At 31.0% G+C, this 123,242-nt stretch overlaps 2 protein-coding genes across 5 annotated transcripts; one reads left to right on the forward strand and one right to left on the reverse strand.

Annotated features, from left to right (window-relative positions):
- Nucleotides 1-45,096: 45,096 nt before the first annotated feature.
- Cog4 (conserved oligomeric Golgi complex subunit 4) lies at nucleotides 45,097-99,374 on the reverse strand. Its single transcript, XM_075355924.1, has 13 exons — nucleotides 99,222-99,374; nucleotides 91,751-92,036; nucleotides 91,306-91,503; nucleotides 77,243-77,420; nucleotides 73,971-74,167; nucleotides 72,047-72,203; nucleotides 69,120-69,391; nucleotides 66,700-66,947; nucleotides 64,183-64,393; nucleotides 58,356-58,610; nucleotides 51,035-51,220; nucleotides 49,708-49,928; nucleotides 45,097-45,254 (listed from the first exon to the last, which is right to left on the reverse strand). Exons 2-13 carry the CDS (start codon nucleotides 91,826-91,828, stop codon nucleotides 45,212-45,214), a joined length of 2,244 nt encoding a protein of 747 aa, XP_075212039.1. The 5' UTR covers nucleotides 91,829-92,036; nucleotides 99,222-99,374; the 3' UTR covers nucleotides 45,097-45,211.
- Nucleotides 92,408-120,510, forward strand: LOC142319064 (uncharacterized). Of its 4 annotated transcripts, none has more exons than XM_075355920.1 (4): nucleotides 92,408-92,543; nucleotides 97,067-97,187; nucleotides 107,544-109,848; nucleotides 120,372-120,510. In XM_075355920.1, the coding sequence occupies exons 2-4, from the start codon at nucleotides 97,097-97,099 to the stop codon at nucleotides 120,439-120,441; spliced, it is 2,466 nt and encodes an 821-aa protein (XP_075212035.1). In that variant the 5' UTR covers nucleotides 92,408-92,543; nucleotides 97,067-97,096; the 3' UTR covers nucleotides 120,442-120,510. The 4 variants fall into 4 exon arrangements, with proteins under 4 accessions (XP_075212035.1, XP_075212036.1, XP_075212037.1 ...); XM_075355921.1 differs by lacking the exon at nucleotides 120,372-120,510 and adding an exon at nucleotides 112,943-113,066; XM_075355922.1 differs by lacking the exons at nucleotides 92,408-92,543; nucleotides 97,067-97,187 and adding an exon at nucleotides 97,233-97,368.
- The last annotated feature ends 2,732 nt before the right edge of the window (nucleotides 120,511-123,242 follow it).

The raw sequence follows: 123,242 nt of genomic DNA on the forward strand, positions 1-123,242 counted from the left end.
TAGATTCCATGTAGTTTACGATAGATTAAGTTTAAATTAGAGATTAGCTTACGTTTGAACGTTAGTATTGTAATCCGGCAGACGGTTTTTGAAACTTTAGAACGCGCATTTTCAAATGAAGTAAATTCCATTCACTGACCATGCTTGGTTGCACAGGTGTAAGTAAGGTTTTGAAATCGGATCATTCTTTTTGATACAAGCTGTACAAAGTTCCCAATCTTTCAATACAGCTTGAAAGTCTACCTACAGAAGGCGGAGTCTTCTAACCAACTAAAAAATAGCGGATGCACTCCGGTTTTCAAAAAGAACATCCAGTTACCAACCTTAAATAATATAGAATTTAAGAGATTTACATGACCTAAAATCAAAAGTCTCGAGTTACTGGAAGGAACTTTTGCTTAAAAATATTTCGAACTGTGTCTCTAAAAGTTAAAATTATTTATTCCGTTATATGTGAATCGCCCTAATGGAGATTGAGAGATAAATACTATAATATAAATATAAAATAATATTATATATATATATATATATATACATACATATATATATACAGAATGGCGCACGAAATTATCCAACATTTGTCTTGGTAATAATTTTTTAGGTTAGTAACATATTATTAATGTGTTTTATGTTGGCAGAATGGCAGCTGTTCATAAATGTTAGTTTCTTCTCTTTCCGAGAGCGCTGTTTGTGTACCGTTCCAAGATGGCTTAGAAAGGAAAACGTTGTTGTTGAACGGAAGTTGTTGTTGAAAGGAAGTCTTTATGCGTTGTTCAACAACGCATAAAGACTGTGTTATTTTTAAATGAAACGAAAAGTGTGGTGCTTACACAAAGACGGTTTCGTTCCCCTTTTCTAACTCGGTGGTCACCCTCATTTAAAACAATACGTATACTGTAAGAAAATTTAATAGTGATGGTTCAGTATTTAAGAGTAAGCGCGAACGGCCTGCCGTTCGTTCTCCACAGAATTTCGTTCAAAGAATTTTCGTTCTCCACAGAATCTCGAAACTGTCAGAGCAGAGTTGCTGGAGAGCCTGGGCAAATGAACAAGAGAAACAGCAGCACGACTTGGGATTTCTAGGCGATCTGTACAGCGGAATTTTAAAAACTGATTTCATTAGTATCCGTAAAAAATAACAGTTTTATCTAAATTAACGGTTGATTACAAACATCAAAGAATGGCATTCGCTGAACTGGCTGTGTACCAAGACATATTGCTGAACAGTGTTTGATTTTCAGATGAGGCATATTTTCACCTAGATGAGGTTGTTAATAAACAAAATGTGCGTTTTTGGGCTTCCGAAAATCCATACGTGCTTCATGAAAAGGTGCATCACTCTCTAAGAATTATGGTATGGGCCGCTATCTCAAGTCATGGGATATAATAGGGCCATTGTTTTTTGGACAGTAAACAGTGAACGTTACCTAAAAATGCTGCGTAGTGATTTTGTTACTCAGCTTCTTGCAAAAGGTTTTCGATTAGAAAACCTATCATGCAGGGTGAAGCCAGACCGCATACAGCTAATGTTTTAGACTTTCTACATGAAACTTTTAACGCAAATATCATTTCAAACCGATTTCCTAATCTTTTGCGCGCGCACAGAACTGTCCCCCGAACAGTCCTGATTTAAATCCGTGTGATTATTTTCTTTGAGGATTTTTAAAGGAAAAGATTTTCCCTAAACATCCTTTTACGGTGATGGAACTGCGAGAGCTGATAATCAAGGCATGCGACGAGATAACCGAGGATATATGTTGAGTTATTAACAACATAGGAGTTCGTGTTGAAGAAGTTGCTAGATGTAATGGTGGTTATAGTAAACGAGTGATTAGTAGAATATAATTTCCAGATATATAATAAACACGTTGTATTTTACTTTTCTGTATTGCTATTCAAATAAATAATTTTTTAGCAAAACCAAATGTTGATCATTTCGTGCGCCACTGTATATACATATTATGTATAATATATATATTTATATAATATATATATTTATATAATATAATTTATTAATAATAAATAAACACGATGAGATAAATAATTTTTTACAAAAAAATTATTGCAACAATATTTTTGTAAAAGATTATTGAGTTTAAAATTATTTGAGATTAAATCTTATATAATAAGAAGACTTAAATATACTTCGGAATAATAAACTTTCATCCGATGGTAATAATTTTTAAAAAAGTAAAGATTTTAATTTAATTCTTTTTGTGTAGCAGTATACATTGAAAAAAAAAACAACAAAGTTTGGTCAAACTCAATAATTAGCCTATAAAATCTGAAAAAGAATTTGTTTCAAAGGTAAGTAGAAAATTTACAATGATAAAAAACAATACAGAAGGAGGTGCAGAAAAACTTAATGGAAGATCACATGTTGCACCTGGCAAGATGCTTAAACCAATTAAGTACCTAAAATAAATAAATTATTATCAAACTTACTTTAACTAAGTTACCCAAAAGTGTGAAATAAAAAGTAATTTAACTGTAAAAGAGTAAAATAAGTTTAGTCATAAACAAGCTATAAATTCAACTTTGTAAGGTAAAATTCATTCAATACAATTCATTCACTTTGTAAGAAGCACAACGAAGTACAAACTATTTTATTACTCTCTAATAATTTGTTTGTTAATAATTTACTTTATTTGTTTAGTTTTGTCCGGTACTTGTTAAAATACACAGAAGATATATCCTTCATCTCTGATTCACGTAACTTAAATATTACGCAGTAATGATACGCTTGATGTATAACTAAACAGAATAAATTATTGTAACTACTATTATCATCGTTTAACCTATGTTTCTTTTAAACCTTTGAATTTTCTTTAGAAAAAGAAAACAATTACGTGTAATAGTCTACACATAACAAGCAAAGTGCTACAGCAATTACTACAGATTATGCCTACATAGTTAATTTGGTATTATACGAGTCTTGTTTTAACTTATAAAACTTATTTAATTTAGAACTTTTCAAATTCTGCATTTTCAGTATTTTCATTTATATGATGAATTCTCAAATATATTTCCTTTACTGATCATAGACGGAGTGCATATTATATATGCATTCGAATAAAGAATTAATTTTTTTGATATTAGATATATGACCAAATCTGTTTTACGATTATGATTCGTATAAAACACCTGAGGTTTACTTCTGTAGTGGCTGCATTTCAATATTTATAATGAAAAGTTTATTGTTTGTTCTACCGTATCATCTCAACGGCTGAACCGATTTAGATGTACGACTCCGCGTTGGAATCTTTACGTTACCGGGAGACCTTAGGCTATATAAATACGTATATATAATATTTATATGTAGTAGTGGAAATTTTCCGGATGAAACACAAACTTTAATGAATTCTGAACAGTGAGCCTCTATCACTGCGTCAGCTAGGTTTGAACTGAATGATTCAAATCAATCGAATGAATAATGTTACAAAAATAATAGAATTAAATTTACATTAAATAAAATAAAATAAAATAAATTAAAAAAATTTCTATTTAATAATAATGGGTTTATCGTGTGGACTGTGTGTGAGGCTAGAGTGGAGAGGTGACACGAATACCTCATGCGAGGGGAGACCAATCATCACCATCAACTGAAAAGAAACGGAATAACGCTAGGGCGCTGTTTTGGGAGGTGCAATGAAGTGCTCTTATAATTCTCCGATTTTCAAACTTCAAGTGAGGTATTTGTAAGTAAATTGAAGGTTAACTTTTGCATGCATCACGAACACTCTCGATTTAACAGATCACGGTTATTCGAAAATGTTATATCTTCGCAACCAATCTTCTGATTTTTATTTATTAATGTGATCTATACATATTCGTTTATATTAATGTCATTAATAAAACTGCATGTGGTCTTGAAATATTTTTTGACGAAAAAGGAGTGTAATATATTCAGGGTGTATGTATGTATTTCATGTATATTTGTTCCACTGTAATAGTTCAAATACTATATACAAAATTTCATCCGCACGCTCTTTAATTATCCTATATTAAAGAGCAATGTTTGTCAACAATTTTTTTTTTTTGGCAGTCGTGTTTTTTTTAATTTTTAATATTTATCTTTTGTTTGTGATTCAATTTAACAATTTCAGCCATATCTCAATTTTTATCAACTGATTCGAACAAGTAAGATGCTATTTTGTTCACAATAAAAGTTTTAAAATTAAGCTTCAGTGGTGAAGTAATGAATTAATCCATTACAAAAAAAAATAATCTATATAATAAAAATATAACTCGATAAAATTGATATTTACAGACATTTTAATGAGTAGAAAAATTAAATGGTTGTTATCTGACATTTTCAATGATAAAAATTTCAAACTTATTTACTTTTTAGAGGATGTTTTAGGTAAGTATACACCAAATTTTATTAAAATATCTCAATCCCTTCTTAAGATATAAATTTTTACTGGGGAAAAACATAAAATGACAGAAAGAGGGAAAATGAAGAGAGTTAGGGCATTTGTCAGTATGAATTTTTTTGTTTATTTTGATGTCTTAAATTAGTTGCTTAAGTCTGTCCAACACCTCCTTGGACACTCTGTATGGCGCTAATTGTTTCAACAGATTCCAGTATTAGAAAACAAATGTAAATGTTATTTTTATTACCGTAATAATTTTTATGTTCTTTGTTCAATCCACAGTAATTTTTTATTTATTTTTACGATTTAATTTTTAATTAATAATTATCATGTAACAGAATGATCTATTATTAACGGTTGAGTTAATTTAAATAATGTAGGTGTGGTGATTTCATACCGACATAGACAGTTATGAGGTAAAAATTTTTGATAAATTTAATTTTTCTGTTTAACGACTGAAAAATATGTAAGAATTCCTATAATTAATGAACATTTTTAAACTTTAAAATTCTTAATAACACCTAATCTAGGAAATTAATAATCGTTTTCATACACTAATGTTTTAGTTACTTTGTATCCTATATAAAAGAAAAAAAAACAATTTTCACAATTTAAATTCGTGACTACTTAAAATTTTTATGTTAAATTTCCTAAAAGAAAAAGATATATATAATAAAAATGAAATTTTATTTCTTAAGAAATTCATTAATAACTAAGTACCGGTACTTCATTTGTTATTCTAGGTCAAAGAATAACCTAAGTATTAATGTTTAACCAAAGTAACACACCTTGTTCTATTGTTTTATAACGCGATAATAACAGGTATATTTATCAGGTGATACAAAAGTCACGCAATTCAAAAAAAATTATTAAATTTTAAATAACGTAACATGTTCATGTAAATAAAAGATAAGTAAAAATAAAAATACAATATCCTACCTTAACATTTATTTGTAATTGGGCTGGTTAATTTTAATACATTCTCTTTTAAACAAAACAATAGTAGTCACAGATTTTTTAGTCTTATTATAGTTGTGGTCCACAGCTCGTTCAGAGACTAGTTAAAGATCATGAGCCTAAACCATCCTGCACTGTTTTTGAAGAAATTGACAAGAAATCTATATTTTTTGTTTATCTTTAGGTATTGATAGTATTTTTACAAATAATACGTTATATTAATTTCGTATGAAATAAATAAATTATAAGTAAATTCAAAAATAATAAAGTTATAAATAGATACGACCATAATGATTTTTTTACTCTTCAAAATAATTATGTAGAAGCGTTTAATATAGCCAGAGAAAATTCAATTACTTTTTTTTCAATACAACAACATCGAATTCGATTACATAGTCATAAGGTGTTAGTAAAACAAAAGATTTTATCACATTATAGTTAAACAGACATATAATCGACCGGTTTCAATAACAGCTTACATCCCACTCTATCATTTGCGATTGGAGTCGGCCACCAGCTGTTTCTAATTTCAGATTTTAATAAGTAAACAATGATATTGACAAAATGACAACATTTAATGTAATAAATTAAAGGAATAATTTAAATTAATATTTAATTAAACTCTCGTACCTACAAACGCACACACAATATACAGTAAACAAAAATAATTATTAATGAGATATTCATCACTTTTTATGGATTTAAAAATCATATAACGTTGTTAAACAAGTTATATATTACATATTTTAACCCTTAGGCTGATCATAAAAATTTCTATATAGTGATTTGAAATTTACCGACTAAAGTAGGACGAAATAGATTCAGATATCTCTAGTTTAATTCAGATATTTTATTTCAGATTTTCGTAGAATTCTTTGTAATTACAAATTTACATAGTAAATCTTTAATTAGTGAAGAATATGATTATATGAATTACCCGAGTGATTAACTTAAAACCGAACCGCTACAGACTAAATACAATTGCGACATATACCGTTTTATGAATAAAATTAAACCATAAATTAATTTCTGCTTATTTACATTAGCAAAAGTTTACATATTTTATAAAAGATTTTCGAAGTGTGCACCTTGCACATAGATGCACTTTTGTGCTCGATTACCATCTGACCCAAAACGTTGTTGTGAATACTATAATTTTATTGTTGAATGTTCACCTGTTCATCAGTAGTGTGGAGATTCTATTCATATAATAAACTCTACTCTTCCAATAGGTTCAAAGGAATAGATCCCTTAATTAGACAAAGCTAGAGAACACGAAGGCCGTCACCCTTTGATGGGAGCTCGTTCTTCTATTAAAGTCGCACGAACGCGTGCAAGTGAATTATTTAATGTGTGTTACGTTGCTCTGTCTTGTTTGAAAAATTTGTATACTTTTCACGATCTGTTAAAATTTCTTTGAAAATTGTACGGTAAATCCAAAGACAGCAACCAATTCAAACATCTGGTGAGGATCTTCAGCTTCCCAATACCTGGTATTAATAAACATGCCCAGATACATGAAACCGCCGGCCTCTGTGGCGCGAGTGGTAGCGTCTCCGCCTTTCACTCGGAAATCCTGGGTTTCCAATACCGGTCAGGCATGGAATTTTTACACGCTACAAATATCCAATCGGGCTAAATGATCATAGCAATTGATGCCCGCATATCTTATTAAATAAAAATATAAATGAAATCGTGCTTCGTCTAACACGCTATATACTAATTTAATACAAATACACTACCTGGTCTATTTGTCTATGAAGAATATTTTTTGAGACGCAATAATTGAAACGTTTGATCTCTTAAGTTGTCACACGATGTGGGTTTTCAGATTTAAATCATGAAAAACTTACGGCAAGATCCTTTGTTATGATAACTTACGTATTGATTTTTCGGACTGACAGAAATTCTTTTTTTTTTTTTTTTTTTATCTGAATTTTTACGGGCATCGACTGCTAAGGTCATTAGCCCTCGTCACATTCTTTAAAAGAAATTATTATCTCCATCAGGATCGTCATATGTAAGGGTGTAAAGGGCCCTTACATTTTATTTAAAAACACAAACTTCACAATAAACATTAAAACATGAAAGACAAGGACAATCACAAACACTTACGGGGTGTAAAGGGCCCCAATATTAAAATTTGAGATAGGTTCTCAAAAGACCATGAACTTAAAATTATAATTAATCTTATCAATACCATATCTTTCTTCTTTCTTCTATATGAATATATAAAACTACCGCTTAGAGTATCTTTTACCACAGCTTTAAACTTCCATTTTATAGACTTTTAAGAAGTCCACTGGCGTGTAAAAATGCAACTATATTTTCTTCATTTCCATTATCCAGATCAGCACTAATATTATTTGTAAAACAGAACCTCTTTCTGAGGTCCTCATATATGGTACACTCTTCTATTAGATGCTTGATTGTCAGTGTTTTATTACAAACACCGCACATTGGTCTCACTTCGCCGGTTAACAAATATAAATTTGTTAATCGCGTGTGACCGATTCTAAGTCTGGTCACCGCTACTTGTTCACGGGGAGTCAACTTAAAGTCGCTTTTCCATTTATAAGGAGAAGTTTTAACTGAGTTTAATTTTGTATTTAAACTCCTCCATTCAGCGTTCCACTTGTTTCTTACTATGTTTGTTAGACGGTTTTTAATATCTGCCACTCTTACAGGAAATGCATCCAAATCATCGCAGACTGTTGCCTTTCTGGCAGCTTCGTCTGCGATTTCATTACCTGTAATACCAGCATGCCCTGGAGTCCATACAAATACGCATCGCTGTCCTCGTTGTTTTAGTACGTATAAAATGGACAGGATGTTTGCAATTAGGACATCCTTAATGTTCTTGTTCCGAATTGCGACGAGTGCACTTAATGAATCGGAACATATTAGCACTCTCTCTTCGCAATAGTGTTCAGTGTAGCGAAGAGCTTGCTGAATTGCAGTGAGTTCTGCCGTGTAGACACTGGCCACATCTGGCAGTCTCCAAGAGTGGGCTTCTTCATTTACATATATCGAGCATCCAACACCATGTTCTGTTTTAGAACCGTCAGTATAAATTCTAATATGTTCTTCGTAACTACTGACGGTTGCTAAAAATTCCTGCTGGATGATCACTGCTGGTTTCTTTTTTATTTCTCCTTGAGAGAGATCCAAACTTGTATTTACCGGTGGCAAGAGCCATGGCGGTATTTCTCTAGTAGAAATTGCTAGTGTCTCTGGTATAGCAATTTCATATTTTCTTCTTAATTCGTGGTACCTAATTCCGGTTGGTCTGGAATAGGTAGCACGATGTTCATATACTGCAGCCATAGGATGATTCGTAAACAATTTATTATTTATATGAGCAGGGAAAGCCCATACATTTGCTGCATATCTTAACAAAAGGATCTCTCTTCTATAATGTAGTGGCATTATTCCGGCTTCAGACATTAGACTAGCCGCCGGACTTGTGCGGAAAGCGCCTGTTGCATATCTTATTCCGCTATTATGAACTACGTCTAACTTTCTTAAGTGCGACTTTCTAGCGGATGAATATACGATGCATCCGTAGTCTAGTTTAGATTGAACCAATGCTTTATACAATCTCAATAATGTCTCTTTGTCTGAGCCCCAATTTAAATTCGATAAACATTTTATAATGTTTAGGGCTCTTTTGCATCTATCACTCAAGTCCTGTATATGTAATCCCCATGTAAGGGATTTATCCAATACTAGTCCTAAATATCTTACGCTATCTTTATATTGTATTGGATTATCGTCAATTGTCAACGCAGGACTTTGATGAGGAATTCTCTTCCTACAAAAGTGTACACAGCACGTTTTCTCTGGTGAGAATTGGAATCCGTTATTCCTTGCAACTTCATTTAGAGCATTGATCGCTCGTTGCAATTTGTACCTCACCATAGCAGTCTTGTTGCTGGCATACACAATTGCCAGATCATCAACATAGACGCTTTTGCTGATTTCTACTGGAATGGCTAGTATCAATTTATTAATGGCAATGGTAAACAAGGTACCGCTCAACGGCGAACCCTGCGGTATGCCATTTTCCAAGATTCTTTCACATGAATATTCATTTTTGACGCGTACTTGGAAGGTACGGTCATTCATGTAGTTACTGAGCAGTATAGGCAGATTGCCACGAATGCCCCATTCATGTATCTGGAGCATTATACCATGACGCCAGGTCATATCGAAAGCCTTCTGAAGATCAAAGAAGACTCCGACACAATGTTTCCTTTTAATAAAGCTGTTATATATAATGTCCTCTAAGCTGATCATTTGATCAGTGGTAGAATGGTATTGCCGAAAACCTGCTTGATACGGTGATATCAGGTTTTCTTTTTCCAAAACCCAGACGAGTCGATTATTAATCATTTTTTCCAGTATTTTTCCCATAGCACACGTCAAAGAAATAGGACGATAGCTATTGGGGTCTGTTAAATTTTTATTTTTCTTTGGTACTGGAACAACATGAGCTTTTTTCCACTGCTGCGGGTACGTTCCATCCCGCCAAATTTTATTATAAAGTTCTAACAATCTGCGTTTTGCAGTGGTATTCAGCTGCCTGATCATATTATAATGGATTTCATCCGGACCAGCAGCTGTGTTACCTGCTTTTTCCAACGCTTTCGCGAGTTCTTCCATTTTAAATGGTACATTATATGAGTAATTATACTCAGTTCTAAAATTTAGTAGACCTTCGAGTTCTTCTTTTTTGGCGCGAAAACCTTCCTCGTAGTTGGCCGTTCTGCTGGCCTTTTCGAAGTGATTGGATAACAGCTCTGCAATTTCATATGGAGTGTCTTTTATTTCATCTTCATCTTGAAGGCTAGTTATGGGAGCAAAATCATTACGCCCACAAATCGCCTTCACTTTCCTCCAAACATCTGATGCAGTAGTAGTTTTGTCGATGGATGACACGTATTGCTGCCAGGATCGTTTTTTCGAGTCTATCATAAGACGTTTTGCATACGCCCTGTATTTCTTAAAGGCAACAAGTTTTTCTATACTAGGACGCTTCTTAAAGGCGTTATACGCCCTTTTCTTTCTTTTTATAGCTTCACTTATTTCATCGTTCCACCATGGAACGGGTTTTTTCGTAAGTTTCCCAGATGTTTTGGGAATATATCTCGATGCCGATTCAATTATTGCATTTGTTATGGCGTCGACATCGTCTCCAATAACTCCAGTTGTTTCTGGGAGTATCGTTCTAGCTGTGAAGCTCGTCCAGTCTGCCTTCTCAAATAACCATCTTTTAGGGATGGGATATATTGTTCTTGTAACATCAGTTACAATTTGCACCGGGAAATGATCGCTTCCATGCAGATCATCTATGACATGGAAGCTGTACCTTGGTGCTATCGATCCGCTTATAAGTGCAAGATCTATACAGGACGTCGATCCATCTCTGGCATTGAAAAAGGTTCCTGATCCGTCGTTTAAAATAACAAGTTCTGAATTCATCAGGAACCCTTCCAGTTCTCTTCCACGGGGATCTACTCGATCTGATCCCCAAAGAGAATTATGAGCATTAAAGTCACCCACCAGTAAAACAGGTGGGGGAAGCTCGGAAATTAGTCTTGCTATGTCATCCTTATTCCAATCAAAATACGGCAAGTATATGCTGCAGACAGTGACCTGGAGCGGATGCTTCATTCTAACGGCGACCGCTTGTAGGTTTGTGTTTAGAACAACCGCTTCGGTGGTAGCTCTAGTCGATGTTAATATAGCTACTCCACCTCTAACTCTTACATTTGGCGGTTGATCTCGCCGAAATATATCGAATCCTTTTAATTTAAAATTTTCATTTCGGCGGAAATGCGTTTCTTGCAGACATATACAAATCGGGTCTACGTCATGTACCAAGCGTTGGAGCTCATGGATGTTTGAAAAACATCCATTGATGTTCCATTGTACAATCGACTCGCTAATTTTTAATTAAATTATTGCCTGGGTTTTCCTTTCGGCCATCCCTTTTTCCTTTTCTTCTCCATCCTACGAACAGCATCGTGTTCGCGGAGAAGGTCGTCGCCTGTAAGGCTTCCGGTCTCCGTATCGGAGACCACCGAAGCCGCCGACGACGACGGGCATGGGTCGGCGCCGGTTTCAGGCGCCGATTGAGAGGCGGCAACCTGGCCGCTCCCCAACACGGGGGTCGCACCGGTCACCGCCTGTGGGAGGGGGGACACTCGCCCCCCCTGTGTGATTTTTGGTGGCCTCTGAGGCTTAGAGGCCACTTCAGTTGCAGGAGGCTTGGAAGCCTCCATAACAGTCTCTGTCGGTATTATTGTTTTCTTGACATCAAGAATCTCGCTGAGACGGACTTGACATTCTGGTTTGGTGTCCGTTTTCTTTTCTGGAGGAGCAACTTTTACTTTTATTGACTTATCTTCAGCAGGCTGTACCACTATCTTTGGCTTAACAAATTCTTTATTGCCAAAAGGTTTCATCTTGTTTTCGATGATCCTCTCAATCATGTTAGCCAAAGTAGGCGCAAGTTTATTTATAATTTGAGCCTCATCTACAGCAATCGGAGCAGGAGCGGGAACAGTAGCCGCAGCCTGAGCATAAGATGTTGTTGCTCTAGGCTTACGGGCGTTAACTATCTTCTTTGCCTCGAAGTAGCTGACTTTTTGCAGGGTTTTTACTTCCTGCACAGCTACTTCATCTTTGTAGACAGGACAATTCCTTGATCTACAAGAATGCGCTCCTTTGCAGTTAATATATGTAGGAGGCTCATTACACGGCTCTCCCTCATGCACCTCTTCACCGCACACGCATATTTGCGGTCTTTCGCATCTAAGAGCGGTGTGGCCAAAGCGTTGGCACTTAAAGCACCTCATTGGCTGCGGGACAAATGCCCGCACATCCAAACGGTGAATCCCCGCTCTTATCTTTTCTGGCAAAGTAGGCCGGTTGAAAGTGAGGACATGAGAAGCTGAGGGTAAGACCTCACCGTTCCTTCTCATGTTCAATCGACGGCACTCTATTACTCCTTGTGCTGCCAGTTCCTCTACAATCTCTTGCTCCGAACAGTTTAAAAGATCCCGACAGACCACAACACCCCTTGAGGTGTTGAGCGTGCCGTGGGGATCAACACGTACCGCTAGCTCTCCAATTTTCTTCAGCCCTAAAATCTTCTGAGACTGTATATCATTAACAGTCTCTACATGAAGTCCCGTAAAAGTTTTCCTTATTTCTTTAACAGGGCCTCCAGCACATTTGTTTATTTCTCGAGCGATGAGAAAAGGACTCACCCTCGAGAAATTTCCATCCTCCTTTGTAATGACCAAATATTTGGGTTTCGGTACAGTACTACTTTTAAAAAAAGCTTTTTGTAAGCTTTTTCTAGCCTCAATCTCTATTTTTTTATTTTCCGTACTTTTCCTCCGTTTTGCCTCAGGCGAAACGGCTGGTTCTAAACGAGGGTGTTTACGTGCACCCTCTGCCACGTTGGTTTGTTCAGGAAAATTCATGAACAAATAATCCCTTCTGTAGTAAGGCTAGCCGCCGGTGTACACCCCCACTCCAGGGCTACCAACCCTGGAGGTCCGTTCCGGTACTCCGGAGGAACCGGCATATGTCCTGGCAGAGAGCGGATGCGCAGTCTCTGCACTGACTCCAGGCCCCTACACACCGAAGCTTTCAGGGCTCCCATGCTCCGAACATGGGCACCTTAACTACATGCTTGCCATCGCGGGGGGCATGTGGACGACGAAAGGTCTCCGTTACACCTGCAAATAACTTTGACCGTGGCCGCCACATCGCCAGCTCTAACGGCGGTATTAATCCATTTCCGTAATCGTTAATAATGTCGTATCTGCAGGTGGCCGTAAAGTCCAGTCCTGTAATTCGGCCTATAGATGTAAATCGACCGAAAAAAGTATATCCGAGAAACAACACTCGGAACCCCGTTAGCCAGCTATATGTAATGTACTTGAGTACAGCTGTTGCCGCCCTGGACGTGGAACGTAGATGTTGTGTTCCGGACGTGGGGAATATCTACCTCAGGGCTAGAAATTCTTCTTCTAATATCAGCTATGGCCTCTGGAGTCTTAACAGAAGATTGGCCATTTTGTTTTGCAATTTAAACTGACTCCGTTGAATGCCATTTTTTTAATTAAATCGTGTATGCTATTTTTTGTTGGGATACTGGCAATCTGAATTTTTTCCAAGAATATTTGAGCGTTTTGTGAAAGGATACAGACCGCAAATAATCTTCCGCTACAGCAACCCTTTCCTCAATCGAATAAGGCATTTTAGAAAAACATTTTATACTCCAATGAAGCATGAATAATGTACGACTGGCAACAATAGACGAAAGTAGTAACTTAAACAAACAATAGTAATATCAGCGACAGTAGCAGCATCAAAGATGGCACTCAAATTAACTACAGTTTAAGGAGGATCGGTTCTATTTTCACCCAGTAAAATGCATATAAATTTAAAAATTGATGATAATTGTAAAAGTGGACTATTTTTGCACATTTTTATCAACATTATCTTCTGATTAAATGAAATTTAGTTTACGTAGTGTTATTTTAGAAATTGTTATTTCTTAATTGACGTTTATTTTACAAAGTTACTCTCTAATCCATATCTTCGTTCAGTACGGTCATTATCATTACTGTTATTTCGTTTTATTAAGCCACATTTACAAAACAACTTAGTTTAAACTCTTAGATTAAAAAACTACAAAGCAAACGAAAAAGAAAATGAAGATATAAGTCTGCACAATACATCGCTATATATCTTATGTCCACATTAAAATGTTATTTATAAATTACGAGTAACTATTGACAAGTGGGTCTAAATTCTTAATCTATTTGTTTCATTAGACATGAGGAACATAAGCATAAAAAAGGAATTATTCACCATTCTTAATCTGAAGAAAAAACACAACATTTAATATGAAGCCTGGTATACAGATCTTGAAATTTTATTGCATCAATTACAGCAGGGATATTGATCCAAATATTAACAATTTTATAAATTATAATCAAATAGAAACCATCCGCCAAATCAGAAACAAACTGACGGAGAAAATTGTAACAAGACCGGTATTACGGACCAGAGTAACGGATTCCTACCAATTAAGAAGAAAGTAGTCGAAAATATAATAATGGGAGGAATCCAGAAAGGGGCTAAAAATAACCCTTTTAGTAAAGATAACAGGTCCGTTTAACAATCATCTTTTGTAATACTGCCCACTGAGACACACCTATACAGATATTCGTTCTGTGAGAAGAGTTACCGGACCAAGCTTAGGAATGCATGGAAACGAAAGGGCCCGGTCGATCGTTCTCACGCTTCGAGTTGGCTCCGGTCCGGCAGGTAAAGAGGGTAGGAGTATAAATCTCGCGAGAAGACCAGTTAAAAATTAGAAATGCGAAATGACTCTACTCGAGACGTTATGATGTGAGTCTGCGAGGAGGTCAGTGAAGGAGCGAATTTCAAAGTGAACTAAGTCAGCGAACTTAAGGTGACATCACAAGTAACGGTTCGGTGAATTACTATAAGACTATAAGTGAAAGAGATAATGCACTAAATTTCATTCATAAACTGTTAGGGTAATTTTATTTGTGAACAAAGGTATTTGCAGTAAAAGAACTTTATAATTTTCTTATCTATTGTACTATTGCTGTCAAAACAATACTAGTGATTAAAAGACTAGCGATCATGTCTTTTGTCAACTGACTGAATTCTCGTTTTCATTACTTATTTACCTGTGAATAAATCCTGAAGATTACTTTAAATTTTGTTTTGTATGTAATCTTTGTATATTATTATTATTATTATTATTATTATTATTGACATTTAATATTATTGTTGTTGGTATGAGGGTAGTATTTTTGGTGTTTAAAGCCTCAATAAAGTACTAATCTAAGTGCGAAATCTAACTAAAGTTAGATGTAGGAAGAGTTTTTGTGTGAAACCTTCGGTGTTAGAGGAAGGTGTGGTGATCGCGCTTCCGAGAATGGATTAATTTGATAGTTGAGGGTTGTAAGTTATGGTAAGTGATCGTGGTTGGAAGAGGTCATACGAAGACAAAAGTAGGTTGTGTAAATACAATGATAGAAATGTCTGCCGAGGCATTTGCTTCGGTGGCATTCTGACATTGGCCAAACCTGTTGTTATCAAGTTTATTTGATTGACTTAAAATATTAATTCAGTCAAATTTAATGGTGAGGGGTATTCAACATTATTTCTAAAAAATTTACCTGATATTTAGAAACCCAGTGAGCAAAAAAAAAAATTTGGCCAAAAACTTTGTTTTATATATACCCCAGCCTTTTTTTTGTTTTTTTTTTTGTAAGTATATAAAAGATCTAGCAGAATATTTTATTTTATCATATTTTTCATAGGAAAGCGAGTGATATAATTTTTGTTGAACTCAATCTTTAAGATAAATTTGAGGTGTTATTAGTAAAATGTTAAGAACATTTTTTTTTTTCAAAAATCTATTTCTCAGTTTAGAAATGTTTTTTTTAACAAAACAATTTTTTTATTCTTGTTAAATAACATTACACCGAATTGGGCCGACTTATTGATAATTACTCCAGTAAATAAAATTTTAAGCCCAAAAAAACAAAGGAGCAGAATAGGACCATTACATTTTTAAAAAATTTATTTTTTAAACTAATTTTCAAAAATTAAAATCTAATTGTACCTAGTTATTAATGTAGACAGCATCAGAATTTTTTTTAAAAAAAGGAGATAGCACGGGATCCAATTAAAGAATTTAAAAATTCTGTTTATTAATTTTTTCTAATTTCTGATATTTAATTAATGAAACTTTTCTTTTTGTATGAACTTTTTAAAGACAATACACTTTATGATTCTGCTTGTAAAGATCAATTTCAACATACAATTCTGTGGTTTAATTGTTTCTTTATTAGCTTTTTTAGTTGGTAAATTCAGTGTTAGGTTCTTACAGGAGGAAAATATGACATATCATATATTTAATGCTTATTTTCACTTTATTCTTTCCAAAATTTTTTCCCTTCCCGGAGTTATTTTTGATACAGCAAAAGTAGCTTTTTTCGGAGGTCTTCAATCTTCTCATTGATTTATTGCACTTCAATCTTTTCTTCTATTACATGCCGTACATTTTACATCCTATATCCTTAGTTATTTGTTTCATATGTTTTAATTTTCGTCTTTATTGTTTTTACCTTTCTTAAGTGTTTCTAAGATGAAAATCAGGGCACGATATGTATGGCCCACCAATTTTTTTTTTCTCTAATACACTTTATCTTATTTCATAAGATAACATTTTTTTACGTGTTTGACACCAGCAAATTTGTTTACACAAAAATCTTCCTGTTTGTGTATATTTTTCCTCCTCTTGACATCCGTTTTACTTCGTTTTGTAATTTTAAAACTACATGAATATTTACCCTAATCTATTCTCTTAATAGTAAACTTATTACTATCCATATTTTTATAGTATTTGTCTTTTAGTGTACAATAATTAAAAAATATAGCATTCTTGAAGCAAGAAAATATAAACACATAATTTGCTAATCTACAATGTAGGTAGTTCATAAAAAAATTATGGCTTACAAACAATATCTACAATTTAAACTAAATTGAAAGCTAAATTTATTGAATATTAACATATTAAAGATATTAAATGTAAGTAAATACAGATACAAAATTTAAATGAAATTTCTCAAATCAGAACGTGAAACCAATGAAATCTGATCAATAAATAAACTCAACTGCCATTAGATGTAGTTATATACTAAACCATTATTTCGCAAAGTAAAAGAAATACTATAGGTTTTTTTAACAATCTAACAAAAACTTCTGAAAAGTAACAGAACTGAAATCTAATAAAACTTTTCACTCTTGAAAGAGTTTTTAAGATAAGACCATTTAAATCCTTTTCGACAGAAAAAGTCTCTTTTCTTTCCCTTTTCTTTGAAATTCTCATATTAACTGATCTGAATAAAATGAATTCCTGAATATAAACTTAAATAACACTGTTATGAATTTAAATTAATCCATATTTCAGTAAGAAGAGATCGTATATCTCTTTCTGGCTGTCTGTCTTACTCTGTCTCTTTCTCCCTCTCTCTTTATCTTGTAAAAAAGTACAAAACATAACTGTTAAATAAATATCTTTTAAAATAATATATCAGATTTCATTCTTAATTAAATACTTTTTCAGTTAAGTTCATTGTAATACGTACTTTAACCGTTGCTTCATAAAACTGAGTGATTTTTAACGTGTTAGTTATCAATTTGGCAATTTTACATAAAATACGAATTGCTTATACTTAATTTCAGTAATACCACGATAATTTGCGTGTACATACGTAATTTTTGGTATTAAATAAACATAAGGTTTCTGTTTTAATAAAAGTTGAAAAACATTCAAGATAATAAATACTACACTGCGTAAACAAGCTATAAATGTCACGTATAAAAGTACGTATGTAACTAATCAATGTTTCACTGTGTCATTACATTATTTCAATTATTTAAACAGTTGAAGTAGCAATATTTATGTTTATATTATAAGAAGAGGTACACTTTTAATACTAATACAAAATTGAAAGACAAGTCGGCTGATGGAGGAAGTAAAATTATTTTTTTGAATCTGAAGTCATTATTACACTATCTTTTCGAAACAAATAGACTGATATAGAATTTGTTTACCTGAGATCTTCAATATCAAAAATGACGAGTTAATTACATTACAAATAGCTTGATTTATTACATATCTTTTAATTTAAAAACTTATTACCACATTTGTTCAAAACTCGTTCTTTTTCAGAAAATCTCTTCTATTATATATTTATTTTAACTGAGTAATATGAGCATCGACTTCTAAGGTCATTAGCTCTCATCACTTTCGTTAAAAACGAACTTCTTTAAAAAAGAGAACAGAATCACCAGTAGGATGGTCATATGTAAGGGTATTTTATTATGTTTTAATAAAACAAAATAAACCCATACGTGAAATATTAAATAAAACACATATATATCACGCACAGACTGTAAAGAGCCCTGACACTTACAAAAAACAAAAAAGTTAAAACGCACACTAGAAGAAAACGTAAAAAACGTTTTGACAATAAAATGCAGTTTTGAAACCACTGTTTTGACGTGTAAAAGCCTTCACAGAGAGAATTCTCAGTCAAACATATTGTAAGAGGACCAGTATAACGGACCAGGATAACGGATTCCTTCCAATTAAGAAGAAAGAATGAGAAAATAATAATGAAAGGAATCCAAAAAGAACTAAAAGGATCCTTTTTTTCAGGATAATAGTTCCGTTTAACAATGTGTTCTTTTTCATACAGACAATGGCACCTCCAACAGCTGTTGTTCGACGAGAAGGGCTATCGGAACCGGAATAAGAATTTATGGGAAAATGTAAGGGTGCGGATGATGAAAATTATTACTCGTCAACAGTTAAGGAATTCAGGCCATATGAATACTGCCAAGACCAATGAAAACGGTCAGTAGTTAAGAGAATAATTTTTACATTTTGTCAAATCTACATTACAGTTTTTAGTAGCTTCATAAAATACATCAAAAAGACATTTTCCTGTTGCATGACCAGATACTGATTTCCAAAATAACATATTTTCACGTACCATCGAAGTACAACTGCAATACATTTTGTCCAATCTACGTTATAGTTTATAGTAGCTTCATAGAAAACATCAAAAAGACATTGTCCTGTTGCATGAACAATACCTACTGATTTGCAAAAAATATTTATTTTATTGATCTGTCTCTATCGCATTCATATTTCACAAAACTTAAGAACGGTGAGATATTTGTCACATCTGTTGATTCATCTGAATAAAAAAAAATTCATTTGAACTCACTTGCTGAATTATCTGATCGTGAACATCGGCAGCCATCTTATCGATTCGCCTTGATACAGTGTCGTTAGAAAACGGAATTTTTTTTCAGTTTTTTGCTTCTTCCACGCCTATTAAAACGCTGACCACATTAACTGCAGCTGCCGATATGAAGTTTTCTGCGATTGTATGGGTTTGGACATCTTAACTACTCCTAATGCTACAAGATAAGATGCTTGAAGTGTACATTTATCAGTATGGCTTGATTAAAAAATAGAAGTTTGTCAGATTTCTCAAAGTATTTAATTTTCTTTCGGAAAATTCCAAGAGTTTGCTTTTACGGTCGATGTTTGGTTTCAAAGTGTCAAATTAATTTTGATGGCTTCATGCTTTCATGAAAAGAACTTGAAAGCAAACAACGCAGTGTGGCTTTTCATCCTTTTTCATGAGATAAAATCAAAATTTAAATAACTGTTATTGTATAATCCTGTCTTTTTACCACTCGATTCACAGGATGTAGATGGTTCACTGCGTTTTTTACTAATTTATCCATTTTCCATAAGAATCTAATCGAAAAAGTTACACCATTTGACTGCACACTAAAGAACCAAAACCTCATTTTTATTATGAAAAACTTATTAAACTTTTAAACCTTAAATAAAAGCAACAGATGCACGCTTCGCATTCGAAACTACACTGATGTTCCGCAATACCTTACGCCTCTTTTATTCGTATAATGCTGAGTAGCACTACGTGTTCAAATGTATCATATGCATGTTCGAACATGACGCTGTCACAGCGAATATTATGCAACCAAACCGAATTACAAGGAGCATAAAAATATCAAATTGGAACCTGTAAATTGTTCATGTTTGCAGACTTCATACATGAATGTTCATACCTGTCGCTATAAACGCAGGTTAATAGTTTTAACCCGGTTTCATTGAGTTGGTATTGGGGGGGTCGCGAAATATTCATTATATATATTTTTTTTTTTTTTACTTTTTGAGGTCGTCTAGCTAAAAACGTTGAGAATCACTGCTCTATATGAACCATATGAACCTTAAAACGTAAAGATTTCCAAAAAAACCCGATACCCCATTTTTGACATAATCACTTTCCTCTTTAAATATATAGTTATTTCCCTAAATAAGTGTATAGTTATTCTAGCCTAGCTACATTTGCCGAGAAAGTAATATATATATATATATATATATTATACGAATACAAATGCGAAAGTTAGTCTGTTTGCTCGTTTGCAACAGCATCACGTGAGAACCAACCGACCGATTGATTGCAGAATACATTCGTGTTACCCCAAAGAAGGTTATAAGTCATAGATCAAGGTCCTAGATCCCTTACAGGTTAAGATATTAAATATATTCATTAAGAAAACAAAAATTAATCATTTACTTCATTATATTTTTATCACCATGGCAACTGACTATTTCTTTTTTCTGCAACACTTGTAAAATATTTAATATTCTCACAACCGTGAGGATTATGAACGCGTAGGGGGTTCAGACAGCGATGCCCCTTGACTGGCAAATATGCTCATAAACTAGTTCTTTTAGATCGAATCAGATAACTATTTTTTTATTGGACTGATATAGAAAGAATTGAAAAGTTGATTAATATGATGTTACTTCTACTATAACGGCAGCGGATAAGTTCATTTAACTGATTCATATTTTAATAATACTGAGAAAATTACCTCCATGTTCTAAGAATGTGTAAAAATATAACATTCCACCTAAAAGTGAACATTAAAAAAGATTTATCAAAATTTTACGTACTGTATTCAAAAAAAAATTTGAAATTTTAGAAAAGAGTATTTTTTTTTTCTTTATATAAAGACCACTTTCATATTTACTTGTATGGTGCTTTTCATTAGCATAAAATTAGCAAATAATTAAATAAACTTTAAATATCATAATTTCTATTTTTTTTATGAATTTTATTTTTTTTCAGTATGATTCTTTTTTTTTGAGAAATTTGTGTCCATATTTATAAAAACAGATACATAAAATTATCGACATAACATAACAAAATTAGTGTTTATTACTTTAAGAATATTAATTTTAATGGTCTAAGATGAATGAAAAATTTTAATTTGAAAACTCGAGCACCAAACAGTAAAAAACTAAAATTTAGGCTATTTTTCAAACTATTCTGTGCTGATTCAAACACAGACCAAAAAAAAAATGTTACACTGGAAACTTGCGATAAAAAAGTTTTACTTTTATGTAAATTGTCAAATTGGTTGTTAAGTCGTAGGTTGCAATGTGTGGGTCACAGTGAAACAAAAAAAAAACGGGTGTGTCTACAACTTTAAATATTTTACTTGGCACCTAAATACGACAGGAACATTGAATAAAACTTAAATATACTATTAGTATTATTGTTACAGAAATGTATTTTAAAACTTGGTTAATGTAAAGATATTTGACTTATAAAGGAAGATTTATCTTATGTTCTCTGAAAAAAACACATTTTTTCAGAATTTTGTTCTGAAACGTATGACACATTTCAAGGAAAATAGGATCATGATTAAATAATTAACGAAGTTATTGAATCGAGTAAAAATTATTAAAGAAACATACTCATCTACTACTAATGAATGACAATATTTATCAATTAAACAACACAAATTGTTGTAAAGGGTACAAGCTACACTTATGGCAGCAAAATAGAGATTTTTGAGTTATATTTTGTTTCTTTATACTTGATTAAATAGAGAATTGCATTCTTCATATAAAATACGAAATATTTGTTACATTTGTCGATACCATTACGCAACAGCAACTTGTAAGCCATAAATCGTTATCTCCTTTTCAAGGTATTATAGGAACGTAATATACAAGGTTTCAAATTTTTTTTTTTTTTTTTAATTGACTCAAGTTTGAAAATCAACCATCTATAAAACTTTCAATAGCAGTGATTAAGCGTAATTTACCTTGCTGAATATTTCCCTAAAATAAAATAATTGTTGGTTTTTCATTACTCATACTCTAAGACTAAAGTAATATCTAATCAGAAAATAATATATTTTAGATTACTAATGAATGCAAGGATATCAAATATGTTACAAATTTTGAAATGTATTCGATTCAAATTGAATTTCAGAATTCGATATCAGAAAACTGCCGCACTTATTAGTCGTACTAGATGGTCTTTGCCGACAAATTTCAACTTTTTTCATAGTAATGATAAAATATTATGGGTTTTACTTTCGTGGCATCATAGGTCTATAGTAATGCTGCAAGAAGGAAAGTATGGTAATCAGTAAAAAATGGGATATGAATTTTTTGCGTTTCTCGACGTTTCATAGCCCAGAAACTCCAAAAAATAAATAAAATTGTGGTGTAATATTCGGACGTACGTACGTGTATTGGTGTGTTTGAAGCTTCATAACTTTTGACTGTTTCTGTCTATTTTACTTCAATAAAAAACCGATTTTTAAAAGCTTTTATTTACTTTTTATTGGTTGTATTTACATTAATTTTCTCATAAATAAGTTCTCTAAAGTTTTGTTACTAAATCTTTTCCATTTGTTAGTCATTTAACAAAGCTATTATACTACAGACCTAAAAAACTTTTGTCGACACCGAATTTTGTGTTTTAACTTCGAATATCTTAAAACCTACTGGAGTTACAGCTCTGGGACCTGTTTTATTCTATCTCCCAGCTAACATTACATAAGCAACCACCAACTTTACTCCTTAATTTAGATCCTAACAACTACGCTAAGGCTTCTTTTTATTAAAAGAGCTGAAATCCAGGCGAAATCTTTCGCTAGCCGTAGCTCGAAAACAAAGCGTTTTTAGACCTATGTTTATCTGAACTTTTTTCATTATTTTCACCAATAGAAAATGTTCTGAAAGTTTATTTTTTTATACATGGGACATTCTGTATATTGTTGCCACGTGCTGTGCTTACTTTCGGCGAACGCAACGCAAGCCGGTAGATGTTGGGGAAACTTGCAAAGTTCCCTGCTTATACAGCCTGGTGGCTTTATAAACAGCAGCAAGATAATACAAGATCATTCACTCACAGACCACCATTAGAAGAAGACCAAGAAGAAGTACCCTGGCCGGCCGAACGTGGGATCTCGCGGCTGATGCCGACATCCCCGCCGAAGCAGCAAGCCAGGCCGGCTCGGTACGAAGTCCGATAGCACCAGGAGCCATAGTGGTGAAGACGGAGTCGAACGAGGACTTCTCGGGAAGAACCACCTCGACCGCGCAGGTGGAAGACAACCGACCGACCTAACACTGCGGGGCTCTGGGCTACCCAATTGCCGCTGAGAAAAAGCTCGGTCCTACACCAATGGGCGAGCCGCAATCCCTGACTACGACCTGCCGAGCCGAGCTGACATCGCCGGAGAAGACCGACCCTACTCAACAGCACTTCTCATCAAACATACAAATGAGTCTTTTTAGGGCCACCTCTACAGAAATCTCAAAGAGCCCTTTTCAGGGCTACCACAAGATTCTAATGTCCCACATGCCGTCAGAGAAATTCGGCGGCAGTATATATCATACTCTTCTCATTAGCTATGGGGTTACTTATTATCACAAACTGAACAAATTGCAAAATACATATTAGAAAAAAAAAATAATTATCTGAAAAATGATAGGCAACTAGAAAACTGTAAAAAACGCCCTAACTTGCCCTGGAAAAAGAGAAAAACTTACTTGTTAAGTAGTTCAGAAGACATATTTTTTTAATTTAACACGCTCTTTCATACGGACATTCCCCCTCTTTTCCTTGCCCTGATGGTTTTACCGGGAGGCCATCTTTTAAACCCTCTAAACTTGATATCACAACACAGTCATCAGTTTGGCCTCTGTCCAAGATGCCACCGGTGCAGATGCCTCAGCTGTCAATTCCATCAGTGAATTTACAAACTTACTATCGCGTTCGTATGACCTCTTTCAACCACGACCACCTACGAAAACCTACAACCCTCAACTATAAAAAATTAACCGATTCGTGAAAGCGAGATCACCGTGCCTTCGTCTAACACAAAACTCTTTTGTTGAAAAAGGTTTCACAAAACTCTTTCTATATCTAACTTCAATTAGATTCTGCACTTAGATCAGTACTTGATTGAGTATTTAAACATCAAAAATAATATCCTCATATCAACAAATCAAGTGTTGATCGCAACAATGACAATTTTGTCTTACAATTCAATTTACTCAGAGCCCTCTTGATTTACTTAAAACCCAAGAAACAGATTCAAAAATTTAATAATCCTCTAATGAAAACATATCCTATCTCTATCTGCTCTAGTCCGCTTTCGGGAGCGTGGTCAATGATTGCATCCTCCCATACTGCAGCTTCATCAGAGAGTTCTCCACACATCCATCCAGATCAAAACCAGAATTGATCGTCGCAAGCTCTCTAATTTCTTTGGTACGTTCAGATTTGTATCTGGGACAGACATATAAGACATAGGCATACATCATCTATGCCCTTACATTCCGGATGCAAACCTGAATTAATCAAACCAAATATGGCCAACCTATCTCGAAAAACACCATGTCCAGAAAGAAATTTTGTAATATGCCGATTGGGGAAAATCTACCTAATTATTGCATACTTCTCACATCAGGAAAAGTACTATACGTGTAACGGTCATCGGACGATTCAGTCCACTTGACCTGTCGTAAATGAAAACCTTGACAGTCTATTTCTTTTACGCGCCCAGAGGTAAGTTAGCCTAGCTTCTTAGTATCATAACGCAATTAACGCTCAGTTGCAAGGATATCAATAGGCTTAATACCAGATATAAAAATCTCGCCTCTCGAGAGATAGTTCCTATAGGCGCCGATCACAAATAACAAAAGCGGTTAAGCTGGACATAAATTCCTATTATATTGAAAAATAGTCAACTTTCTACCATTTTTCTACTGTTTTTTGAAGGCAAATTCGAATAATTGAATGAAATTATATAGGTTAACGGAAAAATGACTGGGGAATAGAATAAGAACCTTCTTCGATTTTTTAGGGCTATTCTATGAAGTAAATTTCGTTAGTGTTGTTAAACTTCAAACCCTCTGACAGCGATTATAAAGCGAATATTGTTAGCAGGTTCCTTTTTTACATTATTCATAATTACTTATTATAATTACGAATACTAATTTAATATCTAATTCAAACAATAGATCTAAAATCATGTGAGCAGTTATAAAAAGTGAAAGCGGATTTTAAAAATAAAACATGTCAGATAACTTTATAAAAATACAAAAGAACTTAAGTTCCATTACCTCATCCCTAATTCAGGGAGCAGAGAAATTTAAAAATTACTTTTCAGAATTTGAGAAAAACAATAATATTGAACCATTTCAAACAAAGCCATTTCTTGAATAGTTTTGTTAATGAATCAGTAATTTTATTTTCTCTGTTGATTAGTAGGAAGTTACGAGTAAAACTTGTGTTCTAAATTAAAAAAAAATTATTTTGGGAAAATGAGAAACTTTGAAAATGAAATATTCTTACGAAAAAATTTTATTAAATATATATATATATATATATATATATATATATATATATATATATAATCATAAAACATTTAAATTTTAAAAAAATATGGAATTTATGAATACATACAAAAAATTAATTTCTTGAAGATCACATCTTGCAGGTGAGCTCCGTCTCTGCGTAGACATTCCTGCAGTCTCATAGTAAAACTAGTTGGTTCGACGCAACATTTCAACCGGAATTTCAGCAATTGTTATTCGGATCTTGGCTTTTACTTCTTCTGTCGTAACAAATCCACTACTATAAATCACAGACAAATCATGAGACCTGGGAGGTTATGGAACTTGGATCATCATTTCTCGAAGTTATACGGCTGCCAAAGGATTGGAATATAACCGTCAAGATCCGTGCTGTATGTGATATTGATCCATCTTGTTGAAACCAAGCGTTGTCATTAATTTGTGGAAATGTTTGCTATTTGTGCACAAAGACGTTTTTCAGCACGATAACAAATCGGTCTGATGCGATTGAAGTCGTGAGGCCATCCTCGATTTTCAAAAAAATAAGGACCTATTATGCCATACGATAACACAGAACACCACACGGTGGGCGCTGGTTTAGCTATGTAGGATTATCTTATGCCCAAAAATGAAAATTTGGTTTATTAATAGATCCGTTAAGGTGGAAATGGGCTTCCTCTAACATCTACAGTTTGTTAACAAATCCATTGTCCTCATTTATCTTTACAACTATTTGTTCACAGAATTGATGGCGCATTATGTAACAGTTTGGTTTTCAGTTCCTGGAGGATTTGCAACTTGAACTCATGGTAAAGTATAACCTGCAATAGTGTTCTTCGAAGACTTTGAACTATGCGACTCTAAAGTCGCTTCATGATGACGAATTGAACGGTTTGGGCTTCTTGTGACAGCAGCTCAAACAGTTTCGATATTGTCCGGCGTACGAACGGTCCGCATATCGCCTGGAACTTTCATTTTCACTGTTGAACCACTTCCTCAAAATTACATGATACTAAATGTCAGTATGGTGTGAGTTGATTTCAATAATTTATTCAGCGCTAATACTCGCCCAGGGCTACCATCACAAATTTCCTGAATCACTCTGTATTAAGAGTAAATGTTTCCTAGATATTTATGATATTCATGCTAGTATATTAAAAAAATTCGTAGATGCTTTTGATATCCCCCTTACAAATTTAAGTAGTGAATCTTGCAGCAACGAAGGATTCCCCAACCCTAAGACTTCTGTTGTTATTTTCCCTTTGTAAGAAAAGTTTAGCAGTTAGTACATAAAATTATAAGCCAATTTCATAATTGTCCGTATTTTATACAGTATTTCAAATCAGACAAGGGAAATGTTATTACTCAAAATAACACTATGAGCTTCGAGAAAGGCCCTATTATGCTTTCGTTACCATTTTTTTTTATAAATTATTAAATGATTTTAAAATTTTTCCAGCCAATTTACTTAAAATAAAATTTTAAAGATTTTCTAACCCGCCGGGTTGGTCTACTGGTAAACTCGTCGTCGTAAACCAGCTGATTTCGAAGTCGAAGTTCTCAGATTCAAATTCTAATAATGGTAGTTACTTTTATTGGAATTTGAGTACTAAATTGTGGATACCGATGTTCTTTGGTGGTTAGGTTTCAATTAACCACACGTCTCAGGAGGAGTCGACCTGAGTTTGCTCAAGACTACAAATTTACCAGTACAGTTACGTTACACTGATTAATGACTTTAATTGTTGATGCGATTGTAAATAAAGGTATTTAAAAAAAATTCTTTTATGAAAACAATATTATTTTGTTGATAAGTTTTTAAATAATATCAATTAAAAAAAGTGAACAAAAAGAAAACGATTTATCTGTATCACATGTATATAAATATGTGTTCAAATAATTGTCAATAACGTTTTCTGAATTGTGAACCATTTTATACCAATTTTTTATATTTAATGTATTTACCTTAACATTATTTCAATTGTTTATAGTTAAATAATTAATACGAACTTTAAAAAATCTATTCTTTTATCTTATAATTTGTTTTTACATTTATAATTTTGATGTGACCTATGTAACGTATTATTAGGTCCGACCAGAATAAAAAATTTATTTACTTTTGTATAATCATAATTTATAACAGAATACCTCAGTAAACATTAAAAAAAAAAAAATTGTAAACTATTTTATTTAATATTGTACACAAAAGAAAATGTCTGTAAAAGTAACAGAAAATACGACGATGAGTAGTACTGTATTTATTAAACTTGATTAAGCTTGACTGTTTCTATATATAAATTTTCATGCTTTCTACTATACGATAATGTTACACAGGTCTTAGAAAATATTAATTCCTTTTAAATATATTATTTAAAATTCCAGTGTAAATCTGAATTAAATTTTGATATGATTCGAATAAGAAAACACGAGATAGCAAATATTTCTTAAAGCACTCCGTACTAAGAAAAACGAACATGAACGAATGCTTGTTCCCATTTATCGATGTTTAACTTAACACCAAGGATCTTTTAAGTTACGTTTATTCACGAAATCGCTCAGGTTCATACATTTCAGCCGGCTTTAACCTTCGTTATAGATACACGACATTTATCTTTAAGTTTCCTTTCGTTTAATAAGTATGTTTTACACTGTTACACAAGTTCACATATATCACTATGACTTATAGTTTTAATCGTTAAAACCAAATGACGATCAACATTTTTTTTTCTTCATTAACGCTAGTCCACTAATTGTATTTGATTTACCGAAAATGGCTGTCAAATAACTATCAATAATATTGTAACCAATTTGTAATCAATTGTACGGCTTCTGAATCAATTAAAGTTATTATTTTATCAGATTTATGGGTTGGTATTCAAACACCAATCATAAATTTCTATTAGTTTTTCTATAAATCAACGTTTAAGTAAAAGTGTTTTAATTAACTGAACAATGAAATGCGTTTATTTTTTCTTAATTAAAAAAAACATTAATAAATAATTCTGTAAACGGTATACCTCACTCATGTTGAAATGACTTTAATAGCTCTACAAAGAAAATGGAACTAATTAAGTGAAAATCAAAACAAAATTGTAAACTGTAATTAATTTTTAATGTGGATTTAGCCAGTTTCAAAATATTTTTATTGTATTAGGAATATCGTTGGTACTGTTTTCCACAGACAATGTTTGATGATTTACTCCATGTTTTTTTTTTAAATTTGAGTTTTTTTTTTTAATGAGGTGACCGTGGGGAAAATGACAAAAATTTATAAATATATCTAAAATCAACATAAATTTTTAATAATTATAATATAAATAGTATATAAGTTGCAGTAAGTATACTATTCATATAGTAATATTAGTATATTAATATACTAATAGTATCCTAATACTAAGTAGAATAGTGTTCCAAGAAAAGCACGATGTTGTACAGTAGCAAGAGAGACATTAGACAGAAAGATGCAGTTAAATGAAAAGAAAGGAAGAGTCTAATGTGTTGGTGGTTAAAAATATAATCAAAATAATAACTTTTCTGTAATACAAGTGCATATGAGCATAAGTCCTTTTTATCAGCTGCATGGTCAACTCACAATGAAGCTGCAGAGAGAAGTATTTTTCAAGTCATCAACCAGTCGACTGTTTAAATCCTACTTCCCATTCTTTTCTTTTCTGTAATAATCTTTTAACTATGATATATTTTGTACCCTGCATCCTCAGATAGCTGTTTCATAAATTTTTATCTCCACCTTCCTCTACAGTTTTACCAAATTATCTATCACCAAATCAACTATCTCTCTCTATCCGTGATAACTATCACTAATTCTATAAAACACCAAAATAACCAAACTTGTATACCTTAATACATGGTTCCGAACTAAATTTGTATCTTCATATGTTCTACTATGTTTTAAGACCTCTTTGTTTTGAAAAACTCGCATAATTCAACCCACATAATATTTTCATTCATCTACATAATTTTCAATATTCTTCAGGAATACATTTCATAAGTTTATATTCTTTCCTTTTCTGTTTTTCCTATTGTCTTATCATTTCACTGTCGTAAAGCACTACATTTCAGATAAATATTTTAAAAAAATTTCTAATTCTTAGATTTATATCTGATACTAACACATTTATTTTATTTCATGAAAGCTCTACTTCCTTGTATCTGTCTGCTTTTGATCTCTTCCTTACTTTATCCATCCTTAGTAATTTTACTTCTATTAACTTCTTTTAACTTTCTTTCTATTTCTAGAAGTTATTCTAACCTCATTTTACTCTTATTTATTTCAAACTGAAAATAAATTTAAAAAGTCCTTATTATTTCAGCTGTCTTTACAAACATCCTCTGTGACTGATGCTGTTGTTCTAGCACTGGGATAGTTGCGTGTTTTATACGTTCAAGTATGTTAAGATGAGTTCTTTTTAGTGAATTAGTTGAATATCAACTTTTTTAACAATGGTGAGAAACTTATATTTCTGAAATGATAGGCATATGTTAACTTTAAGTCACTGTGGAGGGTTTCTTCATTTCAATCAAACAAATTTTCAAAACAATAACATATTTATTTTAATTAGGTCAAGGGTGGAGGCTGCTAATCCACAAAAACATGAATTCATTCTTACATAAAAATTTTATAGTATGATTTGTGGTATGATTTCTATTTGCAACTTTATTGAAGTTTATAAAAAAAATTATTTTTACAGAGATTTTTACTACCTGCAGAGACAGTCAAAATTTAGTTCTAAAATAGGAAGAAGGAAAAATTTTCTTATTTTCAATAAAAATTGAAGGAACTATTACAATTCTGAGTAAATTGAATATATATATATATGACTAAAGACAAAATCTAAGAAATTTACTAGAAGTGAATAGATTCAAGGGCAACATAATCAGAAGGAATGTTAAGTTTTAAGGATTTTTTACTGAAAGATTCAAGAATTTAAATATTTAGGCGTTCTTGATATCAAACAAAAATTTAAACAAATTGTTGTTCCAAATATTTACAAGCACATAATATTAAGTAATGAGTTTCAAAATAATTTTTTATAAGAGTACAAGTTATATAAAAAATAATAATCTCCGATATATTTATATATATCAGGCAAAATACTGGATCAGAGAGAACACTGAATAAATTTAATTTTTTTTCTGTTATATAAAATAATTTTTTTTTTTTTTAGGAAAGCACATATCCTTTTTTATAAAGAAAATTATTTGGGTAAACTAGGTAACAAAAGGAAGAAAAAGCTCGGAATAAGAGATGGGATTAATTGCTAATGTCTGAAAAGAAAGGTGGGGTTGGAGAGAAAGATAACAGGAATTTATTGTACTAGAAGCAGTATACTTCAGGCCAAGTTATTACTGGGTTATCAATTAATAGAGCAGTAAATAGGAAAAATAAGTGAATATATTTCTAATTAAGGCTTTATGAACAAACTTGATTTATATTTTTTGGGTCAGGATCTACAGAATGTTCCCCACCAATTACTTAAAACACTATTTACTTTGGTTCTGTTCATTACAGTCATGGTAGATGATATTCCTCTCTCAAGCAAAAAAGTGGTAATATATGTTTTACAATAGAAAAAAGTATATCAATTTGTATTATTATCTGATCAAGATTTTCTTAAAACTGTAGCATCTGAGGTAACCAGTTAGCATAGCTTTCTCTGAAAATAATTATATTTTACATACTTCAGTCAGACGTACAAAAATATTCACTTGCATTTTAGAGGGTTTGGCTTTCCATTGTAAATTAGCATTTCAACTCAGTATAGAAGGTGGAGAATTGTTGAAAATGGTTGTGCCACTTTCATAAGTAACTTCTGTTCTGCATTAGACCACCTCCAACATTTTTTGTGATAAGTTTTAATTAGATATTTATTTTGAGATTAATTTAAATTAACTTGTATTATTGAAAAATTATTTTATGAAAACCTCATTTTAAAACTCACTTTTTAAATACTCATAATATATTCCAAAAGATTTTGTTAGCTACTGTATAGCTTTTAGTCATTTAAAAAGCATTTTTAAATTTGTTTTAACAAATTGAATTTAAAAGCATTCACCAGCGACCTAAGTTTTTATGCTATAGGTAACTACATTTGCTCTATGAGTCTATTGAAAATATGAATACAAATAAAAATTCTAAACAAAAAAATTTTCTGAAAGTCAGTAATATAAAAACAGTAGCACAAACTCATCTCTCTTGTATGTGACCATATTTCTAAATGCATGGAAATGTTGGAATGTTTAACAATTATTGATTTACATGAATCATATTTAATTCTAATTATCTGAAATCTCATTTTTATGTATCCTGAAAGCTTGTTGTGACATTTTTTAGCTCAAGATATATTACCAATATATTTTGGGAGAATATAAATAAGCGTAACAAATATCTAAAATTAATTCTTAACTCTGGCATATTAAACTTACTCAATTAAAAAAAATTAACTAAAATTTAAGAAATTTATAAAGGTAATAAATAAATTCTGTAAAATGGGAAAGAATAAAATTAAATATTACACAAATTCAACCTTATCAATTTACATCATTAAAAATTCATTTTTTGAGGATTCATTAGAATAGCTGAATAAACTGCACAATCTAAGAAATTTTCTTCATGTTAGGATTGTGTAGGGCGTATTACAATCAATGGATGATATATTCAGTAATAACATATGATACCCTTGGGCCTTGTAGTAATAATTAACCCTACACTATTTGTTAGACAGAAACATTGCAGCAACATACAGCAAGCCTTGTTGTACACTGATTGGGAAACATGAAATGAAATTTATTTCATTTTTAAACACACATACATCATATCACATACATACATACATACACAAACACCCACAAATACATAAGTATACTTATATATATATATATATATATATATATATATATATATATATATATATATACCACAAAGTGTGTGTATGGGTGTAAGTAAATTAATCATTTTTCATTTAACAAGACTAATCTTACACTTATTTACAATTAGCATATTAACACATTTTATTTATTTATTATTCTCTATACTGTAGTATTAATGAAATGTAACAGAAGTAGATAAAAAAATAATAAATAACTTCAGATCTTTTACAATTATCAAAAGAATATAAAATGTAAAAAAACATATATTTAAAAACATAAGAAACCAATAAAGAATTTAATACATTTTTTACACAATAAAACAAGAGTGCACATTACAACAATGAACATAAAAATAACAATTTAAGACAAAAGAATTCTTACAGAACAACAAAATTAATTTTATAAATAAATAAACCATTTATTCTAATTGGTACATAATAATACATTATATAGATCATTTCAGGAATGGATACAATTAAAGACAAAAGGCAGATATGATTAAATTCCAAATTAATTATTTAAAATATAAAGGTTTTAAACACAAAAAAAATTACTACAACATAATTTACAAATCATTACATGTTATTGAAAATTATTTGAGCACATAATGTAAAAATTGAATAGAATGCAGAAAGTTCAGTATTTTTTTTTTAAATATTTAAAAAGAATAGTGCCTTTTTGGTCAAGTAGAAGTGCACCAGATGAGGTCCTAGTTTTTGGAGGGTGCAATACACACTCCCTTCACAAACAAAATCACATGTGGTATCTTTAGGCCAACAATTGTAAGATGAAGGAAGGAAGGATGGTGAATGTAGGTTTTGTAGATTTTTTCATTTTTTTCTTCTTACAATTGAGTGGGCTAAGCCAAATTTGCTGCCATGGATTGTCCTTTTTGCTTCTTTCTCCTTTTTACCTGACTCTCCATGTTAGTTGATTGAAATATTTACAACTGTAAACTTAGAAAATCTGTGAGCCCTGATAAGGGCGTAATAGTGGAAACTGCAGATCTCTTCGTTCTATCCGTTGGACGGCTGCTGGATTTCTTCTCCATTCTTCATTAATGTTTTCTTGCAGTCTTCATTATATTCTCCATAGGTAGGATAAAGGATTGTGGGTAGGACTTACAATTAATTATTAAGTTAAGTTTATTCGAATGCACAAGGGTGCCAGCAATTGCATGTTGCTTAACTTCCATAGAAAATACTAGTGAAATTCTTTTCCAGACAACATGTATCTAGATACATGGCCAAGATTTTGCTCATTTTGGCAATTCTTGATCTCCCAGTGTGAGGGCGATTACTTACTATACCAGTTTCTTCAAACTGTTATAATGTTTTGGTCACAGTTGATTTACTTATTAATACTCATTTTCGAAACCTAATATTAAATAAATACCTCTTGCAAAGGCCTTACTCTATCACCATACCCACACAACAAACTTATTCTTTTGTTTCACTTAAAGGATGCATTATTATTTGATAAAACTAAATAAATGTATGAAGATAATAAAATTTGCACTAGAGAACAAATATTTGAACCACAGCAACTTTATTCACCAAAGTGTAATAAATTTATAGATAAATACTGAACTTGTTCGTTGAAGTAAGAAGTAAAAAGCTGATCTTGTAGCAGAATGGTAGCATATCGATCTTTATCCAGAAGTCCTAGGTTTGAATCTTGGTCAGGCAAGGCATTTTTAATACGCTAAAAATTTCCTTTTTCTCACTCCCACATACAGGTTTCTTTGTAGACTTTTGTAGTGAGTCAAAAAATTCAGTCAGTCAAAAAAATAAGAATTTAATACAAAGTAAAGTAACAGCTGATTTACCATTCTAAATTTGTATATTTATATTTTTCAAATTTCAAAATTTATTATCAAAAGCATACTCTTAATTTTTAAAATTAAATAATGTAATAATTACATTAAATAATATTAGCTTACCTAGCCATTTAATTTGTACTAGTAGTATGATTGCAAATTACACTGACATAAAAAATAAAATTTTTTTAATGTTTCTCTTAGTGTGATTACATTTTCTGCATTAATTTTTTTGTAGATTACAGATCTGTAAATTGAATCTTTCTATCAACCTCAGTTTAATATAAATGGTAAATTAAAGATCTATAAAAGTTAATATAACTAATATTATTTTAAGCATGTTATAATGTTATTATAGCCAATAATTGTAAGATGAAGGAAGGAAGGATGGTGAATCTAAGTTTTGTAGATTTTTTCATTTTCTTACAATTGAGTTGGGGCTAGGCCAAATTTGATGTCATATACTTACATTAAAACTTATCAGATCCTTTCCTTTTGTAGGTAGCCTCAGATACATCTCAAATTTAAACCCAGCAGTAATTAGCTACATATTAAAACTCTATTTTTATAAAGGTTTTTCAACACTGAAATAACTTGGTGAAAACATTCACCATATTCATCTCTTGCTGCCTCAAGGTTTAGCAGAAAGAAATCCAGAGATGAATGCAAGAAATGTACTTTTAGTGACATATTATTTTCCATAGCTATGTATGAATTTGTCATTTTATTTAGAACCCGTTCTGCTGTCATCAGTGCCCAAACAAAATATTTACATAATAAAAAATTAAATTTATAAAATTAATCTAAAAATTAAACAACAGTAATATAAAAACAGTATAGGTGGAAAAATTATGTCATATGCTAAAAACAAAATAAAACCACAATTAAAAACAAGATTTAAAATTTAACTTAACAAAAAGAAAAATACCATCTGGCAATTGCCAAATGGCATGACGAAAAAGATTCTACAAATAATCAAATTTTTGAATCCAAATGTACAGTCTTAAAAAACTGAATGACATTCGACAACGTAGTCATATCGTTTCTTAAAATATTTCTGATCTTAGCCCCAAATTTAAATTTCTGACGCATGCTGCTTAACAGATACAACTCACAAGTATGTGGTGTACCATCTCAACTGGCATCACAGCGAACAAAAACAGCTGTATCGGTCTGAGTCCATGAGTGTTTTAGATATCCATGAGTGAGTCTAGTGTGCTCTATTCACAAATGGCAATTAATTACTTCCTCACAACCATTATTCCTACATGAAGAGCTCCAGGATGACACAGTGCCCTTAACTGGATGAAGTTTACTACTTACTGATGGTAGCATTTCATTAACTCTGCCACTTAATCACAAACCACATTCTTCAGAAAACAGACAAGATCGTTTGAAACAATGCAATTAGTGAAAGGAGGCTATGAATAAGCCTATTTTGCAGCATGATCAGCGCGCTCATTGCCTGAAATTCTAATATGGCTGGGAATCCAGCAGAAGATCACAGTTGTATTATGTTAAGTCATTTCAGAGATGATAGACTGTGCACCACAGACAATAAGGTGTCTGGAGTACATGTGAACAGACAAGTACATGTCGGAATGTTGGGCTAAGAATATTTAAGGCCTTCTTAATCATGAACATGACAAAAACAATGGTGATACTAGGAAGGACAAACATGTATATTCTATTGCCAACTACAAAAGTACAGTCAACAAAATTATCATGTCTAGAGTCATCTGTACAACTTGTAGCATCTGGATTCATACTATTTACAATATTAAACATTTTTTTCGTAAGATAACTGGATTTGTGCCCTTTTTTGATATCAATAAAGACTAAAGCGATAATTCATGAGAGAAGGTCTCTGTGGAGATAATAATGTTGAGTAACAGGAGGTAACTATACATTTAGAGATAAAAAAAGGTGATGAGCTCTGCTCTGATGGCTAGCAGAGTAGTAGATCTTGGCTGTTCCTCACATCTTTTAACATGCTGGTTGGAAAACACTGCATCAAAGGTTGGATGATTTGGATGTGTTTTTATGCAAGCTGCATAGGAGCAGATCATTTGATTTCATCCATTCCAAAGAGATGTCTCAGCACTCCCTACTAGTAGACTTACCACAAGACTTGTACGAAATGCACCTGTAGCAAGATAAATAAATGAATGACTGACTGCATCTAGCATCTTTAGAGGAGTAACCTGTATGGGCGAATAATCCACGCAGCCATAGTTGTGAAGTGGGAATGGACAAGAGCTTGGAAGAAGCGCAACATGCATGCACAATGAGTTCCGAACTAGTATTAGATAGAGCTCTAAACAGGGCTAGCATTTTTAGACATTTTGCCTTTAGTTCCTTTAAGCATGTTACCCACGTTAGTAATTGGTCAAACCACAATCCTAAAAATCTAACCTGTGTGCATAGTTCACCTAGCTCACAATGTAAAAACAGTTGGGTTAATTGTTCTCAGAACAGTATAATGATGCAAGTGAAACTGACCTGAATGAGTTTCTGTAAATTCATTTGTGCTACCAAGTATCAGGTGTGTAAACTTGGCAAGTTGGTGGTTTGCACTACCACTTTTGTCATATTGGCCAAAGAATCCTTGTATCTGATCTGGTCCTTTCTGAACCATCCATCTGTGTGGCTGACTCTGAAGCAAATCACTATTACTGACTGAGATAACAACCAGTTTCAGATCGTTTCCAAAGAAATTTTTCGAAATGTGCCAGGTAAGATGTGCAAGTAGGGTTGCTGAACACATGATACAGATTGATGCACAAAAATGTACTTGATAAAGATGATACAGACTTGTACAACCTATTGTTCAATAAGCAGAGATCTAAGTTCTGCTGCATTTCATCAACTGTAGTGTCTCGAGAACATGATGATGAGCCCCATGAATAGAGATGAGCATTGAAATCGCTAATTTTACGTAGGGTAAAGGAATCTCTGAAAACAGACTGGAGGACACATTATCCTTACTGATATCATAATTTGAGCTAGGAGCTTCCAACTCTGTTCATTACTACTAGCCTCAATCAGAACTCCTAAGTTTTTTAATGGATTTCATGAGCCACAAGCTACTAAGATGCACTTATTTATAAGAAATGGAAAACCTTTAGTAAAGATTTATTTTCCTCTTTATAACTAACTACAAGAAAATGTACAATAAGTATTTTACCTCTTGTTTTTATCATTCATCACATCTTTGGCTGACATGGTCAGCTGAAGCCTGTTTAAATTCTCAGGTTCATTGGTTTTTCAAGTGGACCAACAATCACCGTATTTATTGGGACCAACATATGTTTCCTCAAGTACCAGCGAATAACAGACCACTCCAACAGAGTATGCATGTACTGGAGCTAGAGTTTCATACAACTAGGTTCATCCTGGTGCCCAGAGAATGTCTGGGCATCAGACTCACTTCATTAAGCCATCCATTCATTGACACAATAGTTTCCATCTTGGGTTATGGTTTTTTATAGGGTGTTGCAATACCACCGAGTATAGGTGTACGAAGAAAGAATGTAAGATGTTGTGTTGCTGTATAAGGGAGTATGTTGTAATTTTTGAAGTGTTTGTGTTATGATGTATGTGTAGTGGAAAAGTTCAGTAGCTCAGTGTAGTTGAAAGTAAGCTGCATAGGCTAGGGCCATGGGGACACCAACCTCCAAAGTCTTAAAAAGTAATACCCCCCATTGGGGCACAGCATCTTGAAAGAAAGATTTGAACCATCTACATTGTTGAAGCTGTCTCTTAAAGACAGATTCTCCATTTTCTTGCACTATTTGGAATTCAAAAGATTAAATATGCTACAAGATTTTTTATATTTCTTTTTGTTTTGTAATAGTTGTATGGATAAAAGAATATTCTACCATTTTCCAAAATTAAAAAAAAAAAAATGTAATATTCCAATTATCTTCATATATAGAAATATTACATATAATGTCAATATTCTTTTTCTAATGATATAAATAATTTTAATCAGCCTTTCATCCAAAAAGTCCCAAGTCGAATTTCAATCAGACAGCATTTTTCATACGCTACCCAAATGTCCCATTCTATATTCTCACATGAGCTTTAAGCTTTAGTGAATTTAATAATCATTAATAAATATTCTTTATTTCAATTTGAATAGACTCCAAAAGAATATAAATAAAATAAATTTCACTGAAAAGGGAAAAATAAATTTTCTAAAATACAATTTTTGAAACATATTTTGAAGTCCCCCAAATTCAAACAAATTTCAAAATCCATATTTCTTGCACTTGAACATAATCCATATCTCATAGCATCATATCTGCAGTCTTAGCAGATTTAAAGTTTGGCGCCAATTTCAAAAAAATAAGTTTTTAAGATTCTATTGAGGGCATAGTTGGGAAAAACTACATTTTCCTTTTCAGTGCAATTTGTATTATAAAATTTATTGTTTTTTTAAGTTTTTATTTTACTCTTTTTAGTTTTGTACTCCATCAAAGCTGAAATATGATTAGGCTTACAAAAACATACTGCTTGTAAGAGAAAAGTACATACTTTTGAAAAAAAACAAAATCATTACGTTTTTTCAAGAACATTACTTTTTCATTGGTCTAATACACTTAGGCAATGGAATGGGAACACAGCTAGCATCACATCTATTGTTTAATAAAAGAATCATCAAAATCAGAGCTCTGGTCAAAGGTTATGTCACAACAAACATAAATATATTATTGTGTATATGTATATGTGTGTATGTGTGTGTGTATATAAATGCGTGCACGCATACGTATAATTGATAACCATCTCCTTTTGAAGTCAGTTAAAAATTATAAAAATTCTGTGTAGTACACATAAAATGTATAACAATGCTACACAATTGACAAATCTTGGGATGCCACTACTTACAGAAGAAAACCAACAAATTACATAATTCCAACTGACATCAACAACTGTGTGGTTTTTTTACATGCAGTAAAATTAGCTAAGAGATCACAAGTTATGTTGCACATAAGATATCTGTCAGTCATAGTCCTGTAAACAGAGTTATGGGTAAAATCAAGAAATTCAAATCCTCAGCTCTTAGGAGAGACCAGTTAGAAGATGGAAAGCAATTAGATACTGTTTTAATTCAATTTGATAACAAAACCATAAGTAATCAAATGAAAAATGCAGATGGCTATTGCCTGTCGGAGCAAATTTTCAAGCCCGGACAGCAATAAAGGATATGGGGTTGACCGCTTCCTCATTATCATCATTTTCTAAAAAGTTAAGATTCACCTGACCACTAATTTGATAAAATAATGATGTCATCGTCACTGTCTTCAAGAAGATCCTTTAGTTCTTCAGCACTTCGAATTATCTCTCACCCTGAACTCAATGTGAGATGTTGAGGTGTTATTTCCAATTACCTGATGTCATGGTGATAAATTAACATTTCGTAATCTGATCTCTTTTACTCTCCTCTTGTATGAGACATGCTAAAAATGTTACAAAGTGATAAAGAAGAAATAATTCAAAATATTAAACTGTTACATTATTTTTTTTTTTTTGTCTTCAGTCATTTGACTGGTTTGATGCAGCTCTCCAAGATTCCCTATCCAGTGCTAATCGTTTCATTTCAGTATACCCTCTACATCCTACATCCCTAACAATTTGTTTTACATATTCCAAACATGGCCTGCCTACATAATTTTTTCCTTCTACCTGTCCTTCCAATATTAAAGCGACTATTCCAGGATGCTTCAGTATGTGGCCTATAAGTCTGTCTCTTCTTTTAACTATATTTTTCCAAATGCTTCTTTCTTCATCTATTTGCCGCAATACCTCTTCATTTGTCACTTTATCCACCCATCTGATTTTTAACATTCTCCTATAACACCACATTTCAAAAGCTTCTAATCTTTTCTTCTCAGATACTCCGATTGTCCAAGTTTCACTTCCATATAAAGCGACACTCCAATCATACACTTTCAAAAATCTTGTCCTGACATTTAAATTAATTTTTGATGTAAACAAATTATATTTCTTACTGAAGGCTCGTTTAGCTTGTGCTATTCGGCATTTTATATCGCTCCTGCTTCGTCCATCTTTAGTAATTCTACTTCCCAAATAACAAAATTCTTCTACCTCCATAATCTTTTCTCCTCCTATTTTCACATTCAGTGGTCCATCTTTGTTATTTCTACTACATTTCATTACTTTTGTTTTGTTCTTGTTTATTTTCATGCGATAGTTCTTGCAAAGGACTTCATCTATGCCGTTCATTGTTTCTTCTAAATCCTTTTTACTCTCGGCTAGAATTACTATATTATAAGCAAATAGTAGCATCTTTATCTTTTCACCTTGTACTGTTACTCCGAATCTAAATTGTTCTTTAACATCATTAACTGCTAGTTCCATGTAAAGATTAAAAAGTAACGGAGATAGGGAACATCCTTGTCGGACTCCCTTTCTTATTACGGCTTCTTTCTTATGTTCTTCAATTGTTACTGTTGCTGTTTGGTTCCTGTACATGTTAGCAATTGTTCTTCTATCTCTGTATTTGAACCCTAATTTTTTTTAAATGCTGAACATTTTATTCCAGTCTACGTTATCGAATGCCTTTTCTAGGTCTATAAACGCCAAGTATGTTGGTTTGTTTTTCTTTAATCTTCCTTCTACTATTAATCTGAGGCCTAAAATTGCTTCCCTTGTCCCTATACTTTTCCTGAAACCAAATTGGTCTTCTCCTAACACTTCCTCCACTCTCCTCTCAATTCTTCTGTATAGAATTCTAGTTAAGATTTTTGATGCACGACTAGTTAAACTAATTGTTCTGTATTCTTCACATTTATCTGTCCCTGCTTTCTTTGGTATCATTATTATAACACTTTTTTTGAAGTCTGACGGAAATTCCCCTTTTTCATAAATATTACACACCGGTTTATATAATCTATCAATCGCTTCCTCACCTGCACTGCGCAGTAATTCTACAGGTATTCCGTCTATTCCAGGAGCCTTTCTGCCATTTAAATATTTTAATGCTCACTTAAATTCAGATCTCAGTATTGTTTCTCCCATTTCATCCTCCTCAACTTCCTCTATAACACCATTTTCTAATTCATTTCCTCCGTATAACTCTTCAATATATTCCACCCATCTATCGACTTTACCTTTCGTATTATATATTGGTGTACCATCTTTGTTTAACACATTATTAGATTTTAATTTATGTACCCCAAAATTTTCCTTAACTTTCCTGTATGCTCCGTCTATTTTACCAATGTTCAATTCTCTTTCCACTTCTGAATACTTTTCTTTAATCCATTCTTCTCTCGCCAGTTTGCACTTCCTGTTTATAGAATTTCTTAATTGCCGATAGTTCCTTTTAATTTCTTCATCCCTAGCATTCTTATATTTTCTACGTTCATCCATCAGCTGCAATATATCGTCTGAAACCCAAGGTTTTCTACCAGTTCTCTTTATTCCGCCTAAGTTTTCTTCTGCTGATTTAAGAATTTCCTTTTTAACATTCTCCCATTCTTCTTCTACATTTTCTACCTTATCTTTTTTACTCAGACCTCTTGCGATGTCCTCCTCAAACATCTTCTTTACCTCCTCTTCCTAAAGCTTCTCTAAATTCCACCGACTCATCTGACACCTTTTCTTCAGGCTTTTAAACCCCAATCTACATTTCATTATCACCAAATTATGGTCGCTATCAATGTCTGCTCCAGGGTAAGTTTTGCAGTCAACAAGTTGATTTCTAAATCTTTGCTTAACCATGATATAATCTATCTGATACCTTGCAGTATCGCCTGGCTTTTTCCAAGTGTATATTCTTCTATTATGATTTTTAAATTGTGTGTTGGCAATTACTAAATTATACTTCGTGCAAAACTCTATAAGTCTGTCCCCTCTTTCATTCCTTTTGCCCAGCCCGTATTCACCCACTATATTTCCTTCCTTGCCTTTTCCAATGCTTGCATTCCAATCTCCAACTATTATTAAATTTTCATCTCCTTTTACGTGTTTAATTGCTTCATCAATCTCTTCGTATACACACTCTACCTCATCATCATCATGGGCGCTTGTAGGGATATAGACATTAACAATCGTTGTCGGTTTAGGTTTTGATTTTATCCTTATTACAATGATTCTATCACTATGCGTTTTGAAATACTCTACTCTCTTCCCTATCTTCTTGTTCATTATGAAACCTACTCCTGCCTGCCCATTATTTGAAGCTGAGTTAATTACTCTAAAATCACCTGACCAAAAGTCGCCTTCCTCTTCCCACCGAACCTCACTAATTCCTACTACATCCACATTTATCATATCCATTTCCCTTTTTACATTTTCTAGCCTACCAACCTTTTTTAAGCTTCTAACATTCCATGCTCCGCTCGTAGAATGTTACTTTTAATTTTCTGGTGACCCCTTCCTTAGTAGTCCCCACCCGGAGATCCGAACGGAGGACTAGTTTACCTCCGGAATATTTTACCAAGGAAGGCGCCTCCATCATTGCTATATGAAAATGCAGAGAGCCACATTTTCTTGGAAAAAAAGCAGCTGTAGTTTTCCATTGCTTTCAGCTGCGCAGTACTCAGAGGACTGAGTGATGTTGATATGGCCGTTTAAGTCATTGTGACTCACGCCGCTAACAACTACTGAAAGAGCTGCTGCCCTCTTTCAGGAATCATTCCTTAGTCTGGCTCTCAACAGATACCTCTCCGATATGGTTGCACCTTCGGTCCAGCTACTCTGTATCCCTGAGCACTCAAGCCCCCTCACCAACGGCAAGGTCTCATGATTCATAGAGGAGGGTTATATTATTAAAAAAAAAAAATTATAATTAATATCTTATCTGACAAATTAACTAACTAGTCTTCTCTTAAAATTAAATTTCTGATCAATATTCTTGAATAATATATTTTATTGTAATAATGTTTTTACACTTTAAAAAAGTTTTTAAATGTCAGACTTATAATGACAAATGTAAAAACTGCACAGCAACATGAAAAAATTGTCAAAAAGGGTTTTGTAAAAGATATAGTGAAACTACAGCACTCTTTTTATAAAGTAAACGTCACTGAATGACTGTAACAAATGATACATCCCAGGCAAAATGAATTTGTTCGCAGTAACAAGGACTACCACAGTAGTTCACAAGAACCAACGTGTTAAGTCATTAGAGAAGGACCAAACCCAAATATCTGTTTATTATAACTGTTAAGGGCTTGGCTATAAATGGATTAATTCATTTTTAAACATGTGCAGTGGCAGCTCGCATATAGGCACTGTGGAACTACAGCAACCCCTATTTCTACTTGATATTATACATTTAATATAATGAGTCTTTTTTTCTTTAATTCTTTCTTTACACTTGTACAATATATAATCCTTAAACTTAATATCAATGTCCATCCCCCAGTGTATGAAAAAGATACAAAAATCTTTGTATGGAAGTGTGCGCTTCACAATTCCAGCAGCATGATGTTTGGCTGTTGTGCTAATGCACACATAGGAAGCTGCACACAAGGCTGCGAGGGAGAGAGAGCACTGTCACTCCCACAGTGCTAACCCTGGCATGCGTGCTAGTGGAAGGTAGTTTTTTTTTACTCCACGTATGTATGGAATGTTCCTTGTTCATTCCTTTTCTAGTTTAGTCAGTGGAAGGAATATGAAAGTGGTTTAGATGTTTTATCAGTTGTGTTCAAAAGATGGCAGAAAGCAAGGGCTCTTTGACTGCCAAATCTGCCCAAAAACATGCTGGAAGTTTGAAAGAGAAGGTAATTAGTAAAAACTAATTATGTATTTGTTTCTGTGTAGATAGAAATTTAAATTAAGCACAATTGGAGTACAGTGCTTTTAAGCGAACATTTTATTAAACTATTATCTAATAATACTATAAAATATTATCTATATTGACATTTTACTATTTACTTGGTTAAACCAAATTTTAAAAACCGTGTACCATATTCTTGAATGTGATAAAGTGTAGAATTAGATTATTATCCTGCTTTCAGCTATTCTATTTTATTCACTTATTTTTGGTTCTTTTAAGTTACAGAAAACTTTAAACATGAAAAAGCCTTGAAAAAACCTAAAAAAATTTTCTGGAGCAGCACCACCACTAATTTTAGCTACGAGCTGCCACTGAACATGTGTTAATAATTTGAAAAATGAAAATAGAACAAAAATCTTTTTGTTCAATCATTTACTTATTTTATCTCCTATTAATTTGTTAAATTTCCCAAAAAGGTTTCGTGAAGTTATAATTACGCATGGATTACTGACATCATTTCATTTAGCTGGTTTAAATCTTCATTCAGTAACTTTTCTGCACACAACTTTCCCACTTCAAAAAAATTATATTTAAAATTTTGTTATCAGTTTTTTGAACAGACAGATTCAAGAATCTAAACGTTCATTTATATAACTCCATGTTATTTCCCTGTTTACATTACATTGTGAAGTTTTTTTTTATAATACTCTACATTAAGCAGCTGTAAAAGTTTACTTAAAAGACTTCTATATATGTTATATATATATATTTTTTCCCCCTTCCTACACCCCTGCGTGGAACAAACAGCAAAGTATTGCACTACACAATGGCATATAAATGTTATATTTATATCTCAGTATAGTATTAAAAGGCTATTTGTTGAGGGATCTGTAATTCTGTCACCTTTTTTTTATATCAATTAATTTACATTAATAGAAATCAAGTTGTAAACTACATAGTAAAATTAATTTTATTTCATAAATATACAGATTAAAATTTCATCTTTTCATAATTTATTTACAATATATGTAACATATAAACAAAATATTCAGTAGATCATAATAGCTTCACAGTTTCAGCCTTCTGATTTCTTCACTTCGAAAATCCACTCTGCATTAAAAAAAATATATAATAATAAATAATGATTAATCACAATAAACTACTATAAAATTTTCAAATAATAATATATTTTAAGATAAGCAAATTTTAAATTTTGTAAAACAGTAATCATACTTTTCTATCTTCAGCACCATATATAAGTTTTTTCTTAAATGCAGCAATTTTTATCAATAGATGACAATTACAATCTACTAAAAATAATGGAAAATAAAAATGCAATGTTAGCATAAAAGTTTAACTTCTCCAATTTCACCCAACTGTCATAAAAAATACTAAATAGTTTAGAAGTTCCTGTTTTTTTATCTAGAACAGATGTTTTCATATGTACTGCACAGGTCATTCAATAATAATTAAAGAGACAAATGAATGCAGCAAAAGTATTATTTATTCAATGAAATCAAACACTACTATTCAAATAATCTGTGACTACATTTAGGAACTTATCCCATACTTCTGTAACTTTCTTACTCCAATTGTAAAAAATTGTTACCTTAGTATCTGAGCCATTGTACTACATTCCTGAACAGCTCATTTTTCCCAAACTTAGTGCCATACAACAACTCCTTGATGAAACTAAACAAAAAAAATCTAATGATGCGAGATGAGATCAGAATTGTAAGGTGAATACTGCAACAGCACCCAATTCAACTTTTGACAACTTTCCCGTGACTTTTGAGCAGAAAGGAGGCAAACCCAATATCATTTTCATAATTCTTAATGCCTTTTGAGAGAGAACCAGGACATTACTTCCTTACTGCAGGTTTCACTTTATTTCTTAGTATATCACAGTAGTACTTGATGTTGAGTGTACATTGATCTTCCATATAATTGCAATAAGTGGGCCTTTACAGTTCCAAAACACTGTTAGCATCACTTTACTGGCTGAGACAGGTTTTGAATTTTTCCTGGTGGGCAAACTCAAATGTTTCCATTCTAACTAGAAGATTTGGATTCCAGCTCAAATGAAAAAACCATGTTTCATCAAAATTTATTATGCTATCTAAAAAAAAGAATTACCTTTCACTAAAGATCGTTGTTTTGTATAACTGTGAAGTTTTGTGCAAATGTGGATTCGCTTGTTTTCTGTGATTTAGAGTTTTTTTTTTGTCTTCATTCATTTGACTGGTTTGATACTTTTTTTTTTTTTTGTCTTCAGTCATTTGACTGGTTTGATGCAGCTCTCCAAGATTCCCTATCTAGTGCTAGTCGTTTCATTTCAGTATACCCTCTACATCCTACATCCCCAACAATTTGTTTTACATACTCCAAACGTGGCCTGCCTACACAATTTTTCCCTTCTACCTGTCCTTCCAATATTAAAGCGACTATTCCAGGATGCCTTAGTATGTGGCCTATAAGTCTGTCTCTTCTTTTAACTATATTCTTCCAAATGCTTCTTTCTTCATCTATTTGCCGCAATACCTCTTCATTTGTCACTTTATCCACCCATCTGATTTTTAACATTCTCCTATAGCACCACATTTCAAAGGCTTCTAATCTTTTCTTCTCAGGTTCTCCCATCGTCCAAGTTTCACTTTCATATAAAACTATGCTCAAAACATATACTTTCAAAAATGTTTTCCTGATGTTTAAATTAATTTTTGATGTAAGCAAATTATATTTTTAACTGAAAGCTTGTTTCACCTGTGCTATTCAGCATTTTATATCACTCCTGCTTCGTTCATCTTTAGTAATTCTACTTCCCAAATAACAAAACTCTTCAACCTCCATAATCTTTTCTCTTCCTATTTTAAAATTAAAAGATTTTAAAACAAATGATAAAGAGATATTGGTCATCAAAGATATTGGAGATTGCTTATCAATTAAAATTTTGTTGTTAACCATTGCAATGCTTATATCTAGATAACTGATATTGTGATTTATTTTGAGTTCATGTGTAGATTTAAAATTTTTTTTTAATATATATTTAGTTTATTTTTAATAATGCTATGTCAGTTTATGATATTTTCATTACACTGAATTTCATTACTTAACATGTCATCAACATGTCTTACCCATAATAGAATTTCATGTGTATGTGTAATAACATGCACTGTTATTTTTCTTCTTAGTGCTGCATAGATATTTCTGATAAAATTGCTGATAAAGATGAACCCATGACTAGATTTTTTGTCTGATAACACAATTTTCCTTCAAATTTGGGAATAGTTTTGATTATATATATATTACATATTATAGTGATAGTATTATATATATTTTTTCACGGTTTTCTTTATTTTTAATAAGAATATTTTTTATAATATCTAAAGTATCATTTATGGGTATATTCTTGTGCATGTTTGATATAACAAAGGAAACCATTTTAGTGTTATTTTTAATTTCAATATTATTTGTTTTATTAGTTGAAAACCATGTTTTATATTACATGTGTATGGAAGAGCTGCTTTATTTCTTAATATTCATCCACTACTTTTGCAATGTAATAAGATGCAGTTTTGAAATTAATATGTTGGCGTCTTGGAATGTTAGGTTAATGAATTCTGGGTAAACCTGTTAATTTCCGAGCAGATGGTATAAAAGGGTAAACACGTGAATGATATTTTATATTATCATTATAATTCAATGTTGCATGATACTCTTTTTTTTTCTCTGATTTAAACACCCCTAAGGCAACCAGTTCAGCAATCAAGCATCACTCAGATGATAAATGATTGATAGTCATTTATAACTGTTTTTGTAATTCTTAAATGTCAGTTGTTGGGTCTTTTATTTCAGTGTAATTATTGTCAAGAATGTATTTGTTAATATTATCAATATAATTATTTTTATAGATGATGACAGGTGTATTTGATATTACCTGAATATGTGGTAATGCTGTACATCAAGTATGTTTTAATGCTTTTAAGTCTCTGATGTGTAATAAAGTATACTCAGTATGTCTGAAAAGTTCCTGAACTAAATTAAATAAAAATACAGATTTAAATATAAACAAATTTACTCACATCAACCCTCTATATAGAACCCTTTTCTAGTTATACACCTGTTGCAGCTCTGGTCAGATTTCTCCACAGCATTTGATGGTCCAGAGCCTATCAAATGCTCTGGAGAAATCACTTTGTGGAATCATCTTCAACTGCTCGGTGCAAGCCCTTTGGATGGCCTGCATGTTGTCGAAAAAACTGCGTTTCATCATCAACTTGAGTTTCAGGAACAGAAAATAGTTTGCTGGAGCCAAGTCAGGTGAACAGCACAGATGGAATAAGACAGTGATTTGAGGCATAATAACGTGTTAAAACTGTTGCCATGTGTGCCAGGGCATTGTCTTGCAAGAGAGTCCAATTGCCCAGATCCTGGTACTCAGGCCGGATTCAACGAATGCGACACATCAGGCTTTTCATTACTTCCAAATAGAATTTAGAATTCATGGTTTGACCAGTTACAACAAATTCATGATGAATCAGCCCCTTTGAGTCAAAGAATACAATTAACATCGTTTTCACTCTTGATTTCTGCTGCCTGACTTTAACTGGTCTTTGTGCTCCAGGACTTAACCAAGCCATGGATTGATGCTTCATTTGCAGATCATACATGAAGCACCAGCTTACATTCCCTGTTACGATTGTTTGAAAAAACTTCAGGTCGCTATCAGCAGTTTCAAAGAAGTTTTGAGTGCAAGAAAGATGCACCTGTTTTTGTTCTTCAGTCACAAAGTGTTGAATGAAATGACAACACACCTTTCAGAGGTTCATTTTTTCTGTTGGAATTATTATTGCGTCTTTTTAATGTTTAGCTCTTCTGCTATGGCTCAAAGGGTAAGATGAGGTTGTTCAAGCAGAAGCGCGCACACTTTTGCAATGTTTTCGTCATGAACAGCTGTTGATGATCTCCCGCTTTGTTCGTCGTCATCCAACGACCGTCTACCGTCTTTAAACTGCTTCCACCATGTGTACGTTGTAGTAAGAGATGCGGCTTCATTACAGAATGCTTGCTGTATCATAGAATAAGTTTCAACAAAAGATTTTGAAGTCGAACACAAAATTTGATCATGCTTCTCTGTTCCATGTCACAAGCTCACACAAGATCACATATATACAACATATGCAGCTGAATATAACTCAAGACTGGAATGACAAAATTTTTTGCACATACATGTCAGACATCGTACTACATAATTTCTTGGTTGTCCAAGAGATGGCTCTACGTGTATCGACTACAGAAATTTAGTTCGGGAACTTTACAGACCTACTGTGTGCGTATAATATCTAGTCTTAAAGACTAAATAACTTTAGTATACAATGAGCAGTCAAAAGGATATTAATTTCAACTGCATAATCTGTAGATAAGGATTAAAAAGATAAACTCTTAATCTTAAACTAGAAGCTAAATGATGTGAGTAGTATGTATGCAACTTGCATAAAGTCATATTTAATATTAAAACTCATTAAAAAAATAAAAATGATAATGACTACATTTCTATACAAACCTAAGTCCCATTATCTGTCTAATTTCAGCAGGCGTTAATCTCCATGGGACAGAAGAGGAGTTTTGACCCCAGTAATCTGAAATTTCTGACACTCTTTCTAAATTCAAAACAGTAGCAATCTGCATTAATCTAGCAAACTTATCTCTCACAGACCATGATGTGGCATTGCTTAAGTATGTAACCAGTGATCTAACTTCTTTATCCAATGCTAAACCACCTAACTGTAAAAATACATAATTAAACATTATACATACTAACTATAAAATACTAATTGTACTTATATATCTAATGTCTTAAATCTAATGTATTTATATTAATTTTTAAGGTTTAACTTTTAAAATATAAAAAGTAATAACTTTTTGCTTACGGCAACACAGCAAATTTAATTATTTACAACCTGATAGTTCCACTACTCCTTGAACATCTCAGTAAGCAGCAACCGAATAATTTCCACTGACCTCTGTGGAGACCTATAACCTCTGCATATAGCTTCTGAATTCAAATCACAATCAGGTTTGACTTTTTTCATGTGCTATAATATTCATCCACTATTAAGAAAATGTAATTAAGCATCAGTCTATTGTTTCTGAAGGAATAAATACACTGAAATAAATTAAAATGCCAACATTCAAAAGGCAAAATCATATTCAACAAGCTGATTCCTGTAGATCACTGAATTTAAAAACACGGGTTGCTTCACAACCTGCTGTTCAGGTTTTAGTAATTAACAAACAGATCAGTCAATGTTATGTATGTATAGAATTCTGTAATGGGTATTTTTTAATCATATATGTATACTTTACACTGATTAATTTAATTTACAAATAAGTCTTATAAATGAAGAAGAATTGCTTATCCAGTTATATAGTTACAATTGTAAGACATCTCTAAGCAGGTTTCAGCCCTCTGGGATAATAAAAAATAAAATAAATTTAACATAGAAGTAAAATTAAAAACAGTACCATACAATAAAACAGTCACACAAAATTTTATAATACAATATTAAAAAAAAGTTTATATTACAAAAACACCAAAAAATACATATTTAAAATTAACTATAGCATTCAAAGTTAACATTCTTTGATTATCTTAGCATTTATCAACCCCACAAATAAAATAAATTGATATATAAATTTTCAGTAACAGACCAAAATTTAAAACCCCCGATTAATTTTTAAATGTATTTTTGTACAAGTAAACAAAATAAAAAATGATTTATCAAATGTCACACCCAAAGTTTATCTTTACAAATACTGAAAGACATATCTGAACAGGCGTCAACATAGCTCCATAAAAATTTTGAATGATAAAACTACTGTTCACTCACCCTATTAAATTCAGACTTCATAATAACTTTCTCCATTTGACTTGTAACTTCTGAGACCAAAATAGATATTAAAGCATCATAATTAGCGGAAGTTAAAGTACCTTCAAATTCTGATAATAACATACTCAGATTAGCTATTAGATTTCTAATAAATGGTTCGTTAGCTTCATAATTTGAAAATTCTTCCTGAAAACATAAATATTAATTAGTAAAGAATCAAATTATTTAATATTGAGCAATCAGCAACAGAACTTGGTTTAATTTTTTTGTAGATTACAGAAGGAATATTCTTTTTTTTTAATACAGAGTGTCCAGGCTAAAGGTATCTAAAGCAACAGCTTATATAAAGACAACTCTTTAATATAATTTAATAATTTTTTTTAATAAACACATCACTTTACTAAGTTTTAATGTAGGTTTGTCAAGTTCAATGTGTGCATCTTTGTATCTCAGCAGATGTCTAGACGATAATCTAACTTTTGCCAGGTGTTTAGGAGCATCTGTGGTATTAATAGTCCAACAGCTTCAACAATTCTCTATTTTAAATAGTCAAAATCTCAAACTTTTCTTCAGTACACACAACATTAAAGCAAAAACATCCAAAGGAGTAATATCTGGAGATCTAGGTGGCCATGCAGTTGGACCTCCTCATCTGATCCAACATCCAGTGAGATGTGGAAAACATCTTGATAAAAGTATGGTGGAGCACCATCTCGTTGGAAACTAAACCCTACAGGAATCTGAGAAACAGCAAAGTTCAAGCATCCATGTCAAGGTATGCGTATCCTGTCACAATGGACTGATGAAAAAAAAACAGACTGATGACACTATTTCCGTGCTGTCCTAACCAGATATTGAATTTTGGTGTGCCCCTTTCATTTTCAATTATTATATGAGGATTTTCAGAACCCCAAATTTGACAATTGTATTTATTAACGTTCCCACACATATGAAAGGTCACCTCATCACTAAATAACATTGTGTCACGATATTTATGATTGTTTTCAACACAGTCCATTACCTCTACAATCAACTGATATTGTAGGTGGCAATCATTATTTAGTTTAATGTGATAAAGGAATAGTAACTTGTACACTCGCAAATGAAGCCACATATGATCAATGTTATGAACATTGAAACAAAGAATTTGCAGTTTGTAACTAGCCTGCCTAATTGATTTTCTAGGACCGACAATGAATGCTAGTCCTAGATCATGCATACATGATCTGCAGTCTCATCACTAACTGAAACTTCTGAATGATTTCCAGTGTGAAACCAAGCTTCCAGCCTCTCTTAAAGTCATATTCCACTGACAAATAGATCTGGATGTTGGAGGGTTGATATTTCATTCAGTTCATGCACGTAGTTGAACAAACATACCTGATTGAAACTCTGCTAACAAAAGCACACACTAAACTTCTGTTGTGGGGTCCACACCTCAACTGACTAATACAGACTACAACTGCATTGTGTGTTAGCTTGCCTGCATGTGTATACTCAACTGACCTTGAGAGTACACAGAAAACTTTTTGAAGATATTTCCTTTTGATTTAGTCAATGTATAAGAGAATACAATGACTGATTTTCTACATATAGGCCATTACTTTTGGATACGTTTAGCCTAGACACCCTGTATGTTTTTAGTTTATAAAAACTTATCACTTACTGCTTTGTCTATTTTGTACCCCATCAGCTTCTATAGAAATCTTAGCTTCTTCTAAAGTTTTTTTTTTAAATGATAAATTAATAACAATTGATAAAGAATAGAAATTTGGTTAAACGCAGGACACAGTTGCTCACTGTTTTAGTCACTGAAATGAAATTAATTATCCTCTTGCTATTATAATTTCCTGTTGGATAATGAAATTATTATTATGGTATCAAACATTATTTCAATACATCTCTAAATGTAAATTATGTAATTTTGAATAATTTGTTAGATTTATTGCTTCTGTAAGCCACTAAACCACGTTTAAATTTTACTTAATCGTTAGGTTTTTTCATTTGTTGCAGGTTTTTTTTTCAATTCGTTATTATTTTTAAAATTCTAAACTTACCATGTTTTACTAACTAGAAAATACTTGTTTATTTTCTTTGATTTTACTAGCACAATTAGATATTATTTTGTTTAGCGTATATGCTTGCAAATATTTGTAAACAGTAAGTTAAAAGAACTAATATTTCTATAGAGAATTTTTTACTATTTTTTCTTTCTGCATTTTATTTTACAGATTTATGCCACAATTATTTTTTTGTTACTAGTTTTATAGTTAGTTAAATGCTTCTTCTTTTGTTTAATTTTACATGCTGGCATTATAATTTAAAGAATAGAAAAATTGTTTTTTTCTATATTTTAACATTGCCCATTAAGTCATTTTATTTTTATGTTTAAGTGACATTTATTAATTTACTTACTTATTTTTTTATTAATTTTATTTTGCTGTGAAATTAAATAGTTATTTTGTTGTACAGAAAACATCAAATTAAACATTTTTTTCCAATTTTTAAGTTTCATAAATTTAGAACTGATACACTGATTCACTGTTTTGGTCATAAACACATAAGCCAATTCTGAACTCTCCACATTATTACTGTCCTTTATTGGCTACAAACTTATAATATTTAAATTTAAAAAAACTAACACTGAAATTTTTTAAAAACCTTGAGTATCCTACTACTCCTAGTTCCTGCACTTCTCCCTCAATTATCTAATTTTCCCTAATCTGCCATCAGAATTCAAGTATCACTACCATCATCAGAGCATTCATACAAATTTACTAAATTCTATAAGTTATGACATTTATAAAATCTGAATGTCATTAAATGATTCACTGATAGTCTTTCTTAAATGTGGACTTACAAAAAATAAAATAAGAGTATAATTACCAAATAAAACACACAAACATATATATTTGAATTTGAGATATATATAAATTCTATTAAATAAATCACCTAATGCAGAACAATGAGATAAGAATTGAGAAAAGACATATCTTCCACATTCCACAAAAGTACTTTCAGGAAAAATTAAGGTAAGATATATCTTAAATCAATATTCTGTTCTAGGTGAATTTATTTAATTGAATTTAAATAAAATTTAATAGTACAGAGTAATAATAACAGTATAAAGGAATAATATGAATCTTAAAAACAAAAATTTCAGTAAAATATATATATACAAGGGAGAGTCAATAATTAAAGAGACAAATTGATGTAGAAAAAACTGTGTATTTTTACAAAATGAGACTTACTACTTCTCAACATAATCTCCACCAATATTTATACATTTTTCCCAACAATGAACTAGTTTTTTTATATCTAATACAAAGAAGCCTTTATCTTGTTGTTTGAGCCACTTTCCTACAAATTCTTTGACTTCCTCATTGCTGCTGAACTTTTTTCCACGTAATGCCTCCTTGAGTGTTCCAAACAAATGAAAATCCGAGGGAGCCAAATCTAGACTGTAGGGAGGATGTGGTACATCTCCCAACCCATTTTTCCAATGGTTTCTTTGATCAGCTGGGCAGTGTAAGAACAAGTATTGTCGTGTAGCAATATCATTCGTTTTCTTTGAGATCTACAACATTTTTCTCTGATTGCTGATTTTACTTTTTTCATCAGCATGTCTGAGTAATAGATACTGTTTATTGTATGCTGATTTTCCAAATAATCACAAAAGACGACACCTTGAGCATCCCAAAAGACGACCAACATGACTTTTCCCGCTGATGCTTGAGTTCTGAATTTCTGTCAGACAGGTGAGCTGGTGTGCTCACTCTTGCTTTGTCTCTTTGTCTTTTGGAATCTGGTTCAAAATGGTGAACCCACAAGTTTCACCACACGTTAAAAACTTATATAGAAAAAGGTCACCTTCCCTTTCATAGCATTCTTTCAAGTCTGTATACTACACATTGAGTCTTGCTTTCTTGTGTTGTTACATTAACTCTTTCGGGATCCACCTTCCACTTGTTTTGCTGTACTTCATCTTGTTACTGATAATGTTACGAACTGTGCCAACACTTACTTTAACTATTTTTGCTATATGTTCAACTGTAATGTGTCAGAGTCTTCATGAATAATGTCGTCAATGCGGGTTTCATGGAAAGGAGTTGACACTTCAACTGGCCGGCCAGGATGTTGCTCGTCAGTCACAGGTTCGACCGTTTTTGAACTGTTCTACCCACTTATAAAAATTTCCGCGATTCATACAACTTTCACCATACAGTAAAAATCATTCGAGAAAAAGTTTTAGCCGGTTTTTCACCTTCAGAAAGCAAAAAAACAGATCACTGAATGTTGTTCAACTAATGTGGAAACTTCAAGAGGAAATGCCATTGTTAAATGCAATATTGAAGTTATAAACAAAACAATTTTTATCCATCAGCAGTTCTCAGCTCATTCCAGTGATACCAACCTAAAGTCATGAAAGTACAAAACTCCTCCTACAAACTATTTCATTTCTATGTCAATTTGTCTCTTTAATTATTGAATGTCCCCCATATATATAGTGTCACAATGATAACATGACATTGCAATTTAAATCAATAAAAATTCAAAATCTATTTTATAAACTTTAATGTGATATGATATGAGCCATCAAAGCATCTATCTCATAAGGGAGGAAAAACAAGAAATATATAACCTACTTAGCAGAAAAAAAAGAATGTAAAAACAACTTATTCACTATATATAGAATGATTACTAATGAATCAGTTTTACTAAGAAAATGAATAATTTTTTCTTAAAAGCAATCAATTCTGTTTATAGACAGAAGTTGTTATTTGTAACAACTGATAATTCCCTAAGAGAGTTCTACTTATTTTTCAGTTAACAAAATAAAAAACCATCCTCTTTACTGTTAAACAAAAAACTTAAGTGTCTTTAAGATTCTAAAACCTAGGTATTTCTTTCATAATGTATTTTACACCATACTAAGCAATCAACAAAATTATGAATAATTATTTGTTTTCTTTCCCAGTAATTATTTTCTTTTTTATATTGTTTATTCATTTTGTGCAGCGAAAATTTGGTTTGTAAAAATTATATTCTATAAAAATAAAATTATGTAAAATCATTCTAATATGAAAAGAATATTATATTGGTGGCTATCACATAGATTATGCTGAAAATAGCAATAGAAAAATTGAATAGAAACATTATTAAAATTTTAAATAAGTAAATATGGTTTGTATAAATATTATAGTTTAGAAAATTACTTCCTCCAATTTCTTTTTATAAGAAAATTAGTTCAGATTCCTATAAGTATGAAGATGAGACAGATATTACCTGTACTTTCGTTCCCACTTTTGATTAAGCAAATATATTTAGTTAAGATTAATTTGGTTATTAGTGGGCATGTCAATATCCCCTCCACTGTTCCTTACACTGCGTTGTATTTGTTTTTTTTAATTTAAAACTACAGTCTTACATGTGATGAAAAACCTAGTTCATCACTTACACTACAAAGTAGGCCAGTATAGAATGGCAAAGAAAATTGCAAGAAGGTCCACAAAGGAGAAAATACAATTGCATATGGGTAAGGTTCCTGTCACACTGTTTTGATACTATAAAGATGTTGTAGTGAATTTCTTCACGAAATTCACCACATTTCTTCAGAAATTCAAAATCTGAATTTTCTTTTTTAAAAGAGAAAAAAAATGTATATTAAAGTGAATTGTAAGCCAAGGTCAAGCATTCTCAGTCCAAAAGATGTGAAACTCCAATGTGTTGCCCTGTACAATAATGCTACACAACTTATTGCCGCAGTAATTAAAAAAAAAAGTAGATACAAATGCATTGGATGATATTTAACCATATAGTCATGACTTAGCATCATGTGACAAACATTGTCTGGAATGCACAAGAAAACATTAGGGAAAGGGGGAGTCAACAATTTGAAAGCAATGAAGTGAAACACTGAGTATGTAATCAGCTGTAAACATTCCTCACTTTCATGTTGTTTCTCTGGTACAGGGATCAACAAACTACCTATTCATTGCTAGACATATTTAAAAGTTAACAGAAGTTATATAGAAAATGTATTATTTACAAAGTTACAGGCACACTAATTGAATAAAAAATTACAAACAAAATTCAGTTTACATCTGATTAACACTAAAAAAAAATGTTACAAATTATAATTTAATTACAACAAAATCACCATTTTGTTAACATTTTTGATATCATGAAACAACCTTTTTCAAACCTACTGCATAAAATTCTGCCACCTGGGATTATAATCACTTTTGCACTGAGATTTTCAACTCTTCACTTTCCTTGAATCTTTGAGATGCAAGTCAGTTTTTGAAGTATAGGAAGATATGGTAGTCAATGGGCACGAGATCAGGTATAAGGAATGATAAAAAATCTCCCATCCGAATTTTTGAATTCCTTCTATTGTATGTACAGCCATGTGTGGACATGTGTTATCATGAAGAACAATTCCTTATCTCAACATTACCCGCCATTGGTTTTAAAAAGCATGATGCAGTTTAGAAAGTGTTTCACAATAGACTTGTGAAACTTATGAATGTTCCAAGTTCCATGAAATCAATCAAAAGAACACCCTTTTAGTCCCAGAATATAGTTGTGATGATTTTCCATCAAGACTGAGCTAGTTTGAATTTTTTTATTTTAGGTAAACTAGATGACACCACTGTGTGAATTATTGTTTTATCTCAGCATTGAGATATGAAATCCATGTTTCATCACCAGTGACAGTTTGGGGAAAAAATTCATCTCCCTCATGGTTAAAATGATTGAGAAAACCAAATGCAAATGTCATTCTGTGATCTTTGTGAGCACTTGTCAACACACACGTTCAACAAGACCATCAGTTTTGACACTAGGCCTGCCACTTCTCTGTTCGTCGGGAACATTTGAATGGCTTTCCTTAAACTCACGACACCACTGCCTCGCTTTTCTTTCAATCATTGCGATAGGTCACTGACAGTGAATTTCAGCAGTATTAAACAACAACTTGCATCAACAACTGGCCGAACTTTACAACTGGCAGGATTTATTACTGTTGCACTCATTTTAACACATCTTCTCATACAGACAAACAACAATGAACTGATGGCAATGTGGCAGTTACAGCCCAACAGATCAATTAAAACTATTACACATGCACAAACCAATCAGTGTTACCAATTGCTATTTATAACTCAACAGCCAAGCCTTGTATTAATGAAATAAATTTTTTTCTTAATTACAGATTTTTTTATCTCTCACATATAACAACAAAACTTCATTCTTCTCAACATCTATCAAAACTTTTATTTCTGTCTGAATCATGGAAATAATACACCTGATAACATACCTGAGTTAAGTTATGAGTAACAGATAAAAAGGAGTCAACCCAAGGTCCAACACGAGGTTTAATAGCAGAAACTCTAAGCTGCTGTAAACCAAAATCAACAATAGCACCAAGTGCAGCAGTTACTGTACTAAGTCCAGACAGACAACTATCTAATTTAGCACGATCATTCTCAGTAGCACATGGTATTTCTTGACATAAAGTGCGACATAATGTTGTCACATATTCTGAACACATATCGGCATTATTTAAATAGATCTGAAACATTATAAATATTATTAATCAAAAATTGTAACAATCCAATGTAAGGATGAACTTTTCTATTTACATGGTTTTAGTCAGTTAAACAAAGTATAAATTAATTTCTGATAAAAAAAAAATACACGCTAGTAAATAATAAAAATTACTAGTCTTCACCCTCCCAAAATATTCATATTATTCAATTGTTCAGTTCATATTTCTGTCTGCATTAAGAGTAATGATATCTAAATATAAAAAACAATAGCAAAAACAAGGACATGCTTCAGCTTGGTAGGAAAACAATAAGAATAGTGTTATCACATACGTTCAATTTAAGATTTCCTAATTCTTCACTACCAACCTGTCAAGATTTTCATAATATGAACACTCATTTTGAAAATAAGGCAGCACTGGAGATGCTGTAAAATTAACTAGCCTTAGAACTAATTGCAATTTAGAAAACAAAAACCTATCAGGGAATATTATTTAAGTGCTCTGACATTTAATTTAACAGGAGGACTTCTGTTGAGCTGGAAATACCCAAAACAGGTTCGCAAATGATTCTAAAACAACTGAAATTTAATTGTTTAAAATTGCTTCATGCACTTCATGAAGATGATTTTGGGAAACGGGGGATTTTGATGAGGAATTTATAACTTGTGAAGCAGATCCTTATTTTACTAGCTGTGATATGGGTCTGATGAAACATACTTCAATTTGAATGGAATAGTAAACTGTCATAATTTTGTTTAACCCTGAAAAAACCTGACAAAAAAAAAGGATTGTTGGGACCTTATTCCTTTGATAGAAGTGAAATAAGCAATTCATATCTTGAGATGTTATTAGATAAATGTTATTATTCTCCAACTATTAAAATTACAGTGTTTGTCAATGGCCTAATCCTGTGTTAGACAGAAGATGGACACTTCCTCACTATATTTTATAATTAAGACACCAAGAAATAATTAAATAACACTGCATTCATATGATTACACTTCTTGGGATTTTTCATTCAAGGGAATTACAAAGAAAAAGTATTTTCTTAAAATCCAAATGACATGCCTCAAGTTACTAAATGAAAACTAATTGATTTTAAGATAGGAACAGAATTCTACTGGAAAAAATATGTAATTCAGTGATTATGAAAAATACATAAGGAGAGAAGAATGGCACTTTGAAAACTTCTCTGATAAGTATTTGAACATGTAATAATAATTTCTTTCTGTTAAAATATTAAGTTTTTTCTTATTAATTGGAGAAACCTATTTATATATATATATATATATATATATATATATATGTATAATATAAATGAGGGTTGTCTGAAAAGGTTTGAGCCTCAACATGAAGTGGCAGCACTCACCAACAAAAGTTACAGAATGCATTTGTGCATACATTGAAAGTTACTCACTAAAATTTCAACCATTTTGGACGCCCAGTTGTTGTTTGATAATCGTTTGAGTAAGTCATTGTGAGTGTTTTTGTGAAAATGGAAAAACTCAAATACCGTGCTGTGATTAAATACTTGCATTTGAAACGCAATACACCTACACAAATTAAAACCGAGTTGAATGCTGTTTGCAGGGACTCTGCCTCATCATCTGCCATGATGAAAAGATGGGCAGTTGAATTTAAACATGGTCATACCAGCTTGGTTGATGATGAGCATTTGGGAAAGCCAAAAAATGCACCACCACCGACATCATCGAAGAAGTTAACCAAATGGTAATAAGGTTGTTCAGTACTGGACAACCAATGAATTAAGATTAGAGAGGTAGCAGAAGCTATGGGCATATTGAAAGAACGTGTCTGTTATAATAACTGAAGAACTGGATATGTGTAAGCTATCCACGCGTTGGGTGCCGCATCTGCTCACTTTGAACCAAAAACGTATTTGAATGAACATTTTCAAGGCCCTACTGGAGCAGTTTAACCAAAACGAGTCGAATTTTTTACCTTGATTCATAACTGTAGATGAAACGTGGATCCACCACTACATTTCAAAACGAAATAACAATCAAAACAGTGAACTGCAAACAGTGAACCTGGTCTAAAAAAGACGAAGACAGTTCCATCAACCGGGAAGGTGATGGCGACTGTTTCTTTGAACAGTAACGGAATTTTTTTTATCGATTATCTTCAAAAAGGTAAAACAATAATGGGACAGCATTACTCATCATTACTTGACAAGCTAAAAGCAGAAATTGTAAAAAAACGACCACATTCGAAACAGAAGAAAGTGCTTTTTTATTAGACAATGCGCCTGCTCACAGTTCAACAGTCACCATGGCTAAAATTCCGAATTGTATTTTGAATTAGTTGACCATTCACCATATTCACCAGATCTGGCCCTAAGCGACTTTTTCTTATTTCCTAACCTTACAGTTTCGCTTGGAGGAAAGAGATATTCATCGAACAAAGAAGTTATTGCATATGTAAACGCCTATTTTGCAGAGAAAGATGCTAGCTACTATTTGGAAGGGTTAAAGAGATTAGACCATCGCTGGAAAAAATGTCGTCTTGAAAGGAGACTGTTGAAAAATATACCTTTCTCTGTTAGGCTCAAAACTTTTCAGACAACTCTCATGTATATATACACATACCAGTAACACATACATATTACTGTATTAAAATTAATAATTAATCTTTTTAACGTGTTCAGTGCCAAGGACGCCTGTAAGGTGGACATCGGGCTATCATTCTCCACTCGGTAGTACCATAGAGGCACTCTATGCAACACTACGTTTATATACGACTTGTAGTCGTTCGGTTACACAGTTATGTTCTGTTTCTTTATGTGAGGTATTACTGGTGTTTATAGAGAACGTGTATTTGTACTTGGTTCAAGTTTTTTTCTTATTGTTTGAGTATGGCTGACAATCAAATTGCAATTCCTTCACAATCGAAGAGAACATATTTATTGGCACAAAAATTTATTACAGATTACAAACTAATAGCGATTTTAGAGTGTGTTAATAGTGACAATGATGACTCCAATTATTGTTGGAGGGGTAGTGGCAATGAAATGGAAGATGTGACGGATGATAATATTATCAATAAAAAACTAGGCTTTCTTATTATCAAGATGAGGTTAAATTCTTTCAGACTTTATTGCAAGTACAAAATACCAAAACTCTTTTTCATGATTTCTGATTGATTGTAATACAGGAATTGTTACCTGAAAGTTCACGGGAGGAAAGTGCCTGTTCCAATTGTTCAAGAAAATCATTTCATTAGCAAATGTGAAGATAGTGAAAAACAAGGTCACATACTTTAGAAAAAATGCTGTTAATATGCTAAAAATGGTGAGTGGAAATATATAATATACTACTGTAAGACATGTCCTGATCTTCCTGGTTTGTGTTTTGAATAGTATGAATCATACCACATGTAAAACTATTAGGCCAAACTCTGTTTTTAATATTTTTTGATATGAAAATTTAAAAAAATGTTTCAACATTCTGTGCACCAGTTTTTAAGAGTAAAATTATTAAGTATAATGACCTATTTCATTCATGACATTTTATTTGTTTTAAATATGTTTTATTTGTGTAATCTCTTATTTTTGCTAGTGTGAGTTTTTGGATATATATATATATATAAATAAATTAGTTCACACTATCTTAATTTTTTCAATGTTATTGCTGATAATTCGATTATATTACTGATAATTATAATTAATAATTTGTTTTTTAGATTTATCTAATGATAAAACTGAAAAACATTCATTTTTTATATCTTAATTTTATGACTATTTTCCTTGTAGAATAAATATATTAAATAAGCACAAAATTTGTAACAATACCAACAAACCATCACTATAAAAAAGAACACATGTAAATATTTTACTATCTCAACAAAGCCGGTGTCACAGAGATGTCCACTGGTCCTATAACTAATGTTTTCATTCAAGGAACAAAAGACGCCATAGAGCCATTTTTGAAAAATTATCATAAAAAATGTAACATATGTTATCCTTAAAATGTAACTAGGTTACATTTACATCTACATCTATATCATAAATGTAGGTTACATGTATAATTAAATAAAAATAAGAAAAATGCACAAGTTGGGTTAATGACGATTATAATAATTTCCCTGTGGCACTTAACGTGTTAATTCACATTATTCCACTATAGTTAAATTATATTAAGTAAACCACCTAGTACAGAATATTGAGATAAGACATAACTTACCTTAATAGAATTTATTAATTAACATAATTTAAATATAAATATATAAATAAGTACAAATAAAAGATCAGTTGCTTTTCCATTCAAAAGCATACTAGGCTGCTTAACAGTCAATGTATACATAAGCAAATGCTTTATATGAAATAACTAATTAAACCTGCAATGGATAACTGAGAGTTACTGATTAGCACTCAAAGCAATGTTTTCTGAATACAGCATTTTTAAACAAGAGAAAATAGCTTCATCCTTTTCAGTGTAGGTCTTGTAGTAAGAAGAGTTCTTACAGGAATTTCACAATTGTTTTCAAAATAAATAGTGAGTGTTTTATCCTCACACCACTACCTTAACCAAGAAGATTTCTAGATTTTTATTGAGAACTTTTTGAGCACCCACCATATAGTCCCAACCTTGCATCTAGCGATTACTTCCTCTTCCTGCATTTGAAAAAGTAGCTTGGTGAACAATGGTTTGAAAATGACAAGGAACTCAAGACTGCCATTATCAATTGGTTCAATTCCCAGGCAGCAAACTTCTATGCAGAGGGATTAAAGAAATGATACAGCATTATGAAAAGTGCTTAGAAGTGAATAGCGATTATGTAGAAAAGTAAAGTAAATATGTAGTAAACTAAAACTGTAAGTAAAAACCTTTTCTCACGAGTTAATTTTTTTTAATGACCAAACAACCCTTACTTTATGATTATACCTCGCATATACTTACACTTCAAATGAAAATAAAAAATTATAATAAATAATTTTAAAAACAGAAAGACTAGTTAATGAACTTAAAACCTGATGAATGAAATATTTCATGAGTAATTTATTTGTAACAAACCAAAATAAAATTTCTAATCTCTCAAAAATCTTTATTATAATGCAAACAGCATGATCATTAATCTTGATTAAATCAGTTTTAACCGAGAAGTGAATTTTTTAAACAGTTTTATTATAATTAAACTTAAGACATCTAATTTAGAAACAGTTGATATGTTTATAACAGAATGCCATGTTTTAAATTACTTGCAAAATAATCACTAATAATAAGATCCGTATCAATCAAAAAAAGAAATCTTACCATTATTACATGCTACTGATAAATCATTAATTTACAAAAAGGATCTGGCCCACCAGACCCTATTGCTCTACCAATAAATAATTACTTATCCCTATATATATATATATATATATATATATATATATATATATATATATATAATGAGGTTTATGTTCATAAATAATTATTTTTTTATACTTTTATCTTCTTCAATGTATTATATTTATAATTATTATTTGCATTCATAGATATTTATTTTTTGTCTAAAAAATGTTTACACGAATATTTTTTAAAAAAAAAACACCATTGTGATAGCAATAAGAATTTTACTTATATTTAATTACCAAGAATGTATTCCTAGCTTGTTCAGAATCAGGAGGCTGTAATCGTCCTTGAAGAACAACATTATATGCCTGTGTCAAATCAAGATAACCAGAAGGAAATCCTAATTTCAACTGTTGTCTTAATGCAGAACACATTTCAGTTTCAAGAGCAGCACAAGCATTATTTATAACAGCACAAACCCCATCCAGACTACCACTTGATCCAGCTCGTCTGTAAAATTAACACAAATTAAAAATAAATTAAAGGTACTTATTAATTACTAAGAAAGAATTGCATGGACTAATCCATGAAGTCTTATACATCTTATATATATAATTGCAAATTTTTTTATCCTGTATGTAAGAGAGCACCAATTCCAGTAGTCATGTGAAAATGAAATTTGGTACAACCGAACTGATTCAATAAGAAAAAAATAACTTGAGAACAATGGACATATAAAGAGAGGGTTTCAAAATGATGAATTCCTTAAAAATTATCTTAATTTATGGTCTAGAAGAGAAACTGTAATTAACGATAAATGTTTACTTTTTTAAACTCAAATAAGTAGCCATATCTGGTAAAAATATATAGTTACAGAAAAAAGAGATAATTTATGAAATCAAAAGATTAATGATAAATTAAAAATCTGATTTCTGTCTAAACAAATTCTTCTTTTCTTATGTTTTTAATACTCTACTTAAATGTACTGATTTGAGAGAACAAGATACATTATACAATGTTTGATTTTTTCCTGGTCTTTCATTTTAATATTTTCTTATTAACTGTTTAACTGCACTTGTGTATTATATATATAATATTAATATGTATATTATACACACACACACATATATATATATATATATATATATATATATAAAGCCAAATAGTGGTACTTTTTACTACATGAAAATAATTTTTAAGTCAGTAAAAAAAGTTACATCTCTAAATAATCTAAAAATTTTTTAATTTAATGAAGCTAAATTAAGAATCATCATTCCTTTTGCATATTTTTATTTTAAAATTTCACACGAAATAAACAAAACTTTATTATTAGAAATTGGAAGCAAGAAAATCTCAGGTAATGCATTTGTAGCTATTTAGTAATGATTTCTATAGAGCGTTTTGATGGGCTCTACTGGCGCTGCAATGAGTGTATAACTAGAAAAGTGTTCTATGTACAGAGCTGATGTGAGTAAATTTATTTATCTTTAAATCTGTATTTTATTTAATTTAGTTTGGAAACTTTTCAGACATACTGTGTATACAAATAAGATCATAGAAAAAAATTACTGATGTTTACGATGAAGATAAATATAATAAAACAAACAAACCTAATACCAAATTTTAAAATATTTAAGAGATAATAATAATATTAATGGAGAAAATTTAAGTGGATTAAATAAGATTAAAATGTAATCATTGTAATGGTATATACTTCGATAAAACCAACAGAAGATCTTTCAAAATAAGGTTCGCAGAGCATTAAAATGCAAGAACAAGAAGAAAGTCATTTCTAATATAGCTGACCATCTGCTAAACACAAAAACATACTACTGCCGATTACAAACACAACTTAGAAATTTTAGAAACATGAAAAAACATTAAAAAAATGAACACCTTAAAAAAATACTACATTTATAAATTCAAGCAAACTTATAAAATGATCAACCAACAAGTAATGTTTGAAGATGATATTTTGATTAAAAACACAATAAATTATAACTATTTACATAATAACACTTAACAATATAACATAATTTACATCCAGATGATTTTTGTGCTTATTACTCAAAAAATTATTCATATATTTATTTGTTCATTTAATCATAACCAATGATGATGTGAGTGGTTTGCAAAAGTACTGTTGGAGGTTTAATAAATCAATTTTTTTTATATATATAAAAGCAACTAACTTTGATATTGCAGTAGTAAATAGCTGACATAAGAAAAGAGTTGATTATCAACCATTTCATATATCAAGAGAAAAATCTGCTCACATAAATGAAACAAAATATGTCAACAATAACACTAATGCTTAGAAAAGCTACCAAACTTACTACCATATCAGGAATAAGAATAAAATTAAAAAAAAAAAATTTTACTAATAAAAACTTCAGTATAGAAAACATTACAAGTAAATATGAAAGGAAGAATGTGAGAAAGTTCTGGATCAGAAGCTCAGCGATGGTAGATGGAGGTCAGTGTTTTATCAGTTTTTTCTTCAGTTGTACTGTATGTTATGCCACTCTGGAAAAGGGCAATGGAAATACAGCACTGTAGGCAGAAATTAGATAGCCTACAGAGAAGGGTACCACTTCCCGTAGTCAGGGCCATACCACACATTTTCCATAGAACAATTATTAAAAAACAACAATTATAAAATTTTTAAAAAATTACCGGTCACCAATGAATCACAAAGCCACTAACTCCACTAGGCCACATTTGAATTTTTGTAAAAACCTGAAAACACTGATGTAACAACAGATATATCATAAATTATAATAAATAGATATTCAAAGAAATAAAATACAACTTACCTAATGCACTTTCTTACAATAAAAAATACATCATCAACCATACTAGAAATTTGTGATCCTTTTTCTACAGTATCCATCGCAACAGCTTTTTTAACACTTTGTTCCATATAGTATCTTTCTAAAAGAAGATAATAACCAATAAGTTCTTGCATTCTTCGACATAGTTCACTCTTCTGCAATAATGATTCCATGTCATTCAATAATGCTGTACGATTTCCACTATCAGGAACTCCTACTTCTAAATCATTCTAAAAATAAAAATGATTAATTAATATGATGTTCAATGAAATTTTACAACTGAAGAGTTATGTGCTAAATTTTCTTATAATCTAGATGATGATTATATTACCTGGGAGGGATAGATTGTTTTGGAAAGGTTTTGCAGAGTGACCACCCCAAGAAATACTATCAATTACGCAGCACAAAAAAATTAATAATGTCAACTATAAAAGCAGTTCTAAGTATAAACTTTTACTTCTACTTCCCTATTCTCAGTTTAATTACATATCACTCAGACATTCTAAACTAAAAGCACTTAGATTTTTTGTATTATTTAAAATAATATATGAAATAATATGATTTATCTGTACACCAGTTACAAGGATTATTTTCATTTTCCAATTCAATATACATTTTTTTTAATTTTAACACTCTTTATTTAAAATACCTGGTTATTTGAAAAATAATGAATTTGATATTACCTCATGCCAGATATTAAACTTAGTTCTGGTGCAAGCGATTTTGAAAAATGCATACACTGCATTATAATCATAAAATTAAACAAATGTCTTCAGCAAATGATCAAATAATCTATCTAATTATGCGAGTTAATCATCATTAACTTCTGAATTTGAGCCCAAACATTATTTACAGGTAAGCAAATAGGAATTAAGTTACTCTTTTAATAAGAGATTTTTCATAACACTCAGATTTGGTAGAACAGCTGATAGTGGTTTTTAGCTCCTGGTAAAAAATTACTATATTTCAAAAATAATCATATGTTAATGAATGAAAAACATCTTGCACTAAGATTACTCTATATTGATGAAATCAGATTCCTGCACAAAGGAACCATAAGACAAGGTCACAGCAATATATGAACACAACAAATTATTCTGTTTTGGATTGATTTTGTTTAATATGGCCTGTTGGTATAATATAGAATTATAATATATAAACTGCTTACCAACAATTATATATGTAACACGTCCAAGCACTTTCAGAAGGTAATTTCCATCATCAGGAACACACTAAGTTATTATGTATGTAATAATAATTAACATATAATAATAATAATAATAACTATAATTCACATATAAACATATAATTTATAAACAAAACTTTTATTAACATATAATTATAATAATAATTCACATATTATTTACATAAATTTTTGTATGTAACAACTGATGGTCATGTAAATCTCTCAATTGTATTTTTTCTCAGAGTGCCTAAATTTCTGACATCACAGAAATGTGAGAGACATGTGACTTCAGTGGTAGTTTATTATTATTTTTTTTAAAATTCTTATCACTTATCAAATAATTCTTTGTTTATAATATATTTTAATAGAACTATTACACAAAAAAAATTATTAAATACATAAAGATCATAGTATTTTCTCCTGTGTTGGAACTGGGTCTTTTTGTAAATTTTGGTATTCCTCATGTTGGAGTCAGTGTAGCCTTTTTATTTACCTTACATTTCTAACTTATTTATACTAACAAAGTATCAAAAATTAAACTGATATGCATTTTTTATTGTTATAGCAATATCTAAAAGACAAATAAGAAGAAAGAAGTGGTGGGATATGTTGCATAACAGTAATATGAAGCTTCTGAACAGGTAGCTTTTGTGATGCTTCCTGCAAGAAGGTCATAATTTGGGTTATAAGCAAACAGTTAAACTACTGTTATATTACAGCATCAATATAGTACATTTTCTTAATAATCAATCAATAAAAGGTTTATTCTCTAACCAAAAATTGCATTCCATGAAAGCATACTTATAAAAATGAAAGTTTCTTCATTCTAGACAGCAATACAAAAGGTTAGATAACTAGTACTGTACTTTGACAACTTTGATTATTATTAAAACAAAGTAAACTTCCACTTTAGCCTAGAAAGCTAAAGTAGATATAACTATAAATCACGTCCATAAAAGTAAATACTAACTGCTTTTTTTATACATGAAGACATAAGATTTATAAAAAGTGTATCATAAATCAAAACAATAGCAGTTGTAACTGTTCCATTCACCAAAGTTTTTATTTGATATATCAAAATTTTTAGCTCTAGATTTAAATTTACAATGTTAACGTATAAGTAGTTATTGATTTTAGAAACTATATTATATATATTTCTCAAACAATAATTATTTTATTTTAATCCAACACACAACAATAAAATAATATATATTACCGAAATGCGCCGCTGCAAGAATCTTAAATATAGCTGATATCTCGAATGTATAATTGTAATTTCACTAAGTAAAAGATCAATTTCTTTTGGATCAAAACCAATAATATTAGAACTACTACTAGATGAATTAACTAATATTCTTTCAGCTTCTTGTACTTGTTGAACACGTTTAGCTATCATACGTTGCCGCCAAAATTCATTAAGAATTAAATTGCTCTGACGATCACATTCCTGTTGTAAAATGATAGCAACCTTTAAAAGTCTACCAGGACCTGTTAGAAAATAAAATCATGTAAATAAAAAAACATCAAAGATGCCAAACAAACATCTGATGTTAATCACAAAAATATGATTAAATTTATTGATTTATTCTCATTAGCTGTTAGAAATTAAAAATTTTATTTTTTCTTAACAGATGAATTTTTTACCATCTGAAAAATGCTATGCTTGACTGGGGTTCAAACCAGAGCTAAGAAGAAAGGCAGGCTCAACCACGCTGCCATAGAGGTTGATAAAATTATGACATTACAATATAATATAGTGTTGCATGCTATTAGTTTGACAAGGATATTGAGAGATAACACCGATTAAAATTCTTACAAATACAATTTACTCTAGAATAACTTAATATGTAACAAATAAGTAAATTACGCATCACAAATACAATTCTGATTTTAGTATAAAATTTAGAATAGCTAATAGAAATTAAAAAGTAATTATGACAATGAGATAGTAGTCACAAAATCAACAATTAACTTTAAATAAAAATTATTTACTTCTAATGTTTACAAAAAGAAACTGGCTTACTCTTTTATCAGTGAATAATGACTCTTTGTCCCAAGTTCACAACAAAATCACCACAACTTTTCGTACTTAACCACAAACAAGAATGCTATCCATAAACAAAACATTCTGATAACAACATCTTTTCTCACTCTTAACTGTTACTGCACACTGTCCTTACATCTATCATACACTGAACTCGCACTTATGGCACACTGTATCGATGCTTGCTAGTCCTCGGCAGTATTTATATCTCTGGGCTTAGGGCGTATCACGGTTAATTAATTTTTAGGATTTTTTTTTTTTATAATAAAGATTTACCTTTAAATATATTTTAGTGTTGAAAAATTATTTATAAATTTAGGGTTGTTTTGAAATGAAATTTGTTTTTCGTTTATCTGATTGACCTGTAATAACAGCAGTCAATCCACCCTTTTAAGCATAATGGTTCCTATTGTCCGAACCTTTTGCAATATTCTAGAAAGAATTTTTAAAAATAATTTCTATAAATTTAGAAAAAAAATTGTAAAGAAGCTTCTCTAGCTGCTACAACAAAAATTTTGCAATGCTGCCCGTCTAAAAAAGTAACTCAACTCTTATAATTGTATAACTGATTTTTTCAGGCCAAAATTAGTGAAATTAAAACAATCAAACTACACAAGTGAACAAGTACCATTACTCAAGCAATAACAAGAAAGCATTGGGTTAGTTACATGAATATTCTGTATTTGATTATAACTCATTACTCCCCAAATTTCTAATTTAAGTAAAAGATTCTTTGATTATTTGCCTAATTGTTCTTCTTCTCTTTCACAATGTGGTCTTCATGAAGCCATTCTTCATCACTTAAACACTGTCAAACTCTTTACATAACCATCAATTTTCCTCACTGTCTGCAGCATACACTGTTTTTAATTTTATGAGACATGAAGAAAAACATATTTACATGGAGGACAATTACTTGAATAATTTTCTGATACATGAACATCATAACAAAAAGTGATCACTTAAAAATAATTACGATTAAAACCAATCTGTTTTGAAATTATATGGTAATGATTCTTCTGAAGGCAAGAAACTCTATTAACAAAACTTGTATAAAACAAAATCTCATATATTAAACTTTCAAGAGGATTTTCTAACTTTTTAAGACAAGCACATTAGCAAAAATACTACAAAAAATTTATTTGAGGAAGATGTTAATAATCAGCTTTGAAAGGTCTTTGGAAGAACTACTTACAAATAATTTAAAGGTTTGTAATCTTTATTCATTTTAATCATTGATAAAGAAAAAAAAATCATTGATAATTATGAATCGTGAAAATAGTAAAATATGCTAAATGCTTGGCAAACATGTATAGTAACTGACATTGCAGAAAAAACTTAATCTGCAGTCAGTATTTTATCATATCACTGTTTCAGAAAGCAAATCTATTTAATACTTTATGACCGAAATCTTCACTTTTGATTGTTGGTTACTAGTTAACTTATGTATCACTTGTGCTAAAGAAAATCTATTTATATCTTTTCTTTATCCCCTTACAGTAAAAATTAAGTTCTAAACTTAACTCAAATCAGTTAGCTGGTTATCACGTTAATAAGTATACGTGTTTAATCACCCAAATATAAACTTTTTTATGTGAAATTAATAACAGATTAAATTTAGCATAAAATGCATAAGTAATTCAACTAAGTCAACAATGAATAATTTTATTTACTATTGAGTAAAGTATTACTTATTTTTATATAAGAATAAATTATATCAGATGTACAAAAAATGATGTTTGAGACAGAAGTAATATTTAAGTAATGGCTGAACAGAAATGCAATGCTAAATTCTATACTCTTATGGAAATGGAATGTACTACTTTTTACATGTATTTCACTTTAACCAAATTCAATCAAATGCAACCTTTAATACAAGAAATGATAAAAAAAATTTTGGAAGATAACTCCTTTGTAATGGAACTTATTAAAAAAAACTTAGTACGATAATATTATAAAGTTGCTATGCAGTGTGAAAAGCTTGGTTATACATAATACAAAAAAGTCATAATGTAATTATCAAAATATATTACCAATCATTAAAAATTTCATTACTACATGATTTTCATTAAATTAAAATGTACATTTTTTATCCTCACCATAGTATGTTTCTATAAGTGGCTGATGTACCTCAAATACTCTTGCTATACTTTCAAAAAGTAATGTCAATGTATCAGCAAATATTACAGCAGCTCTTTTATCACTTGGACTTGCGTCTATAGCTGCTTTAAGATTTTTTCGTGAACTTTCCTCCATCTAAAAAGGTCATTAAAACATTAAAATAAAGGTAAATAAAATAATTTAAACAAGCATTCTATATTTTTATTTGTAAATAATCATTTATAACTAGGCTGAGAAAATAGATAAAACTAGTCATGATTATGTTTTGACAATTTAAATGCCAAAAAATGGAGTTAAGAGTTTAAATGGAGTTAAATGGAAAATGGAATTAAGAGTTTAACTCTTAACTCCAAAAAATAAAGATTTTGTAAAGTATAAATCATAAATACTATTGGTATAAGTTCATAAAAAGAAATAAAGAAAAAACTCTAAATTTACAGTAGACCTGAAAATTATCAGCAGCCTTTGTATAGTCTATTCACTACTTTGTCAGACCAACAGTTTAGTAAAGTTGGATGTAATTAGTAGTAATAGGTGCAAATACGTTTAGTTCAAGTTCTGTCATCTACTGGGCTGATATCATGAGGAACATTAGTAAACAAATCCAGTAAAATCCTCTATTTCAGGATCATTAACAAAAAAAATAAAAATAAAAAATAGTAAAAAAATAAATAATAGGCTTAAGTTAAAAATAATGTTACACTTAAACTACTTCAATAAAGTAAATGACATCACATCTAACAATTTCAGATATGAAGTCACCAGTCATCATTCTGAAGTCTGATTTTATATAACTTATTTCTACATTATATATCATCTACAACTTCTTTTTTTATAAGCTAGTATTACACTAATAACAGTTTCATGGAAGAAAATGGAAAATATAAACCTAAACTTAATAAATTGTTTATAAAATAAGAATTATGAAATGTATCTCAAGACATAAAAAAAAATTAGAAACAGCACAATGAATTTGAAACAGAATAAGAATTTTCCTTATTTCTTTAATCTACAATGGTTTTTAAACCCTTGTTAATCATAGCATATCTTTTACTTGCAAGGTCTTTCCATAAAGTTTAGTTTTGATTCGGTGAAATGAAAGTAATTTTTATAGATATTAAACATTATTGCACAATTAGTAATCTTTTAATAATACTTTGTAAATAGTCTAAGATTACTTTCTTTTGGACTAAATATTTAGAAAGATAAACATCATGACATTTTACTTCAGAAAATAATTATCAGCAGCATTTGTGTGTGTATAGGCATAATGTTCTCTTTTACTTGATGAATTAATCCACCACAAAAGCTTACAGAGAAGCTTGTGCATGGGAATATGGAAATGGGATTTTCTAACATATGAAAAACACCAGCCTAACTGGTATTTGAACATAGATCCGAGATGAAAGGTTGAGATGAGACCACTCTGCCATGGAGATCGGCAGAGTGGTGGAGTATATCAATCATTAATATTAATGATTTTATTTCTTGTTCAATGAAAAATAAATCAGCTAAAAATTAGCTTTAATAAATAATTTTTTTCTCGTATAATATTATTGTTTTTGTTCTTTGAACTTAATTTTTGCCGATATTTGAATGATTTAAACTTTTTAAATGGATATAAAACAACTGTAAATATTTTTATTGTTAATTTCTTATACACAGTTTTGCACACAAAGCTGAAGAATGCATCAACTGAGATCAGTGAAATACAACTTCATTCATTATAACAAAAATTGTAAATATCACAATATGATAATTTAAAGGAAAACTAAACACGTAAAAAGATTTAAGAGATAAAGTAGGAAACTTTCTAACAAATTTTGAATGAAAAAGTAAGTCACAAATTTAAAAAAAAAATACAGCTTTATTAATAAAAATGTAACTAAATAAATTTCTTACTTTTGAAGCCAGATATTTTGAGTAATGTTCTAATGCATAATCATGCATATTAATTAATGGAAATATTTTAAAAAATCGTGCAACTGAAGCACCATCATCGTTTTTAATCGCTTTAGAAAACTTTAATGTTACAATATCACGCAACTGTCCAGCAGCATCTTTTAAAAGTGATAATGAATTTGTAACTGTTGAACAATCTAAAAACACATCAAATAAGTAACAAAATAAATAACGAATTATGCATACATAATTATAAGAATCAAATGCAACATAAATAAAAATTAAATCACAACAAATATAGCAATAAGAAGATAATAATTTTAAAAACCTATTCAAGAACTATTTCATTACTTACTGTTTTACTCTTTCTCACTTATCAGTCCCTTAGATGTTTTAGTAGATTTTTGTTTAAATTATTCATGTAAAAAAAAATTATGAAACATCTTACCGTTCTGAAATACTATGGAACGTGCAAAATAGCAGTTTTTTTAAAATCAACTCCCAAGATTTGATAAAACATTTCAAACAATTTCCAGTTCTGAAACCATCTGTTTAAAACTTTAATAATCTATTGGTGTCAGGTACTAAAGGTGGATTCTACGAAAGGTATCTACTAATTAAATATCACATGCAATGAGTTTGGGTAAAAATGTCTTGGAAATTGAATCTCAAATTTTCAGTAGTTTTATTCTGTGATGACATCCAATGAGTGATTTTCTGAAGATGAAACAGAGTTCTGAAATGTGTTAAAAGTAAGTAAATACCATATAATAAGTTCACTTAGATGGATATAATTATAATTTAGTAAATTTAAGTTAATAGAATAGTCTATCAACAATTATAATTAATAATCAAATAACAGAAAATTTTAATCACAATAACACTGAATATCCCTGAATGGGGTTCATATATTGATAATATATGTGACGTGAAAGTATGGGATAAGTAAATAGGTTAGAATATCAAATAACAATAACATAATTTTCAAGATTAAGAAGTAGCAGCTAGCGATTTCGCATCAAAATGTTAATTTGGAACAGAAAAGTTAATGAAATAGTTGTTACTTAAAACTAACATTATACAATTTCAGAGCTCACTACATGTTTCTTACAAGTTTTGAGAACTTTAATACAGGGTTTTTTACTGAAAGACACTCACTACTAAAATTGGATAAACACAGAGTGTTTGGAAGAATTTCCAACTTTTAGAAAGTATATCAAAGCAGGGAGATTCTGTTTTTAAGATATTTCTCAAATCAAGTTGCTTTCATCAATAGCATGGCTTAACAGTAGATGGGTTTCTAAAGTCATCTCATCAGTTACTTTGAATAATAATGATGATGATATTGTGTTGCAAGAGGAAAATAAAGTAGCTCAATTTTCTAGCTAAAATCTGGAAAAAGGGACTTAAGAAGTTCGTGAAAGGATACAACAGACATTTCAACATCAATACAGCGATTATACCTTAAAATAATTTAAGGAATATGCAAAAAAATAGACTCGTAATAAAGAGACATACTTCATGGCCACGCTTATTACCTCTAATTTAATTGACTAACTATTCTTTTGCTTTATTTAATTAGAAAACTTGTCACCAGCAGAAAATAATATAAAAATTGTTTGCTTGCACAACTTGAGCATATTAAATCTGCCATCAAGTTAAATCTTCTGAAAAGATTCTAAATTTGTATAACAAAAGTGTTACATCAAGTTTCTGTTTTCAAGAATTCATTATTATATAAAATAAATGAAAAGTTTTTTCTCTCTCATGTGTTCCAATTTATTCATTCATTTCAATCTGAGAAATAAAGTAAAATTAATAATTTATTTACAATAATACATTAGTATTCACTTTCTAAGTAATATTCTCCCAGATCTCAGCTCATTTTTTTGACTCATCAAATCTAAAATCATTCTATGTAATGACTTGATACACAATAAAGTCATTAAATACATTATTAACAGAATGATCCAATGCAAAATTTCAGATCAAAATAAAATGATTTTTATAGATATCACAAAACAGTTCACTGTTTCGATATAATACTTCAAAAAAATAAACCATGCAGCACAAATTTAAAAATAAAACTCAAAATTTATAAACAAAACATAACTAGAACATTCATAAAGAATTCAAATGATTGCTTTCAAAAATATTTAGAATTTACACATACTACACAACTCTATCGTTGCATTCTTTGACACAACCAATATTTTCACTACCACATATTTTCAATAAATCACAAAAATATAATAAGAAACAGAAAAACATTAATATTACTGTAACAGATACTTGAAATAGTAACTCAAAACATAATGAAAATAATTTACATACAACACAATAATAATCACTATATTCCAATTGGCCTAGAAATATGTTCATAGTTTTTAGCTTCCTGGCTGAAATATTTTTTGAAAATAATTCAAAAGTGAACATATACTACAGAATGAAAAACACTTAGGCTAGATAAAATGCTGCAGCCACTATGTCACAGTATTATTAAAAGTCAATACAGGACAATTCATACACTCCCCACACTCAACAATAAACTTCACCTGCAACTTAAATTTCAGATAAAATATGAATTTAACAAAAATTCATAAATATCTGAAAGAGATGACCTACTTCAACTGACACATTCATGCAAGTGAACATCTACAATGCTATATACCACAAACAATAAATACTATAATGGACAAACTTGATTCACACACATGAACAGAAACAACTAACACTACATCTAACTCGGATCAGGATATCAACTCGTAGAAACAGGATGTAACTATTAACCACAAAGTGTAAATTATACAAATGACACATAAAATATGTATCCCAGTACACTTGAAGAACATAAAATCTACAAAAGCATTAAACTTGACCAAAGAATATAAACCGAAGAATATAGAACACAACCCAGATCAAACTTACTATTTGATCACACACTTAACAAATTTTTTAACCAATTTTAGTATGAACACTACAAACAAATACCCCATTTGCAACATCACTGAAGATGGAACTGGAGATAGTCCTGAAAATATCTATAATCATATTTCTAGGCATTCAGAAAATGAGTCATACCTCTTTTATAATTTAATAAAAATTAAGGAATTTTCTTTCTTCTAAGAACAACCATTAACAAAGAGAATGATAATTTACATTACCAAGTTTACAGAAAGCTTATTTTATAAATCTAACATGTACCAGCTGCCCAATTTCTATTAATCAGACATTTATGATCATGATATTATGCATAATTAGTACATCATTACCCTGTTGTACATCATCAGCTGTTTGTTCCAGAAGTATCTGATCCATTGTTAGAAATCTATGTATATGAGCAGCAGCTTTCTCATAATCATCAGCAGCAAGAGCAGTCTGAACACCATCACTGCATAACTGTAAATCTAATAAATCATGTACTCTCTGCTGACACTCTGAGACTCGGCTCTACAAAACAAGAAAAGTATATAGATATAATGTATGAAAAATCTTAAAAAAGAAAACTAGTTACTTTATAAATTATCATCAGATAATAACTACAAAAAGAAAACCATTAAACATATAATCTCATAGAAATTTGAATACTTTGAACTTCAAAGCTGAATAATTCTTGGTAACTGTTTCTACCTAAGGCCAAATTTCGAATACTCTAAGAAAAAACATTTTAAAACACTTGACTCAATTTTTGATTAATTAGTGAAATCCTACTTAAGAATAATTGTCGGATGTTCTGTTTAGCATCCTTATCTTAAAACTCCAAGCCTTTATCTCAATTCTTAACATTAGAGATAAAGAAGATTGAGGTTTTGATAACCATAACTCACTATTTTAAGTTTACCTACAACATTGTAATCATTAATTATTGCTATATTTTTATCAAACTAATTACATTCTCTTTCACCCATCCAGCAAGCATGTTTTTGGACAAATTTGGCAATCAAAGAGCTCTTGCTTTCTATCATCTTCTGATTACTATTGAAAAACAACTTAACTACTTTCATATTCTTCCACGGACTAAACTAGAAAAGGGAACAAACAAGGAATGTTCCATACACACATGGAGTAAAAAAAAATTACCTTCCACCAACACGCCAGTGTCGCCACTGTGGGAGCGACATTGTTCTCTCTCCCTCACAGACACGTATGCAGCTTCCTATGTGCGCATGCTTACATCCCAACCCCATAGGGGGAAGACACCCACTTGTGCATGCACACAACAGCCAAACACCATGCCCTGGAACTGTGAAGCGCACAGTTCCATACAAAGATTTTTCTATATTTTTCATAAACTGGGGAATGGCTACTGACATTAAGCTTAGGGATTATGTACAATTTGTACAAGTATAAAGAAAGAATTAAAAAAAAAAGAGTACTCATTACATTAAATTTTATTGATAATATCATGTGGAAATAAGGAGTGCTGCAGTTCCACAGTGCCTATATGCAGGCTACCACTGATAATGTATAACAACTCCTTTTTTTCAATTTAATAACCAGAAAATGGGTAAATATTATCTATGGGTATCTGTAGTATAGACCCTAAATGGCTCTTGTAATTAAATAAGAATAAGTATTTAAATATATTAAACAATGTGTTGTTTAAACAAATAAACAACATTAACTCAACACTAGAACCCTACTAAAAATTGTTAACCCGAATTTTGCAAATTTTGGCAATAAGTCATGAGCAATACCCAAAGAGGAAGTGAATGAAAAAATTTGGTTTCAAAAAATTGTTTCTAGTAGAGATGTCTGCAATATTTAATTATATATATATACACTTTTTTTTTTAATGTATTATACAAAATACTAAACATGTAATAAAAACTATTGTGAAACTGTAAGTCTTGCAGTTCATTTTTCTAGTCAGTAAAACAAATTGCAATGATTTCTCCATCTCACTACTCACAATTAATTTCTACCCAAGAAATGCTTTGTAAGCTGAAAGAGTTATGTAAGTCGGTCAGTATTTTATTTTGGTCATCCAAGGTTTGTTTTATTCTTCACAAAATAAAATATTAATTGTTCAGTACTTTGTAACTTTACCACTTTTTTCACAGCAAAAATTAAGTGGTTTTTTGTTGTGTTGGAAACTTTAAATGAAGACTATAAAACTTAAGCTATCATACATATATTTATAACTCCCCTTATGAATCATGAGACCTTGCTGATGGTGAGGGGGCTTGAGTGCTCAATGATACAGAGTAGCTGGACCGAAGGTGCAACCATATCAGAGAGGTATCTGTTGAGAGCCAGACTAAGGAATGATTCCTGAAAGAGGGCAGCAGCTCTTTCAGTAGTTGTTAAGGGCGTCGATCAGAAGGAACAGTCATATCAACATCACTCAATTTTCTGAGTACTGCACAGCTGAAAGCAATAGAAAACTACAGCTGCTTTTTTCCTAGAAAATGTAGCTCTCTGTAGTAACAAAGATGGAGGTGCCTTCCTTGGTAAAATATTCCGAAGGTAAACTAGTCCCCTGTTCAGATCTCTGGGTGGAGACTGCTAAGGATGGGGACACCAGAAAATTAAAAAATAACATTCTACAAATCAGAGTGTGGAATGTTAGAAGTCTAAAAAAAGCTGGTAGGTTAGATAATTTAAAGAGGGAAAAGGATAGATTAAATGTAGATATAGTAGGAATTAGCAAGGTTTGGTGGGAAGAGGAAAATAATTTTGGTTAGATGAATTTAGAATAATAAACACAACTTCAGATAAAGGGCAGGCAAGTGTAGGTTTCGTAATGAACAAGAATATAGGGAAGACAGTACAGTATTTCAAAATGCATAGCGACAGAATCATTGTAATAAAGATAAAATCAAAACCTAAGCCGACAACAACTGTTAAGGTCTATATGCCTACAAGTGCCCATGATGATGATGAGGTAGTGTGTATATGAAGAAATTGACGAAGCAATTAAACACATAAAAGGGGATGAAAATTTAATAATAGTTGGAGATTGGAATGCAAGCATTGTAAAAGCCAAGGAAGGAAGTATTATGGATGAATATGGGCTGGGCAAAAGGAATGAAAGAGGGGACCAACTTACAGTGTTTTGCATTAAGTATAATTTAGTAATTGTCAACACTCAGTTTAAAAATCATAATAGAAGAATACACACATGGAAAAATCCAGGTGATACTGCAAAGTATCAGACACATTATATCATGGTTAAGCAAATATTTAGAAATCAACTCGTCGACTGCAAAGCTTACCCTGTTGCAGACACTTATAGCAACCATAATTTAATGATAATGAAATGTAGATTGGGGTTTAAAAACCTGATAAAAAGGTGTCAGATGAATCAGTGGAATTAGAGAAGCTTGAGGAAGAGGAGGTAAAGAAGATGTTTGAGGAGGACATCGCAAGAGGTCTGAGTAAAAAAGATAAGGTAGAAAATGTAGAAGAAGAATGGGAGAATGTTAAAAAGGAAATTCTTAAATCAGCAGAAGCAAACTTAGGCGGAATAAAGAGAACTGGTAGAAAACCTTGGATATCAGAGAATATATCGCAGCTGATGGATGAAAGTAGAAAATATAAGAATGCTAGTGATGAAGAAAATAAAAGGAACTATCAACAATTAAGAAATTCTATAAACAGGAAATGCAAACTAGCAAAAGAAGAATGGATTAAAGAAAAGTGTTAAGAAGTGGAAAAAGAAATGATCATTGGTAAAATAGACGAAGCATATAGAAAAGTTAAGGAAACTTTTGTGGTACATAAATTAAAATCTAATAATGTGTTGAACAAAGATGGTACATCAATTTATAATACGAAAGGAAAGGTCAATAGGTGGGTGAAATATACTGAAGAGTTACATGGAGGAAATGAATTGGAAAATGGTGTTATAGAGGAAGAAGAAGAAGTCGAAAAGAATGAAAGGGGAGAAACAATACTGAGATCTCAATTTAAGAGAGCTTTAAAAGATTTGAATGGCAGGAAGGCTCCTGGAATAGAAGAATTACTGTGCAGTGCAGGTGAGGAAGCGATAGATAGCTTATATAAACTGATGTGTAATATTTACGAAAAAGGGGAAGTTCCATCAGACTTAAAAAAGAGTGTTATAGTCATGATACCAAAGAAAGGAGGAACAGATAAATGTGAAGAATACACAACAATTAATTTAACTAGTCATGCATCAAAAAATCCTAATTAGAATTCTGTACAGAAGAATTGAGAGGAGAGTGAAAGAAGTGTTAGGAGAAGACCAATTTGGTTTCAGGAAAAGTATAGGGACAGGGAAGCAATTTTAACTCTCAGATTAATGGTAGAAGGAAGATTAAAGAAAAACAAACCAACATACTTGGCATTTATAGACCTTCCTTTCTTTCCTGTTTAACCTCCGGTAACTACCGTTTAGATAATTCTTCATAGGATGAATGAGGATGATATGTATGAGTGTAAATGAAGTTTAGTCTTGTACAGTCTCAATTCGACCATTCCTGAGATGTGTGGTTAATTGAAACCCAACCACCAAAGAACACCGGTATCCATGATCTAGTATTCAAATCCGTGTAAAAATAACTGGCTTTACTAGGACTTGAACGCTGGAACTCTCGACTTCCAAATCAGCTGATTTGGGAAGACACATTCACCACTAGACCAACCCGGTGGGTTGCATTTATAGACTTAGAAAAGGCATTCGATAACATAGACTGGAATAAAATGTTCAGCATTTAAAAAAAAATAGGGTTCAAATACAAAGATAGAAGAACATTTGCTAACACTTACAGGAACCAAACAACAACAGTAATAATTGAAGAACATAAGAAAGAAGCCATAATAAATAAGGGAGTCCGATATGGACGTTCGCTATCCCTGTTACTTTTTAATCTTTACATAGAACTGGCAGTTAATGATGTCAAAGAACAGTTTAGATCCAGAATAACAGTACAAGGTTAAAAGATGCTATGATTTGCTGATGATATAGTAATTCTAGCTGAGAGTAAAAAGATTTAGAAGAAACAATGAACGGCATGGATGAAGTCCTATGCAAGAACTACCGCATGAAAATAAACAAGAACAAAACAAAAGTAATGAAATGTAGTAGAAATAATGTAGATGAACCACTGAATATAAAAATAGGAAGAGTAAAGATTACAGAGGTAGAAGAATTTTGTTATTTGGAAAGTAGAATTACTACAGATGGACGAAGCAGGAGTGATATAAAATGCTGAATAGCACAAGCAAAACGAGCCTTTATTCAGAAATATAATTTGTTTACATCAAAAATTAATATAAACATCGGGAAAATATTTTTGGAAGTATATGTTTGGAGCATAGCTTTATATGGAAGTGAAACTTGAACGATCAGAGTAGCTGAGAAGAAATGATTAAAAGCTTTTGAAATGTGGTGCAATAGGAGAATGTTAAAAATTAGATAAGTGGATAAAGTGACAAATGAAGAGGTGTTATGGCAAATTGATGAAGAAAGAAATATTTGGAAATATATAGTTAAAAGAAGAGACAGACTTTTTTTTTTTTTTTTTTTGTCTTCAGTCATTTGACTGGTTTGATGCAGCTCTCCAAGATTCCCTATCTAGTGCTAGTCGTTTCATTTCAGTATACCCTCTACATCCTACATCCCCAACAATTTGTTTTACATACTCCAAACGTGGCCTGCCTACACAATTTTTCCCTTCTACCTGTCCTTCCAATATTAAAGCGATTATTCCAGGATGCCTTAGTATGTGGCCTGTAAGTCTGTCTCTTCTTTTAACTATATTTTTCCAAATGCTTCTTTCTTCATCTATTTGCCGCAATACCTCTTCATTTGTCACTTTATCCACCCATCTGATTTTTAACATTCTCCTATAGCACCACATTTCAAAAGCTTCTAATCTTTTCTTCTCAGATACTCCGATTGTCCAAGTTTCACTTCCATATAAAGCAACACTCCAAACATACACTTTCAAAAATCTTTTCCTGACATTTAAATTAATTTTTGATGTAAACAAATTATATTTCTTACTGAAGGCTCGTTTAGCTTGTGCTATTCGGCATTTTATATCGCTCCTGCTTCGTCCATCTTTAGTAATTTTACTTCCCAAATAACAAAATTCTTCTACCTCCATAATCTTTTCTCCTCCTATTTTCACATTCAGCGGTCCATCTTTGTTATTTCTACTACATTTCATTACTTTTGTTTTGTTCTTGTTTATTTTCATGCGATAGTTCTTGCATAGGACTTCATCTATGCCGTTCATTGTTTCTTCTAAATCCTTTTTACTCTCGGCTAGAATTACTATATCATCAGCAAATCGTAGCATCTTTATCTTTTCACCTTGTACTGTTACTCCGAATCTAAATTGTTCTTTAACATCATTAACTGCTAGTTCCATGTAAAGATTAAAAAGTAACGGAGATAGGGAACATCCTTGTCGGACTCCCTTTCTTATTAGGGCTTCTTTCTTATGTTCTTCAATTGTTATTGTTGCTGTTTGGTTCCTGTACATGTTGGCAATTGTTCTTCTATCTCTGTATTTGAACCCTAATTTTTTTAAAATGCTGAACATTTTATTCCAGTCTACGTTATCGAAAGCCTTTTCTAGGTCTATAAACGCCAAGTATGTTGGTTTGTTTTTCTTTAATCTTCCTTCTACTATTAATCTGAGGCCTAAAATTGCTTCCCTTGTCCCTATACTTTTCCTGAAACCAAATTGGTCTTCTCCTAACACTTCTTCCACTCTCCTCTCAATTCTTCTGTATAAAATTCTAGTTAAGATTTTTGATGCATGACTAGTTAAACTAATTGTTCTGTATTCTTCACATTTATCTGCCCCTGCTTTCTTTGGTATCATAACTATAACACTTTTTTTGAAGTCTGATGGAAATTCCCCTTTTTCATAAATATTACACACCAGTTTGTATAATCTATCAATCGCTTCCTCACCTGCACTGCGCAGTAATTCTACAGGTATTCCGTCTATTCCAGGAGCCTTTCTGCCATTTAAATCTTTTAATGCTCTCTTAAATTCAGATCTGAGTATTGTTTCTCCCATTTCATCCTCCTCAACTTCCTCTTCTTCCTCTATAACACCATTTTCTAATTCATTTCCTCCGTATAACTCTTCGATATATTCCACCCATCTATCGACTTTACCTTTCGTATTATATATTGGTGTACCATCTTTGTTTAACACATTATTAGATTTTAATTTATGTACCCCAAAATTTTCCTTAACTTTCCTGTATGCTCCGTCTATTTTACCAATGTTCATTTCTCTTTCCACTTCTGAACACTTTTCTTTAATCCACTCTTCTTTCGCCAGTTTGCACTTCCTGTTTATAGCATTTCTTAATTTCCGATAGTTCCTTTTACTTTCTTCATCACTAGCATTCTTATATTTTCTACGTTCATCCATCAGCTGCAATATATCGTCTGAAACCCAAGGTTTTCTACCGGTTCTCTTTATTCCGCCTAAGTTTGCTTCTGCTGATTTAAGAATTTCCTTTTTAACATTCTCCCATTCTTCTTCTACATTTTCTACCTTATCTTTTTTACTCAGACCTCTTGCGATGTCCTCCTCAAAAATCTTCTTTACCTCCTCTTCCTCAAGCTTCTCTAAATTCCACCGATTCATCTGACACCTTTTCTTCAGGTTTTTAAACCCCAATCTACATTTCATTATCACCAAATTATGGTCGCTATCAATGTCTGCTCCAGGGTAAGTTTTGCAGTCAACGAGTTGATTTCTAAATCTTTGCTTAACCATGATATAATCTATCTGATACCTTCCAGTATCGCCTGGCTTTTTCCAAGTGTATATTCTTCTATTATGATTTTTAAATTGGGTGTTGGCAATTACTAAATTATACTTCGTGCAAAATTCTATAAGTCGGTCCCCTCTTTCATTCCTTTTGCCCAGCCCGTATTCACCCACTATATTTCCTTCCTTGCCTTTACCAATGCTTGCATTCCAATCTCCAACTATTATTAAATTTTCATCTCCTTTTACGTGTTTAATTGCTTCATCAATCTCTTTGTATACACACTCTACCTCATCATCATCATGGGCGCTTGTAGGCATATAGACGTTAACAATCGTTGTCGGTTTAGGTTTTGATTTTATCCTTATTACAATGATTCTATCGCTATGCGTTTTGAAATACTCCACTCTCCTCCCTATCTTCTTGTTCATCACGAAACCTACTCCTGCCTGCCCATTATTTGACGCTGAGTTAATTACTCTAAAATCACCTGACCAAACGTCGCCTTCCTCTTCCCACCGAACCTCACTAATTCCTACTATATCCACATTTGTCCTACCCATTTCCCTTTTTAAATTTTCTAGCCTACCAACCTTTTTCAAGCTTCTAACATTCCACGCTCCGACTCGTAGAATGTTATTTTTTAATTTTCTGGTGACCCCTTCCTTAGTAGTCCCCACCCGGAGATCCGAACGGGGGACTATTTTACCTCCGGAGACAGACTTATAGGTCACATATTAAGGCATCCTGGACTAATCGCTTTGATATTGGAGGGACAGTGGAAGGGAAAACTTTGGCAGGCAGGCAACCTTTGGAATACGTAAACAAAATATTTAAGGATGTAGGATGTAGGGGTATATCAAAATTAAACGACTGTAATATAATAAAATGAAACGTAAATATAATATTAGCAAAAAAAGAAGTATTTACTTATTTTATTTTAGATCAACCATTGATCAATTCTTAAAATTGAACTGAATCTTAAAATTGATTTTTTTAAATTAATTCTTAAAAGAATTGATTTAAAAAAAAATATATATATATATATATTTAGTAACATCACCCTTAGACATGTCTCCTGTAAAAAATTTAGCTCTTATGATAAGAAAAAAAGAAAGCCATAACACAACAAATAAAAGATGAAAAGAAAACTAATATTAAAGCTTTCCTAGAGCATTGATACAGATACTCACTTCATTTGGATGATGAATATAATTATTCTATTTAATAAATAGTCTTAGGGAAAGAATAATGGACACTACTAAAAGACAAGAAAACGATTTATATAAGTCTACTGACAAAATCCTGGCCAAGTGTATTCAAAAAGTAACAGGAATTTTGAAATTTCACAGTTTGTATTAGTCCGATTCTTAATATTTTTTCATTGTTATATTGGTAAGCATGTCTAAAAAGTATCTATTCATTTTTAGCCATACTGTTGGTTAGTCTTGTCAGCTGTCAAAAGGGTAACACGTGCTTTGGTACAATTGGCGATTTATTATTTGTATAAATAATGGATTGGAGAATTTAAATTAAATTTTGCTATAAAAATTGAATGAAGTGTAGCAATGTTTTAAAAATGTTAAATATTGCTTTTGGTCAGTCTGATATGAGTAAAGGATGTTGGGATATCAATTGGCTCATGCCATGAAATTTTTTCGAATGTTTTGGGTATGAAATGTGTGACAGTAAAATTTGTTCCAAAATTGTTGAATTTCACACAAAAACAGTGGCGAATGGAAGTTGTTCAGGAGTTGCTAAATGAAGTTAACAATGATGCAGAACTACTGAAACGTTGTCATAACAGGTGATGAAACATGGGTTTATGGATATGACGTCAAAACTAAGGCTCAGTTGTTCCAATGGAGGCATTCTGGATCACCAAGACAAAAAAGCTCGACAAGTATGGTCAAATGTGATGGGTTATGCTCACTGTGTTCTTTGATTTTAACGACGTAATGTATCATGAGTTCTTGCCGCAAGATCAAATGATCAATAAGGAGTATTACCTACAAGTTCAACAATGTTTGCATGAAGCAATCCAAAAAAATGTCCAGATTTGTGGCAAAACAATTCATTGCTTTTGCAACACAATAATACGCCTGCTCACACTTCATTGCTTGTTCGTCAATTTTTAACCAAAAACAACATTGAAAGTATCATTTCAATGTTGTTTTTGGTTAAAAATTACCCAGTCCCCATATCTGCCAGACATGGCCCCATCCCAAAAATAAAGAGAACCTTAATAAAGAGAAAATAAAGAGAACCATCCCCCTGGCCTTAATAAAGAGGGCCATTGTTTTACAAACACAGATGAGATTAAAAGTGAATAGCTGAAAGAGCTAAAGATCTAAAGATCTTTACCTAAATGCCAAAGATTGAGTTCCAGAAGTGTTTTGGGGATTGGAAAAAGTGCTGGCATAAGTGTATAATATCTAATGGGGCTATTTTGAAGGGGATAGATAACATTAATGTAGATGAATAAATAAAATTCTTTTCAAAAAACAAAAATTCTCATTACTTTTTTTAACACACCTCGTACACTAAAGATTATGACAAAATGCAATGTCACAACTAGTGGAAAACGTTTTTCTAGTGTTGACTAGTACTGGACCAACACATCACATAAGTAAAAGTGACTTTCTTTAAAATACAAAAGACTGATCTGTGAAAAAAATTGTTTACCCGTAGAAATAAAAATAAATTAAAAGAAATGAAACAAAAATGCCCAATTTGAAAGAAATCTAAACACTCTGTCTAATATAAGAATTAGATTTTCTGAATTAGACGAAAATAATGTTATTCTTGTAGGAGCTTTAGCACCATGAACTTATATGCCTACATCATTCATCAAATGGTATGTTAATACCATGGTACACTCTGAATCAGAAGTTGGATTATATGGAATTACTTAAAATGATGGTAGTATGGGACTTAATACAAAAAAAAAAACAAGTATATTATATGACTATAATCTGTGTTTATGTTCATCAGTAGTTTTATAACTCCTTGATAATAAAAAATATTATTTTATTAATGATGAAAAGTGAAATATAAGCAAGGATTTCAATCTATAGATGTAGCTTGCTAATGTTTATAAGCATTTTTCAGACTTTAAAACAAAATTACAGAAAATGTAAATATTTTTAGGAAGCATAACTTCAATTCAAAATCTAAATTTTAATTTTTAACAGATTATTCCAACTGTTTTAGAGAGAAGAAAATTTATCAGCAATTTCTGTGAAAACTAATATGTACAAGTGATTCTGGATGAGATTCAATCATTTCACTGGATGAATAGTCCAATAACCTATTAATGTGTATTTAGAAAATGAGAAGAAAAAACTAATTTCCAACAATTATTATGTAAATAGTGTTTACTTACAATATAGCACAATATCATTTTATCATTTTTAAAAAGAACTTGTTTTAGAATTACTGAAAGGTTTGACCAATCACAACATATTACTTTTTGGGTGGATATGCTGGACAATATAAGAATTCCAAAACTTTCTGATTTTGAGCTACCATGAAAAAAACTTCAGAATAACCACTGAGTGCGACTTTATACTACTGTGAACACAAAAAGACCATTATACAGCACTGGAAGTACTGTCAAACAATTTTCATCAAAAAAAATTCTCCAAAGCATATTTGAAAATCAACTTTTAATGGCTGAAATCGTTTATAAATACTATAACAAAAATAATAAATACAAGTACACTTAAATTTATATCAACTACAATAATAATTAAAATAAAAGCTAGTTTGAAAGACAAATTTATAAATTTCAGTTACAAACACAAGAGAACATCATCTAATCTCAAAATTATTGAAGATCATTATTGAAATTTACAGAAATAAATATTTATTTAAAGATTTATTTAGATGATAAGAGAATTAATGATATTGTGTGTAATGTGTATGATGATAAATTTGATAGTAGCTAAATGTAGTAAAAGAAATATGTTACAACCCAAATTACTATTTCATCATAGTACTTCACTGTAAAGAGATGATAAGGTTTAGGTAAAAACTTAATGTATACTGAGGAAAACCTCATTAATGGAATTTACAAGGGCAGTCAACTTACAATGGTCTTTGCAGAGTGGTAGGAGTTAAAAAAAAAGACACAATTATGATACAATGCTTCCCACTCGACTGATACAGCTGTGATTGCAAATTTACAAATAATCTACTTAAACCACTCTTTAAATGCAGTTTACTCCAAAATTAATCTTAGTTGGAAGCTGCCATTTTGGGTTTTAAGTAGGTTTTTTAACCCCTCCTACCATTCTGCAAAAGTGCATCAATAAACTTCATTGTAAGCCCTTGTTAGTAATGTAACTGAACAGACCACCTCAACTCAACAAATTACAAACTGAAATCTTTAACATTGTTGCTACAATAAAAATGGCTTATCTAAAATATTTAGTGTTTCATTTATAAACTGTTTAAAAGGTATTTTAATATGTATATTAAATATATTTCAGTATAGTTGATAGCAATAAATTCAGTTTAATTCTTTAAAGTACTTTCAAAATAGAGCTGTCAATTGGTTTCTAAATAAAACATATATGTAAAGTACATATATCAATCTTACTGTACTATATCAATCAATTTACTGATGTAAATTGATTTTCATTACACAAAAGTATAATATAGCATCAAGATTTTTATTTTAAAATGTTCTAAAACACTTAATTGGATCAATTACAAATTAAACACATGTTAAGGTAAACAGCAAATGTTGATTTGAAAACCTGATTTTTTTACTGTATTTTTTATGACTTTTCAATATTCTATGTAAAAATGCAAAAACATAGTGTGAAACTTAAACACAAACATCCTACAAAGAGTGCATTTTGTAAAATTTTAAAATTTCTGCATTAACTCCATTTTAATATGGCTCACCAATTATGGCTGAAAGGTGCAAACTTTAGTTTTTAAACATGAAAAAGGTTTTAATGTTGAGTTTAATATTATTTATTTGTCTAACTACTATTCTACTGCTCTTTAAATTACAGTTTAGATTTATGTACAAAATTTCTTTACAAGTTATAAATTCTTAAAGTAATAAAATTGATTTAGTAGTAAAAAACACAAATAAAATATTTTCATATAATTAATAAGAGAAAATAAAAAACTACTACTTCTCTTCATACATCAACCTACACTTAAGTTTGTGATTATCTGAAATTGATATAGACCTATAAAATAGTTTGGTAAATATATCGAACAGAAAACTCAATTTTGCTTTTTGTAGGCAATAGTTTTATATTTTTCTTGAATATGGTAGCTTGTTAATAAAAATAAACAAATTTAATAAAATCTGAAGATATAGGTTAGGTTATACTACGATTAAAATTCTCTTAATTATGTCAGCAACTACTGTGAAATATTATGTTATATCTTAGTAATAGATCAATACATTCACACTTCAAAAAATATTAACTTGTAATATTATGATTAACATGTTGACTTATGCTACATTAGTGATAAAAATTAATTAAACAATTTAATTTAAAAATATAGATATAGCAATGTACAACTATAGCATTATTGATGTAAATAAAATAATCATAAAACAAATTCAAATGGGAAATTAAAACCACTGATCTCCGTGGTGGAATGGTAGCAGCGTCTTGGCCTTTCATTCGGAGGTCCTGGATTCAAATCCCAGTAAGGCATAGCATTTTTCCTACACTACAAAAATTTCCACATCACAATCCCATCCACAAGCGTCAAGCTTATGTGATGAATTAATCATCCAAAAACAAAACAAAAAACCTACATGTTGATAATTATCGGTAAAAAATGTACTATTTCTTTGGTACATTTACACTCATAAAATAGTATATGAAACAATAGAAGATTAAATAGTGAATTAATAAAACCAGAGTCAATAATTCAATAGCAATGCAGATGTTTACAAAATAAAATGTGGAAAACAATAACATTTAAAAAAGGTAAGACCAATTGGAATTATAAAAACGTAATTGATACAAGCATACAGCAGGCAAAAATCTAAATCCATAAAAACATACTAAAAATTATTACTAATAAATAAAAAATACTGAAAAATAAACACCACTTTTCTAAAAGCAAAGATATAACAACAATGTTATAAGTAAATAAAAAATTGAAGTAGTATATTCTCCAAAAATTACACAGATTAAAAATAATAAGACATGCAATAAATGGGCAACTAATATTTGACAATGATGACTGTATCAAAGATATATATTCAATTTAATAATTAATTTGAAGTTTAAATTACACAATAAAATCACCAAAACAGTAATTTTTATATTCACAAATAGTGGCAAAAGCAGCAAAAATTAAAAATTAATAGAAGATGACATATATCTCTTTCCTGCATTTTAAAGTTTTTTTTTTTTTAATCAATATATATAGATAAAATGCATGTGAAGTAGCAAGCACTAAAAAAGTGCACATGAAAATGGATAAACAATTGAAAAAAAGGAAATCAGGCACATCAATTATAAAGAAAAGATCATTTTAATATTATTTTACGGCTAGGATAGTGGTAATTAATATTTATAAAGTGCTCTGGAAATATATTCTAAAACTTTTTATAGTAAATATCAGTATCACTTACTCGGGCTGTGTCTAATTGTCGAACCTTAGCACTAACATTCTCAGCTAAAGTTGAAGTAAAAGATATCATTTCTGAAAGTTGCTGTGCGTCTGAATGAACAATTTGTAAATTAGGCAATGCCTTTGTAATTCCTCTAATTTTAGCATCTAGGTGACTCTGACGAGCTAGTATTCCATCTAACTGAATTTTTATTTCTTCCTGTAAATTAGACATGAAAGTTATTATGCTGTAATAATAACACTTGTTAAATTTTGTATACCTTATTAATTAAATTCTTTGTAATTTTCTTCAATTATCGAAGAGTCAACTATTTTACATTCAAATTTCTAAAACGCAAGCTCATAACTGATGCGGTTACATTTATAATTTTACAAATTACTCTCCATGCAAAGTAAAAAAAGTAATATTAATTCTTCATGTTTCAAAAATTAATAAATAAATTTACCTCTTCTGAAGTCAACCTGTCATAAACTGCTTTAATTTTTTCTTCAGCATCAGGTTCTTGTAAATTAATCAGCTCCATTTTAAAGTATCATAGATAACTTTCAAGAAAACCAGTAAGAATACTTATAAAACTGTTTCAAAACAAACTTTGACACATAACCTCAAATTCGGTACAGTATAAGCACACGTAAACGAATTCAATCTATCCAGATGAGACGAGCACAAAACGGAATTTAAGCGGAGGGGAAACAAGAATTCCACCTTATAGTATTAACATGTATCGCTACCTGCAAATAATATTAAACATAAATTGAATACATTCAAAAGACTAAAGTAAGAAGTATTAAGAAAAGCAGTTACATTCATTAAAAATTGTATTAGTGTAGTTAAAATTCCATTGTACTTCCTGCATTTTAATTTATAAAACTAACAGTAATTTTTTCATAATGCCGTTAACATATCGTTTATTATTTGCAGTAGATAACAGCACAGAATTTTCATTCTTTTTTAATCTATAATTATTTTCTTCTTAAAATAACAAACCAAAGATTTTCCAATTAAAAACAAACAAACAAACAAATTTCTTTTACAACATTTTAGAACGTATTTAAAATAGAGGTGAAATACGAACTACAACGAAATTGTGATACAGTTAACAGTGAATTGCGGCGCTATTCATAGAATTGTTTTTGCATACTCTTCAATTTATTTAAATATATAATAGATATTAAAAAGATATAATTTAAATTTGTTTAAAAAACCGTAAAAAAAAGTATTACAGAAATACAGTTTTTGTAAGTGTGAATCGACTATATTACAATAAGTTGCAATTTTTCATGTTGTCAATTTAATTGAGGTTTTAAAATAGTTAATTGCTGCATTATGACAAAATAGATTTATCAGATATAGGCAAAAAGATTTTAAAACAGTTGTCGTTTTATTATCATTACATTATTTAAAAAAGAAAACAAACATTTAGCCATATTGAATTAATGATTGTTTTTTTCATTGTACTTTGTCTTATAATATACAATTACTGCTACAAATTTCATGTGTAATTGTTATACACAAGTAATGACTAGTATAGTTCTTATCAAAAAAGATAATTAATAATACTATACTAATTACTTATATTTCATCGTTTTTATTAATTTCTTAAAAATTACCCTTAGCATACATTATTGATAAAGCATAAACAAATTAAAATTTGTTTATGCTTTATCAATAAATAATATCACACCTTTAATGAATTTTAAAATAACTATTTTTAATTCTTTGAACTGATTTTTAAAAGTATTTCCATTTTTACCAAGGTGACCATTCAAACACTGTACCATACTTTCTTTTATGCCATTTATTGTTTACTCTTCATCATTATTACATTAATTTTTTTAAATTTATTTTGCCTTTAATAATTTAATTTAGTTTAGTATCCTTTTTATCAGTTTTCAGTAAATATAAACAAAAGATTCATTTACAGGAATGAGATTCATATTTTTTTTTAATAAATACCTCAAAGACATAACTTTTCTAAATGTAAATTTTTTTTTTAAACAGTGAGATTTTAACTTTGTCCTCTAGGTAATCATTATATTAGAGCTTTACAAAGACTGTGTGGTTAAAAACAACAAAAAGAAATTAATAATTTTAAAATTTCTTTCACTACTGTTTGTAACAGTCATTATTCATAACAGTTTGTTGTTTTTAATGAAAAACTGAATGTATTTACTTTAAAAAGAAAGATTTTTTAACTAATGTCAAGACTTTTAGTCATCTCATAATAATCTTTAATGAACGGGTTTTTTGCACTAGGTAACAGCTGATTTTTAGTGTTCAGTATTTTTTCTTGTTAGACAGACACATATTTAGGATATAGACAAAATATGTATTAAATGGGTGTAGTAAATGTATCTATTGATTTTAATATTTCTTGGTTGTCTGATGTCACATGTGGTCCTTTTTATATGTAGGGTGTTGGTAATTTTGGTATATTTGTTATTTATTTTTATAGTGTGGTTGAAAAACGTTCACTGTTTCTACCAGGAATACTTTTATGTGTTCATTGTATCTTTATATTGAAAGCTGCATCTTACACAGATAACACTGATCACACAAATCTTAATACTGAAAGTTCCATGAACAAAGACTCAGTGACAGTTTAGACTTGTGAGTAGAAGATACACCAACAAATAAAGTTCAGTAAACAAATAAACTTTTTTTATTTCACCATCATAAAAAGTAATACTCAATTTCAAAATATACAGAAAACCACAAGTGACAGACACTTATTCACATCATTATAAAGAACGTAAGTATCTAACACACACTAACTGATATAACTCATTCATTGACTCACACCAACACAAAATAAGTAAAAATAACAACAATAGTAGTAGTAGTACTAGTAATACCATAATTTTATTCTAGAATCCCAAAAAAAAAATTATACTGATGTGTGATAATTTGACAAAACCAAAATTACAACCAATTTTATGGCAAATAAATGATCTCTTATACTTTAATACTTATCAAACAGAACAAACAGTGGCCTTTTATAAAGATGAACATAGTAACCCTGTGTATTCTTTTTAAAGGAGATAGTGCTTTTAAAAAGTAATATAAATAATTAAAAATATAAATTATATATATATATATATATATATATATATATATATATATATTTATTTATAAATACATTAATATAAATATAAATAAAGTAGTAATAAAATAAAAGACAAAAAAAAGTACTAATGCCATTCATCATTCAGACAATAAACTTTATGCATCTTTCTTGCATTCGCTGCCAAATTGAAAATCTGAGAAATTATGATTTTATAAGTTGGTAACACAAAAAATCAGTTGGCCAACCATGCATTTTATGTCATGTCATCAGCAGATTGCATGTTCTGCTTACTGCAGTGACTTGTTGCCAATGCAGAAGAGTTTAATTAAGTGAGTGTGTGTTTTAATTGGTGGCATACTGCAGCAGTGCTTTTGTAATTTACAGTCGAGCAATGCGCTGACATGGTATTTATCTTGGGGATTCTGATGGAAATTCAACTGCAGAATATCAAAGATGTTTTCCTAACTGTAAACAATTAGTGGAACATTCCACATGCTACAGATACACTTCCTAGCATTAGTGCTCACCACGACTGTTCTGCTCATCATGATGCTAATATTGATGAAACCATTATCGAGGCTACTCAATGCTGTCTGTGTTTTAGTAAATGATGCCTTTCCTGGTGGTTTGGATTTCTTAGTCTATTGTGTGGAGGACACTTCGTAATAACAAACTTTATCCTTACCGTAATCAATAAGTACAAAATCTTCAATCAAGAGATCCTCCGTTTCATTTGCAATATTGCAACTGGTTGAATATGAACCACAGATTACACAGGTTCATTTTATTTACTGAAGCGGTTCAGTTACTCAGGAAGGTATCAGTAACCTTTGCAACTAACACACTTGGGCAGAAGTTAATCCACACACAATAGTGAATATAATTTTCAACACCAATTTAGCGCCAGTGTGTGGTATAGTCCAGGTTAGAATCAGCTAACTGGACCATTCATTCTTTCAGGACATCTATTTAACAACATTTATTTGGCATTCCTTAAGGATCAATTGCCCTGCTATTAGAAAATGTTCATTTGCATCAAGATAATGCATGTATTTTTAGCATAATGATGCGACTCCCCACTTCTCACATGTCTTATAGGCCAATTTAAATGAGCAATTTCCAGAGCGATTGATTGGCTATCACAGCCACACTCCTGACAATCAAGATCACCTGATATAACACAGTTAGATTTTTGGATGTGGGGATTGGATGAAAGCATTATGTACAAAAAAATTTGATATGCATGAAGAGTTGGTTCCTTGTATTACATATGCCACTACACAAATTAAGGAAAGTCATGCAGAATTGTGGAGAGGAACACTAGCAGTCTGAAAGCGTGCAGCCTAATATTGAAATAGGACACATTTTCGAAAATTTACGTTAACTTTAATAAATGCATCAATAGTATGTTAATTTCATTTTCTGTAGGTGATAAAATTTAAAAGTTTTCATACTATAGGTATTAGTAACAACACTTAAATAATATCAAATCTCTTGAACTCGTTTTTTATTGGGCTATTTTGCATAATTTTCTCAGAATTAAAATCTCCATAAGTTTTGATAATAAATTTGGATTCCTAGAATTTCAGTATGGTTTTATTTCATATTTCATATTTTGCCAAAGAGTCAGGGCAAAATATTTCACTAGCCGTAACTCACTAATGGAGTGTTTGCAGACCAATGTTTTGTATGAACGTTTTCATTATTTTTGCAAATAGAATGAGATCAGAAAACAGTGATAATACTGCGTAAATCATTCTGTATAATCAGCTTCCAGTATAAGCAAGCGACTATAAAGAGTTTGAAAATAAGTGATTAATGGTTTCTAAAAAACCTTTCTATTCAGCAAATGAAATTGATATTGATTTACAATTACACTTTTAAATTCTATTAAACATTTTGTTTTAACTATTTAATTGTAATTTTGTTGACATTCAGCTTAATAGTTTCTTGTTCTGTGCAAATATAATCACACTCTTTGAGGCAAAAAGCCACTTCTTAATGGTAATACTTTGCTTTCATTTTTTTTAAAAAAATTGCACAATAATTTTTATTTATTTTACTATGCTTTCAGTATCAAATTTATAACTAATTGATCAATAAAAATACTATTATTAAGTACTCCATACTAGAGTACACGCTAACAAGAACAATAACCTAAATATTCTACACAAGTGCTCAAAATAAATATTATTTATTTTTACAGTAACAGGCTGGTGTTCAATTAACTAGTACACTGTTTTTTATTTATTTTTTATGACTGATAAGAAATGAATTTTCTAGCATATGTTATGAAGTAACAAAATGGTTAACAATGTTTCACAAAGTGAACAGACTCAATTTCAATCTAATCCACTTTAAGGTTACACCCTAAATATGTATGTTAATGTTTCTTTGTACAAAAATTCACCAGAATAGACATCAGCTATCACTTTGACTATAAAAAAAAAAATTTCAGTTAAGGAAAATATAGTTCAGTTTGTCATCATAATTTAATTACTTTAACTGTATATTAACATTTTATTAAAAAATAATATTTATATTAATTAAATAAAACTCAATTGTTTTAATAATTTTAATAATCAAACTTGGTTTACATTGTTTTAATATTATTATTGTGTCAACCAAAAAATCTTAACAGATTTTTGGATTTTGTTTTGAATATTTTTATAAACATGATACTTTTTGTTTTAGTTGAAAATAGTTGGCTGCTTATATAAAAAAATGTCAAGAAAATCTGAAATGAAAAAATCAGCTCTTCAGCGTTTATCTCAGACTATGAGATCAATCATAACAAATGCTGACATAAAAAGAAGTAAGATAAAATCTTTTAAATTAAAACCTTACACTACTATTTATAATAATCAATGTCTTATGTTAATAATTTGCATATATTATAATATTGTCTTTAAAAATATCTAATTCAGTAAACAAACAGTGTAACTGTTACAATGTGTACAGTGTATAGAGCAAACAAACACAACGTAATAAATGAGGTAAATAATCTTAAATTCTAAAAATAAATAATAAGATTCATGAAATAAAGCAATTAGAAAGATATTATATTTACAAATTTTTATTGTTTAATGAATTATTGTCAAACTGTAAGCACAATATTTCATAAAAATTAAAAAATAAGCAATAACAATGTTATTACTGAATGAATGATTGTTTACCTAATTTAGGGTTATTCATCAAATTTTTAACATTTTATAAAACATTATAATCATATCAAATATGCTTATTTTATTTAATTAATTAATATTATGCAACATATAATTTTAAAATACTGTAAATAAAATAAACTGGTGATACAGGTGCCTCCAAAAAAATATTCCTAATATTAATAAACTAAAGTTGATAACATGTTTTTATGTACTAACTTAAGGTCGATTCATAGAAGTCAGTATATTCATAAACAAATCTCCAAACAGAGTAAAAGAACAGAGATTACCAATTGAAAGAATTCTTTTGATTCATAAATTACCTTGACTCATGAGATTAAGAAAATAAGATAAATTTAGCAAACATAATGGTTTTAAATTTCTGTTAATATTGTAGTAGTTTAAATAAGTTTTCCTTTTGATAAATTACTTGGTTGTTAGTTATTTTAAGTTTAAATTAGAATTCCAGTTAATTATTATATTTATTACCATTAATGTTAAAAATATTTCTAAATAACTTTCAGTTTGTTATAATTGTGCATGATAAAACTTAGATGGGCTGCTGTATTAATTTTGATTCTGATTTTTGTAAAATGTATAATATACAAAGGAACTTGATTGATTTTTTTAAACAATATATATAACACAGCAATTACATTTTATTTTATTGTGTATGTGTGTGTGTGTATATATATAAATATATATATATATATATTTACACACTCAATTTTGTTGAGAATATAGGAAAATGGATAAGGACATGGTGCAAGGGACCTCCCTCAAGATAGATAACCAGTTGATAATATATATAAAGAAGTACAGGATGCTAAAATGATTGTTTTATCTTTAGAAGGGTATTTATAAAAGGTTTGTTTAATAAAGTTGGTGATTACTCTTCTTCCTAAGTTAAAACATTTGTTTTGAGCAACCTTTATTTCTTTATATATGTATATATATATATATATATATATACACACAGTATGTCAAGTGGTTATCTGTCCTGAGGTAGGTACCTTGAACCCTGTCCTCTGTTTTCCTCTATTCTCAACAAAACTTTTGAAATCCTTATAGCTCTCATTTCTTTTATATGGTCTATTTATACTATTTTCCGTCTGTTTATTGTACCGCCTACTGATAGTTCTATCATTGTTTTAATCAATTCTTTTCTCACAATAAACAACTGCCTGTTAGCTTTTTTATTCTGAATTTTTCTGATTATATTTCTATTTTCATCACTGCGGTAGGAAGAGTTGGCCTGAAGTAATGTGTAAAAATGTCCCGGGCTGAGTCCTGGAAGAAAGGTGGTTTGATGAGACACTAGCGTGAGCCCGGCAATTCGTGCGTAAATGCATTTCCACCTACCCTCCGCCAAAAAAATAATAATTATTGTATACCATCATTTAAAGTATGAAATATAATATTATTTGGACCTTTTCCTATATAGGACTGCACGGCTTAAACCTTTTCATTTTGGTTATACGTACGAATCGTCAACACACGGATCAGCACACTTAAACCGAACATAACCTACGTTTGCTTTGCTCGTTAACCTCGTCTAAGTAACGTGAAATACACAAATTATCACTATACAACAAAAGTAAACTAAATACGATAATTATTAAAGGTACTTAAAAACAGCGGAATAAATTCAGTAATTACTGTTTACGGTCGAATTATTTTAATACCTGACTTCTATAGAAAAATATTTGAGCCATGCACTCCTTCAATGGGAAAGATCTCATTATTTTCACTGCATAGTTTTTCTTAGGATCACTGAAATTAGTGTTAAATTTAACACGCCAAAATACGTGTTTCTTACCGCAGCACGGATAAAACTTGGTTAATTGTCTGGAATTGTGCCAGATTTTGGTAAAGGGTGCTCAAATTTCTTGTTATTTTAGATTACTTGACATTAAAAGTAAAATCCAAGGTCAACACAGATTAAAAGTCTTGTTACACTCTGGAATTTACGTTCTTCCGTATTATGTAATCCCCGGATCAGATTAATGGTAGTAATAAATATCACAAATACTATATGTTCAATTATTCGGGAAAATGGAACAGGAAAATAAAACTAAATAAATTTAAAATCATTTTTCTTCGATAATGAACATTTTTAGAGCCTAATTAAAAATTATGTTTGTTGATAGTAGTTATCGTTGTATAATTATTTAATACATAGTTATTATTATTTTTTAAAAATATATTATTTAGACATATACGTCAAAACAGATAGCTATTTCTTAGTCATTTTCAACTGTTTGTATTCAAATCTGGTATATCATCAAAGCAATTCGATCCTTTGACCCATCTTAATGACTTAAAGTAATATTTTCTCTCAGACATCCTTCATGTAGATTGTTTTTATGTAACTACGGAATGAAATAAGTAAAAAATTATAGATATTTACATAATAATTTACTGAATCAGTTTTAAACATTCCGTCCAATAACCTTATAAACTGGTAAAATTCTATTTTTTAAAAAGGTAAAAGTTCCATTTTAAAACCATTTTTTTTCATAAGTTTCATTACCAGTATTAGCAGGAGCTATTACAATATTATTAACAGGCCGAAACTTAAATACATCATTTTTTGATCCAACAGAAGGGGGAGACCCAATTCTTTATCAAGACTTATTCTGATATTTTGGCCATCCAGAAATTTATATTTTAATTTACCAGGATTTGGATTATTTAACATATTATTACAAATGAAAGAGGAAAAATTATAACATTTGGACACATAGGAATAATTTATGCGATAAAAAAATCTTAAAATAAATTAAATCTAAAATTTTAATGTTGTTGGTTTTTTCAGGCATAATTTAAAAATGTATCGGTATTCTTTATTTATGTGTATGAATAAACTATTATTTTATTCAAATGTAAAACAAATTTCTCTATTGTTATTTTATTTTCGTAAACGAATGGAAATTGCTTAGAAGCTTATATAGGTCGGTCACCTAGCCTAATCATCATACATCATGTTTACGATTAAACCAGATATTTTTATTTTAATATCTACATTGTTGGAGAAATACTTTTGGCAGGGATCTCGTGAAAATAAAACTTTTAAAAATATAGGAAACATTTATCTAAATCGTATAGGTTAATTCTTACGTATTACAACAACATAGTATAATTACAAATTTTATAAAATGTCTATTTATCTTGTATTCATAATAAAATGTAATGTCTAATTTGAATACATGGAATTCCGACCATCTTTACCTTAGTTAAAGTCAGAAATATGAGATTTAATTCAATTAAAGTTTTTCAAATAAAAACTGGATTTTAATGTTTGAAAGGGGGTGAATCCTATGTACCATACATTGGCCACTTACATTTTACATACATTGGCCTCTGTTACAAACAAAATAAAAACATTGTCATTTTTATATGTCTGTTGTGGTATGGTAATATATAAAAAAACAGGTTTCATAAACTTGCTGTAGCGTATCTAATTGTTGAGTTTTATTCTAAATTATATAATTATGTTGTGAACTAGGCCTACTTCCTGTTGTATAGCAACTAAAATAGTAGAATCATTCGTTAATCGTGCATGACTATATGCTGTTTATGAAAAGTTGTAAACACAACACGCAATTCTAAGAATTTAATTTACTTATTTTTAATCTACTCTAATGATTGCGCTGTGAAGAATCATGTTACACATCGCTTGTAATTTTCTAGAAGTGGTTATTATAGAAACATTTATTGCAGTGTATATTTTTCTTAATGAATAGAAGTGAGTAGCTGTTAGCGATTTATTTTTACTATTTCTTGTGTTGTTTTTCATTTAAGGCTTTGTCATAAATTCAGTCATGTAAATTTTTTAATATTTCCATTAAGTTATTCTCTTTTAAAATGCCCAAGTTACGAGGAAAAGGTGCAGTAGTTTATAGTCAGGTGAGGGAAATTATATTCAATGTTTACAATTTATTTTTACAAAACAATGCCGAAACCGGAATAGCGAGGAAAACTGAAATGCTGAATACGTTGTTCAAACGACAAAAGTATCAAAACGAACGGTCTAAAGAATTATAGCAGAAGGGAAATCAAATGAAACTAAGAAACCATCCGTGTTCGTTTCACCGAGAAAATGTGTAAATTGCCCCGGTGCTGTGTGCAGTTTACATTCGTTTGACGCGGATGCTTTCAGGCGTTTAATAAATAAATTTTATGTAACAGGTTCCTACTGTGAAGAGAATTATGCAAAAAGCCCGCGATGAAGTTAATTTCAAAGGGAGAGAAAGATCTTTAAGAAGAATGTTACGTAAAATGGAATTTAGATGGAAAAAAGCAGAAGACAACAGAAAAATACCGATAGAACGACATGACATTAAAATGCAAAGAATGAAATTTGTACGACAAATTTCCCTGTTTCGCGAAGAAGGAAAACCGATTGTATACACAGATGAAACCTACATTTACAGTAGTCATGTGACACCAAAATCGTAGGTAGACACAACAAACCTTCATGAAGGTTTGAAAACACCAGTATCCCAAGAGAAGTTTATTCCTAACTTGCCACTTCGGTCGGTCATTGTACTAGATAATCCATCGTATTACAATGTTCTGCAAAAACTTCTAACTCTTTAAAAAGCGATATGATAAAATGGTTAACCGAACAACTAATTAACTGTTCTCGTGCTATGACGAAGACTGAATTATATGATATAAAATTACACAAAGATAATCAAAATAAATGTCTAATAGATGCCATTTTCGAAAATTATGGTCACAGTTCTACGGTTACCACCTTATCACCCTGACTTAAATGCCGTTGAAATGATTTGGAGTTAAGTGAAAGGGCAAGTAGCTAACAGAAATACAACTTTTAACATATCGGACGTTCTTTAGTTAGCGAATTCAGAATCGGACACTAGCTCTTTAGAATCTACCGACGACAGCGAGTTCGGAATTTTCAAGCTACAACAATAAAGTGAGTAGAAAAAATAATTAATTAAAGTGCTTTAAAATAATAACATTATTTTGGATACCAAACTAGTTTTAATTAAATAGCATCCTATGTATGCACGGTTAAAAGTATCATCTATATTAAACTGACAATGTTTTCAGTCGGCCTAGTACCGTGCCAAATGTTTGCTGAATGCTAGTAGTTTTTTGTACCAAGTTACGTGCCGATAGTTATACGATTATGTATTACTATTAAAAAAGCAAAGATCGAGTGAATTCAGAAAAAGTAAATTCGTCGTAATGTTAATTTACCGACAGAAAAAATTATAATGATTAGTATTACTAATTTTATTAGTATTAATGATTAAAAATAATAATTACAAATAATTAATTCTTTATTCTCTCTGAAACTTGTATAATGGGTCTTTAAAATAAAACAAATATTGTATGTTTATCTAGAGATAAGATAAAGAAAGAAGGTTTTTCGGGTACAAATAAAATTATACTTCTCATTCTTAAATTTATTTATCTGCCTTTATGTCACATTTTATTTGATTTAGTCTAGAATAATTGGTAAATTTAAATAAGTAAAGGTTAGCGGTTAGAAATTCTGTAAATTGAACAAGAGAGCTTATATGTAGAAAACTAAAAAAAAGTAGTTTATTTTTCTCTAAAATTATCGATTTATTATAAAATTTAATTATTTACAGTTATTAATCATAAATAACCACATTTGAATCACCCTGTTAAACGCTTTTATATGAACTAAGTCTTTCATAATTGTTTTTATTTAGTATTTTACCTTCCCGGCTATAGCAATCGAAATATGCTGCAGCTATGCCTACGAGTATAACGGGGAAGTTTACAAATCGACAAAAAAAATGTAAAAAAAGAGTTTTTATTTAATATTCATTCTCTTTCCAAAAAGTGATTATATATTTTTTTTTCTTTTATCTATATATTACTTAAGAAAAAGAGTTAATGAGAGTTTTTTTGAATTGATATTTCTACATTAACAGCCCTTCAAACCACTATAAAAATGTTTTGCCCATTCCAGTCCAACGGTCTATGGTAACAAAAAATATATTTTTTAATCTATTTCAATTTTAAATCTTTCTCGCAAGTTGCCTATAGTATTTAAAATGTAGAAATCTTAGTACTTTGTTAGCCCTACTCTAATGTATTTCTTGAAAAGTAAAAATTTAACCAAAAATTTTCACCCCTTCCTAAAAAGTTTCAACTTTGTTTATTTAGAATTATGGCTGATCTTTGTATTTTTTAAACAATTTTAAGTTCTTTTTTTAAATTTATTATCACCACTTTAAGGATTATTTTCTTAAAAATTAATTTTACCTGAATACTTCCCCTTGAATATGGGAGCCCCAAAAATAAAAAAAAATGTTTCTCAACTTCAAATTTTTATTGCTTAAAATCTATTTTGTTAAAGAATGATGTTACTAAAATAACTTATTACCGATTCCCTGATGGATAGCTCCCAAATTTATTAAGAATCATTTTTTTGTTTTTAATATATTTAAAGTCAATTTTAGTTAATACTTTAATTATTAAGTAGTAATTATTTAGTAAACATAAACTATATAAAATAACAATTAAACTGAATAATAAAATTGATAATTATGCCAGTTTATATTTAACAAAATATTTGTCTTTGTATGCGACTGTTATTTAATAACAATATAAAAAAATACAAAAAAAAATTACAAAAATATATTTGATTACATATAAAAAATTATTTTTTAAAAAAGCTTTTATTTAACTAATATTAATATTAACATTAATAAAAAAGGAAACAAATTAGAAAAACCCTCAAAAAAGTAAAAAATAAGAATTAAATCAAAACTGGCCGCTGCGGCCAGTTTTGTCGTTGTGGCCGCCACGACTAACTCTTGCGGCCAAAATTTGTATTAATTGTAATGGGACAACGCGCACCCCAGTCGGCCAGTATGCGATTAGACAGCGACTTGTTCAGTTTTCTGCAAACGCATGCAAAATTGTATTAAATTGTAATTTTAGTGAGTAATTTAGCAAAAAACTGCAAACGTATATTTTCCAAAAAATTCTATTTTCCTTGACTCTTTTTTAATATGTTGATATAATGTCGGAAATTGATTCGATACAGAAAAATTAATCTCTGAAGTTAAAGAAAGATCAAGTTTATGGGATCTGTCTTCCCATGAGTATTCCAACAAAACTTTCCGATTGACAGACGCAATGATGTGTTTACCTCTTATTTTGTATGCAATTTTATTTAATACATCATCAAAAATCTTGACTGACAATTTCTTGTGAAATTGAACATTTTTTTTTTTTTGTTGACGTAGATCACAAATAAAATTATAAAATATGCCTTTTGAAAAACGACTTTTTCAAAAGGGAAGTACCCAGTACCTTTTTCTTTCCCGTATCAAGTAATTACATAAATACACAACTGCAGCTATCTTGGTGATATCCATCTTGCGACTGGACGGCCGAGGCGCGGCCTCCACCTTGCTGGCCGTGGCCGCAGCCGCATAGTACACGTTTGCCCTTAATGATGAATGTGTTGATGTACTGGTCGTACACGCTCCCGCTGCTGCAGAATACGACTGGTGGGGAGGCAAGATGAGGAGTCGCATGACCTTCACCCCAAGATGATTTCATAGCCATTACAATGTCAGTGAATCACTCTCTTAGGTTTAAGCACAAATGTGTTAAGAGTTGGTTATTCAATTTGCTACATCATTATGAATCATTATTTAATTTGCTACATCATTATTTTGAAACTTCTTATACACAATCTCAGGGAAATGTGTTAATTTATCACTTTTAAACAAATGGTATATAAATAAATGATTACACTACTCTACACAATTGTATACAATTGCAGATGGGTTTCTTCTGAAATATAATGATGTTTTTTTTTTTTTTTTTTTTGTCTTCAGTCATTTGACTGGTTTGATGCAGCTCTCCAAGATTCCCTATCTAGTGCTAGTCGTTTCATTTCAGTATACCCTCTACATCCTACATCCCTAACAATTTGTTTTACATATTCCAAACGTGGCCTGCCTACACAATTTTTTCCTTCTACCTGTCCTTCCAATATTAAAGCGACTATTCCAGGATGCCTTAGTATGTGGCCTATAAGTCTGTCTCTTCTTTTAACAATATTTTTCCAAATGCTTCTTTCTGCATCTATTTGCCGCAATACCTCTTCATTTGTCACTTTATCCACCCATCTGATTTTTAACATTCTCCTGTAGCACCACATTTCAAAAGCTTTTCTTCTCAGGTACTCCGATTGTCCAAGTTTCACTTCCATATAAAGCGACAAAGCAAGCCAAAAGTAGTATATAAACAGTAGTTAATAATATTAATAAAATATTTACTTATTTTAATATATTCTACTTATTTTTTTAATTTAATTATTGAAGATGTTTTACACCTTCCTCCACACAAACTTTTACTTTTTTAATTATATTTGTGAATACCTTTTGTCATGTAGTTTCTGTAATTCTTTTTAAATGAGAGTGAATCACTGATTCTTATAATATTTTTTATGCTGATTTCATATATGTTAATAGATTTCTTCTATCAAGCTCAGTTTTTTGGTAATTGAAATTTCTTTTGAAACAAAAAATGTGTGGTGAGCGTAATATGACACTACAGTACATGCATTTTGTACTCACCTAAAATCTATTTCTTCTGGATTTTCTACTGTAATTTGTTGTAGGTAATTCCCTCTTTATTCCAACAGTAATCAGCTAACATTTTTGGATTCCATTTTCCCTTGTATTGTGTTTCCATTTTAGATATCTCCTGGTGAAAGCATTCTCCATGTTCATCACTGATAGCATCGAAGTTGTTAGGGAAAAAATCCAAATGTGAATGTAAGAAATGAATTTTGAGTGACATGTTACACCCAAGTTCTTTGTAGTTTTGAAGAGTTCACTCACAAGTTCTCCGTAGTTACTGGCCTTATGGTTTCCAAGAAAGATTTTTACAGTTTGAAATGATTTCCATGTAGCAACCTCCAATTGATTCAAACATTTTTCAAATGCTGGATCACTCATTAATTTTCTTATTTGTGGTCTAACAAATATTCCATCAAAAAGGGAATTTGTTTTTTAGAAACTGAAACCCTGCATCATTATGATACATTGCTTTAACAAATATTTTGAATAAATCTAGCTTAATGTGTAGTGGTGGAAAAAAGATAAACTTTTCTGGTTTTACTAATGCCTAACTAACAACATTCCTCTTTGCCCACTGCTCTTTTATGTAATGATTTTCCCTATCCCTGCTAACCCACTCACACAAAAAGCAACAGAACTTAGTGTGTCCAAGTAAAAGCACTATTACTTCCAGATCTCCACAGATATCCCATAAATATTTCCTTTACTGCATTCTGCTCAATAAAAGTTTCATATTTTCATAAGTCTCCTTCATTTAAACAGCGTATGCTAATGGTATTGATGGCTATTTATTTCCAATGTGAAGTAAACCAGCTTTCAAACTAAGCTTTGACGAGTCAATAAAAAGTCACCATTTGTCAGGTTGGTGCATATGTCGTAAAGGTTCCAGTAAAGAGTCCACACCATTAGAGTATCCTAAGTTTTCGTACTGAGAGAAGAAATGTTCAAATTCTGACTGTCTGTTGCAGAAAGCACTTATTTTGGAGTTTGGTTGTGAAAAAATTCCAACCTTTCAGTCTTGATGCCAGTATTTCTGCTTGATTCTTTGATAAATTTAGATCATGAACCAGATCATTTAATTCTGACTGATTAATTAAATGGGGTTCAGTATATCTATTTTCTAAGAATGCTGGATCTCTATGAAGAAAGAGATCCCTCGCCTGATATGTCAGCACAAGATTCGACATTTTCATCTTCATCTAAGTTCCATATATCTAGTGGCACTGGAATTGGAAGCTAAAGTTGTTTATGGGATGAGTAAGAGAAGTTAGTAAATGAAAACATAGAAATCCCTTTTAATAAACATTACACTAATGAAGGTCATAGTAAAAATCCTTCACAAAATTGTTAATGTGCAATGTTAAATATTTATATCCGGCTTCTTTTTCTTTTCAGAGAGATTCAGCCCAGGCAGTAAACAAATTATGACTAAAAGAATAAAATTGAAACCAGAGCCTACAAGCTTATTTTCAAGATTCACAAGAGAAGGTGACATTGATGTAGAAACAAATTATAACCATAATAACAACACATTTAATTTAAATAATGCAAGTAATAATGAAAGTGATAAAAAATTAAAAACAATTTCAAAAATTTGGATACCGCCATTAAAAACAAATAATGTTCAACAAGTAGATAAATTAAATAATATTAATTCAGAAAATATGAATGTATTTAAAGCTAAAAAATCAAAGCAAGAAATAAACAAATGGGCACATTTATCCAAAACTACCTCCACTACTGTAAACAGTGAAAACAATAACGAAATTGATGATTCATTCGTATTGACAAATAGTAATGTTGAACAAATTCAGGAAAGTGAAGAAAATTATATTTGTAAATCTAATAATACTAATTTAGAAGACAGCAGTGACTATTTGAGAAAAGAAGTGATGACTGGTTCATCTGGTATTGATGCATCAGTTGCTACATTACAGGATGCTGAAACTGTCATAATAGATGCTGATAATGATAACTGTACAGGTCAATTAAAAAGTAAAAATAATTATTTAAATCAAACAATGACTGAAAATGAAAATGAAAAAGAAACACATCAATTTCCAAGAAATGAATTTGAATATTTTATTAATTCTGACGATTCAGAACCAGAAGTTCTAGATATTAATTTTAAGGAAACTAAAATTGAATTTGATAAAACATCTAATCAGAATGATTTGTTAATCATTAGTAAAGACAATGATGATGTAAATATTTCATCATGTATTAAAATAATTGCAGAAGTTGATGAATCAGCAAAAAAGGTAGAAAATATTAATGATAAAGTAGATGAAAATCTTCTAATTAATGAAAAAAACAATAATATACATAAAAGTGAAAACATTGCTGGTGGGAGTTTGATAGATGAAAAAAATTTAAGAACTGATAGTGAAATAATTACCATCAAAGATAATGTATTTGAGGAGATGCAATCATCACAAAAATTGAAAAGTGTACCCTCAGATTACGATATATCAAATAAAAATGAAAATAATCATAATATTGTATACATTGATTTAATAAATGATGAAAATATTACAACAGACTTCAAAATAAATTCACCAGAAATTGACTTTGAAGAACAAATTAGTGAAAACATTGAAGAAGAATTAAATGATACAGTTTTGATTAGTAATGAAGCTGAAGATGATGGTAGTATGAATGAAGGAAGTATACCAAAAATAAATTTTACTTTAAACTCACAAGATATGGCTTTTAAAGGTGATGATAAAGATTCAATTCAAAATAAAATTCTAACAAGTAATGATAGTAATAGAAAAAACTCTCTTAAAGAAATAATTAAAAATTCTCAGATTGGATCAATAACTGATAATGAAACTCTACACGATATAAAGAACTATGATTGTGAGACAGAAGTATTAGAAAAATATTCTGATGTAATTAATAATGAACATAGATCTATACCAACTATACATGGGTGTGAGAAAGATATGATGGATCATGATAAAATAAATGATGATACAGAAATATCAGTTAAAAATAATAAAAAGGAAAAATACAACGTAAATAAACCTAACAAAGAAAATACTAATGATTTGTTAAATAGCTTGCATATTTTAACAGATGACAATAAAAACATTGTTGAAATAGATAAAATTAATGAGAACTTTTCAGAAAACCTAGATGTAAATGCAATTTCAGATAATACACAAGTTAAAGAAAATAATCTAGAAATTTCAGATGAAAGAAATTTAGAATCTTCTAATGACCCAGATGTAATTTCAATACATTCAAGTAATCAACAGTCCCAAGAAAATTTATCTGGGTTCAAAGATAATTCTGTTGAAATGCAACGGGAATTAGATGAAAGTAATTCATCACAAAAGATTGTGACAAAACAAGAAAACTATGATGAATATATCAAGTGTAATGATGATTTTTATAGTATACCAATGTCAGAAGTAATAAGAATTGAAAATGAATACCAGCAAACTGAAACGAATAATGAGCCAAAAGATCATTTTTCTAATGAGAATAATAATATACCGATAACAAAAATTAATAATTTGCTTCAAAATAATTCCACTGATCAGACTTTACACCAGAATTTACCATGTGTGAAAGATGTTGATTTTCCTACACCAGTACCTACCATTCACCCCCCGAAACTTGATTGGATTCAAAGAGTTAATCAAGAAAAACAAAAAATACGATCAATCATTCAAGAAATTAATAAATTAAAGTAAGTAGAAAATTTCTTTATTAGTTACACAGACACAAAAAATATGTATTTTTGTATAAGTGTAACATTTTTCACTGGTTAAGTCAATGATAAAATTTAATAATAGTTACACTTATTTATTATGATGAATCTATTATCCATGTTAAAGGAAGTTAAAATCAAACTTACAGTAAGTGCAAGATATTTTATAATTTTTCAACAGTGAAGACAGATTACTGACTTAATTTTATAGTATTTTTATAGCAGTAAAAATAGTTACAATTATTATTTTTTATTCAGAATTATCCTGTCTTACATTAAACTTCAAGTACAGTTACAGTTGGTTGTTTGTCTTAATTTCAAGCTGACCATTCCTGAAACAAAAGACCAGTGAACAAAAGACACCAGCAAAAGAGCAAACAAGTTCAGTACTATGTACACACCCACTGGTGCACACATAGTATTGAACTTGGAGTAGGACATGCGTGCAATCCTACTACCAACTAAAATACTACCCATTTATCAAAGTTTAAAAAGATTTTACAGTTTTCTTATATATATATATATATATTTTATATTATATAATATATTTAGTTAATAGTAGTATATGTATTCATTTTTTTAATGTAATTATATTTCTTGATTAATAGTGAAAAATTTGTATATAAAAATTTACTGAGTACATCCTAATGATAGATTTTTAATTTAATTATTTCTATGAGTTAATAAGAAATTTTTTAAATGAATTAATTTATAATAATTTATTTTTTTGTTTAATTGCAAATGACTAAGTTTTACGACAAACTCTAGATTTAGAAGAAATAATGATCAAAGTTTATCCATTTTTTAAATAATTAATTTCGTACTACTTAATTTGTATTATTTAATGGAAATAATAAAAACTTCTTACAGTAAAATCCAGAAATGTACACTTAAACCATAAATGCCTAAAAAAATTAAATGACTCCAAATAATTATGAAAACAAAATACATATTAATAATGTCAGAATATAAAACTAAAAAAATCATAATGAAAAATTAAATAATGAATACCTCATCACTCATTAGTTTACAATTAACAACCTCCAAACTAATACTAGTGAAGAATTGTGGTCCAACTGCACTCTCTGTGTGAGAACCTGTGTTGTTACTTAAGGGTTAAATCACAGTTATTTTACTTGTCCATTGTTGAATGTTAGAAATAAGAAAATACCGCTGTTTTTAAAGATTCTTTAACGTAATATGAAAAATGTAAGCAAACAAACAATAATAATTTATTTATTTTAAATAATTATTCACGTTGTAGTGGAGACGATACAACTGATTCAGTCACACACAAAATCAGTATATATGCATCGTATAAATTCAAAAATGATAACCAGTAAAGACATGGAAGGAGGTGTTGTGCTAGCACTTTCAGGACAATTTTGAAAGATTTTAATTCGTATCTGTGTGGTACCTGACTTGTATCAATACATATCTGGAACGTTATTACATCAATTCTGGTACCTGCAGAATCACAAAACAGGTGTTATAATGTTATTTATTTTTACAAAATTAAAATTAATAAGCATGGATATTTATGCATTGCTTTTAGGGAAAAAACAACAAATGATTATTTATCTGGTTTCCTGCTACAATGAATTTATAAAAAAATGTCTATAAGTTTTCATTGTTTTATAAAGTTATTGTTAATCATATTTATTTAAATGTTCAAGAGGTGGCTTAAAAATTTTCCAGGATCATCTGCTGTTTGCAACACTTATCAGTCTAACAGTACATTGTTTCACAATTGTGGTGTTCATAGCATCATAATGGTGTTCATAGTATGGCTGGGTTGTTTCTGTATTTATTTTTATTTATTTACAATTTCAAACATGAATTGACAATATTATTCAAATTTAATGAGGAATATAAAATGTTGATTTATCATTAACACAGATGATGAATATTAATGGTATCAGAAACATTATATATTTCCATTCTCACAATATTATCCACTATTAATAATACACAATATTAATTAATAATTTTAACTTATTGACTAAAAAATTGTAACCTGTACAGCAAAATTATGAGTTAAATCAGTAAAATAATTATAATTAAAATGAAAGTTAATTATCTTAATAGCACACAAAAGCCAAATAAGAATGAACTTATTAAAATAAGTAAAATATTTTCTCACCAACACCAACATAGCTGTATGTCTACACAATAGTTGTGGAATCATTACAATTCAAAATTTACAAGCATTGAACAGAACAAAAAATTTAAATTTTGTTTCTAAAATTGCTACAGGAGAAATTAATGTTGCTTGAAAAGGAATATGGTGCCACAGCCATAAAAACACATAAGTTTGTTAGTGGCATAACTGTTTTTGTGAGGATTGTGCAAATTAATATTGAAGGAAATGTAAGAGTTGATAATGAAATTCATACTGAGTAACTGTCAACCACAACAAATAATAATGGAAACATTGAATATGTTTCAAATTAGAGAAAAAATTCCTTGAAGAAATTGCTTCAGAAATTAGATTACTAGAGGATGTTGCAACAGTATATTTGAAATAGATTGAGTTTTTCATCACATTTTTTTCAAATTATTGTCTGCAGATCAGAAAGAAACATGAATGATACTGCCTGGTGACCTAATTACTACAGTTGATCAAGATAAAAACTTTCTGAGCTAAAAATTTACAAATAATTTTAATTTTAATAATTTTTTATTATTTTGAAGAAAACATCACTACTTAACAACAGAAATCAATAAAAATCAGTTCTGTTCCTACTCCTTGGATAGAGAAATTTCACTTGTGTAATCATTGGCAAAGGTAAAGTTAAATTAGAATTTTTTTATTTGGAAGAAAGTATACATCATGAATTCATTTCAGAAAGGCAAACACTGAATAAAGAAATATATATTTATTCTTTCCCATCTGCACAATGCATTTGTAAGGAAATTTCTTGAGAAATGAAAAACTAATAATTAGGTTGTTTTGCTTGACAATGTATCAGAACATTGATCCAGTCTGATAAAGAAATTTGTTGCATGAACAATATAATGTCTGAAACATTTATAAATTCAAAAACTAATTATAGTATTGGTTGTTTCCTAGCTTGAAATCAATTATGAAAAGAAATCAGCACAATGACAAGTACTGTTATTGCTGACAACAAAGCTGATAAAACAGGGTTTTACGAACTGGTTCTAGAAATTTTTCCAACAAATTAATGGGCAAAGGTGGATAGCTGTTCCAGAAAACTGCTTCAAAAGAAATTCATATATTTTAATATATCAGTGCAATTTTTTTCATTCCATCAATTTTTTTTAAGCTGTCTTGTTTAAAAAAATTGTAGCTTTGCATAACACCCAGGCTACTCTAGATGAGCTCTTTACCAAAATTTTTTAGGATTACTTTAGGTGTAAATTTATGTAAATAACTCTACTGTTGGGCAAATAATAAAGCTTAAACTGACAGATTTTATACTTTACAATGTAATTTTTCATATAGTAATGTTTTGAGTACTGAGAAAATAAAATTATAAAAGAGCAATATGGTTCTCATGAGTGAAATTTACAAAAAAAAACTTAATTTTACCTTGATATTTATTTATTAAAATCATGTAAACTGTTCTCAATACATCAATTTAATAAAAAAAATTAACTGTATTGTGATTTTTGTAGGAAGGCAATTCATGTAATTTTTTCAAGTAAATGAAAATTTATCTATTTACTGCATCTATGTTTATTTGTAACTAATCGTTAAAATGTGATTTATTTTCATGTTACATTTATGTTCCATGCAAAATTAAAGTAAAAGGTTCTTTAATAGCTGTGTTTATTTCAATTTCTACCCATTATTTATATTTACTACATAAAATTTTGAATATAAAATTAATTTCCATTGTCAAAACTACGAAGTATATGAGTCACACAGTACTGCTGCTATGAAGCAGCATATCCGACAAAAAAATAACACAACTACAATGAACCCATTCACTTGTTTATAAATATTATATTTTTTATCTTATTGTATCATTGAAACTATCTTCTGAACAGCAAAACATACCATTTATAATATCTAATAAATGTTCTATAAAGTTATAGATGCTGAAATATTACTTTTTTTTTTTTTATATAAATAAATTTGAATTTTGGGTATCTTTTACATTTATTCAAAGATTTATTAAATTTAATAAATTTGGTATTCATTGTTGAAGGCTTGTTTTGCAATATATTTAGAATTCACATTGGCAATGGAGTATAGATGGATTTTATTGTTATATTGTTAAGTGATTTTTACTATTGCTTATCTACTTTTTCCTGTTTAGCTTCCGGTAACTACCGTTCAGATAATACTTCAGAGGATGAATGAGGATGATAGGATGATGAATGAGGATGAGTATGAAGTGTAGTCTTGTACCTTCTCAGTTCGACCATTCCTGAGATGTGTGGTTAATTGAAACCCAACCACCAAAGAACACCAGTATCCACGATTTAGTATTCAAATCCATGTAAAAATAACTGACTTTACTAGGACTTGAACACTGGAACTCTCAACTTCCAAATCAGCTGATTTGGGAAGACGCGTTCACCACTAGACCAACCCGGTGGGTTATTATTGCTTACCTAATTTGAGTCAACAGTCCTATGTATTATTGAACTAAACACAGTTGTCTGTAAATGAAGCTGCTATGTTGAATTCTCACAGTTCAATTTACTTGAAATACCAATGTTATACATTAAAACTTTATCTTCAGACAATAACTTGAATCATGCTCTATTGTGGTTTCCAATAATAATAATAATAATCCAGACAAATCCAACCCCACGTTCAAGCAATAACATCTACCCACATGTCTGGGCGGGTAATGACATGACACTTCTGTACATTCACTTATGTTGGCCATTGGAGGAATGGTTTTGCTCAGGAGCTTCCTGTGGGGTACAGAATTGGCGGTCTCGAACTATGTGAACTAGTTGCGGTTATCCTTCTCGGTTTTGCTATCTTTAGTGGGAGCTGGAGGCATGACCGTGATCTGTTTTTCCTGACGCTGGGTGGTGTGGGGACGGGAAGTGCCCATTCCTCTCCTGTGGAAATTTGTGGGAGGCAGCTGACTGGGGGAACCCAGGGCAGGATCTATGATCCAAGGCACACTCTACTGCCTATACGTTTGCACCTTATGACATAGTGACTGACGATACTGTAGGTTTATGGAAGCATCTATTCACATCTTCCATGGCTGAGAGTCTACATAAAAACTCTCATCCAGAAGAACCTTTATCTTTGGAAGCGAACATCGAAGTGAGCATTTGTCTTTGGAAGGAAGAGCATCGAGTTCAGTAAGACAGAGAAGAAGATCCAAACAAAGTTTCGAACTAAAATCTTTGGACCAATTCCAAAATATCTGGTGATAAAGAAGAAAGAAGGGAATTTTTCTAATGTTAGACCTTTCACGATTGCTCATGTGATCACGGAAGCTAAACGAGGAACTGTAAAAGAGAATTGTAAAATTGACGTTGAGGTTGTACAGCATGGTGCACTAAATACCTCCAAGGTAGTTATGTACAAGGACCTTCTAAACTGCACAGAAGAAGACATTGCCAAGGAGCACAGAGTTATTGCACAACAACATTTGAACACATGACATAATGAAGAAGTTGTAACCTCCACGTAGCATGTTTTAACATTTAACAAACCTAAGTGTTCTGAGAAAATTAAGGCTGGATTTCATAGGCTGGATGTCTGTCCTTTCATCCCAACTCCATTGTGGTGTTTTGATGTCAGAAATCTGGACATACTGCGGCGAGATGCACTAGGAGACAGATCTATCCTTATGATGATCCATAACATCCAGATGACCCCTGCAAGAATCTGCCAGTTTGTGTTAATTGCCATGGACATCATAGATCACGAAACTGTCCGATCTATAAGGAGGAAGTAGCAATGTAGGAGGTAAAGACCATTCTAAAGATCGGCTACTTCGAAGTCAGAAAAATTGTACTCAGCAGATCACCAAAGCTTACATCCTACGCTCAGGTTGCTGCGATTCCTGCAGCTTCTTTTAAACCAAAAGACGTACCAAGCACAGTCGAACATATCATCAATCACAAATTGAAGAGTCAACCAATTAGAAAAAGTAATACAAAGCTGATGAAGAAAGAAGCAGATGTCTGTACATAAAAAATTATTATACAAACTAGGAATAAACCTTCAACCAGTCAAAATGTGAAGGAAAGTGAAATCAAAACAAAGAAGACTGAGCTAAAGTACAGATTGAAAATATCCCCATCCAAGGACCTCCAAAACCAGAAGTATATATTTTGGAAAAGGAAAATTTTGAAAAACCAATAATGGAGATTCAAAAGTACAGAGGTCTTTAAACGAAAGGGCGGTCATTTCAACTGCCCCACAAGCCCTAGGGGAGAATGGATCAAGTTTCGACTCAGATGCACTGCTGACGGCACCATCCTAGTTGGTGTCATCTGATGCTGGCAGAAGGCGATCCTCCGTGATTTACTGTAGAAAATTGGAAGACTCCATCTCCGAGGCCTCAGATACTTTGGAATTCGACATTGAGCACTCCAGGAAGTTGGAAAATGGAAAACGAAAGGGTAGCCTAAAACCTTGGTGATAAAATTAATGATTGAGATAGGTTTTTAAAATTTTGAAAGATCTTAATTAAAGAAGAGTATTTAATTTTTTTTTAACAGTGAATTTATTTTCATAGTATTGATAACATTTCGTTAGAAATAGTTTGAGCTTATTTAGGTGTTTTAATGTGTTTTTAGTGTGGTAGTTTTAGATATCTTTAAAGTGACTGGGGCCCTTTTTATCCTTATTATGTTGTATTTCTATTGGGTTTTTTAATAGCCCTTGAAGAGTCTATTTCTGGATGATCTATTATGACAATACTAGTCTACTAATTACATTGTTTAAAAAAAAGTTATATTTACGATAATAATAATGCTCAGTGATGATAATCTCCACGTCCGGAACGACCACTTACATTCCACATCCAGGGCAACAGCTGTACTTAAGCACAATACATATATGGCTGGCAAATGGAGCTTTGAGTATTTTCCTTGTCATTGTTGACCTTTTTTTTTTTTTTGTCACTACCAGAGCGCTCTGGAATTTTGTAGCAGTAGATCGCCCTGACTTGGCCCCCCAGAGGCCCCCATCGGGGTCTCCCCTGGATCATAGGAAGGAACAACCCGACTTTCGCTTCTGGCTAGCCGAAATGCCCCTCCCCAGGAGAGCTGCCCTTCCCGGCCTAACCTATTAGGTTCCAGATATTGGTTTGTCTGCATTTCTCCCACCACCACCCCATTCGGTCACCCTAAAGCATAAGACCGAACATCCATATCACGAACGACTACTGTGCCTCAAAACGGTTTAGCGACCAATATCCTAATTAGCTACTAGAACTGCGTGAGTGGAATTAGCGTGGTGCACAACACCACTCGCTTGTGTGTCCCAACGCTCACTTGTTATATATTACTAAAATGGGTAGGCGCACCCCGTCTACATACTAAAATATATGACTTGTCAATAAATAAAAATTTATTCCGTCAAGGACAGAAATTCCTGCCACGCCTAGGTCAATGAATGCCAGCAAGTACCTGTCCATCATATTATAGCGCTTGGAGCTATATTTGACCGATGGTCAGCCATTTCTCGAGGGTAGCTTCTACAGCAAACGGTAGGAGTCTTATATCTGTTAAACTACTGATGCCGATTGAATAAAGCAACGGCTTCAAGGAACTCTCGCACGGTCCAGCAATGCGGCTCACACCACATTGACTCGCCGCTTATGAGTGGCCAATTTTCCCCTTGACCTGTAAGTTCCAGGGTGGCCTGAGTTCTGGCTCTCCCAAGAGCTGGGCAGTCCAACATCATATGTTCGTTCGACTGGACCTCCCCGCAGACGCACAGCTCATCAGCTGCCAGGTGGAACCGAAACAAATATTGGTTCAAATTCGCGTGGTTGGAGATCATCCTGGGCTCCCGTTTCCCTTAAAAACAAACTAAAGGCCATCCACCCAAGTCCTGTATAAATCTATAACACAGACGTAAAATCTATACAAGGACGTACCTTAGTTGTGGCGTGCCATTCTTGCTGCCATGCTTTCATCGCGAGACTGTAAAGACTCCTCCGCAGGCGAAAGATGGGCAACTGTTCGAAATTTAGAACCGGTGCATTGCGATCACCGTTCCGCTCTGGTACAAGTCCGGCTCGAAACCGCTTCCCAAATGCATCGGCTTCCTAGCTCTTTGCAATTTCCACATGGCTTCCCGAAATTTCACTACTAAATCGATTGGGAGAGCCTTTCCCAATACGTTGGTAGCCTCGTAGGAGGTTGTTTTAAAAACAGCAGTGCATACGATTAAGGCTCTGCACTGGTCACTCCTTAAATTTTGAATAAGTGCTCGATTTCTTTCCAACCTATGCGCCCCAAACGGACACAGCACAAGATTTCTAAGATACCTCGGTACACCACCATGTACAAATGACGGCCTGACAACCCATAATGCTACCGAGCAATCCTCCTAAGCTTGTGCATCACAGAGACGGCGTCCGCCGCTACTTGCCTAATGTGGTTGCTAAACAGCAACTTCTCATCGAACAAGACACATAGGTACTTATGAATTTTAACTCGGCTGATTACACAGCCTTTATACTTAATATGGGGGTTACGACTGTACGATAATTTGTCTGCATACTTGAGAAGCATACACTTCCTCTTGGGCAGAGAAATTTTTAAATTTTGCATATTTATCCAGCCATCAGCGGTTGAAAAGCCGCCTGCGCTCGGTCTTATAGCTGTGATCGTGAATTACCAGGAACTAACAGGAGACAGTCATCGGCGAAAGCCTGGGCCGTGACCCCTTCTGGGAATGTCACTCCCAGAAATCCGTCGAATACCAGGTTCCACAGCAAGGAACCGCGAACGCAACCCTGCGGGCTTCCCCCGGACACTGATATTTCCATAACTAAGTGCGAATCTTTAAACAGAGCCGTACTTTTAGACAAATAGTCACGTACCACGGTCTGCAAGGGCTACGGGAACATTGCGGCGTTCCAACTCATAGAGAACAGAACATCAAAACAAGGAAGGAAATGCTGTCTCTATGTCAATAAAAATTACCAAAACATATTTACAGTCGGCGCTATCCATCTCGGCAACCCATTTAAGATGCAATCTTCTGTGCCAACCCCTTTCACGAAACCGTATTGGCCTCGATTTAGAAAATCATTCATATCGATGTCTTTCCAGAGCCGTTCCACAACCAGCCTTTCAAGCAACTTGCCGATTACCGGCAAGAGGCTGCTGGGTCGTTAACTGCGGACCTCACTCAGATCCTTTCCTGATTTTAAGACCACCTTCACCAAAGCCACCTTCCAACAAGTCGGAAAGCAATCCCAGCTAAGGCACCCAAGAACAGCCTGCCAAGCGGCTCTCTTATGACAGTCAGCAGATGATAGAATATATCCGGGTCAAGCTGGTCAATCCCCAGTGCCTTTCTCAGTGCCATTTGAGAAACCACTCGGTCTATATCTACAGGATCCACAGCCCGTACGCCAGGGAGTGGTGTCTCATTCACCCTGGACGCCGATTTCTGCTTCACCCTCCGGAGCATCTGGAAATAGAATATCCAGGAACACCTGGTAAGTCGCCACAGATGTTAATGTGTGGTCCTGACCACCAAACCCGCATTGAACACTGGACAGCACGTGCAATGGCTTAGATTCCAGGCATGCATTTCGCATGCCCTTCCCCTCAACACGCCCTCTCATACCCTCAGGGTCCTTCATGCCATCAACGGAAGCATCCCGACTTCCCCACTCTTGTGTGCGGGCGAGCCAAGGTATCCTAATTTATTCTGATACTTTTTTTGACATTTCAATAGAAATGTTTTGTGTGCCTTGACCATAAATACAATTTTTCCAAATAGCTTGACCCCAGCGCCACCTAGTGGGTTCAGACTAATTCAGAAATCTTTGCAGGAGTGCGCACTCATAAAATTTTCATCGCTATCGGATGAATGGTAGATGGGAATGCATACGATACAAACATTCATTTTTATACGAGTATATAGATATCATATAGTGATATATAATATTAAAAAATGGGAGCATTGAACTTTTCACTAAATATTTAATTCAGTATTAATCCTAAAATTATCAGAATTAGAAAATATCACTTTAGACTTTTTAGTTTCTTAAGATGTAAGAATTTCAAAACGCCTATTTTGTACTTCCTTAAATTTAATTTGTAAGTTTTTTTATCATTTTTCTTCTGCTATATTAACTTTAATAAATAACATTTTGTTATCATAATTTAGTAATCTGAATGGTGTTAATTTATATGAAACATTAGCAAATGACCAATCTTGCTGTACTGTACTTATACAATTGCATACGTTGTAGAACTGCTGTCTTGCATGCCTATTAGCTGATTCATCATATTAAAATTTATTTGCAAAATGTAGTGTAATGATAAATGTTTTTTGTAAAAAAAAACTATTTATTTTTCAGTTCTATTGTTCTTCAAGCTCGTAAAGAAATATGGCCTCATCAGTTTGGTGCGAACACAAAACCAGCTTAGTAATTTGATACTGTAATTTATGAGAAAACTTCAGATAACTAAGAAGTATTGATAACTGTAATTAAATTTACACACATATATATATAAAATATTTGAAGATAATATTTGATTTTTGTTTTAATATAATTTTTATTTTAAACATAAACGATTACTTTAAATTTCAGCACTGAAATTTAATTTTTTGTATATATATATATATATATATATATATATATATATATATTCATTTATATTCATTTATTTATTTATTTATTTATTGTTTATATTATGAAACGTTGTCTTAAACTAAAATTAACATTTTTTATTATAAAAACCTAAATTAAAACATGATTTTCATCCTATATATGCAATGTTCTTCCAGAAAATGTTGGTTGAATTAATGAAATGTTGGTGACTATATTTATTGGTGGTGATCATAAAATAAGTTGTAAATTCATTTAGTATGCAATCTAATTGAACATTTGATCTTCATTGTATTCAATATGTTGTTTTAGTCAAATTTCTCAAACACTTTTAAAGATAGTCTTCAGTCACTGAAGATGGATGCAAAGATGACTAAAAAATTAAAAATAAGCTATTAAAAATGTTATATAATAATGTTATTGTAAAATTTGGTGTTTGGTCTTTGTTTTAAAAGTTTATATCTTTAAATTACGAGCAAATATTAAAATGAGGAACAAAATTATATTTTTTTTTTTTTTAGCACAAAGAACAAAATGAAACTGTGAACCTGTGAACTTTTCATTCTCTAACAGAATTCTTCATTCTGAATTCAAATAAGTAAATAAATTTTCTCCACACCACAGTTTTATTTGTGATATGTAAGCAAACTTTACAAGAAATATAAGAATTTACTGCATTTAGGGAACTATTCAATTTACCTAAAATATTGTAGTTGTTTTCTTTTTATGTTTGGCATCTGGAACAACCTCTTTAGCACCCACAATAATCTGATGACACCAAGATTGTCCAGAAAGAAATCCAGTTGTGAATCCAAGAAATGAATTTTTACACCTCATAAGTTTGTAGACTGAAATAATTCACCTACAATGTCATGGTAACTGCGATTTATAAAAGTTTTACACAACACTTTTAAATGGGCTCCACATTGACTTTTTGACTTGGCTTAATAGTTCTTTAAATTGTCCATCTCTAATAAAAGATCTTATTTAGACCACACATTTTGACCCACAAAAATTTTCTCCTTAACTTTATCACTAACACAAGAAAATTTTCCTTTCAAATAATGAAATCCAAAGAATCATTTCTGAATTAACTAGTGGAGGATGAATAACATTTTTCTATCCAGGTGTAATTACTTCATGCTTTGACCTTCTCTTCCTGATATAAGATTTGTCTTTTTCCTGTTGTCACATTCACACAACAAAAGTGTAGCTGAGTTGCAAACCTATTAGCAATGCAATACCTTTTAAATCATAACATATAGTCCATTGGTAATTGTACTGAATTTTTTGTAACAGAATTTTCTTTTTGTCATATAATACTTTCATATTAGTTACATATGCTGATGGCAGTGAAGGAAAAAAGGCTTTCTTTTGCACAAAGGTTGTCATTGTGCAAAAAGAGACCCTTTAAACTAGTTTTGTTCAATGAGCAGTCTCCATTTTGTTGAGTTGTGTTCATGATGAAATGACAGCTCAAATATTTTTACAGAGTACTAAACTATTTTCTTCAGAATATAAATTTTTAAACTGTTCCTGACAATTATAAAATAAATACACTTTAGAGACAGTAAAAAAAAGATTCCAGCCTTTTAGCTTAGATCCCAAAAGCTTAGCTCTTTTCTTCATGTTCAAATCCCGAACAAGGTAATTCACCTTGAGTTGTCTGATAAGGTTCATCGGAAGAAGATTCTGCTTTAAAAGTAGGCTCATCTTGCTCCTCATGTTGAATTTTCAGGTTACCTTTTATTTCAATTCTTCTTCTGAAGTTAGATATGTCTAAGAATGCGGTACAGGTAAGTCCTTGCCATGAGGCACTGGCCTTATAGCAGATGGTAAATTCAGGTATTGCACTGCTTATTTGGATTTATTAATTATTCCTTTATCTTTGTAATACAAAAATAGCAGTCCATCACATGATCTTGTAGTTCACATCAGATTATCAGTATGGCAAAACTCATCCAATTACCCAATTACCTCAATTGTGGTCAATTACTTCTTGTCCAGTATAGTCAGATGCTTCAGATAAGTCAAACAGCAGATGTGAGAGGCCCAGTTCTTCTTATCTTGGTCCTAAGCTTTACAGTCAAATTAGAGTTCATAATATTTTTTGACTAGTGGAGTCATACTTCATTGTTGTTCTTTAAATGCCAAATCCCCAAACATGAACCAGAAGTTATCTGTACCATTTACACACTTCCTTGGCTATTTTTCACTGACACAATAGATAGAAAATGTAAATAAAATAAAAACACAGAATGAAACTACAGTATGTGCATACACAGTGAATATTTAAATATAGTGGTGTGTTAATTGGATGACTCAGAAGACAGTCTGTGCTGCTATTTCAGAACCTCCAGTAAATGAATCATAATGCATATACAGCTATTACCTTTATAATGTTGTTTGTACTCCATCCTCTCTTAGACATCATTTAAAATACGTTTTATGCATATATATTATTGTTGTTCCTAAATAATGTAGAATTATGCAAAAGCAACACTTCAAAAATTTTATCACACAAAAACTATGAGTGATGGAAAAATTGTGATTGCGTTTTTGAATTCAGTGTAAAAAGTTACATTAGGAAGACAGTAAAACTTTCACATGCCTAAAACT

Source organism: Lycorma delicatula, chromosome 2, assembly GCF_047948215.1.
Source record: "Lycorma delicatula isolate Av1 chromosome 2, ASM4794821v1, whole genome shotgun sequence".
NCBI classification, from domain to species: Eukaryota; Metazoa; Arthropoda; class Insecta; order Hemiptera; family Fulgoridae; genus Lycorma; species Lycorma delicatula.

What these genes read in the sequence shown, in the direction of transcription:
- LOC142319064 (XM_075355920.1), top strand. Translation starts at nt 97,097, where the DNA reads ATGTCAAGAAAATCTGAAATGAAAAAATCAGCTCTTCAGCGTTTATCT. An exon ending in AAATGCTGACATAAAAAGAA is followed by an intron (nt 97,188 to 107,543) that starts GTAAGATAAAAT and finishes TTTTCTTTTCAG; the next exon opens with AGAGATTCAGCCCAGGCAGT. An exon ending in CAAGAAATTAATAAATTAAA is followed by an intron (nt 109,849 to 120,371) that starts GTAAGTAGAAAA and finishes TTTATTTTTCAG; the next exon opens with TTCTATTGTTCTTCAAGCTC.
- Cog4 (XM_075355924.1), bottom strand. Translation starts at nt 91,828, where the DNA reads ATGGAGCTGATTAATTTACAAGAACCTGATGCTGAAGAAAAAATTAAA. An exon ending in AGCTGATGATGTACAACAGG is followed by an intron (nt 74,168 to 77,242) that starts GTAATGATGTAC and finishes ATGTGTTTTTAG; the next exon opens with ATTGTTCAACAGTTACAAAT. An exon ending in TGAAGTCTGAATTTAATAGG is followed by an intron (nt 49,929 to 51,034) that starts GTGAGTGAACAG and finishes GTATTTTTACAG; the next exon opens with TTAGGTGGTTTAGCATTGGA.